Genomic DNA, 118,058 nt, shown 5'->3' with positions numbered 1-118,058 from the left:
TGTGTATACAGTAAGTTATATAAGGATAGAAACTAATTTTAAAATATCTATGGGGAGGAGGGCGGGGAGTGGGGATGAATGGGTGACGGGCACTGAGGGGGGCACTTGATGGGATGAGCACTAGGTGTTATTCTATATGTTGGCAAATTGAACACCAATAAAAAATAAATTTATTATTAAAAAAAAATCTCTATCTATGGGAATGCCTGGTGGCTCAGCAGTTAAGCGTCTGCCTTGGGCTCGGGGTGTGATGGTGGAGCCCTGGGATCGAGTCCCACATCAGGCACTCTGCATGGAGCTTGCTTCTCCCTCTGCCTGGGTCTCTGCTTCTCTCTCTCTCTCTCTCTCTCAAGAATAAGTAAAATCTTTTTAAAAAAATAAAATCTCTATCTATGGTACACTTTACAGGAATCTGGTAGTGTGTTGGGATATATCTGTGCTCAACAAATACTTGATGAATTGAATTTGATTGAAATTAATGAATAGAGTCTGGTGACTCATGATATATGGGTTGGATTTTGTTCTCTTCAGACACTATTCAGGACAGACTCAGGTAGACCTCAAGGATAATCTTCAAGAAGGATGTCCCTGCTCCTGACTGAGGCAGTTCTATCATTCATTTCTCTCTCTTTTGATATTTTTAAAATTTCAGTTAAACCAATCATAGTAAGAATCTGTTAAAATTCAGGATTGTTGCCATCATCATTGCTGATGTTCAAATACTGTATCTTAGGATGACCATAATGTGCAATTGGAAGTCCATGTCCTGCGGACCTATCTAAACATCCATCTTCCCTTTTCTCTTCCTACTATCAATAGAAATAGAAACAGAAATTCATATCACTTTTATCCAATTATTACAACAGCCTAACTAAACTCCATCCCTCCAGTCTCTCCCTCATTGTCACTATATTAATCTAGTCAGGAAACTACTATATTCTGACTGGCTTGGGGGTTATATGTATTTTCATATATCCTAGATTTTTCATTCAACTTGTCTGAGAGTCGACCCAATTTTATGTAAGGTCTGACCTTAGAGACTGAGCCAGAAAGAAGTGCACTATATGGGAATAGGGAAGACCTATCTGAAAATGTTTTATTCATACTGACTTCAAGGAAAATTGACAAACTTTGAACTTATTCTACTTTATTTTTAAAAAGATTTTATTTATTCATGAGAGATACAGAGAGGCATAGACATAGACAGAGGGAGAAGCAAGCTCCATGAAGGAAGACTGATGTGGGACTTGATGATAGGATCCTGGGATCACACCCTGAGCCGAAGGCAGATGCTTAACCAGTGAGCCACCCTGGGGCCCCTTAAAATTCTACTTTGGAGGCATCTGAGTGACTTAGTTAAGTTCCTGACTCTTGATTTCCACTCAGGTCCTAATCTCAAGGTCTTGAGATAGAACCCCTGCCTTGGGCTCCGCACTCAGTACAGAGTCTGCTTGGGATTCTCTCCCTCTCTCCCTTTCCTTCTCCCTCCTGGTCTGCTCTCCCCATGTTCCTTCTCTCTCTCTCTCTCTCTCTCTCTCTCTCTCTCTCTCTCTCAAATAAATAAATACATCTTTTTTTAAAAAAAGAAAAATCTATTTGGGGTCACTTTAAATTTGAGCGTCTGGGTGGCTCAGTTGGTTAAGTGACTGCCTTTGGCTCACATCATGATCTCAGGGTCCTAGGATTAAGCCCACATCAGTCTCCCTCCTCAGTGGGGAGCCTGCTTCTCTCTCTGTTGCTCCCCCTGCTTGTGTTCTCTTGCTGTCAAGTAAATAATTAAAATCTTGAAAAAAATAAAGTTGATGACTTTCCTTGATCCATTCCCTTCTCCAAGATTAAGTGTTCCTGTTGTGGGTTTCCTCAATAGCCTGTGCATACCTCTTAGAATGATTATTATATGGTATCATAGCTCTGGTCTCCTTGTCTGTCTATAAGGCAGAAAACAGGTCTTGCTCTTCTCTGGATGCTCTGTGCCTGAAGCATTTAGCTATAAAATAAAGATCTGCTGAATGAATGAATGAGTAGTAGCAAGGCTAGATTGGTAATACAGGACTCAGTTGTGGAAAACCTTGAATACCATTTCATTTGTTCATTTTGTGTTCCAGGCAATGTCCTAAGAAATGGGCAGGAATAATACCCAAAGCACTAGAAGGGAAGAGAGGACAGTTAATGGTATTACCTCCTGCAAATAAATTCTTAATTCCATATATAAATCCTCAATACAAATCTAACTTCCTCCTCCACATTGTGGTTCAAATTGCTCTTGCCTTACTCTGAGGTTCTATACCAGTATCCATACATTAATGCATCTAGTTGCATTGTTTGTGTTAGGCAATTACTTATGCAACTTTGTATTCTCTCTCCAGTGAGATCTTCAAGTTATTGGAGATTTGTACCACTCTTTTCTAAATTTTTTTTAAAAAGAGTTTGTTTATTTATTCATGAGAGACATAGGGAGAGAGAGAGAGGCAGAGACACAGGCAGAGGGAGAAGCAGGTTCTACGCAGGGAGCCCGACGTAGAACTCAATCCCGGGTCTCCAAGATCAGGCCCTGGGCTAATGGCGGTGCTATACCGCTGAGCCACCATGGCTGCCCCTCTTTTCTAATATTTTATAATTTTTGCTCCCTACCCCCAGCACTGAGCAAAATGCTGGTTGTTCAATAATTAAATATGTCTGTTCTTTCAACCACTAAATATTTGGTTTGGATTTAATGACGTGACGAATCTCAGAAAATCTGGTTTGAGTATTACACCTGAGATATATTAGATCTAAGAACTCTATCATAATGAATCCTAGAGCTTTCATACTCTCAAATTTGTCTAGGAATTAATTAATCTAAGATCTGGTCTTGGGGACTGAGCCAGAAACAAGGCCAGTCTACAGAAAGAGGGAAGACTCTATTTGAAAATGGTTTATTCGGGATCCCTGGGTGGCGCAGCGGTTCGGCGCGTGCCTTTGGCCCAGGGTGCGATCCTGGAGACCCGGGATCGAATCCCACGTCAGGCTCCCGGTGCATGGAGCCTGCTTCTCCCTCTGCCTGTGTCTGCCTCTCTCTCTCTCTCTCTGTGTGACTATCATAAATAAATAAAAATTTAAAAAAAAAAAAAAAGAAAATGGTTTATTCATAGTGATTCACAGATACATATTTCACTAAAGTTTCCTCTAGGGTTCTGCTACACCTCATCCAAAAATAGAATAAAGTATTTTGTTTCTATTTCCCAAGCCACCAAGATCAGGTGGAGGAGAAAGGATAATCTTTGCTGCACCATGATATCTTATTGATTGGCAAGAAATTGCTGGAAGAGTGCAAGCCCTGAAAGAGGAGAGAGACAGAGAGAGAGAGAGAGAGACAGAGAGAAAATATCTCATAGCCGTTAGGTCTCAAAATGGGAGGACTGACTCCAGAAGAAATTGATCCACTGGGTTTCAAAGTAGCAAAACTGAAGATAAAAGGAAGAAGATACACATTCTGAATCCTCTCAAGCAGATAGGGAGCTTTCTTAGAATAATCACATTGTTCACATTATCCTTGGTACTGAATACTTCATTTGTCCTTAAAATGAAGGTCACTGTTTTCCTCCTACGTCCAAAAATGTGTGGGAGTAGCCATGAATGCCTAGGCATTTTTCAAAGTTTTCTTTGGGCAACTTCTTTCCCTGTTATTCTGCTACTCCCAGACCTTCAAACTTTCTGACTTCAAGTAAACTCAATATGCTTCATTACCATGAAATAGTGTCTGACCTGCTTTACTGCCATTGGGCTGAATTCTAGGCAAACATACTACCTCCAGACAGCATTCGTTGATTCTTCCTTTGGCTTTCTTTAGCATGTAACTTGCACCCCTTTTAGCACATGGCTTCATTCTGCCTTGAATGAGCTAGTTATTTTCCTAGCTCTCTACCCTCTATTCCCTTCTGATTTTAAGAGTTGACACTGTGTGTTAGTAATTTTTAATTTTTCATTGCACTTTCCCCAACAGGGGCTATTGACTTGCTTCTGTATGATCTTGAGCAGTCCATTTAGCCTCTCTGAGCCTGAAAGGTATAATCTAGAAAATGGATTATTGTGAGGATTAAGTGATAAACAATTATAATAACCGCAATTATTATTGCCTATCTTATAAAGTCATTATGAGATAATTTATGGAAATTTCTTTTGAAAAGTAGAAAGCCCAACTGCTGTATAAGAAGGCTCTACTAAACAGTAATAGCTCTACTTACAGAGTACTAGACATAGTTCTAAGTGCTCATTTAATCTTCCCACTAATCTTGGCAGGTTAGAACTAATTTTATTTACAGATGAAGAAATTGAGGCACATAAAGGCTAAGTAATTTCTCTAAGGTCACACAGCTAGTATGTAGTAGAAGAGCTAGGATTCAAAAGTAGGTCATCTGGCTGTCTCTGAACTACATTACACTATGCTATAATCAAATTTGGGTTTGCAAACTAGGTTCACTAGTTACTTAATAGCTATGTGACCTTTAGCGATGTTTAAAATTCTAAACCTACTTTTCATCATTTGAAAAATAGATAAACATAATTCCTACCTCAGGTTAATTTACTGAACAGCAAATAAAACAAATCTCCTACTGTTTGCTATATGCTGGGCATACTGCAAGATCATGATGATTAAATTCACATAAAACTTTGGCATATTACCAGTCACATATTAAGTGGTCAATATTAATTATTTCAATTAATTATAATAACCCAATAACTTCTCTGATACCTATTTCCTATTACTTGGCTACAGATGATGTTGTCATCACCATATGGCCATTCTCTACTGGTCCCCTAATTCTATTTGAAAAATTTTTTTGTGGCACTGCTATATAGGATATTGCCTTGCTATCATAGCAAATACAAAGCAAAACAAAAGACAGTGCAAGTATCTTTCAGGGCTAAATAGAGTGCTTTAAATGATTACTTTCTAATACATAGCTAAGGCCGGATAAGGCATGCAAAATATGCTTACTATGAAGGAATATGAAAATATGAAGTACAATTGGTGAATGTGAAGATATGAAGATGATCAAATACAATGCTTTCAGGAAATGTATGATGAGGTCATCTTAGGAAATGAAATAGCCCCATATTACATCTCTAGTGACATATAAAGAGCCCAGCAACACTCTTTGGACTCTAGAAAGAAATGGATGTCCTGCCATGCTCTCCTGCACTGTGCTTTGATGCTCACAGGGTCCATCTGATGCTTGCCTTAGCTCCATACTGTGAGACTCAGGAGTACTTGGGAGGTTGCATCAGGGACTTTACCTCCCTAGATTGCTGATAATCAAATGGTATATATGGAGTCACTTTGAAGTACTACACACACACACACAGAAGCAAATAGTGATGAATTTCATACAAGATGTTGTATAGTCATGTACAGAGAATACTTAAAGTGGGAAGCAGATGTGGAAAGTACTATCTTCCCCATTTCTGAAATTGCTCTTGGTATCTTTTTTTTTTTTTTAACATCTTTTTCTTTCCTAATGTGACCAAGCTTGCCTTCTTGTTCTGACTAGTTCCCCTTCTCTCCATTTCAGTTCCTAATAATAACAATAATGACAGCTAATTTGTAGTGAGCAGTGTTAAAAGTGCTTTACATGCACAGATCTTCAACTTACGATGGAGTCACATCCTGATACACCCACTGTAAGTTGAAAGTGTCATAAGTAGAAAATTAATTTTATACACCTAACCTACCAAACATCATAGATTAGACTTCAATGTACTCAGAGCACTTACATTAGCCTGTAGGTGGGCAAAATCATCTAACACAAAACCTATTATAAAGTGTTGAATATTTCATGTAATTTATTGACTACTATACTGAAAGTGACAGAACACTTGTAAGTGTGTGGCTGTCTACCCTCATGATTGTGTGGTTGACAGAGCTGTGGCTCCCTGCTGCTGCCCAGAATCCTGAGGGTATCATACCACATATCACTATCCTGAGAAAAGATCAAAATTCAAAATTTTAAGTGTGGTTTCTACTGAATGCATATTGCTTTCACACCATCCACCATCATAATGTTGGAAAATCTTAAGTCCAAACATCCTAAGCTGAGGACCGCCTGTATTCATTTAATCATAACAACTCTATGAGTTATATATTAGCATTGTGCCTATTATATTCAAGAACACTGAGATGCAGAGGAGTTAAATAACTCATAACCATACAGCTAGTAAGTGATAGGTTGGAGTCAGGCTTCCAACCTAGAAGTATAGCTCTAGAGCACGTGCTCTTTACTGCTATGCCATACTTCATCGACTTTGGAATAGTGCCTGCCACTGTCTTAGACACATATTTACCAAGAAAAAATTCTTCAGGCAGCAGTCAGCAGTTTTCCCCTTTGCCTTTTATAATCAGGTCAGTGAAACTTGAAACCTGAGTCATCTTTTTTCTAAAATCAACTCTAATATAACATGTTATGATAAATTCAGAATCTTATCAACTGGTAATAACTCATGCTATAAATTTTTATTTTTACTCATTATCTGGTGAAAAGGAGCATTTAGCAATAACTCTGTACTGTATTAACTAAACACTAACTAGCTCACAACCACAAATATATCTATTCAAGAAATGAAGTAAAGAATCTCGGCTATTTTTCCTCTGATGATTACATGATATAGGTTAACATTCAGGCTGCCACTTGCTCAAAGGCTAGGCACAAAGTTGGCAGAATCAGCCTTATTAACGGCATTGGAATTAAACAGGGATGAGCATTGTTCTGAAATGTATACAAAGTACCTTTCTGAGATATCAGAATGAAGTGGTGAAAAACCAGGACTTTAAAGAAGCCTTGAGATTAACTAGTGAGGCCTGGAGAGGACAAGTGACTTGTCCAAGGAGTTAGTTATCCAAGTGGTTAATGGTTGAGCAGGGGCTAGAAGTCAGGTGTCCAGGTCAGCATGCATTTCCTCAGCAGGGCACCTCTGACCAGAACTACCTCGGACAGGCACACGTACAGCAATGTGAAAGACTTCTCACAGTCAAGAAACCCTTCCTCAGTTCCCCTAATGAAAACACTACACTCAAGAATCACAAATTCATTGTATATTTAAATAAGCAGATTTTGTATGTCCTAGCAGCTTAGTGTGAAAGCAGCTGAGGGCTTGGCTGCTGTGGCTTAGAACTCGAAGGACGGACAAACCTGCTTCCTGTTCGTGAGAAAACAGTAGTAGAAGCAATCATATAAAATGTATGTGAGTGCTTTACCAAGCTCAAGTCCAACTTTAGGGTAAGAAGCCCCAAGTTTTGGAAGTGGAACTTCTCTCCACAAAACTGATCTCTACATAAAATGTATCATCTTTTTGATGTTGGCTGGCTACATTTTTCAACATCACAGGAACTACAGAGTTGAGGAACTATTCAAAAGCAGTTTTCTTAAGGAAGACAATTCTTTCCTTCCTTTGGCTTATATTAGAAGATATCCAGATAACTGAATTTTATTCCTTTAATCACCAGAAGTTCTTTTAATATATAAATTTCTCCCATTCTTATGGCTGCCTTACTAAGACATATAATATGCTTTCACCTTCTTGAACAGAATATTCTGAAACACCAATTTAACCTTTTTACAAAAGTTGATCATTATACTGAGATTCAGGTGATGGTTGAACTTGATGAGCTATACAGTTTCTTCCAACTCAAGTTAGTAAGTATAGGACAATATTAATTAAACCATGTCCCCAAATAACCAAAAATTTCTTATTTTCAACCTAAGGTTTTTACCTCAGAGTGGGGGTACAATAGTTACAGCCTTACTTCTAGATCAGAGGTAAGCAATAGGTGTTCACCCAAAAGCACATACAAATCACTCAGGGAGGTTGCCAAAAGGAAGACTAATTCAGGTCTGAGATTCTACATTTCTTTCTTTTTTAAAGCCAATTTATTTATTTTAGAGAGAGCAGGGTGTTGGGGGGAGGGATAGAGGAAGAGGGAGAGAGAATCTCTAGCAGACTCCCTGCTGAGCACAGAGCTGGATGTGAGGCTTGATCCCACCACCCTGAACCAAAATCAAGAGTCTGACACTTAACCAAGTGAGCCATCCAGGTGCCCCTCAGACTCTACGTTTCTAACAACCTCTTAGGTGATGCCAATATTGCTGGTGCATAGATCACTCTTTGAGAAGCAAGGACACAGGGAATCCCACATAGCAAAATTTGTATTCTAGGTGTTGACAGAGCTTTATGAGGTCAGGCAGTTTCTGGGACAGGGAAGAGCTTTTCTCTTGTGCTGCAAAGATCTTTGAATAGATATGGATTATTCACAAAGTATGGTCAAAGCTTTATAGTAGAAAGAGGAGCTAAAATTAAGACTTTTATTAGGCAATGAATTCCACAAACATTTATTAAGCAGCAAGCACTGTGCTAGGTATAAGGGCTATGGGTCTCAGTCTGGTGAGAGAGACAGATCTGTAAACACGCTAATACAGCCATGTGGTAAGTGCTGCAAAGGAGGCAGCAACCCAGTGTGCTGGTACACAGGGAGGAGCTGCTTCACTCTGCCAGTGCAGGCAGGGAAGCCTTGGAACCTAACAACTAGGAAGACCATGAAATGTTACTATTTGACCTAACCAGAGTCAGTGAGGAATAAGTCCTACGTGAAACATTTATTTTAACTGGCTGTGTGCAAAATTTGGGATTACTGGATTTTCCCAGTCAAAAATTGGCTGTTGCATCAGAATGTGGTTGCTACAGAGCTGGGCCAGAAAAGCACAAGCATCTCATGTTGCAGATGCACTCTCTTGGGAATGCTGGTTGATATGCATGAAATCTGTCCGCCGAGGTGCTTTAATTGCTGTCACATGAATAACATCACTTTCTAGAAAAGGCCATGTGTCGGCTGTAATATTCTGTCATTTCTAAATCAGGCCTTCATAAAAAATTCATGCCTCTGAGATCATTCCATCTCCATCTTATAGCTGAATACTTGTGGCTCAGGCCTTGCAAGCCTGTCTTAGTACAGGTTTCCCCTGCCATCTGACAGTAGAGTATTCCCACGAAACATTTTCATAAGGCAAAATGTTGTAAAACATGGAAGCAACTATCTTTTCTTAGAAGGGAAAATCTTTTTCGGATTTCTGGCTACTAATAAAAACAGGTTATAATGTAGTAGGTCTTTTGTGAAAGCAAAGTGGTGTGACACAAACCTTCAGATAGCAGGGGGAGCCTGAATACAGTCAGGCTTTTAAATACTGAACAGTGTGGTTGAAACAGAAATTTAGGGTTCTTTTTTTAAAAATTTTTATTTTTATTTATTTATGATAGTCACACACAGAGAGAGAGAGAGAGAGGCAGAGACACAGGCAGAGGGAGAAGCAGGCTCCATGCACCGGGAGCCCGACGTGGGACTCGATTCCGGGTCTCCAGGATCGCGCCCTGGGCCAAAGGCAGGCGCCAAACCACTGCGCCACCCAGGGATCCCGAAATTTAGGGTTCTTAAGCAAAGTTCAAAATTGGCTCCTATTTTGATCTTAAGCTTGCAAATTCTGAATTTTCTACCTCCACAGACCTTTCTTTACTAAGGACAACATGCCTGGAGAGCAAGTTTTGCCACTTAAATAGTCTTGAGGGGTGAGGATGAGTGCTTTCTGCTGGGATGTTGCCCAAGCCAAGTAGGACTACTGCAGATGGGTAGAGAAAACTGGCAGATGTTAGTTCTCTTTTTCCCAGGGCCCAGGTGGGAAAGTGCCTTTTGCTGGGAGCCATAATTCTGGACAATTCTTTATCAGCAACAAGTGAGACAGATAGGAGTGAAATAACAAGTAGAGACCTGAGGGAGACGGGCAAAGTGCACGACAGACAGAAGTGCCTTCCCACGCTGGTCTCCTCCTCCTGCCAAATCACTGCGGGGGTGCACAGGAGAGGAGTCAGGTGGCTGTGGGAGGTTTTCTCCCAGAACAGTGTCTACAGTTTTCTTGGGGCAGAGCTGCAAGGGAAAACATCTGTGACAATAAGAGAGCTCTTTCTGGGTACACACAGAACCCTTTGCTTCTTAAAAAAAAAAATAGCATTTATGGTTCTTTTTCTTATTATAAAGCGATAATGGCTTATAGAGGAAACTGCACAAGTTGCAGAAAAGTAGAAAGAAGAATATAAAGAGTACCCATTATTTCTCTATCCAAAGATGGTCACCATTTAGTGAGTTTCTTTCCAGGATTTCATATGCATAGGTATTCAACATGGTTAAGAAAATATTGTACAATTTCATATTCTATTCTTTTTTTCCCTAATGACATAAGATGTGTTCTAGGTTATTAAAACTATTTGTAAACATTCTTCTTGGTGGCTGCATCTTTCATCCTATGATGAAATTTACGTATTCTAAGTCCTAAATGTATTCATCATTTAAGAATAGTTATTAATATAAATGTACTTATTCACTTAAAAGCCAAATGCTAAATGTGTTGCAATTTCTTTAATCATTCTCTAGTTGTTGGTCGTTCAATCTATTTCTTATTTCATAGTGTTTTGTTTTTGTTTGGGGGCTTTTTTTTTTTTTTTTTGAGGATATAGGCCAGAAATGAAAATAGGGAGTCAGATTGAAGAAGAGGGTGGGGAAAATCCTGGGAGAGGAATTTGGGCTGAAAGAATGAGATAAGGGAGAGGGTCCAGCGACAGCTGCCTTCCCCCTATTGAAGCATCCTAAGCACATTTCCTGCAAAATCAGGAATTGTTCATGGACAAAGGATCTGGCATTATGTAACATAGTGATGGTGATTAATTAACTTTTGCATCATTTCTGGGATTGCCCAATATGCATTCCTCCCTCTTAAGTGCCAACTGGCTGTGGCCACTCCTGGCCATTGCTGCCAGTGCTACTGGCTGTTGGGTTAGGAAAGGGAAGTGCCAATTTAGGGGAAAAATGCCAATGGAGGGGGAAAGGTAAGGCACAGTATTTTCAGCAGGGTGAGTGGAGCTATTTTAGCTCTTACTAAAAGTCTTAAGGTTGGACTCAAGTAGGGATGAATAAATAGCCTATTTCCAGAACCATCCCAATGGGATAGACCCTTCTGGAGCATCTTCCCCTTCCCGATGTTTTCCCCTCTTTGACTGCAGAGCATCTTCCCCTTCCCGATGTTTTCCCCTCTTTGACTGCAACAGGTACATGATAACATAAAAACTTTAAAAAAAAATTAAAGTCAATAAATGTTAATTGAGCACAATTAGGGGCAGGACAGTATGAGAGACCCCCCCCCCCCACACACACACATATACTTTATCTTTTATGTAAACTGAGTTTTTCTATACAGGTTCATTTATATTTTTTTAAAGATTTTATTTAGGGACGCCCAGGTGGCTCAGTGGTTGAGTGTCTGCCTTCAGCTCAGGGCATGATCCTGGAGTCCCGGGATCGAGTCCCACGTTGGGCTCCCTGCATAGGGCCTGCTTCTCCCTCTGCCTGTGTCTCTGCCTCTCTTTCTCTGTCTCTCATGAATAAATAAATACTCTCTTTTTTTTAAAAAAAAAAAAAAAAAGCAAAAAAAGCAAGCTCCTTGAGGGAAGCCTGACGTGGGACTCGATCCTGGGACCCTGGGATCACGACCTGAGCCAAAGGCAGATGTTCAGCCACTGAGCCACCCAGGCATTCCCCATTGTTTAATTTTTTAGAAGTTAACTGCTTATTTATCTATTACTGCTTATTTATCTATTCTAAAAATGAAATTTCCTCTCAATCATTTAGCTCTAAAGTTACCTTTCATAATTTTTTAAAGATAAAAGGGTGTTTTAATCCCAGTCTCATACAATCTATATAAAGAAGTATTTCTTCTTTGTATTTGTAAGCAGCTGCTAATTTTGCCTCATTTGAAGGAAGGACGTTAGTTACTATTAATAGGCATCAGTTCCTCCCTAAATAAAGGTATTTCAGTTTTTACCTGTTCTAAGACAGGAGTTCCAAAGGTGTACAAATGGCCAATAAGCATGTGAAAAGATTGTCAACATCTTTAATCATCGGGGAAATGCAAAGTAAACCCACAATGAGATACTACATCACACCTACTAGGATGGAGATAATAAGTGTAGACATATAAGTGTTGGTGAGGAGGAATTGGAACCCTCCTTATATTGCTGCTAGGAATGCAAAACTGGTGCAGCCACTTCAGAAAAGAGTTTGCCAGTTCCTCATAATGTTAAATGTGGAGCTACCATATGATGCAGCAATATCCACAAGAAATGAAAAACTACATCCATATGAAAATTTGTACATGAATAACAGCATTATTCATACTAGCTAAAAACAATACAAATGTCCATTAACTGATGAACAAATGAGCAAAATGTGGTGTATCTATATAATGGAATATTACTTGGCCCTAAAAAAGGAATGAAGTACTGATACATGCTACAATGGTTGAAACTTATAATTCTAAGAGAAAGAAGCCAGACACAAAAAGACCACTTATTGTATGGTTCCACATATATCAAATGCCCAGAATAGACAAATTGACAGATAAAAAGTAGACTAGTGCTTGCAGGGGTTGGGAGGGGGATGAAGGATAATTGTCTGCTAATGGGAACAGGATTCCTTGTTGGAACAACGAAAATGTAGTGGAATTAGTGGTGATAGATGCACGACTCTGTCAAAATATGAAAAACCACTGACCTTATACTCTTTTAAAGAGTGAACTTTATACTCTGTGGGTTATATCTCAACAAAGCTGTTGTTTGTTTGTTTTTTAAGACTGGAGTGAGGGCAGCCCTGGTGGCTCAGGGGTTTAGCACCGCCTTCAGGCCAGGGCTTGATTCTGGAGACCCGGGATCGAGTCCCATGTCAGGCTCCCTGCATGGAGCCTGCTTCTCCCTCTGCCTATGTCTCTGCCTCTATTTCTCTCTGTGTGTCTCTTGTGAATAAATAAAAAAAAATATTAAAAATAAAAAGACTGGAGTGAGGGCTGCCTGGGTGGCTCAGTCGGTTAAGTATCTGCCTTCGGCTCAGGTCATGATCCTGGGGTCCTGAGATTGAGCCTTGTATAGGGCTCCTTGCTCAGGGGAAGTCTGCTTCTCTCTCTCCCTCTGCCCCCCCCACTCATGCTCTCTCTGTCTCTCTTAAATAAATAAAAAACTGGGGTGAGACTGGAACAGATGCAGTTGTTTTTCCGCTAACAAAAACTGCCTGCCATATACTCATGCTATCAGGACATGAACAAGTGTCAATGACCTTTGCTTTTTTAGTTTAAATTTAGTTAGGACCTAAAAGTGAATAGTATTTACTGATTTTAAATTCCAGAAGGGCATCTGAAGACTGAAGTGGAAGAAATAAGATCCTTTGGAGCAGACTCTGGATGTTTCTTCTTCAATATTCTTTTTTTTAAATTTTATTTATTTATTTATGAGAGAGAGAGAGGCAGAGACACAGGCAGAGGGAGAAGCAGGCTCTGCTCAGGGAGCCTGATGCAGGACTCGATCCCAGGTCTTCAGGATCAGGCCCTGGGCCAAAGGCAGGCGCTGAACCGCTGAGCCACCCAGGGATCCCCCTTCTTCAGTATTCTTAAAGCCAGATGGAGTGCTGACTTCAGCTGAGATTGGAAAAAGCTGGATTTAACTTAGTTGGCGCTACTGTTTTGCAGTTGTTGTCTGATAAAAGAATCCACCTCTGAGACATGTTGCCCAGTAATGACCCAGATGTTGACAATAAAAATCCTAAAAGGCTCTGTAAGAAGACTGTGCAGAAGCTGCTTTCAAAAGACTTTGCAACTCCGGGGAGATGGACAACTAGAGTAGAGGGAGGAGGCAAAGATATCTAGAGAGTTTCAAGCCTAAATGATTAGGAAATGATAGAACTCTTTCTAGGAGAGAGGAGGAAGGGTTGGTGTGAGTTCCACTGCAGGTAGACTGAATTTGAGGTGCTGACAAAATCCCAGCATAGAAACACAGCATTTTTAGAGCTGGAAGGGACCACAAAGATTACCTAGTGCCTTTAATTTCAGAGGAAAAATCCCAGGCTGGGTGAAGAGGAGTGACTTGCACCATGTATAGCAGAAAACTGGTATCAAGCCCCTAGGCTAACATTCTGACCTGCAGGTACTTGAAAATGTAGGTCAGGCACCCAGGACAGAAAGTGGTGCTAGAACTACTGGAAATCATCTGAATAGTGGGGAGAGTCAAAGTTATGTGAGAGGATATCCAGAGACATAAAGGATGTTGAAATCAAAGACCACAGACAGGCAGCAAAGACAGAGGTCCGCTTATTCAGTTCTGGGCTTCCAGAATGGCATCTCCTTCATTGAAATTGTTTGAGGCACTGTGTCCAGAATATAGTGGCAGGTAAAACAGGCTCCCGGGCCTTCTGAAGTCACTGGCCCAGCAAGAGACAAAAAGATAAGCAGGCAATTTTAGGGCAGTATGACAGGTGCCGAGAGTTAGGAGAACACGGTATTGTGAGAGTGAGTCAGTCTCACAGAATTTCAGGTCCAGAAACAGAATTTCATCAGTTTACCCACAATTGACTAGGCAGACAGGAAAGGGAGAACATTAAGAAGGGGAATATACTCAGAGAGCAAGGATTGAGCTACACCCAACCAAATCACCAGGCTCTGAAGAAAAAGCTAGAATAGTGATGTAAAAGTTTACAGGGAGGACTCCACCTTTCCAGCTCTTTCACTTGTGCTCCACCTGACGTGTGAACCCTCTCCTCATGGCAAGGTTTCCAGAAATGATAAGGTTGTTCAGTGAACTCAGAAGGTAGAGGAGGTGAATATTCTAGAAGGATATTCCATCAAAATCCATGAAATTATTCTTTTCCTCAGTAAGTATCACCTTTTCAGGGACCAGAATATTCAGATTCCATCCTTAGAATGAATAGATTCTTACAAATTGTGCACTCTGGCTTCCTTTTGTAAAACTCCATTTTGACAATCATACCTCTATAAAATGCAGTCTTCTAAATATTTATTTGCTTAATAGGCAATTCATTAAATTGTTCAAAATTTAAAAGTACAATACGGTATGCAGTGAAAAATCTCCCTCTTGCCCCTGTGCCACAGTCACCCAGATCCTTGCCCCAGGCGCAACTTCTGTAATCACTGTCTTATGTATCCTTCCAGACACATTTTATTTATTTTTAATTTTTCCCCCAGAGACATTTTATTAATGCAATCCAAATAATACTTTTCTTAACGTAAAAAAGTGGGTTTTTTTGGGGGGGGAGGGCGCCTAGGTGGCTCAGTTGGTTGAGCATCTGGCTCTTGATTTGGGGTCAGGTCATGATCTCAGGGTTGTGAGGTGGAACAAGATTCTCTCTCTTCCTCTCCCCTTTCCCCCTCAAAAAAAAAAAAGTTTTTAAAGTAATCTCTAAACCTAATGTGGGGCTCAAACTCATAACACCAAGATCAAGAGTCACATCCTCTACTGTCTAAGCCAGACAGTTGTCCCCAAATAATACTTTTTAAAAGTTGTATCTTTCTTTAATTACATTCTAGTCATGAGAACATACTATAGTCACTTGTTTGAATTTGAGTAATCTCATATTTTTCTGATTTAATTTGAGAGGTATCCTGCCCCTTAAACTACAAGTACAAATATCTCCTAGAACGGATGACTTCTGAAGGTAGCTAATTTCTTCCACTGTGTGTGCATGTGTTACTAGTTTCACAGAGTATCTGTATCTCTTAAGCTCTAGGAACACATTACGATTGCTTCCTATGCACAGATTCTGACATCAAACCATGATGGTGAAATAATTAATTCTTTTTTTAAAATTTTTTATTTTATTTATTTATGATAGGCACACAGTGAGAGAGAGAGAGAGGCAGAGACACAGGCAGAGGGAGAAGCAGGCTCCATGCACCGGGAGCCCGACGTGGGATTCGATCCCAAGTCTCCAGGATCGCGCCCTGGGCCAAAGGCAGGCGCCAAACCGCTGCGCCACCCAGGGATCCCGAAATAATTAATTCTTACAATAGGCTTGTTTGTTGTTCATTGTGTTGACCCAAAGACTTTACTAGCTTTTTGGGGTTTTTTAATCTCAGGACACATTTCACAAACTCTGTACTTTGTTGGGTAAAACCAGGTAGAGCTGGGCATGTCCCCAAATCAACAGTGATGAGGGAGAAATTAGAAAATGGAATAATTTGTCATACTTCTGTTGAGTTTTCTATCCCTTGTACTCTTACCCCCACATGACCCTAAATTATGCCCCTAGATTAACCTACAAGAGTATACTACTATTAGACATGAATATGCCTAACCATTAATTATGAGACCACCAAGATCCTGAAATCATTGGTTTGATTAAAGTTATTGGTGTTACACTAACCTATTGCCAATGAGGGAGAAGAAGGTAAGAGTTCACAGCCTATTCTACTTCTGGTTTGGGTGGCTCTATTCACACACTCTCCCTGGATCCTAGGAGGTAAGTGTATGTTCTATGGCTATGAGCCTTTCTTTATGTAAAATTTAATGACATCCTGGCTTCATTTATTTCCAGGCACTTCCAATTCTTACATCTGCAAAATTAAAAGTGTCTTTAATGAATGATGTGAGGGTATCCTCAGATCTCAGAAATGTTATAGAGTAATGTCAATACCATTTGTTAGGTATACTTACTGTACTCTTAAATTCCTTTATTGAGGAGGAGTATATTTCTGGCTACCATAAGACCATTAGAAAATTAGACCTTAGAGGTGACTGCACTTAATTCTTGGGAGAGATACTTTCTAAATTTTGAGAAATATTAGAGACTTGCCAAAGCCTTCACTAGAAGTGTGACGCCTTCACTAAAAAGGAGGAGGATTTTGATTTCCAGGTCACAAAGCAAGTTAGTAGCAGAGCTAAGATATGGTCCTGGATTTATTGACTCCTTTCACCCTATTATCACATTTGGAGGCCTTCTTATTGTTAGAGCTGGTGAGATATTACCTCATATTCATATAGCTCTTAGTGCCACCCTACTTTCACATGTACAATCTTTCCTTTTGGCCCCTCCACGACCCTGTGTGCTAGGGACAATAAATGCAACTGTTCTTCCTTTGAGGATAAGAAGACACAAGAAGACACATAGTAGTCTATAATAGAGTCAAGACTAGCACCCAGTTTTCCCAATTCCCTCTCCAGGTCTCCTTTTACCATGGCATCCTGCTTGTCTGGTGCCTTCTATCAGCAAACTTTGGAACACAAGTCTGAGACACCAGAATTAAAAAGACAGCTCGTTAAAAATAATTACGTATTTTGTAGGTAGTTGGTCAGTGATTCTTCTGCAACAGCCAAGAACCCTTCCTGATTTGACTTTGAGGCCCCAACATTCTAGCCACGGGGCCGCCAGGGCCCCAGGACCCTCCCGCCACCGCCCCACCAGGTTCCCCAGCACAGGCGCGTCCCCAGCGCCTTGTGCCTGTTGCCTGCTGCACTGATCACGAAGACACCAGACACCGGCCGCTGCCACGCGTGTAGTACACCTGCCATCACGCTCCCTCCTGATGGGCAGTGTGCGAGGGGGTGTCACCCAGCCGTTTTCTCAATCTCAGGGGCCGGTGGCTGGTTTTGAACTTGCGTTGACTACTGATACTTATTTACTGTACATATATAATTTATCATTTGTATCATGAAAAAAAAAATTTTTGTAGGTACAAAACGAAATCCTCAAATCTCTCTGTCTCCTCTCCTGCTAGGTACTTAAAGGTACTCTCTCCTTTTGCACCGTTAGGGAAACTCCTTTTCTAATAAATGTATCCTAATCAAACTGAAACAAAAATTTAAATATATGAAACGGAAGGGGGGACGAGTCTGTAGTCCTCCCTTATTTCTGGCCCACTTCTGTGTCTCTGTTGTATGGCCGAGATTCTCAAGCCGGAGCACATGGTCAACGACTATTTGACACGTCTGGTTATTCCCCCAAGCACCTACCAGGCTAGTGGGTGCAAAGTGCAGCACCCCGGGGAGCTAAGCTGAACTCCAGACGTAGCTTCTCTGATCTCAAACCTCGCGTTGCCCTAAGAAGCCTCTAATCTTTACGTGGTTTCGTTCACTGCAAAACGAGGGGACAGTCGGTGCATACAGACGACTTCAACCTGCGATGGTACTTGGGCTTTAGCGAGGTCCTCCGACAGCGTGCGCTTGGCGTCCTGGTAGGTTCCTCGGTCACGTCGCGCGCTCCTGCTCTCCGCCCGCACGCCCTGGCGGGCCTCCTCGGGCCCACGCGGGCGGGGCTCGCTGGCAGAGGCCGGTGGGCGCAGACGCGCTAACCCCGCTCCCCTCTCGGTCCCTAACTCGGGCGGCGGGCGCGGCAGCCCGCGCTCCCGGCCGCGCCACCTGCTCCGAGCAGCCAATGGGGCGCGCGGGAGGCGGCGGGGCGGGGCGAGGCTACAAAAGGCCGGGACCCGCGCCCCGCGACGCCCCTGCCGCGGCGCTCTCGGGAGGCTCGGGCGGACGCCGCGGAGCGCCGGGAACATTCCGCGCGAGGACCAGCCGGGCGCGGGGCGATGCTGCGGGTGCGGTGTCTGCGCGGCGGGAGCCGCGGCGCCGAAGCGGTGCACTACATCGGCTCTCGGGTGCGTGCGCCGCGTGCGCTGCCTGTCGCCTCGCGTCGCTCTCCCCGCCGGCATGCCCGACGGAGCCCCGCTGTCCCCGCGGAGGCCCGGCTTCCGGAGCCCCTGCTGGCTGCCCGGAGCTCCGCGGTAGCCCGGGGGAAGCGGCCGTGCGGCGGGGCCACACCCCGTGGGCGCAGCCGCTCTCCGCGCGCCTCCCGCCGTCAGTGCAGGGGGCGCCGCCCTCCCGGCCCGGCCCCGCTTCGCTCCACGAGGCCTCGGGCCGGGGGGAAGGGTGTGGGGCGACGAGTGACACTTCCTAATTCAGGGATGGAGTTCTTGGGATTCAGTGCAGGGGTGGGCACAGAGTTGGGGAGCCTTCAGGGAAATGCGGGGGGGTGTGGAGGCGCGAGAGGGGAGGCAAAGTGGAGGCGGACGGAGAGGGAGCAAGCAGGCCCACTCCAGGGGTAACACGGAGCCCTGGGTCGAGAGAGGAGTTGGAGCGAGTTGAGGCCGTACCCGACTTTGTGCCGGTCCCCGCTTCCCGCTTGCCTAGTTAGCGCGCAGACCCTCCCTGGCTCCTGGGACAGGAATAGCAGGGCAGGCTGGCTCCCTCTCACAGCTGCTTGCAGAACACCTGTCACTCCTTCTCGCTCCGGTCCCTACCCTGGCTCGGCTCCTGCCTCCTTCCCGAGGCATTTAACAGAGTAGGATGGAGACTGGGCGTAGGGTGTGAGGTGTGGGTGGTGTTTGAAGTTTGCCCTGTGAGTGAGGGACTGACTCTCCCTGTTGTAGATTTTATAGGCCCAGGGTTTTCAAAAGGCTTTTCTGAAGTCCTTAGTTCTCTTTTCTGTTGTTTACATTTGTACTTGGGTTAATCCTGTCTTGGCCAGGATACCATGGACCATCTGTAAAATGGAGCAGATGGCACTTGGTCACTCTCAGAATTGGAGTGCCAAAGAGTGTGAAGTGTGTGTTAGCAATGCAGAATTTTTAGTTTGAAGCTGATTATTCTGAAAGATAAGATTCTTTACATATGCATCTACATTTTTATTTGGGGGGAAAAAAAGTCTAATATTGGTAACTTTTTTTCTTTTTTTTTTTTTTTTTTTTTGGTAACTTTTAATACCGAAAAGGAAAGGAGCCTTCTTCCTCCAGCTGGACTTGGCAGGGAGATATGGAGCAGCGTTCTGTGGTTTTCTAGGAACAGGATGATCCATCATCCGTGGAAGGGTTGCTTAAAGCTTGATTAAAACTTGATTGTAGAAAATCATTCTGAGATATAAATGGAGGTGGTCACTGGGGACAAAATCTTCTGAGGAGCTTTAACAGCTATGCTAATGAACATATAGACAAGATAATTTGTAAAAACAAGAAGGTAAAACTATAGCCCCACTACCCACTTACTAACATCTTGATTTACATTCTTCTAAAGGATTGTAAATGTCTGTGTTATGTTGGGTTTCTCTCCACCTGTACCTCCTCCTCCCCACAAAGTCCTCCCCACTTTGTAGGACTGTGAAATAATCTTTTTTTGTTGTTGTTCTTGGAAGCTTGGAAGAACCTTAACAGGATGGGTGCAGCGAACTTTCCAGAGCACCCAGGCAGCTACTGCTTCCTCCCGGAATTCCTGTGCAGCTGACGATAAGGCCACTGATCCTCTGCCCAAGGACTGCCCCGTCTCCTCTTACAATGAATGGGACCCCTTAGAGGAAGTGATAGTGGGCAGAGCAGAAAACGCCTGTGTTCCACCGTTCACTGTGGAGGTGAAGGTAAAGCAAGGGTATTTGCAGGTCTGAGGGGTTTCACTCCTCACCTTCCGTAGGCTGGCTTTTGCTCCCATTCTCCTCTGTAGCTGCTTTCATTGTAGCTCACTCCAGACCTCCGAAATCTAGTGGTGATTTTAATTGTCTTACTTGAAATCTCTGTGGTGTTTTATACTAATTTACACAAACAACTCCTTTTTTTTACAACAACTTACTCCAAACAACTCAGATTCTAACACCTCATCTGGGGATGTTAGTTCTTTGACTATTCCTCACCTCTTCCTTCACTGTCTGTGATGTTCGGGTTGAGCAGAATTTCACTTTGGCCCTTTTCTCTTAGTTCTTCTCACAGCTTCTGCTCCCACCTCCATGAGGGTTCAGATCTCTCTCCAGACCAACATGTTGAACTCCTTGGTGGGCATTGCTGTGGGACCTCAAACCTGGCACATCATTTTGGCATTCCTATTTACTTCAGCTGAAACATCGAGGAATCATCTTTGATTTCATTCACATCCTCTACATCCATTCTCCAAGATCTAACAAGTCCTCTGTCAAAGGCAATCTTGCCTCCATCCGTCTGCTGCTGCCTTACGTCAGGATCTCATCCACTGCCTGGGCTATTGCTAAGCCCCCATAATTCTCCCTCATTTGCTCTTCTCTCTGAACACCTTCCAGCTTCTATGAGAGTCCTTTAAAAAAAAAAAGATTTTATTTATTTATTCATGAGAGACACACACAGAGAGGCAGAGACATAGACAGAGAGAGAAGCAGGGTCCCTGCAAGGAGCATGATGGGGGACTCGATCCCAGACCCAGGATCTCACACTGAGCCACTCAGTTACCCAGGCGTCCTGAGAGTGCTTTTTAAAAAAAAATTTTTTTAATTTTTATTTTCTAAAATATTTTATTTATTTATTCATGAGAGACACAGAGAGAGTGAGAGAGGCAGAGACACAGGCAGAGGGAGAAGCAGGCTCCATGCAGGGAGCCCAACACGGGACTCCATCCCCTGTCTCCAGGATCAGGCCCTGGGCTGAAGGCAGCACCAAACCGCTGAGCCACCCGGGCTGCCCCCAAGAGTGCTTTTTTATTTTTATTTTTTTAAGATTTTATATATTTATTCATGAGAGACACAGAGAGAGAGAGGCGGAGACACAGGCAGAGGGAGAAGCAGGCTCCAGGGGCAGCCCCGGTGGTGCAGCGGTTTAGCGCCGCCTGCAGCCTGGTGTGTGATCCTGGAGACCCGGGATTAAGCCCCACATCGGGCTTCCTGCATGGAGCCTACTTCTCCCTCTGCTTGTGTCTCTGCCTCTCTCTTCGCTCTCTCTCTGAATGAATGAATAAATAAATCTTAATAAAAGAGAGAGAGAGAGAGAGAGAGAGAGAGAAGCAGGCTCCATGTAGGAAGCCCGATGTAGGACTTGATCCCGGGACTCCAGGATCATGCCCTGGGCCGAAGGCAGGCACCAAGCCGCTGAGCCACCCAAGGATTCCCCCAAGAGTGCTTTTTTAAAACCAAAATTGGATCACCTTGCTCATCCTGCCCCTATCATTCCTCTATTTCCCAATCTTCTACATGTCCCCTCCCCTGCGACTACTTCAGATAAAGTTCTCATGGTATTCAAGATCATTCACAATCTGGGTCGTGTGTGCCTTTCCAGGACTCCCCATTTCAATCATTGGCTCATCTTAGAAGTGTGTTAGTATGGCAGGCTAGCAGATGTCCATTCCTATTTGGGTACCTCTCAACTCTAGTATTTGCCTTGACTTTCAGCAGACTTTATAAGATAACCATATAAGCAGCCAAACTAGACTACTCACTGTTCCCCAAATGATGCTTATGCCTTTGCTCTCACTCAGGACCCTTCCACCTATATTCGTGTACCTCTCTTGTCTGTAGTTTAAATCTACCCCTCTTACGCACCACCGAGCCCTGATGGTACCTTCCACAAAGCCTTCCAGGGTTTCCCTGGCAACAAGTAATATCTCTCTTCTAAAAACTCCTAATGTTCTTTATCTGTAATATTCCTAAGGAGGGGCCTCTGTGGTTTGATGTTCGGGTTATACCCTGCATAAGAGAGTGCCAACCTCATTGCAGATACAGCCTGAGTTTCCATTAAATAAGGGGTTACAAATACTTTTTCAAGGAATTTAATTCTTCCTGAATATTTACATTTTTATTTGTAACATGGATTAAGGAAATAAATTCCATTACATCATTGTCATCATCATCATAAATGTTGGCTACCTTGTACTAGAGCTCCAGGGGTATCAGCACAAAAGAACTTGCTTTCTATTTAGAGAGATAAGATATGGGATACCTGGGTGGCTCAGTGGTTGGTTGAGTGTCTGCCTTCAGCCCAGGGTGTGATCCTGGAGTCCCAGGATCGAGTCCCACATCAGGCTCCCTGCATGGAGCCTGCTTTTCCCTCTGCCTATGTCTCTTCCTTTCTCTCTCTGTATCTCTCATGAATAAATTAATAAAACCTTTTAAAAAGAGAGAGAGAGAGAGATAAGATATTCATATAGTAAGAAAGACTAAAGCTAAGTGTTTTATGCCAAGTAACTGGCAGTTGAATTGAATGCCCGAAGAGTAAAGGAAAAAGCAATGACCAAATGCTGGATAGTTAGGAAGTCTTCTTGAAGAAAATGACTCTTTAATTAGACCTTGAAGGCAGGGTAATAGAAAAAGTAATAACTTCTAATTGTTCTGAAACTGCCTCTGGTTCTGATATTTGACACTTTGATGAACAGGTTAATTTATGTATCATCCACATGTTTTAAAAAGGCATGATCTTAAAAAAAAAAAAGGCATGATCTTTTTAAAGTTTTTTTCTTGGAAAGAAGTCCCATCCCTTAACCATTTTAATTGGGTGGAATTAAATTTCACATTCAAGCAGTGGTTTCCTTTTACTTGTCTCTAAAAGTGTTGACTTTTATACTATGCAATCTTATGGAAACAGACATGATTCTCAGATATGATTTTGAGTTCTCTGTCATTTGTGAAAAGTGTACCAGGCTGAAGTTAGGAGAATAGGACTGAATTATATATGTGATTTAAAAGTTTGATACTAGTCTTGGCTAATCAGCTCTTTGACTTTGTGTGAGATTACAATTTCTGGGCCTCAAGTGAGGATATTAAGAGGTCTACTATCTACCTAACAAGACTAAATAAGAAGGTAAAAGGTTACATGCTAAATTTTTCCAAGGATAAAACCAAACTCCATTACTGGCCATATGGATCTAGTTTTATATCACAAAAATACATTGGAAGTGCAATGATTGTAGATACTACTACCATTAGCTGTATTGATTTCATTCATTTGTCTGGTTATTTCTGCCTTATGCCACATACTAAACTAGGTAATGAGGGAGAGAAAGTTAAAGAACATGCATGGCCCCTGCAAGGTAAGGCCTTGACTAATAGAAAAAAAAAATGATACAGATGTATTAATCAGCTTGGGAACAGTGAAAGATAAAATAATGTATTAAACTGCTTATAGGCAATTAGAGCATAAGATTTGCTGGAATATATAAATGCTAGAGAAATTTTCTGGGAGTGAGGAATGTAGTTATTAGGAAGCACAGTTTTTAAAAGCTATGTCGCTTTTTATTCTGTAAAACATAATGAATACTTTCCACCAAATGTATGCTTTTTGTTTTGCTTTTATCTCTTTAAAATAAAGCTTTTAAGAAAGGACCTTTTATAAAATACAAAGTCATTCAAGGCTAATGTACTATAAGCTTGAAGCTGGATAAATAAGAAGTTTCTATTGATATTTTTTAGCCTTCCAAAGATAGTATTTAAAATTCCTTTGGCACCCCCCCAAAAGATTTTAGGCCCTAAAAGACTATATAGTTTTTAGGAGGGCAGCCACATCTCTGCAACAGGTTATTAAAAATATCATGTGCTAAGCATTTAATATAGTGTTTTTTTTTTTATCTTGCAGACACTTGGTAAATAATTGCTAACTCATTTAGCAGAGTTACAAAGGAAGTGTAAATAATTTCCAACTATCTCTTGGAAAATGTAATGTGCCTTGATCATTTGGACTTTGTTCAACCTTCGCCAGACAGAGTATCGGTTACACAAGAAAACTCACACTTGTTCAAATAGCTTTTCTTCCCCTAGGAAAGTTTAGTTCATATTTACCAAAGCAAGCTTCATTCTGCATAGTTACACAGAATACTTTGGAATGTGTCTGGCAAGACAACATGGCTGTGCATCTGCTGTAACCCAGTGTTAATTTTCAAAGGCTTCTTGTCCTTTAGTGGACTGTAAGAGATGTGCCTGGCATGAGAAGGAGAAAGTGATGAATGGATGAGTAGTACCACGATGTGTCTGAGAGGAATATAAAAAGTCATTATTATCCTCTCCTGATGGCTGCTGCCGGACTTCCTAGGAGTAGAAAACAGTGGAATGCTTTTGTTCTTAAAAAGAGTAGATTGATCTTAAAAAGTAGCCAATTAATACTGATAATTTGATACTGATAATATTTGTCACAGGCCAGAAATTGAGCTAGTTGTTTTCCTATAGATCTTCAAAAGTGAAGCAACTAACTAATAACTTAGACAGGAATCAGCAAACTTCTTCTGTATAAGGCCAGATAAATATTTCAGACTTTGCAGACCATTGGTCTCTGCCCCAGCCACTCAGCTTTCAACTCTGTAGTGCAAAAGCAACTACAGACAATATGTAAATGAATATGTCTGTGTTTCCATAAAACTTGTATTTACTAAAAAAAAAAAAAAAAATGGCTATGGCTTTTAGTTTGCCAAAATTTTTTATTATTTTTTTATTTTTAAAGATTTTTAAAATTTGTTTATCTGTAAGAGACACACAGACAGAGACATAGGCTGAGGGAGAAGCAGGCTCCCTGTAGGGAGCCTGATGCAAACCAATCCCAGGTGCTTTGCCAACCCCTGTTTTATACCCTCACCGGCATCTTCCATGTTTGATAAAGACATAGTTTTCAGATTCTTAATCCTTTTCCAGCCGGCTCAGCTCCAGCTTTTCTGATGTGAACCTGTGTACTGAGCTAACAAGAGGCAGGTCTGCCTCCATATGTTTGATATTTATCATCCTGAGGTGGAAATGGAAGCAGAGACAGAAAATCTGGAAAAAACATTGCCTTTGACATTAATGAGCTAGGTATCTAGACACACTATATCTCATTACCCAGTTCCCTTCTTTCTACCCTGAAATTGTCTGACTTGTGGTAGAAACCTGACATGATAAGAACTGGTAGTCAGTTAATCAATGATATAAAGAAGTATTTTTTTAAATACCTGCTTTAGGGGATCCCTGGGTGGCTCAGCAGTTTAGCGCCTGCCTTTGGCCCAGGGCATGATCCTGGAGACCCGGGATCGGGTCCCGCATTGGGCTCCCTGCATGGAGCCTGCTTCTCCCTCTGCCTGTGTCTCTCTTTCTCTCTGTGTCTCTTATGAATAAATAAATAAAATCTTTAACTTTAAACTTTTATTTTTAAGATTTTATTCATTCATTCATGAGAGACACAGAGAGAGGCAGAGACACAGGCAGAGGGAGAAGCAGGCTCCATGCAGAGAGCCCAATGTGGACCCAACCCCGGGTCTCCAGGATCACATCCTAGGCTGAAGGCAGATGCTCAACTGCTGAGCCACCCAGGCGTCCCGCTTTAAACGTTTTTTAAACTTAAAATATATAGATATATATCACTCTGCCAGTCTTTTTGTTGAAAATCCAAAGTTTTTTCTTAGCATTCAGATCTTCTGATTGGAATTCTATACCTCATCTATCTTGATAAATTATATCCATATACATCATCTACATTTCCCAGTGTATTTCTTTAAATTGAGAACTTAGGCATATGCAAAACAATCAGAAGGAAGAATCCTTCTACATTTTTATATTTTTGCAGAGCAGTATTTTACAGTTGTTATGCCTGCCCTAATTCAACAGTCTTTTTTAGCAAATTGAGCCTTTTTAAAGCATTTAACTGGTTCAGTTGTCTTTTAAAATGCATATGACCTTTGGACATTTCCTAAATGTTAAGCTTTTTTTCAACTACCAAAATTGCATGAATTCACTTACCAGATCACTTTCTTCTAAGATAAAAGGATTTGAAGCAGTATGAAAACTTGGAAACACTGGGGAGGGGAGGCATGTCTGCAGAGAAGGATAGAAAGTCTAAAAGGCAGGCTTGCACTGCTGCACAATTTTGCCAAGTGCTAATTCTATTGAATGAGAGAATCAATAATGGTTTTTAAGAGCAACAAAGAATGTTTGAGACTATGTCCCTAATTTTAAGGGGGCAGTGTCCTATTTTCCTACAGAGTATTTTGCAGTGCTGTTTTCTAGGCAGAATTCTGGGACGCATGGTTTGATCTAAGTAACAGATGTGCTCTTATCCTCTTATGCTATTTTGTTTGTTCTGTTATTTGATTTCATTGAGACTGTCTAACAGAATACCTATATCCTGTTTTGTCTATGAAGCTTGTAAAAACCGGTCCAAGAAGATGTCAAGCTCATCTGAGGGCAGACATGCTGTGAACGGCAGGGCATGAGATCTCAGGCAACAGGGGCAAAAGGTCTCAAAATATCAAGAAAATTTAGAATTCTTCATTCAGCAAATATTGAGTGTCTGCCCGGACAGGCAGTATGCTGTGTGCTAGGGATCAACACTAGACAAGACATGGTCTTAGTCTCATTTCCATTAAATTACACAAATCATTGTTCATTGCCTATGACCTTATCAGGAATTGCATTTTTCTCCAATTAAATATTCTGCCTATTTTCTCCTGCTTTTAGGCCAACACATATGAAAAGTACTGGCCATTTTACCAGAAGCACGGAGGCCACTATTTTCCCAAAGATCATTTGAAAAAGGCTGTTGCTGAAATTGAAGAGATGTGCAATATTTTAAAAACAGAAGGAGTGACAGTGAGGAGGCCTGACCCCATTGACTGGTCTTTGAAGTATAAAACTCCTGATTTTGAGTCTACGGGTAAGTGATGTTGTATACCTAAACTGCTAGTGTCTTAATTTTTCATTTCTTTCTTTCTTTCTTTTCTTTCTTTCTTTCTTTCTTTCTTTCTTTCTTTCTTTCTTTCTTTCTGATTTTGTTTCTTCATGAGAGACACAGAGAGGCAGAGACATAGGCAGAGGGAGAAGCAGGCTCCCTGTGGGAAGCCTGATGCAGGACTCAATCCCAGGACCCCGGAATCATGACCTGAGCCAAAGGCAGACGCTTAACCACTGAGCCACCCAGGCGCCCCCTAATTTTTCTTTCTTAATGTGTAAGGAGAAAGCTCAGATAATTTCTCAGGGGTTCCTTTATTTTAATAATCCTTCAAAACTTTAGAGATTACTTAGGAACAGATTGGTTCTTTTTTTTTTTTAAGATTTTTTATTTATTTATTCATGAGAGACACAGAGAGAGACAGAGACACAGGCAGAGGGAAAAGCAGACTCCATGAAGGGAGCCTGATGTGAGACTCAATCCCGGGACTCCAGGACCACACCCTGGGCTGAAGGCGGCGCTAAACGGCTGAGCCACCCAGGCTGCCCCAGATGGGTTCTTTTTGATATGATTAAGGTGTCCATATTATTTTTTTAAAAGATTTTATTTACAAAACAGTGGATTCCATGGGTTTTCCTCAAGTACAGAAGAGAGGAACAGAAACATTCCCATTTTAGTTTTAACTGATATTGCTACAAGATTGTTCTTGTGCCTGAGGTCAGTGTTCTAATTTACAGTTCTAGAAATGATCATTGGCCCAATTTTTATCTTGTGGTACTGATATTCCCTGAAGAATTCCATTTCTGTATAGCAAGAAAGGAGCTTACAAAATGTGAAAACTTGGTGGTTCTAGATCTCTTTGAACAAGGTCCATAGGGCTTCATTTCTTTTCTTCCTTTCCCCTTCTCTTTCTCGCTCTCCCTTTCTTTCTCTCTCTTTCTCTATTCTTTTTTCTTTTTTTTTCTTTTAAAGATTTTATTTATTTATTCATGAGAGACACAGAGAGAAAGAGAGGCAGAGACACAGGCAGAGGGAGAAGCAGGCTTCATGCAGGGAGCCCCATGCGGGACATGATCCAGGATCACTCCCTGAGCCGAAGGCAGGCGCCAAACCGCTGAGCCACCCAGGGATCCCCTATTCTTTTCTTTCTTTTCTAGCTTTGCCATACACATACAGAATAATCATGCTAACAATCTAGTATGTATCCATATTTTTCCATTTGCATATAAGTCTATACATACACATTCCTATAGGTTTTCTGTAATTTTTTTAACCAGAAAAACTGGGATCTTATTCTATAGACTTTTCTGTCTTGGAAATTAGCATTACTGAGATTTTTGTGGAACCTTTTGGTCTGATAGGTTTATATGGTGCGATGCCTCGAGACATTCTGATAGTTGTGGGAAATGAGATCATTGAGGCTCCCATGGCATGGCGCGCCCGCTTCTTTGAGTACCGTGCATACCGGTCAATTATCAAAGACTACTTCCATCGTGGCGCCAAATGGACAACAGCTCCTAAGCCAACAATGGGTGACAAGCTTTATGACCAGGTAAGACCCTAATTGTAGATGAGCTTATTAGTAACTCTTCTCAATAATCTAGAGAATGAGATAGAGATTCTCTGATACCTTGTATTTAGTATGCATATGAGAAACTGAGAGCACCACCTACGTTAAAAAAATGGTTGTCTTATGATGAAACGAAGAGTAAATGATATTGTGATAATAAGAGTTACAGTAGTGATAGCTAACACTTATCTGGTGCTTACCGTGTGCTAGGTCTTGAGCTAAGGGCTTTTACACATCAACAGTCCTGTTTATTATCCACAAAACCCTCTGAGGGAGTAGCATCAATCATTCCCTTATAAAGAGGAAGACTTGCCTAAAGGCACACAGCTATTCACTGGTAGAAACAGAAAAGTGACTAAACTGAACCCCATTCTTTTCTTCTAGAGAAGCAATTTGGTCTACAGGCCAAATTCACAATAAAAGGAAGTACATGTCCTTTGTTAGGCCACTTATTATTTGATCATTTATAAGAAGAATCAAAAGATCAAAAATTCTTCTTAAGAGTTTAAAGACAGAAATAAGTAATGAATTCATTCCACCACACCAAATCAAATTTGGCGGGGGATGCATGGCATTTCATTTTATGGTATAGAGCTATGCTCAGGGCCAAATTCCTTTTCTAAAAGAACAGTATGACTTCATTCTGATGACTTTCAATACTCTAAGTAGCTACATAAATCAGTGTATGGGTCATGGAATATTTTCAGAATCATTACTACCTCTGTACCATTTGCTATTAAGAAATTGGTGTCATGCCTAGTTTTTGGTTTTTGGTTTTTGTTGTCACCTTATTTTGATTTAGTTAGCATTTAGAAGATGTAGGGCCTACATCTTCCCCCATACATGTTTTTGTCTAAAACAGGGTAGTACTATTTTGGGAAATTATGATGTTGAATTAATTTTCTTAGTAATTAATGCCCCATAGATAATTTTCTTATGAACCAATGCATGATATGTATTCATTCTTGTTCCATTTAGAATTACCCTATCCATTCTGTAGAAGACAGACACAAATTGGCTGCTCAGGGAAAATTTGTGACGACTGAGTTTGAGCCATGCTTTGATGCTGCTGACTTCATTAGAGCTGGAAGAGATATTTTTGCACAGAGGAGCCAGGTCAATAAAAGCTGCCTCTTAAATTCCATGCTTTATTATTATATTTTATTATTGTATTATTTACTTATAAATTGTATTTATTTATTTTTTGAAAATATTTTCATCCTGAATATTTTTAGTTATCTAAACATAGAACCAAATCTTTATAGAATTATCATCATCCTTTCATTTTCAGGTTACAAACTATCTGGGCATTGAATGGATGCGTAGGCATCTTGCTCCAGACTACAGAGTGCATATCATCTCCTTTAAAGATCCCAATCCAATGCATATTGATGCCACCTTCAATATCATTGGACCTGGTCTTGTGCTTTCCAACCCTGACCGACCATGTCATCAGGTAAGGGAGTTTTTAAGATTCTGGAAAAGCAATAGAGTCTAGTAACTTAAATAATTATCACTTTTATTTTAAGCACTTCCATATTTCCTAATGGTTATAAATTACAAATTCAGCAGTGCTCAACATTATGATAATCAAACATTGGATTGCTTATGGTGGATTTACTACAAAATGTCCAGCACTCACAAATGTACCTTGAAGCCATGATAATTAGTGTAGTGTCATCAGACTTTGACTTTGCTGCTTGCTGCTTTCAAAAGCTTCAAGTTTGTGTGTCTGTGTATGTTTTTATCAAACAGAGTATATTATCCCATAACTTGCAGCCAAGACTCCACAGCAACTGAATTGCAAATAGAATGATACCCGCATGGCTAGGTGATGCCATTGGGTAGTGGGTATCTTCCTCCCTCTCCAGTGTGTCAGGACCCCTTTGGCCAGCCCCACCCTACAGGGAGGAGCAGAGCCACTGCACTGCAGCTGGTCTATCCCTATCACCTGCAGCCTCCCACTTCTGCTCGCTCCCTCCTACTTCCAGTTGGGTGGTGAGTGATTTTGTGTTATTTGGTAGGCTGCAGTACACCTTTTTAAAAATGACTATTTTATCCTGTTCATTTCTATCCCATATATTTATACCCAATGACCAAGTTTACTTATCTGTTTCATTTTAACATAACTTATTGAAGTACTAAGTGAGTATGTGAACATAGGGATGGCTGGGTTATAATAAGTCCCTAAGGACAATTATAGTTCCTGGGGAAGTCCATCCTTAATATCTATCTTTATGTTGTGGTATAGATACAAAATGATTGACTATGAAGTGGATGGACTATGGGTTTAATGCAGTGATATTTTTGTTTCCCTATAAACTAAATAGTGAGGAAATATTTTCATTTTCTTTAATGTGTATTTGTCAAGGAAAGTATCTTGTATTTTAAGGCCTCTGAAACCTAAATAAAGCATGAGAATATTTTTAAAAGCTTTAACATTTCCGTTACTTTTTAAAACTTTAACCTGGTAGTATGCGGATTTTATGTACATTTATAATTAGGATTCAGACAAAATCATTTCAAATGTTTAGAAATTTAATTTCTTTATTTTGGCAGCTGAGAAGTCACCATCTCAAAAAGAATTATTAATCATAAGAGCTACCAGAGACTAAGAATGATAATAATAGCATGTATAGATTTCAACTTTGTCTTTGGGGTTTGTTTTTTGTTTTTGTTTGTTTGTTTTTGTCTTGAAGATTGATCTTTTCAAGAAAGCAGGATGGACCATAGTTACTCCTCCAATACCAGTCATCCCAGATGGTATGTTTACTATTATGTACCCATAGCATAAAATGAGTACTTCAGTGATTGAAGATCTTTCATCTATAGATAGCAGCCCAAATTTTAGTACTTTAGAGAAAATGTTTTCCCAGGAAGGAGTAAACTAGCATGTGGGCCTATAGGTACAAGGACAAGGCTGGGACTTATGTTTGCAACCTCTCCTTCCATGGACAATGAAAGTGAGAAGATGGGAAAAATCAGTATAAAGCAATATCACAAAGCAAGAAATGACTTTTTAAAGAAAACAAGGTAAAATCTGAATGTGTAATGGGCATAGATTGAGTCATAACATTCATAGATAAACTGTCTTAAGATCAAAATAAAATCCACAGGGAAAATGAACTACTGAAAGAATAGAGGTGTCACTTTAACATTCTTCACTTTGGAATCCATGCTTAAACATAAATGAGAGTAGACATGATTTAACAGTTGTTGCTATTTTTAGATCACCCACTCTGGATGTCGTCCAAATGGCTTTCCATGAATGTCTTAATGCTAGATGAAAAGCGTGTCATGGTGGATGCCAATGAAGTCCCAATTCAAAAGATGTTTGAAAAACTGGGTATGTACAATAAATGAAACATGGTGTCATGCATTAAAGTGTTAAACCAGAAGAACTAAAGAAATTACTTGCTAGAAAAAAAAAAAAAAAAGAAATTACTTGCTAGGTCTAATGTATGGTTTATCTAAGTCAATTTCTGTTCCTTTTAGAGGTACCAAGCTATTATTTTGTAGATGCACAATATTTTTATTTTTAATAATCATAATCCCAAAGGTTGGAGATATATTCCAGGCTCCTCAGACACTCCCTTAGCAATAAATGTCAATCTTCTATGACTTACCTAATCTCTCGGTGGCCACGTATGAAGAACTACCCCTTTGTAGATGGGCATATGGATTATTCAGTCTTTCTCCAAATAAGAAATTGACTTGTTGAGGGTCCTTTAAAAGTAATTTCATTGTCATTACATATTTTAAAGGACTTATAAGTGTACAGATACAGAAGTGACTTATGTGTGTGATAAGCACAGTGAACAAAGTCATGAAAAGCAGTAGAGGCTGTCAGTAAATCTTTCAGCTTTGAACTAAAAATTAGTTTTTACTTGGGTGGGAATTTGCTTATCTTGATATTCAAAATTTAAAATAGATATTCTAACACTATTGAGAAAAGTATTGAAAGAAAGGATTTTCATATGGCTAACTCATAGAGTATAGAAAAATGTTTATCACTCTTCACATACTTGGCACATCCTAAGTGTCAAAGAAAGCCAGGCAGTGAAAATGAGTCATGTTTTGATTCATGCCTTATATTTCAGGTATACTAAAGAAATTATTTGCCCCCTTAACACATCCCTCTTTAATGTGGTATCAGTTTAAAAGGATTGTCCTGTCAGTTTTAGATTGAGCTCTTTAATGCTTTGACCTCTAATACTCTGCCACCATTTTTTTCTGACTTTCATTAAATAGCCAACTGCTTGGGCTTAGTTTCTTTGTCCATTAATATTTTATTGTTTCTCAAGTTAAAATATTATTAAGAACCAAATATATGATTTGTAATATTATTTTATAATTTTAGACCCAGGGAATTTGTTAAAGCAAACTTTATCAAGCAACTAGAACCTCTCCAATTCAGGATTAAAATGTCTCTAGCCATCTGAATAATATAGATATGTCTGTCTACCAAGAAGCATACTTGTGTTTAAAAGTCCACTCCTTATCCCAAGCCCACTCCTTACCCCTTCCAAGTCCTGTTCTTACTTCCCAAAGCCCTGCTCAGTCTCATTTTCTCAGAAAAGCCTTTTCTGATGGCTCCTGCTGCTTCCTTCCCTGACTACCCCAGTAGACTCTTTAGTGACTCTATAGCTATCTTTCCCCTCAAAATAATAAGTTCCTTGAGGGAGGAGAATAGATTTCCTTTTTAAAATCCCCTTATGCTGAACACAACAGATTTTTTTCTAAATACCACTGGTTGACTGGGCCATGCACATCAGCACAACCACATCAGTAAAATAGTGCCAGATTAAACTAATTGCCTGAATATATTTGGTACCTGTAGGTTTCTACAACCCAGCATATTAAAATATGAGTTCAGTTCCACTGTTTTCTTAAGGTGGTAAAGTTAATCCTGTCAGATACATCTACTCATTCAACTCATGGACTTGTGAATTGTCAGTAGAACAAAACAGACTTCACAGTCTCTGCTGACTCTCTGGTGAAGATTTTATATCAGCAGTGGAATAGGTTAGATGAAATAGAATTGGTGACAATATGGTTGAAAGACTGTTTGGGGTTCAGGTAGACTTGAGAATTAGAGACACAGGATTCCTACCTACCTTGGCTTACTTCCTACAGGAAATCTTCACGGGAGTCCATCTAACAGACACATGTCTCTCTTTTGATGCAGGTATCAGTACCATCAAGGTTAACATCCGTAATGCCAATTCCCTGGGAGGAGGCTTCCACTGCTGGACCTGTGATGTCCGGCGCCGGGGCACCCTGCAGTCCTATTTTGACTGAGGGGGCCTGGGTGGCTGGTGGCTTGGGCTCCAATAAATCTAGGAAGCTTAGGGAGAAGGTTCATTCTCTCACTTGAAAAAGTGCATGAACTGTAGTGCTTTAAACAATCATATCTTTAACAGGGGTCTTAAGCCTGGTTTATTTTTATTACTTTTCTTTGATATAAGGAAATAACTTGTGCTAGGTCATACTCTCTACTCCTAAATTTATTTACTCTTTGGCTTCAAGTGTAAACATTTGGTAAATATGAAGCAACAAAAAGTAGTCGTTTGAGTAACTTGGCCACTAATATTTAACCGTCTACCTCTGTTGTTAATTTTCTTTCCAAAAGGCAGCTTGAAATGTTGGTCTTAATCTTCATTATTTTTTCCTTTTCTTCTAGACTTGTGAATGTTTCTATCACTTCTCTTTTCTAAATGAGAGAAAGACTTAAAATGTACACAGATTTGAAGAGAACCAGATAATTGTCTCTTTTTCTAATGAGGAATTTAAAATTTTAATTTCTCATCTTTAAAAAATAACCTAGACTATGCAAACATTTTAAGTGAATTTTCCATAAATGTTTTTAATATTCTTATTTCAACATTGGTGATATTTGCTACTAAAAACCTTTTCATACAACTTACCTCATTTCAAGTGATTTAATCTTTTTTCTCTGTCCAAATTTTACAAAAATACTTAGTGCAATAGGTTATAACTCAATTCTGAGCCTAAAGTTTGATGTCCAGTATCTAATGGATATATTGCATCTTTGATAATCTCAGCTTGGTTTACAGATGTGCGAATTATTTAAAGCACAGACCTTAAAAGCATTAAAAAAATAAAAACTAATGGAGGTAAAACCTATATGCAACATGAAATAATTTTAATGTTGGATTGTATGTGTATTTTTATTCTAATAAACTTTTATGTTACGGAATGGATTTCGTTAGAGTTTGTCATCAGTCTAATTATTTTAAGCATAAGTAAATTACTAGAATGTAGCTCTAGGGACAGAATTCTAATGCTCTGAAATAATATATTCATCCCTACTAAATAATTTAAACCTAATACTTGTATTCAGAAATGTTTAGCAGAGTCAGGTTTTATTAGTTGTGTTTTTTTAAAGATTTATTTTATTTATTTTAGAGAGAGCACGTTGGGGAGGGGCAGAGAAAGAGGGAGAACAAGAATCCTTAAGCAGACTCCACACAGAGCACAGAGCCAATCTAGGGCTTGATCCCACTACCCTGAGATCATGACCTGAGCTGAAAGCAGGAGTCAGATCCCTAACTGAGCCACCCAGGTGCCCCAAAATTTTATTAGGTACATAATTCATTAAAAAATATCTGAATGTTTTCTGAATCTAAGAGACTAATCCTAGGCCCCAGAAAACAAAGAGAGTCTCTGTTCTCAAGATGCTAAATCTTTTGACTCATGAGATATCTGGAGGGTTGGAGGGTGGGGAAGACCTGCTTTGAAGTGAGCCATTGGTCTCTAGCCGTGTCCATGCCAACACCTTAAGCTCCATTGTATTCTGGTGTCCTTTTTTGCCCACCACAGGAACACCTTATCAGTTCTATACTCGGGCTGAATCCTCAAGAAGTCCACAGAATCGTGTGGATGGGCGCACACTTAGGATATATATTCCCGGGTCTGAATACTGTTCAGCAGTTCTATTACATACCCCTCCACCTATTCCAAACCTTCACCATGTTCTCTTACCTGATCTTATCATTACATTTTTCACTGAGAAGTAAAGGCAGTCCAGTGTCAGCTCCCTCAGCTTTTCTGCTCCAAACCCCTGCAGATTGTCTGCATTTGCATTCTCTGGTTGAAGTCCTTTCTCTCCTTAACTTTATAGCTAAGCTTCTAAAGAGAAAAGTCAGGCCTTCATCTCATCACTTGTCTTTACTTCTCGACCCTCTACAAAGAGATCCTTCTCTCACCACTACAGAAAACAAGGTAAACCTTCTGAGCAGGTCTAACCCATACAACTATCCTTTGACTCTAATCTTTCCTTCAGGAACTTGCTGTATCAGTTATCATTCTTGTAACTCCAGTCTCTCTGCACAATGTATGCATGTTATTTTTTCCTCCTCAGTAAATAGTCATACTTAAAAGAATTTCAAAATAAAAACTATTCTTTTGACTGAAGTCAGAAGAACTAAGCTTCTAGAAAGAATACATCTACTATCTTAAGTTTTTCACCTTTTATTTACTCCTCAATCTCCTGCTATCTAATTTCTAACTTATCACTGCAATGTACTAATATATATCCCTGATCTGACCTCTGCAGTGCTATTTTTAGTGGACATTAGTCAGGCCTTACTGACCATTCCTTTCAGTGTCTCTCCTTACATGGATTTTTGTGATGCCACTTTCTCGCTCTAAAAATAAATCAATAAAATCTTTAAAAGATAAATAGACACATGAATCTGATCACTATGTATGTTAACTTGTTTCTACATAGGAATATCACACAATAGTTTGAGAGAATGTAAAAATACACTACCACAGATTTTTTTTTTGGCCAACTTTATGGATACATAGGATCTTTTTCTTTTTTTGAGAAATTAGGAAAATATTTTTAAAACACGCCATTTTTGGGCAGCCCGGGTGGGGTTTAGTGCCGCCTTCAGCCCGGGGCATGATCCTGGAGACCCGGGATCGGTCCCGCGTCAGGCTCCCTGCATGGAGCCTGCCTCTCTGCCTCTCTCTCTCTCTCAAATAAAAAAATTAAAAATAAATATAAATAAATAAATAAATAAATAAATAATAAAAAACACACCATTTTTAACTTCACTAATGGTAACCGTTGAGGCTTTATTGCTAAAGACTCATCAGAGTCAAAATTACATGCTTATAAATCTATAGTATATTGCAGGAAAAGGATACAATAGAGCAACAGCATTAAGTAAGGCCATGCATCATAGCCAAAGGCTACCTCACAGCAAAGGGTTCAGGGCAGCCAAGCCCAAGCTCCACTTGTAATCCCTCTGTAAGGGGCCATCTAGACACACTTTCTACAGATCAGGAACCACCAATGTGGACATGGACCATCTCAGAACCAAGGAGCTCAAGATGGAGTCTTGACCAGGGTTTCTCATCCCCTGTTGGTCATGTGGGCACATACTTGTTATGTAACTACCTCCAATGACAAACCCTCGGGGTGTCTCAGACCAGGTGTAAATCATCAATATTACTGTTATCAATAAACAGTGCCAACAGCTTGCCCTGAAACTCTTCCCACCCATGGTTACAAAGTAGCTAGTACTAGTAATCTGTAGACATTATGCCTTGAGATGTCAGGATCATGTGGGTACATTTCCTAATTTAGTAAAACAACTCAGGCCAATTTCAGTCCTGCAGGAATTAATCCTCACAGTACAGTCTACTCCCTTGATACATGCTCACGTGTTTTTTGTTTGTTTGTTTGTTTGAGAGAGTGTGTGTGTGTGTGTGTGTGTGCACATGCACAAGAGTGGGGGAAGGGCAGAGGGAGAAACAGAATCTCAAGCAGACTCTCTGCTAATTGTGGAGCCTGATTTGAGGCTCAATCCCATGACCCTGAGAACAGGACCTGAGCCAAAATCAAAATCAGATAACCAACTATGCCACCCAGGTGTCCCAATAAGACAATTTTTATTATGAGTTTTAGCCTTAGCAGAGGCCAAATAACAGCAAATCCTTCTCAGAAAGCTCCATAGTCAACCTAAAGGAAAAGAGGCTACTTGCTTATGGGACATAAATTCCTCCCATGGAAACTCATGGTAACATGCTCCATTTCCATATTAGAATGCAACTTCTTTGAGCATTGTCCACATTGGAGTGCTTTTCTGACATTACCCATGATGCATTTCAGGTCTTAACATAATCTTCTATCCTTTCGTTATTGGAGCTGTTTCATAAATGGTCAGTAACAATCCTATAACTGTTTTCTAGAAGGAGTATACTAGAGAGTAGCAACTGGTGCTTTTCTAGTTCCAAAGCCCAGAGGTCACCATCGATCAATGGCTATGGGCTTTTGTCAGAGACTCTAGTTGACATGAGTACCGACAGAATGACTCTAATTTAATCTTATCTTTAGGATCATATAGTCCTAATAGAACAATCTGAGCTGTAGCCTTCTGCAGTCCTATGAAGCCTTGTTTGCTGTTCAGACCCTCAATCAGATACATCTTTTTCCTGGGTAATTTTATAGATTTAAGCTAATAGTATCTATCCCCCAGTGAAGGATATAATTTTTCCAAAAACTAAATAGGCCCATCAGGTGTTGAGCTTCCAGTTTATTCTGGGAGGTGAGAAGAAACAACAATTTATCCCTAGCTGTCAGTGGTAAGCCACAGGTTATTCCACCTCGTGCAATCGCCCCAAGTTTTACAGTCTGTGTGGGACCCTGGATGATTTTGGAATTAAATTGATCATCCCCAGTCATATGATTTATGACCTTAGTAAGGTTGCGTTTAGCTTAATCCTCAGTTGCTGAGATAATCATCATATCACCAAAATAGTGTACTGAAATATTGTCTAGTTGTATTAGATCTAGGTCTCACCTAACCAGACTGACAGTACATGGGAGAGTTCAATATCCTTGAGGTGATCCTGTACATGTATGTTATGGACCATAACATGTGAATGCAAATTGGTGTTGCCTCTCCTTGGAGACTGGTAATAAGAACAACGTATTTTCTGTGGGGTTCTGTGGGGTGAATTGGCTCACTTCTCATTATCTCTGTAGACACTAGGGCTCTGCTTCCTGTATCCTGCTATCAGATCAGATATCACTCCTCCATCAGCTGTCTTGTCTTTCAAAAAATGTGTGGCCAGCTCTCATTTATTATTCTCTTTTCCCTTCTCTTCAACCTTGTGGGTTTTAATCTTGTTATTCTGCAACTACCATTTTCGAGCAGTTTCAAAGATAAGTGAAGATAAATGTTTGTGTTTCATCCACTCCAGTCCCTGATTGTGTAAAAGTCGTTAGACCATTAATCCTAAATTGCATGATAAAGGAGGAAATTGAGGGAGTACCCCAAAAACTTCATGAGAGATTTTGTAGGAAGTTGGGGGGTTACCCACAGCTTTGTCTCTTCAGACTCCTAGGATGTAAAAATCCCAAGGCTGGGAGTACAGTTCGGTAAGTGAAGTAAGTACTCACCTCGGGCACAAATTTAAGGTAGCCCGAAATTTACTGATCCACATAAATACTTCAATGCAGTATTATTAATTAAAATTCATTAATAAAATAATGAAAAATCCATGAGGAACAAAACATCGAATTTTAAAATAAAGATAGGGTCAGTATTATTGATGTTTCTTTTGCTTCTACTCCAATGTGGCTTAATTCCTGGTTGCATACTAGGAATTAAGGTCAAGTAGAAGTAAACCAGCCCTTGCACTATCTTCAGCCCAGCTTCAAATCATCTGTAGCCCAGAAAGCCCTTCAAATTTTCTGTAGTTCAGAAAAATCTCTAGCCACCTAATGGATTAAGATGATACTTGATTGCCCATAGTCTGAGATGCATGAAAATAAGCAATGAAATTCTTTTTTTTTTTTTTTTTTTTTTTTTTTTTTAAGAAATAGAACATCCATCTAGGGTTCAAATTATTTCTAAAAATAAAATTTCACAAAGTCCCACATATAGCCAAATATAGATGCAGGAGGAGAAAAGACCCCTTCAGAACACATCACTCAGTAGAAACATATCCACAGGGACTCCTGATAACAGATTAACAGAAGTAGACTATAAAGCAATCCTCCCACACCCCATGACCATTAGCAGGCCCTCCGCATTTCTCTTCCAACCCCCAGGCCATTACTAATCTACTTCTTGTCTTTAGAGATTTGTCTACTCTGAATATTTCACATAAATGGGAGCATACAATTTGTAATGGGCTTCTTTCACTTAGCAAAATGTTTTCAAGATCACACATTTTGGGCAGCCCTGGTGGCTCAGCGGTTTAGCGCCACCTTCGGTCGAGGTCATGATCCTGGTGACCCGGGATAGAGTCCCATGTTGGGCTTTCTGCATGAAGCCTGCTTCTCCTTCTGCCTGTGTCTCTGCCTCTCTCTCTCTGTGTGAATGAATGAATAAATAAAATATTTTTAAAAAAAGATCATACATTTTGTAGCACATATCAGTACTTTATTCCTTTTTGTGGCTAAGTAAAATTCCACTCTATGGATATTCCACATTTTATTTGTCCATTTCTACTTTTTGGCAGTTATGAATAATGCTGCTATGAACATCTGTGTACAAGTTTTTGTGTGGATATATTAATTTCTCTTGGGAATAAGACTGGAATTGCCGGTAACTCCAAGTATGACTTACAGAAGAAAATCACATAAAAAAAAAAAAACAAAAAAAAATTAGTAAGGGGATCCCTGGGTGGCTCAGCGGTTTAATGCTGCCTTCGGCCCAGGGTGTGATCCTGGGGTCCAGGATAGAGTCCCACATCCGGGAAGCCTGCTCCTCCCTCTGCTTATGTCTGTGTCTCTCATGAATAAATAAATAAAATCTTTTAAAAAATTATTTAAAATTTCTTAAAGCATATCTCAGAGTGGGGGGGGGGATTTTTCTCAGGTATTTAAAAATTAGACTAATGGGATATTTTTATATAAACAGCAATTTTATTATTTTCTAATACGATAGTGTAGTAATTCAAAGTAGACCAAGAAAACATTGACTAATAGAGCACCACAGTGAAACAGAGAAAAAAATAAACAATTTGATACAAGAAAGCATGGGCTTCCCACAAGGTGCTACTTACATTGAAATTTGTTATTTGCATGTTCATTGAAAATAATGTCTGAAGCCTTTAAAAAAGTTGCAAATTTTCCCATATAATTTTGTAAATGGCCTTAATTTTCTATGGAAACGGTATCTCTGAGGTAAAATTCTGATTTTGTACCTTCAGATGATCACAAGTGGTATGAAATCTGTCTTAGTGATTACTTACTCTAACCTACACTGCACAGAAAGGCAGTTTGGGTGGTATTTGTGGGGATGCCCATATATATGTATCCTCCAGCCAAAGCTGAGATATTGGCCAGCATTTTGGTCCACACACTGTGTTCTTGGGCTCCAGGATACAGACAGAGGCCTTCAAACAGCTTTCTACTCTGTCCCTACAGAAACTATTTCCATAACTAGAGCTGTTGGCATTCCTTTTGCATAGAATGAGAACAAACTTTGGCACAAGGTTAGAATGCCTTTAGTTCTGTGAGACATTCTGAGAATTGCTCCAGCAATTTCTCCCCTCTCTCTGATGCACTGATATTTTTTCCTTCTCTACAGAGACATTTCCATTCATATACAAATATGGTATTATTTCGTCCACTTAAACAACAACAATAGCATTCTTGACCTCACTTTTGCCTCTAGCTTACTGCTCTATTTCTGCACCCTCTCTAGAAAAATTCCTCAAAATAATCATCTAACCCCATGTCTGCAATTCTCTCCCATTCTCTCCTGAACCCACTCACTCAGGCCTCTACCCCGACCTCTCCACATAAGCTGTCCTTGTTATGGTTACTAATATCTCCCAGGTTGTAAAACCTAAATCCAAGGCACATCTCCACCAGCAGTGTTCTCAACAGATTACTTCTTTTTCTTCCTTGAAGCATTTCCTTCCTCTGGCATTCAGGATACCCTACTCTCCCTGGCTCGGACTGCCCTCAGTGGCCATTACTCCTGAGTGTCCTTGGCTGGTTCTTCCTGACTCCAGATCTGACCCCAAAGGCCGGAGTGCTCCTGGGCTCAGTCTTGGCTCTTTGTCTTACACTCTATCCACGTTTTCTCCCTTGGGAGTGTCATGTGTTGAGATGGCTTCCATATTTCTATTTCCAGGCCTGACTTGTCTATACTCGTATAATCCAACTGCCTACTCAGTATCTCTCCTTGGATGTCTAATAGGCATCTCAATTTTCACACATCCCAAACTGGACTCCTGATCTTTTTCCCAAAACTTGCTTTTCCCTGAGTGTTTGCCTCTGTTTATTTGGTTAAGGTAACTCCATCCTTCCAGTGGCTCAGGCTAAAAACTTTGGACTCATCCCTGACTCCTCTCTTTCTCTGGAATAAAATGAAAGGAAAAATTGATATCTGTTAAGATAATGCTTAAAGACAAAGGGACAGCATTCTCACCACTGTCTAAAAGTTGTAAGAGGGCTACTGCCGCCTCTTCTCCCAAAATGCCAAGCATCACCTATCATCACCCTTTGGACAGACAAGGACAATTTTTAAAAACTTTTTTGTATATTTTTTATTGGAGTTCAATTTGCCAACATATAGCATAACACCCAGTGCTTATCCCATCAAGTGTCTCCCTCGGTCCCTTCACCCAGTCACCCCAACCCCCTGCCTACCTCCCCTTCCACCACCCCTTGTTCGTTTCCCACAGTTAGGAGTCTTTCATGTTCTGTCTCCCTCACTGATATTTCCCGCTCATTTTCTCTCCTTTCCCTTTCACTATTTTTTATATTCCCCAAATGAATGAGACCATATATAATGTTTGTCCTTCTCCAATTGACTTACTTCACTCAGCATAATACCCTCCAGTTCCATCCACGTTGAAGCAAATGGTGGGTATTGTCATTTCTAATGGCTGAGTAATATTCCATTGTATCCATAGACCACAGCTTCTTTATCCATTCATCTTTCGATGGACACCGAGGCTCCTTCCACAGTTTGGCTATTGTGGACATTGCTGCTATAAACATCGGGGTACAGGTGTCCTGCCGTTTCACTGCATCTGTATCTTTGGGGTAAATCCCAGCAGTGCAATTGCTGGGTCAGAGGGCAGTTCTATTTTTAACTCTTTGAGGAAACTCCACACAGTTTTCCAGAGTGGTTGTACCAGTTCACATTCAAGAAGAGTCAACAAAACTAGAAGACAATCTACAGAATGGGAGAACATCTTTGCAAATGACAGATAAAGGGCTAGTATCCAAGATCTATAAAGAACTTATTAAACTCAACAGCAAAGAAACAAACAATCCAATCATGAAATGGGCAAAAGACATGAACAGAAATTTCACCAAAGGAGACATAGACATGGCCAACAAGCACATGAGAAAATGCTCCACATCCTTTGCCATGAGGGAAATACAAATCAAAACCACAATGAGATACCACCTCACACCAGTGAGAATGTTGAAAATTAACAAGACAGGAAACAACAAATGTTGGAGAGGATGTGGAGAAAGGAGAACCCTCTTGCACTGTTGGTAGGAAGGACAATTTTTTTCAAGATTTATTTACTTTTTTTAGATGGGGGATGCACAGAGGGAGAGAGACTCTTAAGCATGCTCCACACCTCACACAGAGCTTGATCTTAAGACTCTGAGGTCAGGGGGATCCCTGGGTGGCGCAGCGGTTTGGCGCCTGCCTTTGGCCCAGGGCGCGATCCTGGAGACCCGGGATCGAATCCCGCGTCGGGTTCCCGGTGCATGGAGCCTGCTTCTCCCTCTGCCTGTGTCTTTGCCTCTCTCCCTCTCTCTCTGTGTGACTATCATAAATAAAGAAAAATTAAAAAAAAAAAAAAAAGACTCTGAGCTCAGACCTGAGCCAAAACCAAGACTCAGTCACTTAACTGACTGTGCCACCCAGGCACCCCCAGGCAAGGAAACTTCTAGTCAGATCTCTAAATTCTACTAACTGGATAACAAATACTCAAACTGATTCCAGTGGGAGGAAGGAAGGAAAAACACAAGGCTGGACGTTACATTCCTTTTACACACTCTACTTATATACATCAAAATATTTTTCACACATTTCTTTTATTCTCTACTCTCAAATGGTCAACTTGCCTACCAAGTGCTAAGGGGAACTCTGAGATGTCAACCTTTGGAAAAGTTCTGTGCAGAGCACATAGTTGTCATAGGTACTGTGGGGTGCTTGTATTGGAGGGAGGGAGAAACAGAGTTGGCTTTACCTCTTCTGGGGACATAAGGGATTCCTAAGAAATTATGGTAATGGGAAAAACTTCTGCTGTAGACAGAATGTAGACTCTAAGTCCCTCTGGGAGCTAGTTACTTACTTATTTACTTATTTGTTTGTCTGTTTAGAGGGAGAGAGAGCACAGGAGGGGTGAGGTGTACAGGGAGAGGGAGAGAGAGAATCCCAAACAGGCTTCACGCTAAGGATGGAGCCTAAAGCAGGGCTCAATTCCTCAACCCCAGCAGAAACCAAGATCTCAACTTGAGTGGAAACCAAAAGCTAAAAGCTTAACCAACTGAGCCACCCAGATGCCTGTCTCTGGGAGCTTTTTAAACAGTAGGTGTATCTTCTGCTTTTTAAAAATCAGCCCCTCTGCAATTTCTTTGAGATATGAGCTAGGTTTCCACTCTTTTGTGGGGAACAGGGGGAACCACACCAAACAGCCTGAGTAAGGTATTTTATGTTTGATGAATACTCAAAAAAAAAGTTGCTGATTTTTCTGAACGTTTCTCCCCCTTAGAAACTGGATGAGTTCCTTTTATTCTTTAAACACTCATCATATTTCTATGTGTTTCTATGACCAAGACACAAGGAAGCACCAACCTGTCACATGAGGAGATTAAGATACACAAGTCCTAGTGAAGAAGGTATTTGAGACAGTCTTGGAAAGTTGCTCTCCTAGTGGAGGGGCTTCAGGCAACAAGGAAGATTAGGAGAAGAGATCCTAAGGTAGCCATGTGCTTTACACATTACCAGTTTATTAGGAGAAAATCTAAAAGGATTGTTAATCTATCACTATTAATAGCACTACCTTCTTTCTCCCTTACAAATCAGCATTTGTACTCTTGTTGTCATTCTTCCTAACAATCTCTTAGTCTTTGGTGTCTTGAGTGCATGGAAATACACTTCTTCCCCTCCCATCATCCACCATCTATAACTAATTATATTTTGACATAAAGGAAATGGACACTATTTAATAGACATCCTAAAGATTGAAAATATTTTTAAAAGCTCCATCTGAAAAAAAACTGTGACAAAGAAGTATGAAGAAATTACTTTGTATTTATATTTTAACTTTACTTTCTATTAAATGTTATTTTGAAATATTATTTTCTGGAAAAGACAAATGAACGATAAAGTTCTTTTTTTTAAGATTTTATTTATTTTGGAGAGAGAGCATGAGCAGGGGAGGGGAAGTGCCTACACAGGCCTGGATCTCACAACCCTGAGATCATGACCTGAGCTGAAATCAAGAGTTGGACACCTACCCAACAGAGCCACCCAGGTGCCCCCGAATGATAAAGTTCTTTTTATTATTTATTTATTTATTTATTTTTAAGATTTACTTATTTATGATAGACATAGAGAGAGAGAGAGAGAGAGAGAGAGGCAGAGACACAGGCAGAGGGAGAAGCAGGCTCCATGCCAGGAACCTGACATGGGACTCGATCCCGGGTCTCCAGGATCGTGCCCTGGGCCAAAGGCAGGTGCTAAACCGCTGAGCCACCCAGGGATCCCCGATAAAGTTCTTTTTAAAAGAAGAAATTGCATAATAGAAATCTGTTAGAGCTATTACTAAAAAAAAAAAAAAAAAAAAGCTGTGAACCCATGAACAAATGCTTACAAATAAACGCAAGTAATTGATGTAAATTAAAAACTCAATCCTAGTTTCAAAGAAAGAATTGATAAAAGTAAAGTTAAAGAAATAAGGTTCCTTCCCCCCTTGTTTTATGGAGACATAATTGACATATAACATTGTATTAATTTAAAGTGTACAACCTCAGGGGTTAAGCATCTGCCTTCAGCTCAGGTCATGATCCTGGGGTCCTAGGATTGAGCCCCACATCCGACTCCCTGCTCAGTGGGGAGTCTGTTTCTCTCTCTCCCTCTGCCCTCCACTCACTTGTACACTCTCTCTCTTTCAAATAAATAAATAAAATCTTTTTTTTTTTTTAAAAAAAGGTTGTATTATTCAAGGTTCTCAAGGGAAACAGAACCAGTGAGAGAGATAGATATATCCATATATATATAGATATAGAAACAGAACCAAGATATATATTATATATATATATGGGAGATATATATACATATATATATTATATACATATGTGTATATATATATATATATATTTAGAGAGAGAGAGAGAGAGGGAAGGAGAAAGAGAGAAAAAGAATGAGGAGAGAGAACAAGATTGATTTTAAGGAATTGGCTGATGCAATTATGGGGGCTGGCAAGTTTGAAATCTGCAGGGAGGTTGGCTGGAAATAGGCTGAGTGTCTATGTTGCAGTCTTGAGGGGAATTCCTTCTCCTTCAAAAAACCTCAGTCTGTTTTTAAGGTCTTCAACTGACTGGATGAGGCCCACCCACATTATGGAAGGTAAACCGCTTTACTCAAAGTCTACTGATTTAAATGTTAATCACATCTAAAAAAAATCTTTACAGCAACATCTGGACTGGCGTTTGACCAAACAATGGGGCGCCATAGCCTCACCACGTTGACACACAGAACGAACCACCATCACAAAGGTAGTCAAGAAGGAGTATTCTTCCTCTATTTCTTCTTCAGCTAAGGAAGGAAAAGAACTGAGTATTCAGGGGTGTGATCAGGTGCACTAAGAAGGGTCACCAAATTTACTCAAGATTGGCAGACACCCGCCTAACGCTATTAAAGTCTCAATGAAAGAAGTAAGCGCTTTTGGCACTCTACAAAGCTGCTGAAGTTCCCAGAACTGTGGCCAGGCCAGAATAAACACAATAAAAATATGCTCTCCTTTCTACTTAAATCAAACTGGTATGAAATGGGGCACTTTACTGGTCTGGGCACTAGTTTTGCTTTGGCTCAGTCAAGCCCCTTGGAATTTTTATACAGGTTCCCTCCCAGGTCCTCCCTGAGGTTCCCCAGTGCAGAGACAGCTACATGTTTAGGCCAAACTGCTCCACTGCTCTTCACATATAAAGTTCACCTTGAGATTTTCATCCTGAGGTCACTTATGAAGTTGACTATCTAATCATTTGGACTTCTTTTTTTTTTTTAAGATTTTATTTATTTATTTATGACAGACACAGAGACATAGGCAGAGGGAGAAGCAGGCTGCCTGCTGGAGGTCCGATGTGGGACTCAACCCTGGGACTCCAGGATCACACCCTGAGTGGAAAGTAGATGCTCAATCACTGAGCCACCCAGACATCCCTCATATAGACGTCTTAATCTACCTGCAGAGGCTGAATTAATTTTTTCTAAATTAATATTTTTATTCCCCTATTGTAATGAAATCCAAGCCTCTCTGATGTAGAATTATGATAGAAAATTATATTTTTCTAGAAATTATTATTATTATTATTTTTTTTTCACCACCAGCATCCCCTTTAATAAAATGTGGAAGGTTGCGTGACAGGGAAAGTGGAGGAGGGAGTGAAATATGACCATTTACAACCACAAAAAACTTCTGTACATGTCTAGCGCCCGGCAGAGGGGAGGGCAGACAGGGCAGCAGGAGGCCGGGGCCAGCCCTATTTGTAGAGGATATCGTAGTGTCCAGGCCGGTAGAGAAGCTACACCTTGGGCTCAGAGTCCTCGGGGAAGATGTGCGGGTTGGTGGTGCCGCCCTCGCCGCGGTCCATGTACTCCACCTGGATGGAGACGCTCAGAGCCTGGGCCAGTGCGATGATGTGAATGTGGTCGCTCTCCTTGCACATGGGCTCCACCTCCTGCTGCCACAAGCATTCTAGAGAGTGAAGGAAACACATGGCATTAACAATTTCTCTAAATTGAGTCCATTGAAGGAATCAGAGAAACCCTGTTTCTTTTATTTTTTTATTCAAAAATGGCTTTCAATCACAATCAGTTGGATAGGCCTTCCCATCCATATCTCTGATAATTCCCAATGCCACCTAAGGAACTGCAAAGGAGACAGCTGTTAACTATCTGGGATGATGAGTAACAAAATCTGAATGCACCACCATTTCCCCCTCTGATTCTTTTTTTAGACCATCTTCCATGACTCTCTTAAAACTCCATCTTTTTATCTTTTTTTTTTTTTTTTTTAAAAGGGGGATCCCTGGGTGGCTCAGAGGTTTAGCACCTGCCTTTGGCCCAGGGCGCAATCCTGGAGTCCCGGGATCGAGTCCCACGTCGGGCTCCGGGCATGGAGCCTGCTTCTCCCTCCTCCTGTGTCTCTGCCTCTCTCTCTCTCTATGTCTATCATAAATAAATAAATCTTAAAAAAAAAAAAAACTCCATCTTTTTATTCTTGGAATCCAGGAGATAGAGAAAAACTCCCGGTGCCTTATTTACCATCTAATTCTTGTTAATGTTCCTTCTACTAGAAAAGATGTTGAAAGTTAACAGCATCAGTGTGGGTCTATAGTCAAGAATACTCTGTGGAAGATACAGAGAACAGTTTGGTGTTGCCAGAGATGGGAGGAAGGGCAAGTGAAGGTACAAACTGCCAGTTAGAAAATAAACAAACACATAAAATAAGTTATGTACAACAAGGCAACTAGAGTTAATAATATTATATTGCATATTTGAAAGTTGCTAAGAGAATACATTCTAAAAGTTCTCAGCACAAGAAAAAAATCTGTAACTATGTATGGTGGACAGAGGTTAACTAGACTTATTGTGATCTTTCACAATATATACAGATATTGAGTTATTATGTTGTATACCTGAAACTAATACAATGTATGTCAATTATGCCTCATAAAAAAAGAAATTTTAAAAAGAATATTCTATGGACAATAACTTACATGTATAAGTTACTTTGTGATATACAAAGCACTTTCACAACCATCTATCTTATTTGTTCCTCTTAATACCTTAATATGGCAGGAATTGTTAGCTCAGATTTAAAGACAACATTGAGGCTCAAGGAGATTAACTGACCTGTTCCACGTCACAAGGTCAAAAGGTGATAGGAACTCAGGTCTTCCAAAACCCAGTTCAACACCTCACCACTATACTATACTGTCCTAATGAAATGAGTTCTTGGCTGTTAAATTTACCACTGCATGAGGTCTATATCGTAGAGGGAAGATATCACACAGATATCACACAGAAAATAATTATTGGTAAGCCTACAGAAAGAACCAGCAACAGAGGACTATAATTTTCTCAGTGGATTCTTTCAAAAATAAAAAAGAGGTGCTGTTACACATAGTATAATGAATTTTAAAATGACTCTAGCACCCCTTCCCTTTTCCCTGTGACCTCATTCATTTTCTTAATTAGTTCTGAGATTGATTTGCAATTCTGAGTTCTAATTGCCAGTTTGGATGGGTATGTTAATACCTTGCTATTCAAGCAGTAGCACATGGATGATAGATGGGTAGCATGGGTAGCATTTGGGAACTTGTTAGAAACCCAGATTCTTTTTTTTTTTTTTTTTTTAAGATTTTATTTATTTATTCATGATAGTCACACAGAGAGAGACAGAGAGGCAGAGACACAGGCAGAGGGAGAAGCAGGCTCCATGCACCGGGAGCCCGATGTGGGATTCGATCCCGGGTCTCCAGGATCGCGCCCTGGGCCAAAGGCAGGCGCCAAACCGCTGCGCCACCCAGGGATCCCAGAAACCCAGATTCTTAAGTCAGATTCTCACCTCAAAATTATTGAATCAGAATCTACATTTTATTTCTTTAAAGATTTTACTTATTTATTTGACAGAGAGAGAGAGCACAAGTAGGGGGAGTGGGATAGGGAGAAGCAGGCTCCCCTCTGAGCAGGGAGCCGGACACCCGACTGGATCCCAGAACCCCTGGATCATGACCTGAGCAGGGCAGCTTCTCAACCAGCTGAGCCACCTATGCTTCCTACAATCTACATTTTAAAAGATTCCCCAAGCGATTCATTTGCACTCTCAAGTTTGAGAAACATTGTTAATATATACTTGCAGATTTGTGTCAATATTATTCCGAAAGGTGTCATACTAGCATGTTCATTAACAAATAGAAAGTCTGGGCAGCCCCGGTGGCTCAGGGATTTAGCGTTGCCTTCAGTCCAGGGCATGATTCTGGAGACCCAGAATCATCTGTATCTCTCATGAATAAATAAATTCTTAAAAAAAAAAAATAGAAAGTCTGCTTCAGTTAATGAGTGTGTGAAATGACAGATAATCAGTCAATAAAAGATATGTGAAAATCAAAATGTTTGACTTAGGTTCGTGCTAAAACTATCAAGTCCAAATGACTGTAAGATATTAAATCATGACAGTTATCATATTAAAATGCACAACTTTCACTCCAAATAATTCCAATTAGCATAAGCAAAAGATCTGGGGACCTTTCCATTTCCATATTCCCTTTACAAGCACAGAACAAGAAAATTTTACCATTTGTAAAGAAGCCCACAATCACCTAACCACCTATTTCTCTGCCCTGGCTAAATATGAAAATAACCTGAGAGGGCCTGACCACCAGACATTCTGATTTACTTATCTAAGATAAGGACCTGGGTCCTCATGATTTGAATATACAGCCAGGGTTGAGAACCACTGACTACCCAATCCCTTTATTCCATAGATGAGGAAATTGGAGTTAATTAAAATGGTACCAATACAGTATATTTAAATAAAAAAATTTCTCATAAATAAGTAGTGATTTCTAAAACCTGAAACTCATTGATCAAGTGAAACTTAACTGTTCAGACAACTGTTTACCATCTCTCCCTCTATTTTTTTTTAAAGATTTTATTTATTTATTCATAGACACACACAGAGAGAGAGAGAGAGAGAGAGAGAGAGAGAGGCAGGCAGAGACACAGGCAGAGGGAGAAGCAGGCTCCATACCGGGAGCCCGATGTGGGACTCTATCCCGGGTCTCCAGGATCACACCTGTGGCTGCAGGCGGCGCCAAACCGCTGTGCCACCGGGGCTGCCCCCTCTATTTTTTTTTTTTTTTTTTAAAGAACTAAAGGTCTTCCTTATCCTTGCATTAACTCTGTGAACATGGGTTAAGTCATCTAACCTTTCTTTGAAAAAATTACTAGCAAAATATTTACCCACAGGAGCCGACACAGGCAAATTTCAAAAGAATAAAACTTTAAATAACATGGTTGACTCCCATTTTAACTTGCTCTCACAGAATTTCAGCATGCATTCACATAGTGAGAAGAGCTATTTTAAGTAGCTTACAAAATTAAAAACCAAACAATGATTAAAGTTTAACAAGGAGGGATCCCTGGGTGGCGCAGCCGTTTGGCGCCTGCCTTTGGCCCAGGACGTGATTTTGGAGACCCGGGATCGAATCCCGCGTCGGGCTCCCGGTGCATGGAGCCTGCTTCTCCCTCTGCCTATGTCTCTGCCTCTCTTTCTCTCTCTGTATGACTATCATAAATAAGTTTAAAAAAATTTTTTTAAATAAAAATAAAAAAATAAAGTCTAACAAGTAATCTCTGCAACTAATAATACAGTATATGTTAAATTGAATTTAAATTTAAAAATTAAAAAATATATCATAAGAAAAAGTATATCTACAGTATTTTAATATTGTGAGTATAATTGGATCTATGCAGTTCAAACCTGTGTTGTTCAAGTCAACTGTATTTAATGCCATTAAACTGTACCCCTAAATATGGTTAAAATGGTAAATTATATGTTATGTATACTTAACCACAATAAAAGAAAAAGTGGGGTTACTTAAGGTTCAAGCATCTAAAATAGGAGGATAAATCAAAGCCAGCCTTTGAAATATACTATTTTCATTTTACTTTTCCCTTATGACAAGATGTCAAATATATATAATTCACGAAAAAAACTTTATTAAAATTCAGTTCTTGCAATAAATGTGTGACTTGTTGAAAGTTACATTCCCTTCCTCTTAATTCCTCCCATCAACTACTGAATAAAAGTATTTCTAAAAATGCACTTTAAAATCTCTGAGAGGTAAACAGATGCTATGGTAATTTCCAATTTTCTGTAAAGGGCCAGATAGTTAATATCTTAGGCTTTACAGACCTTACGGTCTCTGTTGCAACTACCCAACTCTGCATTGTAGCATAAATGCAGTCATAGACAAAATGTAAATGAATGGACATGGCTATGTTCCAATAACACTTTATTTACAATGACAGGTGGCCGGCTGGATTTGACACAAGGCCACAGTTTACTTATCTCTGTAATAGAGTATGGAAGAAATGCCATGTGACTTCTAAAAGTAGGTCATAAAAGGCCCTACAGCTTCCACCTGGAACACTCTCGGGACATTCCCTCTTGGAACTTAGCCACCACCCTGTAAGAAGCCCAAGCCAGAAAGAGAAATTGGCTCTAGGTTAGCGATCTGGTCAACAGTCCTGGCTGAGCCCCAAGCCTTTGTGTCATCCCAGCCCAGGTGTTGGCATGTGACTGAAGAAGCCTCCTGATGATTCCAGTTCCCAGCTGTTCAAGTCACCACTCAACACTGAGTCTTCCTGGCTGAGGCCCTGGACAGAGTGGGACAAAGACAAAACATCCCTACCATGCCCCACAGAATTCTGTGAGGATAGTAAAACTGCTGTTTTCATGTTGCTAGATTTGGAGGTGGTTTATCATGCAGCAATATATAACTAGAACAGAGGATGATTAAAAAGCTCTTAAGATCACACACAAGGCTAAAAATCTCAAAAAAAGAAAGCTAGAGTTAATAAACTAATTTGAAAATATTTTTGCTTTTTAAAAAAATATATGCTTGTAAGTGATAAATCAAGAAATTTGTAATATTCTTTTCATATGAATACTATAAACATCCTGGAGTAATACATGAAACATAGTTGCCAATTTGGGATTATCCTATGACAATGGCTTTATGGTTAGGTGATAAAACAAATCTGGGACTAGTTACCAACTACCATTAAATATTTATGAAAATAGTAAGCAATTGGGATCATCTAACTTAGACCCATTGGGTAAACCAGTTTCTGTGTATGTGCAGAATGCTGAATGCTCAAATGTGCTATGGTTGCAGATCCCTTGTACATTATAGTGAAACCAAATTTACAGAGCTAGTAGATACTAGAAAAGCTTTCTAATTTTAAGTAATATGATCTTTGTTCTAGTTGCAAGTAAATTATTGTATATATAAATATATATAATACATATATATAAATTTTATAAAATCTAACATGATAGATATTAATTAATGTTGAACTTCAGGGATACGTGGATTAACAATTTGCTAACAATTTGGTTGTAAGTATTTAAAGTCCAGACACCTCCACCCCCCTGCCTTGATCCCACAAGGCCCTGGACTGTTGGATATGGTATAGTATCGGGATTGTCCTAAGAGGTACAGAGTATAGGTTGAAGCAAATGTGAAAGCATTGTTCTGAGGCACACACAAAATCAAGTCTGGCACAGAAGAAAAACCAGGTATAAGGTGAGGGTATACCAGAAAAACCAGGTATAAGGTGAGGGTACAATCTTAAGCCACCAACATAGAATGAGTATTTAGAGAGAATCTAAAAACTCCTTAGGGATATGTTTAGAGTTTCTGAAGCATAGCTGCAAGGATTTTTTCTAGGGAAGTAAAATGGCTCTAAGACCAATTCCAGCATGTGTATGGAGGAGGTTCCCCCCACACCACTAAGCAATGCTCAGGACACCAGGTAGGTGTTCTACAGCTGAACTCAATTCTGAACTATCTACCTGGAAATAGCATCAGATTCTAAAGAGACAGATTGGGATCCCTGGGTGGCTCAGTGGTTTAGTGCCTGCCTTGGGCTCAGGGCATGATCCTGGAGTCCCAGGATCCGTCCCACATTGGGTTCCCTGCATGGAGCCTGCTTCTTCCTCTGCCTGTGTCTCTGCCTCTTTCTCTTTGTGTGTCTCTCATGAATAATAATAATAAAAAAAAGACTGTTTAAAAATAAATAAAAAGACAGACCTCTGTCCCAAAAGACCACCCTCCATGTCAGAAGCCAATTACAAGCTCATGTTTTTTTTTTTTTTTTTTAAAGACTTCATTTATTTATTCATGAGAGACACACAGAGAGAGCAAGCTCATGTTTACACCTGTGCTATAGACTGGGGGTTCCAAAGATCCACTCCTTGGATTTCAGATGCCAGTTGCAAGTCCACATTGTTAGCTCTGCTTCTTAGCAACGGGCTATAAATCAGGGGCCCTCATGACCTCTAACCTTTCAGCTTTAACTTATTAGCCAGAGTGGCTCACAGAACTCAAGGAACCATTTACATACACTTACTAGTTTAATATAAAAGGATATGACAAAGGCTACAAAATGAACATACAGATGGAAGAAATGTTTAGGGCAAGGTGTATGGCAAGGGACACAGAGCTTCCATGCCCAGCCTGGGTGTGCTACTCCCAGCACCTCCAAGTGTTCATCAACCTGAAAGCTGTCCAGATTCTGTCCATTTCCAGGTTTTTATGGAGACTTCATTACATAGGCATGATTAATTAAATTATGAGCCAATGGAGATCAATTCAACCTCCAGTCCCTCTTCTCTCCAGGACGTATGAGGGTAGGACTGAAAGTTCTAAGCCTCCCAATCACAGAGTTGTTTTTCCTGCCAACCAGCCCCATTCTTAGGTGACCCGGGGGTGTTCCAAAAGCCACCTCATTAACATCACAAGAGGCCTCTTTATCTCACTCACCGCTTAAGAAATTCCAAGGGTTTTAGAAGTTCTGTGCTGGAAACAGGACAAAGACCAAATACCTATTTCTTATTATAATTATTTTCTTATTATACTATGGTATCACAGGAAGGAAGCCATTAAAAGATGATATAGCTTAAAAAAAAAAAAAGGACGATATTGCTTCCTGAAATTATGGATTCATTCTTGCACTCACTTGCTCTGATGGGTCTCATGCCCAGTACCCTTATTAGCCTCCTAAGGTTAAATCTTTGCAACTAATTGTTATCCAGGAATATTCTACACTTTGCCAGCCTTTAACAAATAATAAGAGTATAGACAAACCAGCTATTGGTGAAACATCAACAGCAAAGTGAAGAATCAAACTATTGGTCTAGAACATGATTTCTTACAACTTTGGCACTACTGACATGCAGATGGCACATCTGACATAATTCTTTGATTTGGGGCTGCCCTATGCACTGTAGGATGTTTAGTAGCGATTCCTGGCCTCTACCTATTGTCAATAGCATTTCCCACCTCAAGTCATGACAATAAAAATGTCTCCAGATGTTGCTAAATGTCCTCCAGGGACAAAATTGCCCCCAGTTGAGAACCCCTGGACTAGAAATATAATTATCCATGTGGTGTTCTTCCTGCTTCTTTTCTTAGAATACATGCCAGGGGATTACTACTGGGGGAGGTTGTGGTTATTCTTTTGGTAATAAGCTTAAAGCATTTCCTGTTGGACTGAGGACCTCAGTTCCTCAGGTGTAAGTGACCAGAGGCCTCCCTCAGTTCCTTGACACACTGACTTTTTTATGGGATGGCTCATAAGAAGATTGTTGACTTCATCAGAACAAGGAACCAAGAGAACAAGAGAGACTGCAAGCAAGACCAAGTCAGTCTTTTGTAACCTAATCATGAAAGTGATATCCATCATTTTTGCCTTATTCTGTTCATTAGAATTCAAACCTCATTCTGTTATTGTTATTCACCAGGGCCAGCCCACATTCAAACAGGGTCACTGGGGGGCTGATTTAGAAGCTTGACTACACCAGGATGCAAAGGAGGTAAATTAAAAATATATATATTTGCATATATATCTATGCATATGCATTTGCATATATATCTTTTGTCTAAAAAGGTCTTTTTTCTACTCTCCTATTTAGTCAACAGTTAGGCATAGAATTCTAAGTTGAGGGTGCTGGGCTGGCTCTCCTCCCCAACCCTACTGAGGGTAGGCTACTCTGAGAAGATAGGAAGGGGAGAGCTGCTCCTGTAGGCCAAAGACACCTAACTCCTTCATAACTCCCAATGTGCACAAGAAAGAGTCAGACCTGGTCTCCTTCAGGTTCCGAGGTGCCAGGCCAAATACATCAGTAGGTGAAAAATTACAGAAAAGCACACTTAAAAGATAAAACTTAGAAGAGACTACATTATTGGTTACATACTAAACACTTTAAGACCCCCTATGATCTGCAGAATTTGTCCTCACAGGACAAATTTTTTTCTTACAAGTCATCCAAACAATCTGCATGATAGACACAGAAAATGAATAAAAGAATTGAATGAAGATGAAATCAGGACACTGACACATAAAAACAAAAACAAACAAGAAAAAAATTGACAAAACTTCTGCCCAGGAATAAAACAATAAAGACACAAACAACAGTGATGCTTTGAACCCCAAAGCAGGAGGTAAAGAACTGGATGAAGACATTTCACCTTTAATCCTCGAAGAGCAGGAAAACAATACCTAAAATCCTTATTTGAAATTTTGATTCTTATGTAAACAAAATCTGCCTTTGGATGGACCAGAGGCTGATGAAACCCCATAAACTCTCTAAGCTCCTGATAACTTTCAAGCATTGCTGATGTGAGGGATAAATTCTGGTGAAGAGGTCCTGAGAAAGCACTTGGAGACCGTACGCACTAACAAGTTCCACTGGAAACAGCACAGTCAGGTGAGAGATCTGTGAGTGCTGCTGCGTTTCGGAAGAAACCATCAGGGAAGTGAGACTCACTGCTTTTTTTTTTTTTTTTTTTTTTTAAGATTTTATTTATTTATTCATGAGAGACAGAGAGAGAGAGGCCGAGACACCGGCAGAGGGAGAAGCAGGCTCCATGCAGGGAGCCTGACATGGGACTCGATCCGGAGTCTTCAGGATCACACCCCGGGCTGCAGGAGGCGCTAAACCGCTAAGCCACCAGGGCTGCCCGACTCACTGCTCTTTCATGGTCACTGGTGACGTATGGACAAAGCAGGGGAACGAACACCCACCTGTGTTGGTAAGGTTAGTTGATGGATCCACACCAGGGAGAAGAAGTTGTGGGCGTCTTGCCTTCGGAAGCAAATGCAGAAATTTTGATTGTGTAATTTCATACCATAATAACCAAGAAATGGGAACTAAATATGGAGTACTGTTGTGGCCAGGAGGGCCATACGTCCAGTAGATTTGCATGAAAAATGAAAGTTGCTTCAAGACTTTTAGAGGAATGGCCCTAAGCTCTCTACACACTCTGCTCTTCCTGTGCCTTAAATAAGTGGTTGGCAAAATCAGTGCCTGTTATGGGAGTATCTGTTGTATTGGGAACAATTGAGGAAGGTTTGTTCTTTCACCCATCAATCACTGCAACTCTTTCAAAATGTGACAGTGTAATTTCTGTCTTTTCTCAGAATAATGAAGAAAAGAGTAATGAGCTGAAGGAAAATTGTCATTATCCAATGGAGAGACAAGCATGATGTTTTTGAAATTTTAATAGATTTCCTGCAAGCATTTATGTTTGGATGGTATAAATTAAAACATAAATATTAGATGGAATAACTATGGCTGCTAAGAATCTGTCCCTCTGCCGCACTATCAACAGATTTTTATTTTATTTTTGTCATTGTTGTTCTTAAAAATATCCTATCTTAACCTTTAAAAAAATGTCCTATCTTTTATAAGAGCCATTGGACAAAATTCCCATAGGACACATCTTAGATGTTTTCTTTGCAGCTAGCAGCTTGACTGCAGTGTTGCATTCACTAATGAGGTGATGAAAAACATTAAAACCTACTATGGATTTTGGTTGGATGAAGCCATAAATTTGATAACCAACTTGATATTCAAATGAAACTCCCTGAGACATTCCACAGAGCTCAGCAAGGTAAACTGGAATCTCAGCTAATCTTTAAGAATTACTATAAAGGATCCCTAAGTTTTTCAACAGTGGAAGACATTACTCAGGAACCTAAAGAACGATAGAAAAATACCCCCAAAGCTTGTAAACACTGATCTCAGGTACTGTCTGTCATGGGACAGCTCAAATTCAATATATCAGAGACTTGTACAAACGTGATTTAGCCAATCCTGGTACACTGCCAGCCCAGCTTCACTGGTAGACATCAGCTGACTTGTACAAACGTGATTTAGCCAATCCTGGTACACTCCCAGCCCAGCTTCACTGGTAGAAAATCATGTAGAAACACAGAGGGAAAGAGGTAGAGCTCGCATCCACTGCTTAGGAAGCCGTCCATCTGCCTGACCTCAAATTTATTCTAATGTTTACGCATTGCTAAAAGTCTTATGTATTCTTCCTATGACGAAGGTTGAAAATGAGTGCTGTGAAAATGCTCAGAAGCATCTCAAAAGCATTCCAGAATGCACCTAAAAAGCATTTGATGGAATGAAGGCCAAGTAACTTGGCTTTGCTTAACATAAACTCTTACATAAAACATGATCTGGATTTAATGGTAGACACATATATCAAACTCTATACAAACAAGTCAATGCTTCCTAGAGGTAATTCATAAACCATAAAAAAGTACCTAAGAGAATGTTAAAAAATAGATTTTCTCCTAGGACACTCAGTGGCTCAGTTGTTTAGCATCTGCCTTTGGCTTATGTCATGACCCCAAGGTCCTGGGATAGAGCCCCACATTGGGCTCCCTGCTCAGTGGGAAGCCTGCTTCTCACTCTGTCCTACCCCTCCCCCTCCCTGCCAATGCTCTCTCTCAAATAAATAAGTAAAGTCTTTTTAAAAAAAAGGTTTTCTCCTATATTTAATATTTGGTGGAAAAGTTGTAAGGTGTATATAGGCCATTTAATCACTGAATTTCCTTGCCTATACACCTCTTATTGAATACATTAGGCATTGATAATATATCTATGTAAACAACCTGTTTTAATGCTGACACCTTGAAGATTTATATGTTCTTCCAGATGATAATATTGCAAGTATGTTGTTTCATTTCTGCGTGATCTCTGGTTCTGGCACTCTAGAAATGTTTAAAGTCATTTTGGATATAGCATTTATTATCACTGTGAATCTAATTGTATTGAGTCGTCACTTCTTTGAAGGAATAAATTTGGAGGAGGTATAGGTGGAAAGAATAGATTTTATAAAATATTACAAGGAATCTCACAACTGACCTTTGACTATAAGGGCTTTAAGTATAATGTTAAAGATTTGTAATGTACACTTAATAGGAGTATCAGAGAGAGAGAAACTATGAGCTCGCTAAACAAGAGTGTCAGTACAGGTTTTGTCCTTATCATGTGAACTTAAAGGAACAAGTTACAGTTGAAGTTCAAATGGGAGAACCTGCCATTCTTGTTCCATATCTGGTTGTTGCTATTTATTACTTTGTTAAGCTATACCTTCCTGAATCTTAAGCTTTTAAGCAAGTATGTATTAAATACTACTGTGTCATGATTGAACTAAAATCAGAGACCATGGATCCTAAGAATTGATTTATTTTCTTCTTTTTCTGTGGCTGTATCTACTTCTTCATCTTGACTTGAAAAACTTACAAAAATAAGAGTTTTGTGGTTTATCTATGCTTACGACAGAAAATATGACTATTGATTTTAGTGAGGAAAACCAATTTCATTTCAATCTAAATAATAAGTATTTCCTCTTATTTCAGTGAAATGTGGGTTTTTTCAAATTTGTTTTTATTTTATTTTATTTTTTAAAAGATTATTATTTATTTATTCATGAGAGACAGAGGCAGAGACACAGGCAGAGGGAGAAGCAGGCTCCATGCAGGGAGCCTGACCTGGGACTCGACCCCGGGTCTCCAGGACCATGCCCTGGACTGAAGGCAGTACCAAACCGCTGAGCCACCAGGGCTGCCCTCAAATTTGTTTTTTAAAAAACATTATGCCCAGAAGGGTTCATTGGTGAATCCTACCAAATATTTAATACAGAAATTATACCAATTCTCCATAATTTCATCCTGAAAATAGAAGCAGAGAGAATACTTCCTGATTCTGTGAGGCCAGAATTACCCTGATACCGAAACCAAAGACATTAGGTCTTTGAAAAAGTAAATTATAGACAGATTCTCATGACTATAGATGTAAAAATATTTAACAAAGCATTAGTAAGCCAAATCAAATAACATATAAAGAGAATTATATGCCATGACCAAATGGGATTTATCCCATGTATGTAAATTCAACATTTGAAAAATCAGTTGTAATCCATCACATCAACAGGCTAAATAAAATCACATGAGCTGGGGCAGCCCTGGTGGCCCAGCGGTTTAGCGCCGCCTTCAGCCCAGGGCGTGATCCTGGGGACCTGGGATCGAGTCCCATGTCCGGCTCCCTGCGTGGAGACTGCTTCTACCTCTGCCTGTGCCTCTGCCTCTGTGCGTGTGTGTGTTTCTCATGAATAAATAAATAAAACTTTAAAAAAAAAAGATCATATCAATAGATGCAGAAAAAGCATTTGACAAATCCCACACCCAATCTGATAAAATCTACCAGAAAATTAGGAATAGAGGGAAGCTTCCTCAACTTGATAAAGAACATCTACAGAAACCTATAACTAACATCATATTTAATGGTGAGAACTAGAAGCTTTCTGACTAAGATCAGGAGCAAGGCAAGGATGTCCCTTTTCACCACTCCTTTTCCTTTTAGTTCTTACTAATGCAATACAGAAAGACAAGGAAAAAGAACATAAGCAAATTCGGAAGGAAGAAATGAAACTGTATTTGACAGACAAAGTGATTGCTATATAGAAAATCTGAAAGAATCAAAAGAAAAACTCCTGGAACTGTCAAGCAATTATATAACAAGGATGTAAATACAAGATTAGTGTACAAAAAGTAATCACTTCCCTCTATACCATCAATGAAGTAGTGGAATTTGAAATAAACCAAGGTTCTAAATGGCTATGCAATTATTCCAAAGTCATTAATTTACTAATTATTTTCCACACTGATTTGGAATGATCCCTGCATCATACACAAAATTTTCATATACATTTCCATTTTTAGATTCTCAATGCTATTCCATTTAAGTATAGATTCCTGCATTAAATAACAAACTGTTTTTATCATTATAACTTTATGATCAAATATCCAATTGGGTCAATGTATTAGTTACCTATTGCTGCATAGTAAATTACCCCAAAAGGTAGACCCTTAAAACAACATTTATTATATCTTACACAATTTCTAAGGGCCAGGAATCTGGGATTAGTTTAGCCAGGTAGTTCTGGTTGTCTCTCACAAGGTTGTGGTGGGGCTGCAGTTATTTTAAGGCTGGACTGGGGTTGAAGGATCCATCTCTAAGCTCACTCACATTGTTGACAGGCATCAGTTCCTTACTTGATGCTGGCCAGAGGTTTTAGTTCCCTGCTATGTAGGGTCTCTCCATAGGGCTGCTCACAGCATTGCAGCTTGCTTCCTCCAGGGGAGAAATTGGGGAGTGGGAGGGTATCCAAGACAGAAGCCACAGTCTTTTATAACTTAATCTTGAAAATGACATACCATTAGTTTTTTCATAAGCTACTAGTCAGATCCACATTGGTTTAATAGGGTTTCAGATTTAACAACAACAACAAAATAGTATTCTCAGTTAAACTTGATTTTCAGATAAACAACAAAACTTTTTATTATAACTATGTCCCTTGCAACTAAAGATACACTTATACTAAGAAATACACATTGCTTGTCTGAAATTCAAATTTAATTTGGCATTCTATATTTCATCTGTCAACCTTATACTGGTACAGTGAGGGAAGAGTAACAAAGGTGTGAAAACCAGAAGACAGAGATCATTAGACTCCATCTTGGAAACTGGCTACCAGAGCTAAGTCTTCTAAGTCTTTATTATTTATTATTTTTATTTATTTTGCTGATCAATTTCATGTAATTACTTTCTAGTTGAGCTGAAAATCAAGTTGCCAAAAAAAAATGCAGTTATCGTTTTTATTGGGATTTCATTGAACCCATAGATCAATGAAGAAGAAATACATATATTCATAGTACAGAGTCTTCTGACTAGGACTTATTATACCCTCTACTAAGCTTTATATTTTTCTTCTTCTAGATCCCGTATATTTCCTGTTAGGGTGTGTTGTTATTGTTGTTTTGATTTGTGATTGCCATCATTTTACCTATGATATTTTTGAACTGGTTGTAGTTGAAATATGAAAATGCTACTGATTTTTATACATTTATTTTGTAAGACTGCCTTATCAAATATTCCTATTATTTCTAATGACTTTTAAAAGCTGATTCTCTTAGGTTTTCCAGGTATATTATAATGTTGCCTGCAAATAATGATAATTTTCCATCTCCTTTTCAGTATTTAAACCCCTTATTTTTTGTTCTTTTGATTGATTACACTATAAAGCAGTTATAATTTTTAAAAATGATTTATCCATTTATTTTAGAGAGAGAGCATGAGTGGGAGGAGGGCAGGGAGCAGAGGGAGAGGGAAAGAGAGAATCCCAAGCACATTCTCCGCTGAACATGGAGCCCAATGCTCAATGGCTCAATCCCATAACCCCAAGCTCACAACCCAAGGTGAAATGAGTCAAATGTTCAACCGACTGAGCCACCCAGGCGCCCCCCCACTTTTTTTTTAATTAAGTAGACTCCACTCCAAGTACAGAGCCTGACATCAGGACCTGAGCTGAAATCAAGAGTTGGGTCACCCAACCAACTGAGCCACCCAGGTGCCCCAAGCAGTTTATTGTTTTAATGAGGAAAAACTTGGGAAAGTTTTTTGTTTTTTTTAAAGATTTGTTTATTTGAGAGAGAGAGAGAGAATAGATCAGGGGAGGGGCAGAGGGAGAGGGAGAACCTCAAGCAGACACTCTGCTGAGCAGGGAACCCCCATATGAGGCTCAATCCCACAACCCCAAAATCATGAACTGAGCAGAAACCAAGAGTCAGACACTTAACTGACTGAGTCACCCCAGGTACCCCTAGAAAAAGTCTTCAGAACTGAGGGACAGTAATATTACTGTCATTTTATTATTTACACACATTAATATTACACATTTTATTATTTAGGTTATTTAGGTTGAGGTGTACATGTGCTATGATGTTTCTAAACTACCCTCCCCAAATGCAGTAAACCAAAATTTGCTACATAAAACTTTCTAGAATTTTAGTTTGTTTAAATATCCCATACTGCATTGCTTTGAAAGAACTTACAACTGAGTCTGGCTTCCAGATGGCAGCCTGACTTTTTCTTTACTTAACATTTCAGGTAAAATGTTCAAGGGGGACTTTTCATAGTACTTTAGCCATATCACTTCCCAAAGAATTTACTACACAATAAGCTTTGGATGAGAATCACACAAGTAAAGATAAATAAGAACAAAGTCTTCTGAAAATCCAGAATACAGGCCACAGCACAGATATAATATAACCTAATAGGAGAAGGAAAGACAAGGAAAGAGAGACTCAGCTCTCAGATGAATGCTACATCCTTTGCCAGGCACTGGCATCCAATTTTTTTTTTTGGCTGCCATTCTTTAATAACAGCTGTTAACAATCTCTTGAGCACTAGGAGTGTCAGATTTCTTTACCCGGTAAATGCTTAGGAATAACAATCTGATGGGAAGGGGAAGCTACAGGACTTGTCCTAACTTCGTGTTACTTCTGCATAGTAAGCACGCTGTTTTTACTTAGACAACAATAAAAACAATGTGTTTTCTAAAAATGGTTTTATTTGTAATTCTTAAACTTTTTTCTTTTTATATATTAATTATGATTCTGAAGGAGGGTTGTGGAGATGTGAAAACTGGAGTGGCGAGCTAAAGCTCTCCTAGGTCATTCCTTTAAATATAGCATTACCGAGGCTATAAAATAGCCCTGTTCTACACTGTATGAAAGTATGAAGTTTAAAAAGACAGAATCCTTCCCTTCAAAAAACCAGTCCAAAGGTGCAAGCAAACAGGTACAGAGAAAATGCAGAGTGAATCAAAGGAGGCGTGTGGGGTAACTGTTGATTATAAGCACAGCACAAAATACTCAACCTCTAGGATACAAATGAAAACACTGAAGGCTAAGTAGATTTTAAACTTTGCCTTAGGAACGCCTGGGTAGCTCAGTGGTTGAGTGTCTGCCTTTGGCTCAGGGTGTAATCCCAGAGTCCTGGGATTGAGTCCCACATCAGGCTTCCTGCATGGAGCCTGCTTCTCCCTCTGCCTATGTCTCTGCCTCTCTCTCTGTGTCTGTCATGAATAAATAAATAAATAAAATCTTTAAAAAAACACAACTTTGCTTAACACTGTGTTGATAATGGCAAAATATTCCCGTGCAGTGGGGCATGTGCCTTTTTCTAACACGCCTGTTGATATAGTCCTGAACTGTGATGAGTTTGGAGAGGCACCTACTCCTAGCCCACAAGTTATGCAACAACTTTTTGGGAAATAGGTAATACAGGGTATTTCAAGTCCTATGGAGAGTCTGACTGAGGTCTGAAGTATGAAAAATGATCCAGATGGAGTGGTTTCATTTCAACACACATTTATTGAGTTCAGGTACTATGTTGGGGACGAAACGTGGTCTCTATCTTCAGAGTCAAGGGAAGAAATTTTCATCTCTGTCACCTCAAAATCACACCAGGATCTTACCTGCACATAGCAACTAGAGAGGTTCCATCAGCATAAGTGGTCTTGCATTTCTAGAAGCTTCTTGTCTTTAAGATTATGTCCTCCTCCTGAACAGAGCACACACACACACACACACACACACACACACACACACACAATGTAAAAGGTGCTCTGCCCTGTTTTTTGTTTTGTTTTAAGATATTATTTTTAAGTAATCTCTACATCCAACATGGGACTGGAACTCACAAACTCAAGATCAAGGGTTACATGTTCTACTGACTGAGCCAGTCAGGCACCCCTGTCCTGTTTTCTTTAACTCTCAAATGCCCAGCTCAAAAAACAAAAAACTCTGAAAATTTAAGCTGATTTTGCTATTGCTCAGTAGGAGAAATGAATCAACAGCAATTTTTAACTAAATGAATGCCAACCAAAAGCCAATTTAAACCAAATATGCCAGTCCAAACCATTCTACTGAGAAATAGACTGGTGCAAACTCCATCCTAGCCTGGTTAAACGACATCCACCAGAACCCAAATGCCTAGGGAGGAGCAATTTAATTAACATTTTTCACTGAAATCTTGATTCTTATCTACCATCCTATCCTCTAAAATCTTTCTCTACCCAAGTCTTCTCTACCTGAAAAAATGCCAATCCATGCACCCAGCCACTTGCTCAATCCAGAGATGTTAATGCATCTGCTCTCTGACCTCTTGCATCCAATGACCAAGTCCTATCAGTTCTATCTAACTCCAATACATCTTGAATGCATCAACTTCTCTTTCCCCTAACACCATCCTAATCCAAGTCATCTGTATCTCCCACCTACACAATTGGTCTGCTTACTTTCCATCCTGGCCTCTATCAAATTCCTCAGATAGATATGTGATTGAACTTGTGGGGGTTTTTTGGATATTTGGAATGAAGCTCCTTGAATCCATGTCTGATTTTTTCCCCTGGGTTATTGCTAATACCTAGCATATAATGAGACTGGAGAGAATGAATGCATGGATGCTTTGTAGAATTCCTGCATATAGGAGTCTTCCTTTGTAAAACAGTTAAAGCTCAGAGTCAATTCTCTTAAGTCTTTTTCCCTTCAGAGCCTCACAAACCAATTCCTCAAAGATAATTGAGTCTTTTTTCTTCCTTCAGGCAGATTGTATGCTGACCTTTTAGCAGAGCCTTTTAGGAAAAAATCAGGAGTGAGAGCTCTGATAGAACGTGACTAAATGGAAATAATCCAAACTAAGCCTACCTCTTTTCTAAATCTTTGGAAAGAAGTGGAGAAATTGTCCTAAAATCCCATCTTAGAAATAGAGCTTTTGAGGCAATACTGCCATCTGGTGGCAATAATCTGCGGGCAACCAAGAACTTTTCCCCCTTTGCCTTAGATTCTGAAATTTTACAGTTTTGATTTTAGCTTTGGAATGAGTCTCTTTTGATCCATCGTGCCTTCTATTCTGGAAATGTATGTCCTTCAGTTCTGGGAAGTTTCCTGGAATTACTTCTTTGATATTTTTTTCATCATTTTCCCTGTTCTCATTTTGTTTGGAATTCCTGTAACTTGGATATTAAACCTCCTGAATTGATCTTTTTTTAACTTTTTTATCCCTTTTCTCCCACTTTCCCCTCTGCTTTTTTGTGGGTTTTTTAAAAAAATTATTTAATTTACTTACTCATGAGAGACACACAAAGAGAGGCAGAGGCATAGGTAGAGGGAGAAGCAGGCTCCCTATAGGGAGCCTGATGCAAGACTCCTTCCTGGGATCCCGGGATCCTGACCTGAGCCAAAGGCAGATGCTCAACCACTGAGCCACCCAAGTGCCCCTGTGGGGTTTTTTGCACTACTTTTTAAGAAGTGATGATTTTGGGTTTACCAAAATATGGCTGAAAAACTTGCTGATAAAACAAAACTGAGTTTATTCCTACTAACTTGACAGCCTACTAGTAGCCTCTCAGAGGAGAAAGCCTTCTCTAGTAGCCTCTCAGAGGAGAAAGCCTTCTCAGACGGAGAAAGGCAAAGGTGAGATATTTCTGAGGTTTTGAAGTCTGGTTTAAGGCAGGTCTTTTTTTTTTTTTTTTGATAGGCACACAGTGAGAGAGAGAGAGAGAGAGGCAGAGAGAGAAGCAGGCCCCATGCACCGGGAGCCCGACGTGGGATTCGATCCTAGGTCTCCAGGATCGTGCCCTGGGTCAAAGGCAGGCGCTAAACCGCTGCGCCACCCAGGGATCCCTAAGGCAGGTCTTTCAATGCTACCACTTGATTAAGATTGAACAAAGATAATAGTTCAGGGATGGAGGACATAGCACGCAAGGATTTTGAGATGAGGGATCAAAGAGACTTTTTTTTTTTTTAAGATTTTATTTGATAGAGCTGGAGAGAGCACGACCTGGAGGAAGGGGTGGAGGGAGAGGGAGAAGTAGACTCCTCACTGATCAGGAAGCCAGACTGGGGGCTGATTCCAGGACTTAGGGATCATGACCTGAGCTGAAGGCAGAGGCCTGACTGAGCTACCCAAGTGCCCCAGGATCTGGGAGTCTTCAGGAATAAACTGATACTATTGGTGAGCTAACCAGTTTGCTTCTCATTTTAAATAAGCTTCCTAGGGAATGAAACTCCCAGAGAAGTTATTTACATCTTCATTGCCCTGTGAAGGAGTTCCCTGTAATAGTAAAGTTATACTGCCAACAAGATTGAAATAGAAGTTCTATAAAGGTAACAGTAAGTTGTGTGAGTATAGCTGGTTACAGTTTTCAGGCGTTTCTTCACCTTATTTTCCTTCCTTTTTGTTGAATTTTTCATTTCTACTATACTATTTTCAATTTACAAACACATTTTTTTCCTTCTGAATGTTCCTTTTGAATGTGTTCTTTCCTTTGTGGGACAAGGATATCTACAAGGATAGGCAATAGGGTTTTTAAAACAAGTTCTCCTACCAATTTCATAGCCTCTATTTTCTCTGAGTTCCTTTTTGTTCATTTTGGTTTCTCTTCTGCTGGAGGCTTTCCTTGATTGTCTGAGGGCAAGCCTTGGCTGTTGGAGTGAGGCCTTAGCAGGGATGAGGTAGGGTAGGAGCTGGTCAATGGAGGATGATTTTTTTCGAATTGCAGGATTTTGCCCCTCTTGGGCTGGAAAGTTTTCCTAGTGAGAAATTATCCAATCAGCTGTGGATGGAGGAAGGAATGGAGTAAGCCTGGTTGCCAGTACCCTCAGAGCTGAGTTGGAAGCAGGGGCTGATAGATCTTGCCATCTAATATTGCCTTTTGTTTAATTCCCATTTTCAGTACAGTATCTCTGTCCTCAGCAATGCCTCATATTTTTTCTCACTCATACTCCCTCTGTCAGAGGTATCTAGTACCTCCAACATTTAAGCTCCCCTAGGGGTTCTGAAAATTGGCTTGCTCTATTTCCCCTACTAAGAGCTTAGTGAGCTACTACTCTGCAAAATCAGCCCCCACACTTGTACCTGCTTTATAACTTCCAAAATGTGGTTGCTGTTATCTGCTCACCACCAAATTATGCATTTGAGCTTATTGTCTCTTTAGAGGACTTTGGATAAGCAGCAGAGATAAATGAATGTGTTCAGTTGATCATATTTAAATAGGAATCTGCATTATATTCCTAAAGTCCCCTCTAATTCTAAATTATGTTATTTTAAGTGCATTTTCATTAAAGCAAGAATAACATATGTGGGAATGATATTGAAGCAAGTGCAACTCAGGAATTTCATGTCTAAATGTATTAGGAGAAAAAAGGTAATTGGTTTTTCTTTTCAATAATCAATTTGAGGAATTTCAAGGAAGAGGCAAAATTTGAGGGACTTATTAACATGATAAGAAATGTACATCTTGGGACACCTGGGTGGCTCAGCAGTTGAATGTCTGCCCTTCAGCTCAGGTCGTGATACCTGAGTGATACTGGAGTGATCCCCGGAGTCCTGGGATCCCCATCAGGTCCTCAGCAGGGAGCCTGCTTCTCTCTGCCTGTGTCTCTGCCTCTCTCTGTGTCTTTCATGAATAAGTAAATAAAATCTTTAAAAGATATAGGAAACTGTGGTATCAGCGGGAAGGATAAACTGAAGGAGGAAGAGACAATACTTAAAAATCAAGTTTTTTTAAAGAAACAGAAAAGTCAATCTTCTAAAATTCATAGGGATTTGTAATAGGCCTTAATTAGCCAAAACAATACTGAGAAAGAAGAACAAAGTTGGAGGACTCCCTTCCTAATTGTAAAACTTAACTACATGACTACTGTACTTTAAAATCTGTGTGGTACTGGCATAAGGATAAACATCCAATGAAATATAACTGAGAATCCAGAAATAAACCCATACATCTATGGGCAATTGATTTTCAACAAGGATTCCAAGACCATTCAATAAGAAAAGAATAGTTTCTTCAATAAATGGTGCTAGCACAACTGGACATTCATATTCCTATCTCATACAATATACAAAAGATTAACTCAAAATGGATCAACAACCAAAATGTAAAAGCTAAAACTATAAAACTCTTTGGGAAAAAACCTATGGGTAAACCTTCATTATTTTGGATTCTGAATGGATTCTTAGATATGACATCAGAAACACAAGCAACCACAACAAAGATAAATTCGACATCATCAAAATTAAAAACTTTTGTGCATCAAAGGATATTATCAAGAAAATGAAAAGATAAGCCCTAATAGGGCTAAAGAATCAGGCCTGGGCAGCCCTGGTGACTCAGCGGTTTGGCTCCACCTTCAGCCCAGGGCCCCGATCCTGAAGACCTGGGACGGAGTCCCAGTCAGGCTCCCAGTATGGGAGACACTCTGCCTGTGTCTGTCTCTCTCTCTTTCTCTGTGTCTCTCATGAATAAATAAATAAAATCTTAAAAAAAAAAAAAAAAAGAACCAGGCCTGTGTCATGCCTTAAGGACCTACTCTGGGGGTACTGTGTCCCACGGGGATATGAGGTCTCCTTTGGGATTTCATTGCAAAGTGCATGATTTACCTCTTCACAAAAATAAATAGCAGTACAAAAAAGAGAGATAGAGAGAGAGAAAGGAAGAAAGAAAGAAAAAACCGAAAAGATGACCCACAGAATAGAAGAAAAAAAATTGCAAATCATGTATCTGATAAAGGATCTAGTGCTCAGAATATATGAAGAACTGTTACAACTCAACCACAAAAAGATATGCAACTCAAAGTAAAAATGTGCAAAGAGAGCAGCCTGGGTGGTTCAGTGGTTTAGCGCCGCCTTCAGCCCAGGGTGTGATCTTGGAGACCCAGGAGTCCCATGTCAGGCTCCCTGCATGGAGCCTGCTTCTCCCTCTGCCTGTGTCTCTGTCTCTGTCTCTCTCTCTCTCTCTCTCTCTCTCTCTCTCTCTCTCTCCTGTGTCTCTCATGAAGAAATAAATAAAATCTTTTAAAAAAATGTGCAAAGAACTTCAATAGACATTTCTTCAAAGAAGTTATACCAATGGCCAACAAGCACAGGAAGAGATGCTCAACATCACTCATCATTAGGGAAATACAAAGGAAAACCACAATGAGATACAACTCTAAGCCCACTAGTATGACTATTTTTAAAATGGAAAATAAGTGTTGATGAGGATAGGAGGACATTGGAACCCTTGCGTACTGCTGGTGGAAATGTAACACAGGGCAACCGCTATGAAAAACAGTTTGATGGTTCCTCAAAAAGTTAAACAGACTTACCATGTGACCCAGCAATCCCACTCTTAGGTAAATATCCAGAAGCTTTGAAAACAGGGGCTCAAATATATATACATGCAAATAATCATACCAGCATTACTCACAATAGTGAAAGGTAGAAACAGTCTAAATGTCCTTTAATAGATGAATGGATAGATAAACAAATTGTGATATACACCAATGGTGGAATTTTAGTCATAAGAAGGAATGAAGTATTGATATATGCTACAATGTGGAAGAACCTCAAAAACACTAGGCTTAGTGGGAGAAATCTGACCCTAAACGCCACTTTTTATATGATTTTACTTACATGAAATATCCAGAATAGGTAAATCTATAGAGATAGAAAGTGATTTGGTGGTAGCCAGGGACTTGGGGGAGTGAAGAGTGAGGAGTGACCATGAATATAGGGTTTCTTTTGGGGTAATGAAAACATTTTGGAACTTGATAGAGGTGGTGATTTAACATCATGAATGTTTTAAATGTCACTGAATTGTATACTTTAAAATGGTTAATTTTATGTTATATGAATCTTGCCTCAATTTTTAAAAGAATAGAGGAGATGCTGAAGGACCTATCAAAAAAGCCTTAGAAGTGAGACAGAAAAACAAACAAAAAATAGTGAAACAAACAAATACAAATACAGAGCAAAAACAAAACAAGGAGGCATAAAACAGATTTTCTCCTCTGAAGCAATGATGCATCTGAACATTCTTAGTTCTAAAAAAGGGAGCAGAGGGTATATAATCAGAAAAAAGCAAATGAAAGAATTTTCTAATTAGTAGAACTCTGGGAATGCTGGTTGGACAGGTGAAACATGTGATTATCATTTTAAGTTCACTAAGATACTAACGGGCAATAAACCTAAGTGGCATAGAGACAGTAGGGAAGAACCTTGCCTTTCTGAAAACCTAGGGAATTTGAAAGAGCTCAGATTGGTTTGAAAGTGGTTACTGGGGATCCCTGGGTGGCGCAGCGGTTTGGCGCCTGCCTTTGGCCCAGGGCGCGATCCTGGAGACCCGGGATCGAATCCCACATCGGGCTCCCGGTGCATGGAGCCTGCTTCTCCCTCTGCCTGTGCCTCTGCCTCTCTCTCTCTCTCTCTCTCTCTCTCTGTGTGTGTGTGTGACTATCATAAATAAATAAAAATTAAAAAAAAAAAAAAGAAAGTGGTTACTGAGTAAACTAGAAAAGAAAAACCATTGCACTAAGGATCAGGACTTACAGAGATGTAATGTAAGGTAGGAAGATAGTGAATACCTAACAGGCTATATTTTTTAAGATTTTATTTATTTGAAAGAGAGTGAGCAAGTGAGCGAGTGAGCACGAGCTGGGGAGGAGCAGAGGGAGAGAGAGAGAGAGAGAGAGAGGCCGACAAGAAAGTCTGAAGATTTATGAAGTTGTAATCTAACTTTTTCCAAAAAAGATTTATTTATTTTAGAGAAAGAGTGTGCATGTGTGAGTATGGGGGGAGGGGAAGCAGGAGAAGGAGACAGAATCTCCAGCAGACTCCTGCTGAGTGCAGGCCCAACATGAGGTGAGGCTCCTGAGGCTTGATCCCAGGACCCTGAGCCAAAATCAAGAGTTGGATCTTAAACAACTGAACCACCCAGATGCCCCAGCAGTATTCTAACATTTTATTCTCAGAAAAAATTGAAAATTTAAATTAATGACTGTATAAAGATACACATACAAATGTTCATTGCAGCATTGATTATCTTAGCAAAATAACTGATTCAAAATAAATACTCACTAGTATAGGAATGGACAATTTATGGTAACCATACAATGAAATATTATGAGGACGTTAAAAAGGGTGAATAAATTTTTATATATTGGTTTAGAAAGAGGTCCAAAACATAACTAAGTGGGCAAAAAGCATATTGTAAAGCAATATATGGGGAAAGGTTTCCATTTTTGTGAGACCAAAGAAAACAAGAAGCCCCAAGGAACAAGATTCTATGTGTGTGTAGCCTAGGAAAAAAATCTAGAAGACTGCACACCCAACTGTAAACAGCAGTTATCTCAGATGGTAATGGCTGGGAGATTGTGCTTAAGTTAACATAAGTAAAGTCCTAGAACAGTGCCTGGCACATAATTGCCATTCATTATGTGTTAACCATCATCATTTTTCCTTTATATACTCTAACATTGAATTATTACAAAAATTACTTTTGTAATTAAAAAAAAAAACAATGTTCATAGAATGACAGAAAAACAAAGGGCTGAAAACATATGAAAAGATGCTCAGTCTCTTTAAGAATCAAGAAAATACAAATTAAAATAATAGTATCATTTTCTGCTCATCAGAATGGCAAAAAAAGGGAAGGTTTACAATATCCATTTTGGTGAAAATTTGACTAAACCAGCATTATCACATACATGAAAAACAATTTGTAGCATAACTACCAAAGTCTAAAACAGAATGTATATCCTGTGATCCAGCAATTTCACTTCTAAAAATCAATCCGAAAGATATAGTTGCCATACATACAAAGTGATATGTATAAGGATATTCACCATTTAGTAGTGAAAAACTGGAAATAACCTAATGTCCACAAATGAAATGAAGACACATGGAATTATACAATCATCAAAAAGAGTAAGATCTATATGTATCAATATGGAAAATTCTCTAAGAAGTAAAAAAAAGTTAGTTGTGTATCTGTTCCAGTTATCAATTTACTGCCCCTCAGCTCCAAATGTATCCTTCATAGCCCTGTTGTGATTCTGCATATTACATTTTTCCTTTGCCAACTGATACAACTCTAACCTATATCAGTAGGGGGTGCTAGAGGGACACTGCAGGAAGAATGGGGAATTCTCTTCCTGGTTCCTAAGTGCTTTCCTCCTTTTTTTTCCCTCTGTATTGGGGGAATACCCAGTGATGCTTGCCTACCATTAAGTTTTCAACAGCATCCCTGTGTCTTTCCATTTAATTCTGCCAGCATCCTTGGGGGAAGCTTCCCGGAATCTCAGTAGTTTCCTAGTGAGGTTTATCAGCACTCCCAGCTCAGCAGTTTCCTGTGTGCCAGTCTCGACCGTCAGCAATTCATCAAACATCATCCACTGACATCATCTATCATATGCTCTCCCATAAAGTCCAATCTTAGTCTTAGAGAAAAGTGGACCCTTCCAAATTTGTTCCTTCCTTGAGCACTTTGTCTCAACCTTAAAAGTAGTGGCTGCTCCCTAAATCTATTATATTGTTTTAGAGTTCTTTTTACCTGTTAATAGTTAATTCCATTACTAGTTAATAATTCTCTATATTAAACTTTCCCTATCTAATATGTGGTTTCTGTCTCCTGAAGACTCTTAGCTGATACAACATCTCATTTATGTTTTAAAAAACTGTGTGTGTGTGCATACACACTTATGTAAATATTTAGATGACACAGAATATACTGAATTATTAATAGTGGTTATTTCAGGAAAATGAGATTTGAAGTATAGGGTAAAAGAAGTTTCCTCATTTATTCTATATATTTGTCATTTTAATTTTTTACAATAAACATTAATTTAGGTATTATACAATTCAAAAGAAATATATATAATATATAAGATACATCATGCCAATTTCTGGGGATTAAAATACAGTATTAGAGGACTATTTCATGACTGAGGGTTGTTCTTGGAAAGATAAACTAATTATAAACAGAAAAAATGATAAATTGGGGGCTGGCTCAGTTGGTCAAACATGTGATTCTTCATCTCAGGGTTGTTAAGTTCAAGCCCCACGTTGGGAGTAGAGACTACTTAAAAATAAAATCTTTTTATTTTATAAGAAAAAAAAGATAAACTATAAAAAGGCAATGAATAGTGTGGAAGAGGCAAATTCTACATGATAAGGATTTGAGATTATTGCATAATTTCATGAGATGCCAGAAATTATGGGCTGCTCATTGCGTCAACAGTTGCACAGGCAGGAAAAATGATAAGAGGAAGACGACCAGCTCCAGCTTCATGATATGAGTAAGCAGAAGTTAGTACCTAAAGTATAAGATATTTATTTATAGATTTAGAGCTCCTCCTAAAATTTGGAGGCCTTGAGTTGAGGGGAAAGTTAATAGAATAAACCCTGAAGTGCTAACAACTGTCATTCCAATAATTTCCAGCTTTATTCTCAACTTCCTCCCACCCCTGCCTGATTGCCTATTCCACAGTAGCCATGGCAAAATCTACTACTATGGTCAGAGCTGTAAAGTCAGCATTCCTTAACTTAGCAGGGACTCCAAAATATATTTTTTTCTTGAAACTGAAGTGTTTTATAGAACCAAACTGAGGGAATGAACTTAAGGTAGTGAAGTTGATTTACATGCCATTCATATACAGTACCGATAACTGAACTTGCAAAAAACATAAAGGGCTTTAGACTGAAATGGAAACTGTGGTGTGATTAAAGGGGGAGGGGGAAGCACTCCACTGAACTGGAATTACAGTCCTACCACTTATCTAGTATTTCTTTTTACTCAATTATTAAGCAGGTGGGTTTTAAAGTCAGATTTCCTGGGTTCAAATCCCAATTCTATCACATATTAGGTTAATCACTCCTAGTCTGTCTTTTCATTTGTAAAAAGAGAAAGTACCTACAGCCTAGGTTTTTGAAGACTGTATAAGAACAGTAAGTATCTGATACTTACTAAGGTCTTAACACATGTCACTTGCACTCTCCGAGTCTCAGGGTTTTGTTTTGTTTTGTTTTTTACCTAAAAATGAGGCTTCCCTACTAGATTATTTCAAAAGCCCCATTCCTGCTTTACCAGTCTACAAGTCTAGAGATCAAGGATAGTTTTTGTTTTGTTTTGTTTTGTTTTGTGTAGAGGTGGGATGGAAGGAGGTATTATTACAGAAAACAGTCTAACTTGAAAGTCAATGAAAGAAATGTTAACAGAAAGGCAGAAGATAATTCAGCTGAAACGGTCTTCAGGAAGTTCATGACGGGCAGCCCGGGTGGCTCAGAGGTTTAGCGCCGCCTTCAGTCCAGGGCGTGATCCTGGAGAGCGGGGATCGAGTCCCGCGTCGGGCTCCCTGCATGAAGCCTGCTTCTCCCTCTGCCTGTGTCTCTGCCTCTCTCTCTGTGTGTCTCTCATGAATAAATAAATAAAATCTTTAAAAAAAAAAAAAAAAAAAAAAGGAAGTTCATGTCAAGAGAATGTGTCACAGGAGTCAAAATGCCTGGTGTCCTATAAAGGCAGAGGAAAGAAGAGAGATGCCCTTCTCAAAAGTGGAGGATGTGCAGGTGATTTTGCAGTTAATTTAGAGGATGAATCTGCTGATCTGGTTGTTTAGGCCCAATCCTGAGAAGGGCTAAGGAAAACTCTGTCTCAGTCACCTCTTCAAGGCCTCAGAGGTCACCTCTGCTCTCGAATCAATCTCCTTGCGTCAGTTTGATACTAAAGGGGCAGCTAACTCGGGGATCCGACGGGCCCAGGCGACAGCGGACTCTCAACACTCCCAGGCTCTGCTTGACGGCCCCACTCGGGATGAACCCCGCGGATATCCCATACTGGGGGGGGGGGGGGGGCGGTTACGCTATTCCTCCCTTTACCCAGTCAGCGTACTGCGGGCACACTCCTCGTCCTTGGGTCTCCTCACCGCCCCGCTCCCCCCACAGCTCTCCCTTCGGTCCCCATTTCTTCGGCCCCTCTCATGCTCCCACCCTCACTTTCTTCCCCATTGCTTCCTCTCTCTCATCTCTGATGTTCATATCCCACCGCTTTCCCGTTTCTACCCACGCCGGGTCCACGCTCTTTTCCGGCTCTCACCCTAGTCTAGGCGCCGGCGGCTCGCCTACTGTCACAGGATTGACGGCTGAGGGGCGGGGCTGCGCGGAGGCCCCGCCCAAGACGCGTGACGTCCCCATTGTCCCGCCCCCTGAAGGCGGAGCCCGAGGGCGATTGGTCCCCACGTGCGCCTCCCAGGCCCGGTAGTTCTTCCCTACCCACCCGGGCAGTGCGGGCCGCTTCCGCCTGTCCCCGGAAGGGCTTCTTTCCGCCTCGAGGTCTGGCGGCCCAGGGGGCTGGTCTCGTTGCTGCCAGGGTCGTGCGCGGTTTAGCTCTACCTCTTCCACCTTTTCAGTCTGTTTGGCGTTTCTAGGATCCGTCCTGTTTTTTATTGCGCCCAGATTTGCTTTAAATAGGCCGAATTAGGAAGCCGGGCCTTCCTCTCCAAAGTTCCTCCTTGTTTATTGTGTGTTGGCCACATTTCTAGAATCCAGCAAACTGATTCGGAGCCATGGACTGAGCTCCATGATAGTACTGATAGTGGCTAATGCTCCAAACTTACTGAGCGACAGCAACTGTTAGAGATGCTTTGCAAAAATTAGCTCATTTCTCTGTAAGGTAGACATATAAATATTATCCTCGTTTTACAAATGAGGAAACTAAGTTACAGAGAAGCTAAGTATCTTCCTCAAGATCAGCTGTAATTGCAGCTCTTAACGGGCAGTTAGATTAGAACCAGGTAGTTGGACTCCACTAAACCAAACCCACTGTAACAACTGCCTTTGGGTCCCTAGGACAAATCCCGCTGCCACTCAAGAAGCAAATTTTTGAGGCTTACCTCTTCTGAGTCAGATTTATAAGACATGGAGGAGGAAGGGTGAGGATGGGAAGGAAAACCAAGAAATTCTTTGATTTGGTGTTATGTTTTCTGAGTTTGGTGAATTGGAGGATAAGATGGATTCATTACGTGTACCTACAGTATATGGATATCCTTCCGAAATCATTCTTTAAACGTGACTTGCTCAAATACTAAGAGGAAAAAACTACTAAATGATCTCTTATTAAAATGGGATGGGATGCCTGGGTGACTCAGCCGTTGAGCGCCTGCCTTTGGCCCAGGGTGGGATCCTGGAGTCCTGGGATCGAGTCCCACATCCCTGAGTGGAGCCTGCTTCTCTCTCTGCCTATCTCTCTTTCTCTCATTCTCTCTCACATGAATAAATAAAATCTTTTAAATAAAATAAAATGGGAAAAATCTAGCTCTCTAAAACTAAAGCATAGTATTATGTTTATTTCAAGAGAACGTGTCACACAGGAGTCAGAGTGCCAGGTATCCTGAAAAGGAGCATGGATATTCCTTAGGGGTTTGTAAATAAATAGTATTTTTGTTTCTCTATTAATATTTAAGGACCTATATAGCAGTTATGCAAATGTAGGGGGAAGGGAAAAAACTTTGCCCATTAAGTATATATGTACCTTTGTTGTTGTTGTTGTTGTTGTTAGAGATTTTATTTATTTATTCATGAAAGACATAGAGAGAGGCAGAGACATACATAGGCAGAGGGAGAAGCAGGCTCTCTGAGGGGAAGCAATGTGGGACTTGATCCCAGGACCCTGGGATCAGGCCCTGAGTGTGAAGGCAGAGGCTTAACCACTGAGCCACCAGGCATCCCTTATATGTACCTTTCAGATGATAGAGTAGCCACATAAATCTCACTTCACTGTCAAAATTTCCAGAAACAGGGCTTTTCTTCACAAGTTCTATTATTCGCCATACCACATTACATCATCTAATTTATAGAATGACCAGAAACAAAAATTTTAAATATTTGATATAATATTTATCATTTCAAATATAAGTTCAGGTAAGGTCCATGGACAGTCTCCTATATTACTGTTCAGTAAATTTTCATTATTAAGATACAGTTAACAAGACTAAACGTTTTCTAAAAAAGATCTTGGTAAATTGATTGTAGAGAAGGAACTCAGCTAGCTTTGCTAATAGAAAGGTAGTCTGAGTAAGGAATGGTACAGTCTTAGGTACAGTGGTCCACTTAAACACTAAACTCTTTCTACTTGAGGACTAGAAAATGATGGTGTCCTTTAGAGAATGCTCTAAATGAAATGAAAAGACAGAGGAACACAGTGGTTAAATTAATACAGAGCAACAAAATTGTGTCAATATGGGGAAGACTTCAGCAATGGCTAAGTGAGTAAAAAAGGTATTCTTTTCTTTTCTACTTCAGATTACACCAATAAGGAACTCTGGAAGATGTACTAGGAGAATTACTTTCCTGTCTTCTCCCATGCTTCATACTTAACTCTCTGCCCCTGTTGGGAAACTCATTCTTCAGGCTTTGTTGCAATTTAGTTGATGCTTTGCCAAGTAATTTCTTTTGTGGGTCTCCATCTTAAAAGTTGAGGTAGGTATCCTCAGGTCTCTCTACTTTTGACAGAGAGAGAATAGAAACTGAGGCTTAATGTTTACTGATGATTGGGTAAAAATTGTTCTGCCTTCAGATTCAGGATGTTAATGGCCTTCATTATGGAACCTTAGGCAAACAGTTAATTCTGGCTCTTAAAAAGCAACTAAGAAACACTCTGCATGTTCATTTGGGCATAATATACCTCAGTAATGTAACTATAATCACGTTGAACAAAATGGTTATTTTTTATAGTATTCTTTTGCTACATTTGGCACTAATGATGACACAGAGCCACAATAAGAACAGAAGAATTTAAAAAAAAAAAAGGCCAGGTAAAGATTATCCAGCTCAGAATTTTAACAATGGACCAAAAAGTCTAAACTGGAGAACTAGATTGCCTTCCCTGAAATTAAATTGGAAATTCAATAGGATAGCATCCTATAACTTTCCCAGTATAGAGCCAGGACAATGAACATAATACCTCTAATGTGACTGTCATTTATTTGCTGTTGACTCCCAAATCTACATCTCCAGTTCTGATTTCCTATTCTGAACTCTATAAACTCCAATGGCCTTCTTTATCTCTGCCTGAATGTCCTGGGTGTCCCACAGGTATCTTCCAACCCAGCCTGTCCAAAACTGAATTACTTATCTCCACCCTCACCCACCCCAGAACCATTCTCCTATATTTCAGTGAATGAATAGTACCCCCTTAGTTTCAAGCCAGAACTAGAGAACATTTCAGGTTTTTTCCTCCCCTTACACTACATTCTCATTCATCCAATTAGCGGTCAATCATACTAATTCTACTTGATTCAGTGTATCAGGCATCTCCATCCTTATAAATAGTTAATACTTGCTGTCTTAGGTCTGGTTCCCTAGAGAGTCCAAAAGAGGATTTTGGGTGCATGTGATCTCTTGAGGGAATGAGTTTAAAAAAAAAAAACTTTGAGGGAGAGAAACAGACTAGGGAAAGAAAGCAACCTGACAAGCATGTAGTCTCAGGTAAAGTCTTGCCTGGCCTGATCCACAGGTAAAGGACTTAAAGCATTAACCACACAGCAGAATTATGCCCCCTTAAGGCACGAGGGCCAATCTCATCTACTCTTCTAGCAGTCATCAACCAAGGGCAGTGGTTGGCAGAGGGGCATCACAGATTGTTTTCCAGGCATGGTAGCTGCAGTCAGTTGTGGGTGATGCTCTGAAGAAAGGGGCAGCTGTGAGTTATCAGTATCCATAGTCACTGCTGGGAATGGGGACTTCCACTGGTGAAAGGAGATCTGGGCAGGGCACCAGTGTCTTCCACACCAGCCCTCATCATCATCATCTCTCACTTGAACTTCTTGTTGGAATTTCTACTTCTAGACTCGACTATCTTTCATTCACCATCCACACTACAGCCAAGATGATCTTTCCAAAAAGAAAATCTGATCACACAGCTATTCAAAATTATAGAGAAAAAGTGAAATTCATTAACATTTCACATCAACTTTTCATGTTAAAACCTTACATGACCCCCTAGCTTTATTTTCTAGAACTCTTCACTTACCTACACTTCATGACTATCTCACACTCATACACACATACACATGCATGACTTACCCATATGCACACATTTACCTTTGCTCTACAAGTATCAAATGCAAACTTCATACTCTCATGTTGCCATGCTTGTATACTGTGCTTGATCTGCCTGGAAGATCTTTCTGTCCCTGCTGCCACATACCTACCAGCAAAATTCCTATTCCTTCCCTAGAAGAAAGTATAGCATCACCTATAAAGCTTGCCTTGATTCTTTAGCCAGACCCACCCACAGCTCTTATTGTACCAAATTACAGGACATGCCACTTTGTATTGTAATTGTGTATGTATGCACATGTGCCTCCAGTTAAACAGTGAGCTCTTCCTTTTACTTCTTAGGACTGGCATGGAGCTAAGGCTCAATAAATGTCAGTTGCTGATCTTTCAGGTTTATCATCCCTTGAATAACATGTTCTATTTTTTTAAAAAAAGATTTTACATATTTATTCATGAGAGAGACAGAGACATAGGCAGATGGAGAAGCAGGCTCCCCGTGGGGAGTCTGATGCAGGACTCCATCCCAGGACTCCTGGATCACGACCTGAGCCACAGGCAACACTCAACCACTGAGCCACCCAGGCATCCCAAAATGTTCCATTAGTTTAACATTCACAGTTTCATGTGATCCTTCCTTCCATGGCCCCAAATTGTCCTCTTAAAGCTGCATGATGTATCGTCTCTCTTTTTTTTTTTTAACACCGTAGAATTTGGTTAAAAAGTCGATGTTCATTCATGATTTTATTAACTTCAATATTATTTTTCCTAAGTCTTTTGCAGTTCTATCCAATATAGTAATTTATATTTGAGCTAAGTAAGCTTTAAAAATGGAATAAGATTTCTACAGATGAGGAATGAGAAGATGTCCTTTGACACTTAAGAAGTACCATGGACAGGGCAGCCCCGGTGGCCCAGCAGTTTGGCGCAGCCTTCAGCCCCGGGGTGTGATCCTAGAGACTGGGGATGGAGTCCTGCATCAGGCTCCCTGCATGGAGCCTGCTTCTCTCCCTCTCCCTCTGCCTGTGTCTCTGCTTCTCTCTCTCTGTCTGTCATGAATAAATAAATAAAATCTTTAAAAAAAATAAAAAATAAATTAAAAAAAGAAGTACCATGGACAAAGGTGGAGGAATGAGAGTATTGGTGAATCAGAGCACTAACTACAGCATCAGGAGGACAGAGGGATGTGGTAGGGAAGAGACTAGAAACCAAGGAGTGTGGAACCTTGAATGCCTCACTGACTGAGATGCAGGACATAACTTGTGTTGTCAGAGGGTGTGTAAGTCCTGGGTCCTCCATGTCTTAGCTTTTTGATCTTAGGTAAACATCTTTGCCTCTCTAAGCATTACCTTCCTCATTTATAAATTTAGTTGTGAAAACTTTAAAAATATATGAAACCTAATTAAAATGTGATAACTGAATGCTAGTGGGGAGATGACTGGCAGAAGGGCAAGGGAGAAAGACCAGTTCCAAAGGAGAGGAAGAGCTAGCTGGGATCTGGGAGGACTCCCCCAGTTGCTGTTGGTGGCCCAGCACAGGCAGATGGAAGCAGGGAATATGGAAATTATTCCCTGGTCAGACTGAAATACCAAAAAATGACTCGTTTTTGAGTCATGCTGTAGACTAAGACCCAGGTATTGCCCAAGCAGAATGGAAAAGATTTTCCATGTGGACTGAGAAATAGGAAAGAAGAAGGCCTTTCCCAGGTGGGGATTGGTCTGGAGGAGATGACCCAGTGGTTCTGACTCTGAACATGGCACAGAGTTGCTTGCCTGAGACTTGACAATACATGCAGATAGTAAAGAAGCAGCATCAACTCTAAGAGCATTCACACCTGCAGTAAGAAATAGCACATTTGGTCTCAGTGGATGGTAGGACTAGAAAGGGAATTAATTCCCAGGTAACTGCATGGCTCAATGCACACCAAGATAAATGAGGAGCTCCTGGGGAACCCACTAACACCTGAAAAACAGAAGGTTCCTCAAAATAAGGCTTTTGAGGGATAACACTTATGTTCGGTCTTCGTGTTTCCAAATAGAGAGACTTAAGCTAGAAAGAAGTTCCCTCCCTCACTACTCTTTGGGTATTTGTATTTGGGATGTGCTGGGCAGAGACTCATGTAAATGGTGACTTTGGGAGAAGGGACAGGGAATATAAGGCTCAGCCTCTAATTTCATCCTCTTTGGGACTCAATCTGATCCCGGGATGCAAATATTTTAGTCTGTATAGTAAAGAGACTGTTCCTGCAGGAAAAAGCCTGAGATTGTCCTCAGCTGCTTGTCCTGGGCAGAAAATTACTATATGTTCTTCAACTTAGCTCTCATTAATTAAAAAATAAAGAAAGAAAGAAGGAAAGAAAAGAAAAGAAAAAGGCTGACATTTCTTTTATTTTTTTAGATATTTTTGAAATTGATAAATTAACTTTGTTGAAAATAAATTTGATTTGATTTTCAAACTATAAGAATATTTCCCTTCACCTAGATTTCTAATTGTAAACATCATGAAGACAAGTGCTCAGCAGTTTCAAAGATTGTCAATAAATAGTCTGAATCTGGCAATCAGAAGGTGACTGAAGACAGTTGAAAGTACTATTTCAAAAGACCTACTAGAGTTTAAACTGAACATTACATGAAGAAATGAAAACAGTAAACATGACTACTTTTTGATAACATTTGGCAATAAGTAAACAAACAAGGAAAGTAATAGAATATACGTTGAGAAGGGAATAAGATGAAGAGAGGTTTTGTAGGGTTGAGCCAGTGGAGGCAGGCATGGCTCCCAGTGTTGGCAAGTGCCCTCGGCTTCCTGCCCCCAGATCCCCGCTGGGGCATAGCTTGCTTCCTTCCTACTGCCAGGCACAGAATATGACCTGGAAAGGCAGGTCACCCAGGAGAGATCACCCTTACTTCCACTCCAGCCTCTGTGACTTGCAACTTAACCTAGACCACATTGCTTCTTACAAATCATGGCCAGAAGTACAACTGAGGACCCAAAGAGCTGCCAAAGGTCTGCTTCACAGAAACCCTAGCAAGAATGATAATGAATTAACATGTTGAATACATAAAGTAGATCTCGACTGTCCTAGGTTTGCAGTCCTCGAAACCTCTCTCTCATGTGGGAGTATTAGGACTCACATTTTACAGATGTGAAAACTGAAGTTAGGAAAGTTCAATTAGTTGTCCAAATCATAGGGTTGGTAGCAGAAAGCTGAGGTTCAAAATTACATATTTCTGATTCCAAAGGCTATACTTCTTCTCCTTGGGTACCTGAGGCCAAAATACAAGCTACAAGCAAAGCTACAAAGCAAACCTAAGGACAGATCATGAGTAGCTAACATTCACAGAGAGTATTGAGTTATAGGACCAAAGAGAGACAAGTTAGGACCGGATGGGTTTGCCAGATAAAATATAAGATGCCTGGTTAAATTAGAATTTCAGATAAACAGCAAATAAATTATTAGTATAATTACATTCTAAGTATTGCATGTGATATATTTACATACAAAAATTATTTATCTAAAAATCAAAATTTTGTATATTTTTATTTGATCAATCTAGCAACTGTATGGCCAGACATGGAAGGTTCTAAAATATACTAAGGAATTTAGACTTTTTTTCATAGTTAATATGGACCCACTGAGGATTTTGGCACAAGGAAGTGATGTTGGTAAAGTGTATTTAGGACAATGAAATTCTGAAATATAAGACCAGGACGGTGGAGGAAGGAAAGAAAAATGGCAGGATAGTAGCCTGTTAAATATGGACAGATGAAAAATAAGGAAAAATCCAGTATGATAGGTCTTCAGCCTGGATGACTGAAAGAATGATAGTTAGTGATACAAAGAGACATGTCTAGAGGAGGAATTGCTGTGAAAATAAGTAAAAATGGCCTTTGAGGTGATGCTTATATATTTAAGTGGATTTTACAAGGGGATAAGTGATTTATCTTTTTTCCAGCACTTTCTCCGCAGTACTGCAGAGATGGGATGTTATTCCTCAGCCTCGCAGCCACCCAGCCAGGTCAGGAGGAGGACCGAAATATTTGAAGAGACAAAACTGGCACCACCAGCAGATGGCAGTGTGAGGATTTGAAGTCCCAGGCCTCTGGCATTAAGTCTGCGCTTGTGTCCGCTACTCCAGGCTGCCTCTGGTTAGAGATCTAGAAGCAGATCTCCGGGGAAATCATGGTAGAAGCTTTGGATGCTGAGAGTTGGGAGGAAGGAGCTGACGGGGAGGAAGTTTGCTAAGAGGACACGGAGGGCGGGAGAGAACCTGGGGGCATCTTTGGCAGAGAAAACAACATGAGGGATGGCTAGGAAGCTTGAGTGAGCCTAAGCATTTTGAAAACAGCAGCATAATATGAAGTTCCTAGAAAATAAGGAGCCTAGGATGACGAAAGGACATACAGGAAAGGAATAAAGGTGTCGTGTCCTCTGGGGCCTCCTGTGTCCAGGAGCTCAGAATTTTACTCTAAGCAATGGAGAGTCACTGAGCATCGTAAGCAAAGCCTGCATGACCAGATTTGTGTTTCAGAAGGGGCATGCTAGTGGCAGTGGTGTGACAGCTGGACTGCAGGTCAGTTAGGAAGCAGCTGTGATGATCCGGGGTGAAAGAACGAGGAGGAGGCAGAGGAAGTAGATGTTTGGGAGAGTCAGCTGGACGTGGAGAGGAAAGAGATGTGAGGTGGCCAAGAGGCCTTTCCCAGGGTAACTGGGAATGGTGATAATATTTACAAAACAGAGAGTGCAGGAGAAGGAGCGTATTTGGGAAGGGAAGTGTGAAATTATTTATCTCTGCATACCTACAACATAACTTAGAGCCAACAGAATAGACAAGCACTAAATGCATGTTAATTTGAATTTGACTTTAGACACATTTTGTTTGAGATGCCACTGCAATATGCAGGTGGAAACATTTGGCAAACCATTAGAAATATTGCTCCAGAAGCTTAGAAGAACAATGAAAGCCTGTGAATTAGTTTTTTTATTTTTTAGAATTATTTATTTATTTATTTATTTATTTATTTATTTATTTATTTGGAAAGCACACACATGTGAGCAGGGGGAGAGGCAGAGGGAGAGAGAGAATCTCAAGCAGACTCCCCGTTGAGCCAAAAGCTCAACATGGGGTTCATCTCGCCACCCTGAGAACATGACCTGAGCTGAAATCAAGAACCGGCAGCCTGACTAAGCTGTACAGGCGCCCCTGAATTAGCTTTTTAAAGCAAGACATAAATAAAGGAGTGAGAAAGGCCCATGGACAAAATTCCTGAAAGTACTTAGCACATAAAGAGCGGGGAGGGGGTAGCTAATAAAGCAGAGAATGGGCAGCCAGAGAGGTAGGCATACAAGAAAATTCGGTGTAATGAAAACAAACAGATGAATTTCAAGGAAGGGATTTGCACACCCATGCTCATGGCAGTATAATTCATAATAGCAAGGTGGAAGCAAATGTCCATGTGTGGATGAATGAATGAATATGCTAAATACGTGCAAAGGAATATTATTCAACCTTAAAAAGGTAGGAAATTCTGTTATATGTTACAACATGGGTGACTCTTGAGGAAATTATGCTAAGTGATATGAACCAGTCACAGAAGGACAGATACTGCCTGATTCTACTTATATGAAGTATTTAAAATAGTTAAATCCATAGAACCAGAAAGTAGAATGGTGGTTGCCAGGGTCTGGGGGGAGGAGAGAGGAGTTGTTATTCAATGGGTATGAGTTTCAGTTTTGCAAGATGAAAAAGTTCTAGAGAACTTTTTTGGGGGGGGGGGCGGTTTGAGAGGCAAGAGAACTTTTTAACAATCAACATATGGTTAAGGCTACCATACTGTACACTTAAAAATGGTTAAGATGATTTTTTTAAAGGGAAGGGGTTATTTCAAGGGTCTTGCTGCAGAGATGCCCCATGAAATATATGTGTGTACCTTCAGTGAGAGCATTTAATAAAGTGATTATGATAACAGTTAAATTGCTCTTGGCTGAGGAGTGAATGAAAGATGAGGAAGTAGAAAGAATAAGTGAACTTCACTTTTGCAAGAAGTTTGGCCACAGAGGATATGGATCTTTCTTGGGTAGCAACATTAAGAGGATAGATTTAGGGCTCACCTTGCTTGCATTCATTCTCCTTAGGGGTCATAGTCCTTCACTGATTATTGTTTAACATCTAAAACCAGTCATTTAATAGATTTTGTCCAGGTTCCCAATTGTTTACTGTGGGGGGACATTTTTCATCCTAGTTAATCAATTGTGGGCAGAGACGGGACTCTCTTTAATGAATAAAAAAATTTCAAATATAAAATGGAGAGTAAAATTTTTAAAAAAAATCAACCACCTTCCAGATTCTCCCTTTTTCAGTATCTCCCTGGGGATTCCACAAAGGTGAACTTTTATAGGCTCTAGTAGGTAACATTCACATTCTGCATCCTCATTAACAGGATCCTGACAGCACCTGCCTGGACAGGCTAATAATTTGGTATCCTCCAAACCAGTATTTAAAAAATATTCTTAGTGGGTGGGAGACTCACCTGTGAGATGGAAGGCAGGAAGGACTGCTGCTGCTGGGGAACAAGGATGCTTAGAGTCCAGGGCTCAGGCCACCTACATTTCCTCCTGCAGCAGAGATTACCCTGCCTAGGTGATTCTGTGAGCAGGGAAACAGAAACTGAAAACAATCCTCAAGCAATAGGGACTGCCCTACAAGATCTCCAGCCAGCCCAGACCACCCAGTGGCTTTAAGTGTAACCCCTGACTTACGCCTGAGAAGATGGACCATGGTGTAATCTCTAGAATGATTGACAAGTACCTTTACTTTACTATCATTCATAAAGTCTCTATGCAAGGAGGAGCACAAGCCTCATTTACACAACATACAATGTATGTATAGGCATGTTTCCTTAAGGCCTATGCATGGCCTTATGCCCACCTCTACATACCATGACAAGGCTTCCTTCCCTAACTAAATATTCATCCTAACCCTAAATAAAAGGAACCCAATCTCCCTTGCTTAGAAGTCACAGCTTTGATAGTCATTCCCTGTGATCTCCTTATTGGCTGCATTAATAAAGTTTCCTTTGTACAGCAACTCACCCAGCATAGTTTCTATCTGTGACTCACCAAGAAGCAGACTCACATTGGTTTGGTTACACCATGTCATTATCTTTGTTGATTCTTCATTTGTGAGCTGGTCTTTAATTGGGCATAACCCTTAATTGTTAAAAGCTTTGTGTAATGTTACCCAATTTATCTATTTCTAGTAATTCTGTATCTCATATATAAGAATTTTAATTCCAATTTGCAGGTGATTTGTATTTGCATAGAGAATGAAGTATTAAAAAATTATTGGGAGAGGATAGAAATTAGTCTTGAGGAAAGGCCCACTTCTTACAGCCATATAAGTCATGCACTAAACTTCAAGGGATGTCTGGACAGAGATGAGTGGGAACAGATAGATTTAACTTTATTTGTGGTTGGTTCCTAAGTGATTGTTTCGACATTATGATAACACATTTTATTACCTAAGCATGTAACTACAGGGACTCAGATATTCACTAATGTGGTCATGAGAAACTGCTTCCCTCACGATTGGTGATTAATAACAATTGTGGATTGGCGCAACTGGTTGGCTCAGTTGGCTGAGCATCCAACTTTTGATTCTGGCTCACATCATGATCTCAGGATCGTGGATGGAGCTCTGCTCTGGACTCCGTGCTCAGTGGGGAGTCTGCTTGAGATTCTCTCTTCCCCTCTGCTCCTCCCCTACCTTCTTTCCAAAATAAGTAAATAAAATCTTTTAAAAAGTAAAAAATAAAAACTGTGGATTGAATGACTGAATAAATAAAAATATTTTTGATATTATGGAGTGAATATAGAAGATGCTTATTTTCTTTTGTAAAATTGAATGCCTCTTTCTTCATGCTGATAAACTGTATGTCAGCTGACTCCCTGGGCCTTTCTTTTGAGCTTTCCCAAGTGAAACTGCTCGTACAAAAGAACATTACTAAGTGATGAAGAAGCCAACTTCCTGAATACACCCTTCATTTGCTCCTTCAAGGATATAAATGAAAAATTATCAATCTTTCTTTGCCTGAAAATATCTTTAGTTCTTTTTCAGTTTAGCTAGGGATAGAAGTCTATTGACCATTATTTCCCTCACTACTTTGAAGAATTTATACCATTATGCTTTGGACTTTAATTATACTGATGAGAGGTTTATTGTCCAATTGTTGTGTCTTTGTTAATTTGTCTCTTCTCTCTTTTGTTGAAATGTTGTTCTTTGTCAGAACAAGTTTATTTGTTTAAAGATTTTATTTATTTATTTATTTATTTATTTATTTATTTATTTATTTCATTCATAAAGAGACACACAGAGAGAGGCAGAGACATAGGCAGAGGGAGAAGCAGGCTTCTCATGGGGAAAGAGAAGAGCCCCTGTTGTGGGGCTTAATACCAGGTCCCCAGGATCACACCCTGAGCCAAAGGCAGATGCTCAATTGCTGAGCCACCCAGGTGCCCCTGGAGACCTGAAGTTTTACTACAATGTGTCTTGCTATACATTTATTTTGAATCATTTTGTTCAGGACCTGAGCATCCTTGCCTTTCATCACATTGATCTCATCAATTATGAGATCTCTTATCTACTACATTAACTGTCTTGTGTATTGTGTATTGCTGCCATAACAAATTACCACAAATTTAGTGGCTTAAAACTTTCTCTTTCTCTCTCTCTCTCTCTCTCTCTCCACAGCTGGGAAAGATCCATTTTTTAAAAAGATTTTATTTATTTATTCATGAGAGGCACAGAGAGAGAGGCGCAGAGACATAGGCAGAGGGAGAAGCCGGCTCCCCTCAGGGAGCTCAATGTGGGACTCAATGCCTGAACTCCAGGATCGGCCCTGAGCTGAAACAGAGCTCAACCACTGAGCCATCCAGCATCCCCAGGAAAGATCCATTTTTAAGGACTCATGTGATTATAATGAGCCCACTGGGACAATCTCAGATAATCTCCACATCCCCAGGTTCTTTTTTTTTTTTTTTTAAGATTTTATTTATTTATTCATGAGAGACACACAGAGAGAGGCAGAGACACAGGCAGAGGGAGAAGCAGGCTCCATGCAGGGAGCCCAACATGGGACTTGATCCTGGGACTCCAGAATCACGCCCTGGGCCGAAGGCAGATGCTTAACCGCTGAGCCACCCAGGGATCCCCCCATCCCAAGGTTCTTAACCTTAATCACATTTGCATAGTGCCTTCTTCCATGTAGGGTAGCATATTCGTTGATCCTAGGGATTAGAACATAGACATCTTTGGAGGACCATTATTCACTTTATTATGCCTTGAGACCTTAGCTTCAAATACCAAAGTCTCATCCAATTTTTGCTGTTGTCCCTTAGGGTATAGAATTCTCTTGCTCCAGCTACTTTGTCGAGAAGCTTGGCTATCACTTCTACTACTAGTGACCTCTGTGAGAATGTCATTCCTCCAGACACAGTAGTCATTAATGGTAATCAGACTTCTGATTGTGGTCACCTGGAGCTTTTGGGGTCCCAAGTCTACATGGAGGCAGAAGGAAAAGAGAAAAAAATGGCCTGTTCCCCAGCCCTATAGATACATTCCACTACAACCCCAAATTTTGGAATATAGTAAATAATCCCAGTCTCTTAAATTTTTTCATGAGTTTAAAACTTTTTCCTTTCTAAAACTAAGCCTTCTTTCCAAAGACACTCAAAACTAGACCATTGGTTCTAACTGATGGATAAGCCCAATTCTATCCCCTCCTAGTTGTTACCTCCTTTTTCTCTTACTCTACATCCCTGGCACACCTGCCCTACATGCCCACCAAAACAATGAAAGTCCTTGTGCATATCAGTTCATGCCTGTGGCTTACCAAAGTGCTACTGTTCCATGGGTTCTCTGAACTGCCACTTCCTGAATAAATATGGAGGTCAGTTAAGATACTCTTCTTTAGAAAGATTGAGTTGATGAAATATTACAGGTTTAAATACAGTTTAGGTGAGAGATTCAGTCATAGGTTATTTTCCTACAACCAACATTTTTCAAGAGAACATGACATCAGGGATTACCTCAATCTTTTATCCTACCTAGAATCAAAGTCTCTTCAAATCTGGTCCTGAAAGAAAAAGAAAAGGCTTCACTTTTGTCAAGCTCCTTCCTATATTATTCTGATCCCCACACATTCTCAGGTCCTACAATTCTTTTGGAATGTAGACAACTTCCTTCTGCAGCAGGCTGAGCGGAGCTCTGACACAAGCTATCAGAGGGCCGAAAGGGTGATGGAAGCATGTCTTGAAGAAAACAAGTCGTCTTACAATGAATCTATTTCAGGTGAGTTCATATATGATCTCTAGGCAAGGGGAGGTTGTTCTCCTCTGTAAAGAGGAAATGTTCTGCTTCTTTAGCTAAGGAAATTTAGGGACAATTGGGAACTCAAGGTTCTGTGACTCAGCCACCCATATATTCATTGTCCAGGTTTTAAGGTCTCACATTTTTCCTATCTGGAAAAGACTTTGACATGGGAGACCTATTGAAATCATGCATTCAATCTCTTTTGCAGTTCTGCCACTCTAAATCTTGAACCTAATTTTCAACAGTGTCTAACTTACTGCTTCAAGAGATGGGAGTCTCCTTTATGGTTGCCATAGAAGTCCTTTGGCTTTCATAATGTTCTTACATTGTCAATTAGCTGATTCGTGTGTGTGTGTGTGTGTGTTGCAAGGCTTATCAATGCTGTTAAAGACAACCAGTCTATTCCTCAATTCTCATCATTATCATTTCTCCCATACCAATCAAGTACAGTATCCACTTGGTATCCCAATGCCTTGTCTTCCACTTGCACCTCATCCCAATTAACTGTAGGTGAAAGCTTTGGTAACAATCATGCATGCCACTACATAGTAGGGATTATTATCCCACTTGAGTCAGGAAAACCATTCCTATTGCTTTCAGATACAAGCAATAGGAAGTTGGCTATTCAACTCCAAAATCCCATTTTGAGGGTCTGCTCTTAAAAACCACTTCTGGTACCAGCATTTTTAATTGAGGGTCCTAAGAAAATAAAGTTTGAAGCAAAAGATTATGTGCAAATGCTTTACTGCTAGATGAAATTCCCCAGGGGAGAGAGGGAAGAAGAGAGAGAGAGAGAGAATTAAAGTAGCAAAAAAGTAAAAAATAAACATAAAAGATGTATTACCAAGATGGTCATAGCTTCATTGCCAACAAAAGCTGACTGTTGCATCTTATGGGGCATCTCCAGAGAGTACTTACAAAGCTACTGCTTCTCACAACCATCCACCACACAGAAGGCAGTTTACAATGCTGGCTACTTTCTGTCTCTTATTTCTCATTGGTTGAGAAATATGCCCCCAGACTAACTCCCCAACATTTCTGGATTGTATTACCCAGCCCAACCAAGTATCTTCTTGGGAAACCAGAGTCTCTGCTGACTATTCTGGCCAATTTTCAGGTGCTTCAGTCCTTCCTCCTAGTCAATACTAAATATAGGGGCTAGATGGCAGCAGTGGTATGGCTATGGCTTTATGATTGTAGGATGCCTCATAGGGCTCTTGTGAGGACTCAAGTCAGGTAGTATCCAGTGCCTGACATATAGTAAGCACTCAGCAAATGTTGGCTGTTATTATTAATAATTAGGTGAACTTTTTATGTGTGACTATTATGTGGTATGACTATTATGAAAATTTCTCCCACCCCTTCTAAGACTTTGTTAAGCACTGCTGGACTCAGCACTCTGATACAGAGCCAGACACAAGTGAGTGGTTCAACAATACCACAGGATATGGTCTATAGGAGTGGGAGACAGCCAGGGAGCCAAATGTATTTGCACCAAATTCATAATAACGGTAGCTACCAGCCAGGTGGGATGCAGCTATACAATGGTGCTGAGCACTTTGCTTCTCTAAAAACATGACTGTGATAATGCCTTCCATTGTCTAGCAACCTTAAAAAATTCTTTTAAACTTTTAACTGGTCCCTGAAACCCACTAAGGAAATAAATTGGTATTGTTTTTTGTTCTATAAATTATAGCCATATAGCTGAAGGATAATTTGCCCATTCACAGAGTCATAGATTTGCTTCTGAAACCATGAATACAGGAGCCCTCAAATGTCAAATATCTGAAGGATAATATGTTCTCTGGGAAATTTTCTGCATCATCCCGAGTTTAGCTAATCATAAATTAATATCTTTCATTTAATGAATAATTCACATCTTAGTCTTGTCACCATAGAAAAGAGGGCTACCAACTGCTAATGTTTCTTTATGAGGCATTCGGTGCCACAGGCATAAATGTTTACTTCCCTTGAGGGAATGACAGCTCTTGACAAGTGGAAACATGATTTCAGCAAAGAAATTGCTGTTCTATATGTTAAAAATGGCTTCTGTATTCTGCTATGATTCCTGCTTAAAATATATGGAAAGGATTTTTATAGTCAAGGTAAGTCTCTGTACTGATAAATGTGATAGACATGAATCTTGAGAGAGTGAAAAAATGAATTTTGGGAATTCAAAAAATATGTCTTTGCCTTTCTGAAAGCAAGAGTTGAGTTTTTAAAAAATAAAAACTGATAGAAGTTATTCAGTCTAATGAAAAATACAAGCTACAACGTGGGTGGTTTCCAATAAACTTCCTACGTCATACCTTTCTTGATGACAAATGTCTACCACGAATGTCTAGTATTTGTGTTAAAACCATCTGAATACCTAGTTGTCCCTGTTACCTGATCGACCTCACCCCTATCACCTGAGAACAAATTTGGTTTCATCAATTCTGATCTTTGGCCTTGTGCTCTAAACATGGCAGGGGGCCTCCTGTCATGATGCTTCAAGCCACCCTGAGCAATTACCAGCCTCTAGCCCCACCCTTCTGAGACTATCTTTGGCTCTAAGAGAGTAGTAGGACATGCAAAGGACATGGAGTCAGGTGCCATCAAAGCTGTAGAGAAATATAAGGAATATATGGTAGAGTTATGAAAGAAGTATTGAACTTTAAATTGGGAGATGTGAAAGAGAAAGAAAGCCAGGGAACCAAGGAGAGAACATTCTTTAAGTATCTCAATATTCCAAGTGCTTTAAAGTTAAGACATTTAATCTCCACAACAACTCTTTAACAAAGCCATTTTATCTTCATTGTATGACTGTGAGAACAAAGGCTCTGAGAGGTTAGGTACCCTTTTCAAAGTCACTTAAGTGTAGATTTCTTAGGGAAAGTCAGTAGATCTGTGTGGTGATGTGTACATGGATGAGTGGCATGACACAGTGGTAAGAACAGTATTAGAATGCTAGATTTCACCCAGATAGGGAAAGCCTTAATAAACCATGTCATTTTCACTATATGAGGCTGGCTCTGTACCCAAGAGCATACTTGCTTGGTTAAAGTCTCTCTTCCTGAATTTCCTTGTCTTTTAAATGGAGGGGTGAGGAATGACACTATCATACCTACCACAGAAGGTTTCCTTAGTTCCAACGAGTCAGTGCAGGGCACCTGAGTGCCTCAGCCACCAAGCATCCAACTCTTGATTTCAGCCCAAGTCATGATCTCAGGGTTGTAAGATCAAGTCCTGTGTCCGGGTCCATGCTGGGTGTGGAACCTACTTAAGATTCTCTCTCTTCCTCTCCCTCTACCCCTCAAAAAAGAAAAAAAAGAGAGAGAAAGAAAAGAAAAGAAAAGAAAAGAAAAGAAAAGAAAAGAAAAGAAAAGAAAAAAAGTTTATACATAGAAAAGTGCCATGCAAATTCAACTAATTTCTTGTCATTTCTAGTTGCATAAATTTACAATCCAGCTGGGATGACATGACATAAATATAACCATAGAATTTTAACTTGAGGTCTAGCTGTCACCCAACCCACTAGAGGATTGACCATCCTATAAGATTTAATGGAAAGGTTTTGCACCCCCATCCTAAAATGAGACCGTCTGCTGACTAGACTGCCTTTACCACATCGTCTACATTGCATACCACTGGATTCTTGAATTCTCCAAAAAACCACAGGCAGCAGAACATATATAGAGCAGACTTTTACTAAAGATTTGAAGGCAAAGCTGGGGGCCGGGGGGTTATATCAGGGTAGATATTAGGTATCTTTGTTCTTAGATGCCCTTTGCCCTATTCTTCTGAAAAGTCCTCACTGGCCATCTCTTTACAAAGAGCCCTAACCCAGCATCGTTTTTCTCTATTCTTTCTTTTCTTTTCTTCTTTTCTTTTTCTTTTCTTTTCTTTTTCTTTTTGCCTTCCCATTTTCTACCTATCCATAAACTTCACTTTATTCACATTATACTTAAATAGCAATAATAACTAACACTGATTAAAAACTTATTTTGTACCAGGAAATACAAGTGCTTTATGTGTAATCTTTGATTTGGCAGACACTTTCTCTCCTTTTGTTATGCCCCAGGTATTCATGCCCAAACCCTTGGAGTTTCATCTTTTTGTTCTCTGACAAATATTAAACAACTCTGTGTGTGTGTGTGTGTGTGTGTGTTGTTGTTGTTGTTGTTGTTGAGCACAGTGCTAGCTCCTAGGGCTTTGGTAACAAATAAAACAGACTTGGTCTCTGCCCTTAAGAAGCTCCACATTCAGAGAGCTGATAAAAGTAACTTGTTAAATGAAGTCAATTCTGTCTTTCCGGGAATTGCCAGCTTGAATAGCAATCATTTTTCTACTTGCTGCAACAGAAGACAACAGTAAGACAAATAGCAAAATGAGACAATACAAAAAATGCCACATAGCAGGATATGATTGGCATACAAGTAGTTCAGAAAATGTAAATACTTTAGAAACTGATGAGATCACTTAGGTTAGACCCGTGAGCCTTGAGACACTGTAAGGGAGAAGGAAGACAGGCAGGAAGGGCTGAGATGGTGAGAGTGGACATAATGGTTATGAGTAAATCCTTTGAAGTAGGTAGACCTGGGCTCAAATCCCAGCTCTGTCACTTACTATGTGACTATAGGAAGTAATTTAAGCCTATCTTTCCTCCTTTGGAAAACTAGGATAATACTAGTACCTACTTCAAAGGGTTGTTATATGGATTAAATGGGGGGAAAAAAGCAAACATGTAAATCTTGTCAAGCAATGCAAGGTATGATAAGTGCAAGGCTTGATATATAAGGTTCTTACACTTTACTTGTGAAAAGAAAATCTTAAGAGCACCTTACTATTTGCATAATGTGGTTTTTTTCATATACATTACTCAAATTTTCTAGCAGCTTGTCAAATATATAATTATCACCACATTCATCATGCAGAAGGGGAACATGGGCTTCAGAGAGATTTAGACCTTTCACATGGCTTGAGAGGGACTTTGAATCCAGATCTTCTGGATCCTAATCTTTCCTTTTTATTCCTGTCTTAAAAGTCAATTATTCCCACAGAGGTGATAGACCATTAAATGCTTGACAACCGATAGCTTAGCCAAAGACTTTTGAAACCAAGAGTAGATTAGGCATCTAAAGGCAAGTCAGAAGCAGAAGTCAAACACAAACTTTGCCTACCTAAGGCCTCTAGAAATAACTGGCCAAATATAAATCAATCTAAATGTCCATTAATAGGGGCACCTGGGTGGCCCAGGTGGGGAGGCTTCTGACTCCTGGTTTCAGCTCAGGTCAGGATCTCAGGGTCATGAGATGCCTCTCTGAGCTCAGCCTGGAGTCGGCTTGAGATTCTCTCTCTCCTCCCTCTACCCCTCCCCAGGCAGTTTCTCTCTCTCAAATAAATCTTTAAAACTAAATGTCCACTAATAGGGAAGCAGATAACTTAGGATACCTCCTTATATGGAATATCGTGTAGCCAATAAAATAAATGAGGTAGGTCTATATGTACTGGCCTGGAAAGACCGCCACACACAGGCAAAGACGGCGCACAATGGAACAATCAATTTGCACAAGAGACGCTTCAATGTGTAGCGCTGAAACCGACTCCACGCATTTAGGGCCCAGTCTGTCACTCTCCTTTCCTATGCCCACCGTCTCCTTTCCACACTGCCATTCCCACATCCCACCACAGCCGTCTTTCACAACCCGCTCTTCTGGTCCTCTTTCCTCTTGCCCGCTTTTCCTTAGCCTCCACCCTTCTCTGCCGGAGATCACTTAGCACAGATAGAGGCACGGAGCCCCCCCCAAAGAGATGGGCCTCCCTGCGGAGGCCGGACGCACGCGCCCTGGCGCCTCCCTGGACCCGGAGGAGGCCTGCGGGAAGGAGCCCGAATGCGATTGGTCTCCTGCGATTACGCCTCCCAGGATTGACCGGCCGCCGACCCCTCTCACCACCTTTGGTGCTTCTCGGAAGGCGCTTCTTGGCCCTAGGAGGAGGCAGCGTAGCTTTTGCTAAGGTCGCATTCGGTACCGGATTTTCCTGCTCGACTGTTTGACAGATGATGGATGGCATTAAGGTTGCCATGCTTCCTGCTGTGTGGTCCTATATGTTATAGCAAGAGTTTTCTTTAAATAGGACACGGAGAATCAGAAAGCAGGCCCTTACCCCCTGAAAGATACGGAGCTTCCTTTGTCCCACATGCGTCCGTGTGAGAGCTAAATTTCATACATAACTCAAATTCATAGTCGTGAATTCAGCTTAAATAGTAATAGTAGGAGTTCACCTGTACATTGGGCTTACAGTGAGCGGTCACTGTTTTGATCCCTTTAAAACCTCACAGCCTTTACCTAGAATGCAGGTTCCATTATCCCCATTTTATAGACACAAGGATGCCAAGACACAGGGAAGTTAAGCAACTTGCCCAAGATCACCCAGGGCTAAGTGGCAGAGCCCCAGTCGGAACCTGGCCTAGTGTCCGGTACCACCAACCACAGCATCAGTCTGCCTCTTGGAAAGAAACCAGGCAACGGTAAATATTATTGTCTAGGTCAAGAAGCAGTTTATTGAGGCTTCGTTTTCTTTTATGTCAAGTTTGGAAAATATGGGAGAGCAGATGGCAGTGGAGACTGGAAAGAATGGAGACTGGAACCTCCATTCAGGAGGTTCTGAGCTCAGGTAATTATAAAGTAGAAGAAGGTAGATTAGCTAAGGGAACATACAAATACAAATACCTACATCCATGTTTAAAATATATGTATATTTAATTGAGACACCTGCTGGAAATTGCTGAGAGTAACTATAAACACTTGGGAGGGATAACAGAAGGAGCTCTAAAGCAGAAGAGAGAACAGCTTGAGTCGGAAAAGACTATCAAGGAACTGCAGGGCCAGCTGTGGTACAAACAGCTCCCTAGAGAAAAATTAGAAGGTCAGTTGGGATGAGTATCGTGCAGAGGTGGATCAACTCAGGGAGACACTGGCAAAAATTCAGGTCCCCAATTTTGCTGTGGATGATGACTCTTCTTGTGAGTCAAGCAAAGAGAAAAGGCAAATAAAGAATAAGGTATCTTCTGGGGAAGTTTTTGTGAGAAGGTACTAATCAGTGACATAACTTGAAATAAACTTGCTTGATTTTTCTTTTATTTAAAAAATATATATACATATAATTTATTGAGGTGAAATTCACATAACATAAAATTTAAGTGAACAATAAGTCATATTTAGGACATTCACAATATTGTGCAACCTCTATCTATATCTCGATCCAAAACATTCTTGTCACCCCAAAGTAAAACTTATATTCATTCAATAGTCATTTCTTATTCCTGCCTTCCCCCAGACCTTGGTAACCACCAATCTGTATTGTCTCTGTGGATTTCTCTGTTTTGAATATTTCATACAAATGGAATCACGCAATAATAAGCCTTTGTGTCTGGCTTCTTTGAACTAGATAATTTTTTTGGTTCCACTATGTAGCATATATAGTACATATAAAGTACTTCATGCTTTTTATGGCTGAATAAAATTCCATTGTATGTACGTAACATGATTTGTGTATCCATTCAGCAATTGATGGATATTTGGACTGTTTCACATTTTGACTATTGTGAATAGTGCTGCTATGTACATGCCTGTACATGTACGTGTTGGAATACCTGTTTTTAGGTCTTTGGGGTGTATACCTAGGAATGGAATTGCAGGGTCATGGGGTAATTCTATGTCTAACTATGAGAAATGCCTGCATCCTTTTGAAATTCATTCTTTTTTTTTTCATTTGCAAAAGAATCTTTTTTTCTTACATATTTTTTAATTGGAATTCAATTTGCCAACATATAGCATAACACCCAGTGCTCATCCCATCAAGTGCCCCCCTGAAATTCATTCTTAAGGATATAATATTATTCATATTATAAATAATATTTGATATATGACATATATTAAGCATTTTATTTTATTTTATTTTTTTATATTAAGCATTTTAAATCAGAGTATCTTAAAGTTAGCACTGTTGACATTAGGACCATAGAATTTTTTGTTGTGGGGGCTGACTTGTGCGTTTGAAGATGTTTAGCAGCAATTCTGGCCTTTACCCAGTAGATGTCAGTAGCATCCCCCCAGTTGTGACAACTAATATTGTCTCAAGACCTTGCCAAAGGTTTCCTGGGTGGCAAAATTTCCCGCTATTCCCACTGAAATCCATTGCTTTAAAGGATTCTCTGTACACTGGAAGCAAATCTGTCACTAAAACAAAACACTCAAACAGAGGGCATTTAAGAAACAGATGTTCCTTGCAAGTTTGCATACAGGAAATATTGTTTACTGTGTAATGATGTTAAGGAGTTTGCAGATTTCTAAATGTGTGACAACCAGAAAACTGCTTCATTAAATATTCATGTAACTTTCATATATTCTTTTGTTCTAGCTCACCCACAGAACCCCAAGAAATATAGCTTTTCACATCAGTACATGTTATATATAGCAAATCACTTTTACAGCACACCGCATCACATAATTTTTAAGATGGCAGCTAGAAGCAAGGTTTCACAAGATTTTTTTGATATGGTAATATTTATTATTTCAAATCTAAGCTCAGACAGAGCCCATAAGGAATTTCCTATTTGGCTCAGCCAAATAATGGAAAGACATCTGCTAATTTTCATTATTGAGGTACAGTGAACCAAAACAAAAATTTTACATTTACCTTTAAAGATCATTGTAAGAAAAAAAAAAAAAAAAGATCATGGTAAGTTAATTGTAGAGTGGGAACTCTAAGTACATAAACACCTTTGCCATCAAAAAGCGATTAGGATAAGAACTGTTATGGAAATGGACCAGCTTTAGGCACAGGCAGCATTGGTGTGAAACTCACAGCAAGGTCTATGGCACTGAACTCTATCTTCCCAGGTATGGAAGTGGAGGGGTGGGGCAGGAAGGTTGGTGCCATTCTGCAATGAAAAGCCAAAGAGATACCTAGTAGGTCACATAAAAATAATGCAACAAGTGTATCAATAAGTACTACCAAACTGCTGAAGAAAAACAAGAACACAAACCTATAGATGGATTCAATTGTGATGACCAAATAAATAAGACAGAATTAAATGTATTTTCTCATTCATGTCCAAGATAATACTAGCAAGAAAGCCTGTAGAATAGGTCTACTTCTGTGGCTAACAGCTACCACCATCAAATCACTGAGGTGAAATTTATGCCTTGAATTGTGATATAGAATTCATTTTATTCTGAAAAGTTGGTATTCCAAAGCCAGTCTCCTCTTGAGAAAACAGCTCCCACTTATTTAATTATTAGATGTATGTATATGTGTGTGCTTGCTTATTTATTTATTTATTTATTTATTTATTTATTTATTGTTTCGGCTTTATTGAGGTGCAACAGAAAAATTTAATTGTAGGAATGCCTGAGTGACTCAGGCTCAGCTGATTGAGCAGCTAGTTCTTGATTTTGGCTCAGATCATGATTTCAGGGTCATCAGATGGAGGCCCACCTCCGGCTATGAGCTCAGTGGGGAGTCTGGTTGAGATTCTCTCTCTCCCCCATGTCCTTCCCCCCATTTACATGCTCTCTCTCAAATAAATAAATAAATATTTTTAAAAAGAAATATAATTGTAGGGATCCCTGGATGGCGCAGCTGTTTAGCGCCTGCCTTTGGCCCAGGGCGCGATCCTGGAGACTCGGGATCGAATCCCACGTCGGGCTCCCGGTGCATGGAGCCTGCTTCTCCCTCTGCCTGTGTCTCTGCCTCTCTCTCTCTCTCTGTGTGTGACTATCATAAATAAAAAAAAAAAGAAATATAATTGTAATATATTTAGAGTATATGATGATTTCACATATGTATAAATGTGAAAGGATTCCCAACATTGAGTTAATTAACACACCCATCACCTCATATGTTTATCTTTTTCTTTCTTCCCTCCCTCCATTTCCTTGCTTCCTTTCTTTTCTATTTTGGTGAGAACACTTCAGTTCCACTCTCTTAGCAAATTTCAAATTTCAGTTATATAATACAGTATTATCAACTATAGTCACTATGTTATATATTAGATTCTGGGACCTTATTCATCTTATATCTGAAAGTTTATACTTTTATACTGGTCATTCCCTATTTTCCCCACCCCCAATCCCAGGCAATCGCCATTTTACTCTCTGATTCTGTTTTGGACTTTTTTTTTTTTTTTCAGATACCACATATAAATTATACCATGTGGTATTTGTCTGGTTTATTTCAGGTAGCATAATTGTTTATCCATGTTGTTGTAAATACTAGGATTTTCTTCTTTTATAACGAAAAATAATATTCCTTTATATATATATACACATACATACATACATATATATACACACATATACCACATTTTCTTTATCCAATCATCAGTCAGTTGATATATAGGTTATTCCCATATCATGGCTACTGTGAATAATGTTGCAATGAACATGGGAGTACAGAGAGTGATTTCATTTCCTTTACATATATACCCAGAAATGGGATTGCTGGATCATACGGTAATTCTATTTTTAATTTCTTCAGCAGTCTCCATACTCTTTTCCATAGAGGCTATACTATTTTACATTCCCATCTACAGGATATGTGTTTCTTTTTCTCCGCATCCTTGCCAGCATTTGTTGTCTCTTGTCTTTTTTATAATAGCCGTCCCAGCAGTTATAAGGTGATATCTCCTTGTAATTTTGATTTGCATATCCCTAATTAGTGATGTTGAGCACCTTTTCATGTACTTGTTAGCCATTGGATTTCTTCTTTAGAAAACTGTCTATCGGGATCCCTGGGTGGTGCAGCGGTTTGGCGCCTACCTTTGGCCCAGGGCGCGATTCTGGAGACCCGGGATCGAGTCCCACGTCGGGCTCCCGGTGCATGGAGCCTGCTTCTCCCTCTGCCTGTGTCTCTGCCTCTCTCTCTGTGTGTGTAACTATCATAAATAAATAAAATTTTGAAAAAAAGAAAACTGTCTATTCAGTTCCTCTGCCCATTAATTGGATTATTGTTGTTGTTGTTGTTATTGAGTTGTATAAGTCCCTTGTATATTTTGGATATTAACCCCTTCCTGGATATGTGGTTTACAAATATTTTTTCCCATTCTGTAGGTTGACTTTTCATTTGTTGATAGTTTCCTTTGTAATACAGAAACCTTTTAGTTTTATGTAGTCTCACTTATTTTTGCTTTTGTTGTTTGTGCTTTTGGTGTCATTCCCAAGACCAGTGTCAATGGGGTTTACCCACCATGTTTGTTTTTTTTTTTTAATTTTTATTTATTTATGATAGTCAAAGAGAGAGAGAGAGAGAGAGAGAGGCAGAGACACAGGCAGAGGGAGAAGCAGGCTCCATGCACCCGGAGCCCGACGTGGGACTCGATCCCGGGTCTCCAGGATCGCGCCCTGGGCCAAAGGCAGGCGCCAAACAGCTGCGCCACCCAGGGATCCCGCCCACCATGTTTTTTTCTAGGAGTTCTAAGGTTTCAGGTCTTATGTTCAAGTTTTTAATCCATTTTGAGTAGATTTTTGTGTATGGTATAAGATAGAAATCCAATTTAATTCCTTTGCATATGGATATATGAATGTGAACTATTTATTGAAGAGACCGTCCTTTCCCCAGTTCTTGGCTCCTTTGTCACAAATGAATTGACCACATACGCATGGGTTTATTTCCAGGCTCTCTCTTCTGTATTGTTAATCTATGTGTTAGTTTTTATGTGAATCACTATAGCGATTACTATAGATTTGTAATATACTTTGAAATCAGGAAGTGTGAGGCCTTCAGCTTTGTTTTTCTCAAGACTGTTTGGCTATTCAGTGGTTCCACATGGATTTTAATATTGTTTTTTTCTCTTTCTATGAAAAATGCCATTTCAATAGCGATTGCATTGAATCTGTAGATCACTTTGAGTGGTATGAACATTTTAACAATATTAATTATTCTAATCCAGAAACACAGAATATCTTTCCATTTCTGCCTTTTTAAATTTCTTTCATCAGTGTTTTATAGTTCTCAGTGTACTGATGATCTTTCATCTCCTTGGTTAAATTTTTTCCTAAGTATTTTATTATTTTTGATGCTTCTGTAAGTGGGATTTAAAAAAAAATTTAAATGAGAATTTGCTTATATTTTTTCCAATAGTTGATTGTTAATGTATGGAAATACAACTGATTTTTTTGTATATTGATTATGTCCTGAACTTACTGAATTCATTTATTAGGTCTTACAGTTTTTTTTTGTGGAGTCTTTAGGGTTTTTTATACATAAGATCATGTTATCTGTGGAGATAATTTTATTTCTTCTTTTCTGATTTGGGTGCCTTTTTTTTCTCCCTTGCTTAATTGCTCTGGCCCTGACTTGCAGTTCTGTGTTGAATAAAAATGATGAAGGTGGGCATCTTTGTTATATTCCCGACCTCAGAGGTTCAGCTTTTCACTGTTGAGTATGATGTTGGTTGTGGGTTTGTCATATATGGCCTTATTTTGTTGAGGTACAGTCCAATTTGTTGGAAGTTTTTATCATGAAAGGATATTGAATTTTATTAAATGCTTTTTCGCATCTATTGAGATGATTGTATGATTTTTTAAAAAGATTTTTATTTACTTATTCATGAGAGACACAGAGAGAGGGAGAGAAGCAGAGACACAGGCAGAGGGAGAAGCAGGCTCCATGCAAGGAGTCCGATAAAGGATTTGATCCTGGGACTCCAGTATCACGCCCTGGGCCACAGGCAGGCGCTAAACCACTGAGCCACCCAGGGATCCCGACTGTATGATTTTTATCCTTCATTTTGTTAGACTGGTATATTACATTTATTGATTTGTATATGTTGAACTATCCTTGCATCCCAGAAATAAATCCCATTTGATCATGGTGTATGATTCTTTTAATGTACTGTTGAATTTGGTTAACTAATATTTTCTTGAGAAATTTTGCATCTATATTCATCAGGAATATTAGCCTGTAATTTTCTTTTCTTGTGGTATTCCTATCTGGTTTGGTACTAGGGTAATACTGGCCTCATAAAATGAGTTTAGAAGTATTCATTCTGGGCAGCCTGGGTGGCTCAGCAGTTTAGCACTGCTTTCAGCCTAGGGCCTAATCCTGGAAACCTGGGATCGAGTCCCAAGTCAGGCTCCCTGCATGGAGCCTGCTTCTCCCTCTGCCTGTGTCTTTGCCTCTCTCTGTGTGTGTGTGTCTCTCATGAATAAATAAAATCTTTAAAAAAAATTAAAAAAAGAAGTATTCATCCCTCTTACGTTTTTTAGAAGTGTCTGAGAAGATTCATATTAAATCTGTATTAACTGTTTGGTAGAATTCACCAGTGAACCCATCTGATCCTGGGCTTTTTTGAGGGGAGAATTTTGGTTACTGACTCAGTCTCCTTCTTAGTAATCAATCTCTTTAGAATTTATTTCCTCAGATTCAGTCTTGGTAGGTTGTATTTTTCTAGAAATATATTCATTTCTTCTAGGTTATCTAATATGTTGGGGTATAATTGTATAATTGTTCACAGCAGTTTCTTATAATCCTTAGTATTTCTGTGTTACCAGTTGTGGTATCTCTTTTATTTCTGACTTTATTTGAATCTTCCCTCTCCCTTTCTTAGCTAAAGTTTTATCCTTTATCTTTAAAAAAAAAAAAAAAAGAGCTCTTAGTTTCATCGATCATCTCTATTGTCTTTTTTGCCTCTATTTCCTTTCTTCTACAAACTTCTAGCTCAGTTTGTTCTTTTCTATTTCTTTGAAGTGTTAAGTTAGGTTGCTTATTTTGAGGTCTTTTCTTTTCCTTAATGTAGGTATTTATTGCTATCAATTTTCCTCTTGGAATTGCTCTTGCTCCATCTTTGAAGTTTTGATACATGGTGTTTCCATTTTCATTTGTCTCAATATTTTTTTCAAGTTTTCGCCAGTTTTACTTAAGTATAATTGACATATATCACTTACAAATGTAAGGTATGCAACATAATGATTTGATATATGTATATATTGTGAAATGATTACCATGGTTAAGTTTAGTTAAGATCCATCACCTCACATAGTTACAATTTTGTTTCCTTGTCATGAATCAAGATATTTTAATTTCTTTTTCGATTTTTTTGGGGGCCCACTGTTCAGGAGCATATCATTTAATCTCCACATATTTGTCAATTTACTAGTTTTTTTTCTCATACTTGATTTCTAGTTTCATAGGATTGTGGTCAGAAAAAAATGGTTGGTATGATTTCAATCTTCTTAAATTTATTAAGATTTGTTTCATGACCTAACATATGATTTATCAGACAATTTCCATATATACTTGAGAAGAATGTGCATTCTGCTGCTGTTGGGTGGACTGTTCTGTAAATGTCTGTTACGTCCATCTGATCTAACATTGTAGTTTAAGTTTCCTGGTGGATTTTCTGCCTGGATAATCTATCCATTGTTGAAGGTGGAGTATTGAAATCCACTACTATTGTATTGCTATTTCTGTCTTGAGATCTGTTAATACTTGCCTTATATCTTTAGGTACTCTATGTTGGGTGCATATATATTTACAATTTTATAGCTGCCTAATGAATTGACTCCTTTATCATTATATAATGACCTTTGTCTCTTGTTACTGTTTTTGGCTTAAAGTCTATTTTGTCTGATGTAGGTATAGCTACCTCTGCTTTCTTTTGGCTTCCATTTCCATGGAGTATTTTCCTGATCCCTTCACTTTCAGTGTATATGTATCTTTGAAGCTGAAGTGTGGGTCTCTTGTAGACAGCATATAGCTGGTCTTTTTTTTTTTAAATCTATTCAGCTACTCTATCTCTTTTGATTAGAAAATTTAGTCCATTTATATTTAATTATTGATAGGTATGGACTTACTATTGTAATTTTGTTGTTTTCTGACTTTATTGTAGTGCCTTTGTTCCTTTCTCCCTTTCTCTCTTCCTTTGTAAGTTGATCATTTTTCTGTAGTCGTGTGCTTTTGTGTATCTACTACAGGTTTTTGTTGTGTGGTTACCATGAGGATTACATAAAACATCTTATAGTTATAACAGTCTATTTTAAGCTGATAACAACTTAACTTTAAATGCATAGATTTATACACCCTTCCTCATTTTGTTTTTGCTGTTCCTTTATTTTTTTTTATTTTATTTTTTTTTTATTTAATGATAGTCACACACACACAGAGAGAGAGAGAGAGAGAGAGAGAGAGAGAGAGGCAGAGGGCGAAGCAGGCTCCATGTACCGGGAGCCCGATGTGGGATTCGATCCCAGGTCTCCAGGATCGCGCCCTGGGCCAAAGGCAGGCGCCAAACCGCTGCGCCACCCAGGGATCCCTGTTTTTGCTGTTCCAATTGACATCTTTCTATACTGTGTATCCATTAAATATTTTTGTTAAATATTTTTGTCTTTTATCATTTGTATTATAGTTATGTGACTTACATGCCATCATTACAATATTAGTCTGAATTTAACTATATATGTGCTTCTACCAGTGAGTTTTGTACTTACATGTGTCATGTTACTAATTACCATCTTTTTATTTCAGCTTAACATTGTTTCCTTTAACATTTCTTGTAAGACCAGTCTAGTGGTGATGCAATCCTTCAGATTTTGCTTGTATGGGAAAATCTTCTTCTCTGAAGGACAAATTTGCCAGGTAGAATATTCTTGGTTGGCAATTGTTTCTTTTGAATATACCACCCCACTCCATTGTGGACTGCAAGGTTTCTGCTGAAAAAATCTTTTAGTAGTCTAATGGGGGTTCCCTTGTCTGTAATAAATTGTTTCTCTTGCTCTTTTTAAGAATCTCTCTTTATATTTAACTTCTGACAATTTAATTATAATGTGTTTCAGTGTGGGCCTCTTTAGTGTCCCAAAGGGAGGCCTGCAGTTAGCACTTACTTACAGGCTGATTAGAAGTTAGGCCGTTAGGTACCAGGAGGGAAAGCATGCAGTTAAACCCCTTTCAGGGAGAAACTGGGAAATGAGCATTTTTGCCTACTCCCTCTATGCTGAGACTGGCTGGTTAGCTGTTGGAGTTACTCCTAAACCCATTTGAAAACTGCATCTTTGTTATAGTCCTATTGTACTCATGAATGCAAACCTCGTTTATTATCAGAGCTAGGTGACTTAGGGGCTCATCCCTTGGGTGGCAGCCATAAAAGTTAAGGTATCAGACATGAATTCACAAGCTCTTCCAGAGAGATACTGGCAACTTAATTTTATTGTTGAAGGGAGCTAGAGGGGAAAGATGAACTCCAGGGAGGATCAGAGTTATCCCCTAGATACACACTGGTTAGAAGCTGGATCTTCAGGCAGTGGCTTGTAAAGTATGCAGTCAAACCTCTTCCAGTGAAAGACTGGGAAATGGGTGTTTTTGCCTGCTCTCTGCACTGAGCCCTGGGGGGATAGCTACAGTGAGTGCTCTTGTGCAAACCCATTAACAAGGGCTCCTTTGTCTGCTTCAGTCCTGTGGGATTCATGAATGCAAGTCCTGTTGGCTATCAGATCCAGGCAATCTGGAAGCTTGTCCCTTGGGTGGCAGCCACAAAAGCTGTGGCACCAGACATATGTATGAAGCTCCTTCCAGAGAAATGCCGATGACCTGGTTTTACCATTGGAGTGAGCCCAGCGAAAGGTATGGAAGTGCCTATCAGCTTGTTCAGGCTCCAGGGAAGATCTTGGTCAGCACTAAAATGCATGCTAACTGGAAGCTGGGCCCCCAGGCAGCAGCTTGTATATAGCTAAACCCTTTCCAGGGAAAGACTGGCATTTTTGCCAGCACTGTCTCACTGAGGCTTGGAGGCATAGCCACAGTGAGTAGTCACACACCATTAAGAACAACTTCTTTATTCGCTATAGTTCTGTGGAACTCAGGAATCCCAGCTGTATAGACTATCAGAGCTAGGTGTTTGGGATCTCATCTCTTGGGGGTCAGGAGTCTTAAAAGTTGGAGCACTAGATGGGCAGTTCAAACCCTTTCCTTCTCAGGGAGAAGATGGGAGTTAGGATTTCCCTTGAATTATATGGTGCTGTACCAGGGGTAGGGTTTATGGGGAGACTGTTTCAGATTTTCTTACCCAGTTAGATGTGTATATTTTCTCAGTTGCCTGATATGTAGGAGTCACTCAGCCACTAGTTTCTGGATTTCTCTCAGAGAGAATTACTCCATGTGTAGCTATACATTTGGTGCATCCATGGGAGGAGGGAAATTCTGGAATCTCTTATGCCTCCATATTGGTCTGTAGTCACTTCAGACTTACTTAGTATAAATAGGTTTCAAAATGGTTCCTTTCCCCCTTTTCCTGCCAAAGTATTAGGGAATTTTTTTGTCTGATATGATTATGAAAACCTGGTCTAGCTACTGGAGATAAACTCCCTAAAACTATGGGGACTTCATACTGAAATGAGCATTTCAGACTGCTCATTTTTTTAGTTGTTGTTAGAATGGAGTAGTGACTTCCAAACTCCTTGTATTCTATTCTAATAATATCCTAGAATTTGGTAAGCAAGTTCAGGTTTGCACTATCTAAATGCACCAAGACAACTTTATCCTCTCTCAGTCTTCTTCATTTCTGTCAGGAGCAGCCCACAATTTTTTAGCCACTTAGGGCCACTGCCAAAATTTCACTTACAACCTACCTATATCCCAATCACAATAAATACAGTACCTTCTTATTAGGGAAACCCCCACTACTTACTTATTCCTCTGCCTCTCCACTTCTCAGTACTGCACCAATAAAGGTAAAATCTGTCACTTATCCATATGAGAGCTAATATGAGGATGTATCTAATGAGAGAAAAGAACAAAAATCTAGACTGCCACAAATACCCATCCCTCTTTTTACATACTATATTAGCATCCCCATGATTACCCTCAAGACCTTATTTCTCCCCACTCCCAGAAGATTCCTGAGTGGAAAATAGTGTTCAAGAGGAGGGAGCAGGGATCCTAGTGTTCACCCAACTCTGAAAGCAGCCTTTGCAGCACACATAGGTTTCATAGGTTCTACTGGTGAAATCTGTGTCCTAGGAAGGGGACACAGTCAGTTTCAGCTCCCCTGAGGACATAGAGGATTCTTAGATAAGGAAGACAGAATTCCTAAGGGGAAGATTTTACACATGTCCCTTAAGGCTCTTAATTCTTTGTGTATGAATTGAAAATGTTATAGATTAGGTGCCTTTTCTTTGCATCTTTGAGATGGATGGTTAAATCAATATTCTGAGAGAGATTTTTTTCAGGATCTATGTAAGTGATTTCTCCCAAGAGATGAAGCTGAATTGCCTGCCTGCCACACAGACACTGATAAGTGATACACAGGCCCCTGTGAAGATAGCACTGACCACAATCTTGGAAACAAGTCACTCTTCTGGCGAGGTACCACTGAGGCTATGGACCACAAAATACAATTTAATATCATCCCTACCAGACAATCGGGTATGCTTCATGGGCACCCATGTACAAGAATGCAGAGAAACAAACATAGCAGATGAAAAGCATCCTTAGCACCAACCACCAGAGGCTAGCCAGTGGTACCCCAAGAAGTGTGTTTATAGGGATCCCTGGGTAGCTCAGTGGTTTAGCACCTGCCTTCGGCCCAGAATATGATCCTGGAGACCCGGGATCGAGTCCCACGTCGGGCTCCCTGCATGGGGCCTGCTTTTCCCTCTGCCTGTGTCTCTGCCTCTCTCTCTGTATCTATCATGAATAAATAAATAAAATATTAAAAAAAAAAAAGAAGTGTGTTTATACATTAAACCTGATGGGCCACAAACTCAGAAATCCCCTAGGTCAAGGATTGTGTATCTGACCCTAACTTCAGTGCTTCTGTGAAATTCCAGAGAAGTATCTGGATCAAGCAAAGCTCTTTGTTGCCCAGGCAGGCACAAACACTTGGATGTTCACTAGATAAGGTTTGCATTCTTAAGCTATGGCCAGAATTAGATGGACTGCTTTGAGCAAGAGGGATAAGGAGGGCAACACTCATCTAAGCCTTGGCTGCATGATGCATATCCCACTGCTAGATGTCAATCACATGGTTAGACAGTAATCAGGCATCAGAATTAGAACAATACAGACAAGTGTTTAACAGAAAAGATAAACTGAGATGAAATTGTTTCACTTTTCAATTGTTTAATCAGCTACCAAATAAATTCACTTAATGATTCTACTCCAGAATATGAGTGCCATAAAAAGTGGACACACTGAACTGTATTTGTTCTTTTTTAAAAAGATTTTTTTTTTTAATTTACTTATTTGAGAGAGAGTGAGCAAGAGAGCATGAATGGGGAGAGGGGCAGAGGGAGAGAAAGAAGCAGGCTCCCCAGTGAGCAGGGAGCCCAGTGAAGGGCTCCATCCTAGGACCTGAGCCAAAGGCAGATGCTTAACCTCCTAAGCCACCCAGGCACCCCTGAACTGTATTTTTTCTTATATGTTAGTTTTAACCTGGATCTTCCAAACTTTTGGAATCTGCTAGTCATTCTCCCTCCCCTATCCTCAAGAATAATTCCACTTTCTTCATATCATTTTCTGCAGTCATCACCCACATTCAGCAAGATCTTTGGCAGTCCAACTGTATGTAACTGTGTCTGCTTCAAATACTTATACCTCCCACACCTGATGACCTGTAGCTTTTAATCAAACACTTCATGCCACTTGCTCTTTCTATTTATCTGCCTTATGTGTGTGCTGCTATTATTTGTATTTTGAGTCTTTGTGTAACTCCTATTTCTGTGAAGATGGTTGGTAAACAGCCTAATTTCAGAAGCAATCTTTGCTACAGAATAAAAACTCAAATATCTTTACTTATAAATACATTATGTCCATTTAATGGCAAAATAAAAATATTACACCATTATAATCTCCCTCATAGGAAAAATAAAAATGAAATTGGTCTTTTGGACCTCCAATCAAAAGGAAAAAAAAAAGAAAAGTAACAGAAGTTGAGATTGTAAATCCAGGTGGGCTCCACCCATAGTCTGGTAGCAGTGGTTGCCTTAACTCCAAATTAACTGTCATGTGAGAGGGCCCATTTCACATCAGCTTCTCTATCTGGTCTCAAGTTATACTGAAAAACCAGGACTGCCCACTACAGAAGCTGGAAGTTGTTGGCTTATTGGGTGTTGGGAAAATGAATTAATTCACTCAAGCCTCCCAGTGTGATTCCTATGGAACTGAGATTGGCAAAATCCACAGTGTTAAAATATAATGATTTCAGCTCTCACCTCGGGAAAACAAAAATAACTGAGTAAATAAACTCAGTCCCTTGTGTGCAGCCATATAGTCAGGATAAAAGTTCTAGAGTACTTAGGACCTCCAGCTTGTCCACACTACCCTAAAGAATGTGGAAAGGATGCTCAGAAAATAATCACTTCCTGAGTTATTATAGGAATAATGATATGGAAACCCCTGGGCCTCTTTGTCCAGCACTCTTCTTGTTGAAGCTTGTGAATAAGGAATGAGGATGATGGAGAGAGAAAAGGAGATTGATTTATAGCAACTTAAACATATAAATGAAGAAGTGGACCTTAGACTATCAAAAATAGCAAACAAACAGACTATCAAAAACCCTGGAGTGCTCCAACTGTAAAGACCCAACAATTACATTACAGAGAGAAGCTGGGTCAGACTGTGGGGGAAGAAGACCTCAGGGCAGCATGAGCATTGGAGCTAAGTGTATTGTTATGCTTGCTTTGTGGTTAGGCCTAGGACACTGGAAAGGGATCTGTGGGTGTGAAACAAGCTTTTGTTTAACATGTTCTGTCTGCCCACAGACAATTTGTGCTTTTCAGGATTCTGACTTACTGAAAGCCACTGTTTGTCTTCAATCCACTCTTACATTCCAAAAAGATGTTTGTTCTTGTATTGAGATAGTTGCTGAGCTACACACTCATTTGTGAAAAACTTGATCCCTACCATCACACCTACCACTGGTCATTCTGCTCACTCTACACCCATCATGAAACCGTGGGCCTTAGGATATAGGAGCAGATGACCTGGGTGAAAGAAAGATATCCCAGAGAAAGGAGGCCAGGAACCAAGGACTCTCTCTGGAGCCCTGACTCAGTCTCCACCGTTCTCCTATCCAGGTTCTCTTTTAGCTCACTATGGGTCAGGATATGCGCAGTTCAAGGACTACTTAACTGTACTCTAGATGGATAGCCTGACTTTTACCTGGAAAGATTCTATACGTCTACCAATTCTCTTAGCCAGGAGAGGGCAGCACTGATGAAGGACACCACAGTCAAAAAAGACAATCAGGATGGCTGCTAATGTTATCAATATGGCCTATGGCGTCCCTGGCTCCATTGCTGGCAGCTTCCAGGACATTCTTCTCCTCCCTGTGATTATTTGGCATAGGGGAAGAATATGGTGTCTAGGGTAGTCTCAGCTCCTCATAGAAGAGAAATCCCACTGTCCCTGCAATGCAGGAACGCAGGAGGAGACTGCAAGGCCAGCTTGAGAGGTGACAGGGGTTCCTAGTGACCCTTTTGGTGGCAATTATAGTGAAGCAGTATCGGATTTAATTGCCATGAGATTGCACTGACACCAAAGACAGAGGATAATGGCATGTGGAAGACAGGCTAGTGGGAGGATTAACCAAAAAAAAAAAAAAAAAAAAGAAAATCAACACGGTTAGCTAGAGGCAGAGGTAGACAAGAGGGGATATGGAATCATTATTCCTTCACCAAGACACTTGAAGCCTCTGCCACCACAGCATCACTCTTGACCCTGCACTTGACCTTACCATCCCCCAGATGGCCTCAAATGCCTCATTGGACTTACCCACGGGTAATTTTACCCCCTTCTATTCTTGAACTTGGCCTCCCTCCGATTTACCAACTTTGATAAGGCAAGAGCAGAAGGGGCAGCCACCACAGAGGCAGAAATTAAGGATGATGGAGGCTCCCAACACAATGACCAAAATGGTGGCAAACGCTCCAGTCATCACTGCATGGATTTCAGAAGGCATGATGTCTGCAAGATATAGATGGATGAGCAGGGGTGCTTCTGTCTATAAATAAGGAAAGCTGTGTCAGATTCAAGAGGTTGCATCTCCCCAGCCCCAAAGTACCCACCCTGCTCCTAGGACATATCCATTCAGTGTGAGTACCCCTCCAGCACCCAGCTCTGTTCTCAGATCCTCCCAGCGTTTACCTTACCCCTGCTGGCACCTACTCATATCCTGGATGGCACTGTTCTCATTTGTTTTCACAGGAATTTCTCACTCTCATTTAAATTTTAAAATGCTATAGAAGGGAAATGGTACATTTCTTTTGTATGTTTTCAGTGTCTGCAGCCATATACTTAATGAGTGATCTTATGGAGTACATATTAGTTGCTTGAAAAGTACTTGTTAAATTAATTGTAAATAGATGATTAAAGCCCAGTGTTGATGACAGAATCAAAGGAACCATGTTTGTTTTTAACACTGTGTGTCAATTATACTTCAATTTAAAAATACTGTTTGTGAACATGTTATGAAATTATGAAGGCCCAACTATATAAACTGTATCTTGAATTGAGATAAAATAATGTTATTTAATCACTTAATGAGCAACAGCTATGTGCCTACTGCTGTACTAGATGCTAGGGATATTAATATGAATAAGGCAAAGTTTCTGCTGTTAGATGTCTAGCAGAAGAAACAAAGCTGACAATGCATAATTTCAGCAAAATGTGGAGTGCTATGAAAAAAGTGTGCAAAAGTACCCTAAGAACATTTCAGAAACAGTTAATCTGCCCAAGGCCTTGGGAAAGACCTTAATACTAACTCTGGGTCAATTTGACAAGCCATTGTCCCTAGCATTGAGCTGAATAGTCAATAGCATATATTGGGCACCTACTCCATATAGATAAATGTATCAGCAAATATTATGAGAGACAGCCTTCATGTTAGCCCTGAGCAAGGCAAGTTATTGTCTCCTTAGAGACCCTGGAAAACAGAGGTCACAAGGAGAAACCTGAATACAGGGCTAACATCTTGCATAGCCCCTAAAGAAGGAGAAGATTGGATCAGGACATTTCCATACATTCCTGTGTAAGAAGTTGGATCAGTGGTTAAGGATATCCAAATTAAGTATGCCCAGATAAGTATGAGATGTGAAAGCAAGCAGAGTTTCTTTTGAGCTTCCAAGTTTTCTTTTATCAGTGATTGGCTGCCCAAACCATCCTCAGATATTTGACGTATCAGAAAGAAAACATACTTTTCTCAACCTGTTGTCTGCTACGCTTTGTGTTCCCCAAAGAAAAGAAGATCAAGGGGATCCCTGGATAGCTCAGCAGTTTGCCTTTGGCCCAGGGCATGATTCTGGAGTCCTGGGATCAAGTCCCACATCAGGATCCCTGCATGGAGCTTGCTTCTCCCTCTGCCTGTGTCTCTGCCTCTCGCTCTCTCTGGGTCTCTCATGAATAAATAAATAAAATCTTTAAAAAAAAAAAAGAAACAAAGATCAAAAGGCCTTAGAGTGCTTACCAACCCCACAAAGATGCTTCTTGCCACAGCCAGGGTGTTTGTGGCAGTGGTACCTGTGGTTGTTTACAAAAACCAGGTTACCCAAAGGGATATAAAGTTCTAAGGCATTAGCATTAACAGGAATCTTGGAAAGTATCCTGCAAAACCCCTTCTCCATTTTACTGGTAAGGAAACTGAGGCCAGGAGAAGCAGAGTGACAAGTGTAAGGCCACAAAGCAAGTTACAAACAGAACCTGGACCAGAACTCAGGACTCCTGGCTTTCAGAACAAGTAGATTAAAATTCATTATGAAATAGAAATGCAGCCTTCTTTCTGTCCCTGCTCTGCCCCTCAGCCTACACAGGGCCTGGACATGACCATCTAAAATCAGGTATGCTTGAAAGAGTTTGCCTTTTCACATTGGCTTTACTGCTCTACATCCTACACACAAGCATTTTTCCGTAATAAGTGTCATCTTCATGCCTCCTAACAGATCACAAGATGAAAGCCCACCTGCTGACTGGTATAAGAATGAACCATCCACTGCACAAGGCTCAAGTAGCAGAGAATGGACATCATACATCCAAAAAAAGGGATGATTGGGAAAGTCTATAGTAAGAACGACAGGGCAACTGGTGAGATGAATGTGCTCATGTGTGCCCTAAATGAACTGCATTTCAGGCCTCTGAATTAAACTCTCAGCATCCCAAGAGCAGCTGAAAGCGTATAGATACTCAATGGGTATTTAAACACAAGCTAGTTCAGGAATACATTTAAATATATTACAAATCTATCATCCCATCAGTACTAAGCCACAAGGAGATGTTTCTGAGCCTTCCTCCCCAACCCCTATTTCATTCCAATTTCCAAAGAATGATCAAAGGGCAAGACATTGATGCTATTTACTGAGGAGATCAAATTCTCTTCTTAGGGCCACCTGGGTGGCTCAGTCACTTAAAGTGTTTGCCTTCAGCTCAAGTCATGATCCCAGGGTCCTGGGATTGAGCCCCAAATCTGGCTCCTTACTCAGTGGGGAGTCTGCTTCTCCTTCTCCCTCAGCCCCTTCCCCCCCTCTATTTGTGCTCTCTCTAAAAAATAAATAAAATCTAAAAAAATAAAATCTCTTCTTAGAGTCAAATTGATATATACACTAGTTCATCTCTTGGACACACATTTTCTTTTTCTTTTTTTAAAAGAAGATTCATGTATTTATTTGAGAGTGAAAGAGAGAAAGAGAGAGGAAGAACCCTCTCTAGAGTTTTAAAGAGCCCTTCTAAAAGGGCTGAGCCCTCACATTCAATTTCTCATACCTAGATCTGGTCTCCCAGCCATCAAAATGCATTAAACTGAGGATCAGTTCTGATGACCAAGATACCAAAGAGCCAATTGAAGACCCAGGCCCAAAACACAGCCCTCCAGGACACTTAGGACCAATTAGAACATTATTCCAAGGTGAGTTCTGAATCCTAGTTGTTTATTACTTGGTTTGATTTTTTTTTAATTTTTTTTTTATTATTATTTATGATAGTCATACAGAGAGAGAGAGAGAGAGAGGCAGAGACACAGGCAGAGGGAGAAGCAGGCTCCATGCACCGGGAGCCTGACGTGGGATTCGATCCCGGGTCTCCAGGATCGCGCCCTGGGCCAAAGGCAGGCACCAAACCGCTGTGCCACGCAGGGATCCCCCTTGGTTTGATTTTTAAACATGAGTGCATGTACTCTGGGTAGAGCCAACCTAGGATGTTAACAGTAAATCTGGAGTGAGGAGCAGGGGGAAATGGAAATAATATATAAAGAGCCACATATATCCATATGGTTTTTAAAAACTGTCCACAGACTAAATGACACACACACACACATACACACACACACATATATATATACACTTACAAATAAAAGTGTCATAAACCAATACTTTTAATATTACTGTGTGCAATATGGATTCTCTATTGTATTTTCTTTTCTTTTCTTTCTTTCATTCATTTGTTCTTTGTTTGTTCTTTCTTTAACACTGATCTGGATCCACAAATTGATATCAAGATTCACTAATGGCTCACAACCTATAGTTTGAAAATAAGTGGTCCAGGGCCTCTGAGAACTTTAAAATTTCTCTAAGGAACAAAACTGTCAGAGAAGCAAATTCCAGAGATTAAAAATTTAGTTCTATAAAAAAATAAAATAAAATAAATTAGTTCTATGCCTTTGTAATCAAGACTTGACACATGCACTTTTTAATTAGTAACACATGTCCCTTGGCTATGTGATACTATGCCCATCCTGCAGACCCAAAACTCACTGCATGGCAGTGTTTGGAGCAGGCAGAGGATGAGAATGAACATGCAGATTCCTGTGAGGGAGATCAAATGCTCTGTAGACTCTGGCTATCACCTCTCTCCCTCAACTCTTACAGAATGAAGTTAGAAGAGTCCAATCTGAAGACACAAGTCACATGACTTCCTTTCCCTCAAATTTCTGTAATGGTAAGATGTGATAAAAAGGTTTATTCTTGGGCAGCCTGGGTGGCTCAGCAGTTTAGCACCACCTTCAGTCCAGGGCGTGATCCTGGAGACCTGGGATCGAGTCCCACGACGAGCCTGCTTCTCACTCTGCTTGTGTCTCTGCCTCTCTCTCTCTCTCTTTCTCTCTCTTTCTGTGTGTGTGTCTCATTAATAAATAAATAAAATCTTTAAAAAAAAAAAAAAGACTGTTCTAATGGATAACGAGAGTATTTTTTAAAATGGTCCCCTGTGGATCTCTACCCAATATCCAACCACTCCAAGGGCAGGAGTAAAGGCTAAGCCACAAATCAACTACTTAGGGTCTTGTGGTCCTTTGATGTACCAGACATGTTTGATCAATACACAAACTGGTTTCTTCATGTTTGAGTATTGGACAAGGAAAGAGAATCAGAAGAGAGGTCTCATATGAAAAGAAAGGAAACAAAAAGAACATATTGTCCATTGAGATGCCTCAGTAACAACAACGACAAAAGTCTTCACAGGTCACACTTGAATTTCAGAGCTGTTCTCATTGTGAACTCATCTCACTTAAAGGGAAATAAAATCTGGCTTCCATAATCCACCCTCCTAATGAGTGTCAAATAAATCAAGGATCCAAAATTTAGGCTGTAATCTGGTGTGTTTTTCCAAATTATCACTGTTGTGAACATTTTTGTGTGTGTGTGAACATTTCCTGTGCATCCATTGGAGAATAGGCAGAAAAGAGGAACTTCATAGAGAGTGTGAAAGTTATTCTCTCACCCCATGCATTCGATCAAAGGACATGTGCATGCCATAGTCAGTTAGATGAGCTATGGCTGCTGTAGAATCCCACTCAGTATACACTGAACAGTAAGTTTGCTCCTTCAACTCTAAAGAACTGTAAAAGATACCAATCAGGTGTAAGAATTCTAGAGGACTAGAAGGGGGGGGAAGCATAAAGAGTATCAGGGAAGGAGCAGGGTTTGGGGATCAAGCCCCCTGTCGGGCTCCCTGCTCAGTGGGAGTCTGCTTCTCCCTCTCTCTCTATGTTCATTCTCTCTCTCTCTCTCTCTCAAATAAATAAAAATAAAGTCTTTTTAAAAATAAAAAGAGTATCAGGGAAGTAAGGGAGACATATATGGCCACCAGATCAGTTCAATAGCTTAATGTAGCTGTAAGCCTCTATGTTTTATTTCACTGAAAAGGAGTATGGTTTTTCTCACTTTTGATACAAGCCCTGACAATAAACAGACTGAAACTCCTCCATGAAACTTAACCTTTCCCCCCTACTCCCTGGCCTCCAGCAATGTTGAGACATGAGGCTACAAGAAACTGAAGTCCAGTACATGGAGGCCTGTTGCTATTTGCTCCCTGAGCCTTACGTTTCTAAGTGCAGGGGAGTGGTTTGAGAGACAGCTCAGGAGCTGTCAAAGGAGAAAAAGGGAAGATAATGAAATCTTATTCATCATTTCATCCAAAGCTTCAGGCAGGAGTTTTTAAAGGCCTTTAGACATCTTGTTAGTTTTTTACCAAAGAACCTTTTTCAAAAAGTGGTGAACCAGGACCAAGAACACCAAACAGGTGAGGACAGACAAGGCCAGTGCTCTCTGGGAATCCACGATGCAGGTGCCAGGAAGTAGGCAGCTTAAGCTAAAAAGAGAAGGTACCAAGTGAGGATCAGCAAACAGGGCTCCTTGGGGGCAAATGAAGCTCTAATGATGAATGCCTGAGACTTAAAGCAAGAAGAACTGTCCAGTGTCCTTGCTATCCAGCCCTAAGGGTCAGGCTGAACTACAGTCCACAAGGCAAAGATCGATGGCCATTTTCTGCTTGAGGATTCCCAGGAAGAGTCCAGCTTAGTTTGAATACTACATTTTTTCACTGATTTCTAATGAAATCTCACTCCTTCTATTT

At 40.0% G+C, this 118,058-nt stretch overlaps 2 protein-coding genes and 1 pseudogene across 2 annotated transcripts; 2 read left to right on the top strand and 1 right to left on the bottom strand.

The window, feature by feature from the left end:
* Window positions 1–18,338: 18,338 nt before the first annotated feature.
* Window positions 18,339–35,039, top strand: GATM (glycine amidinotransferase). Its single transcript, XM_025998641.2, has 9 exons — window positions 18,339–18,503; window positions 20,033–20,251; window positions 27,035–27,230; window positions 28,607–28,797; window positions 29,794–29,931; window positions 30,107–30,271; window positions 31,515–31,578; window positions 32,045–32,161; window positions 34,004–35,039. The coding sequence occupies exons 1-9, from the start codon at window positions 18,435–18,437 to the stop codon at window positions 34,114–34,116; spliced, it is 1,272 nt and encodes a 423-aa protein (XP_025854426.1). The 5' UTR covers window positions 18,339–18,434; the 3' UTR covers window positions 34,117–35,039.
* A 21,803-nt stretch (window positions 35,040–56,842) lies between these two features.
* Window positions 56,843–58,433, top strand: LOC140595571 (52 kDa repressor of the inhibitor of the protein kinase-like; annotated as a pseudogene).
* Window positions 58,434–75,519: 17,086 nt separating this feature from the next.
* On the bottom strand, window positions 75,520–111,567 carry SLC28A2 (solute carrier family 28 member 2). The gene is given in 12 exon segments (XM_025998372.2): window positions 75,520–75,657; window positions 75,946–76,182; window positions 108,173–108,238; window positions 108,240–108,288; window positions 108,495–108,565; window positions 108,568–108,599; window positions 110,355–110,413; window positions 110,415–110,434; window positions 111,015–111,172; window positions 111,175–111,205; window positions 111,359–111,466; window positions 111,469–111,567. Coding segments are annotated over 12 exon segments (1,068 nt in total).
* Between the last annotated feature and the right edge of the window lie 6,491 nt (window positions 111,568–118,058).

This window comes from Vulpes vulpes, chromosome 15, assembly GCF_048418805.1.
Source record: "Vulpes vulpes isolate BD-2025 chromosome 15, VulVul3, whole genome shotgun sequence".
Classification (NCBI taxonomy): domain Eukaryota; kingdom Metazoa; phylum Chordata; class Mammalia; order Carnivora; family Canidae; genus Vulpes; species Vulpes vulpes.
The sequence above is the reverse complement of the archived record's forward strand: the minus strand, read 5'-3'. Positions and strand labels throughout refer to the sequence as shown.

Coding starts and splice junctions, on each gene's coding strand:
- GATM (XM_025998641.2), top strand. CDS start 18,435: ATGCTGCGGGTGCGGTGTCTGCGCGGCGGGAGCCGCGGCGCCGAAGCG. Junction 27,231..28,606: donor TCCTGATTTTGAGTCTACGG/GTAAGTGATGTT, acceptor TTGGTCTGATAG/GTTTATATGGTGCGATGCCT. Junction 32,162..34,003: donor AAAGATGTTTGAAAAACTGG/GTATGTACAATA, acceptor CTTTTGATGCAG/GTATCAGTACCATCAAGGTT.